This window comes from Phasianus colchicus, chromosome 6 (genome assembly GCF_987193195.1).
Source record: "Phasianus colchicus chromosome 6, bPhaCol1.hap1.1, whole genome shotgun sequence".
Lineage (NCBI taxonomy): Eukaryota > Metazoa > Chordata > Aves > Galliformes > Phasianidae > Phasianus > Phasianus colchicus.
Window position 1 is genome coordinate 26,323,942 of NC_143441.1, and position 144,179 is coordinate 26,468,120.

The 144,179-nt window shown below is 36.7% G+C and overlaps 1 protein-coding gene and 1 long non-coding RNA gene across 10 annotated transcripts in view; both read left to right on the forward strand.

Annotated features, from left to right (window-relative positions):
• The first annotated feature begins 8,138 nt into the window (after positions 1-8,138).
• Positions 8,139-71,610, forward strand: ETV1 (ETS variant transcription factor 1). Of its 5 annotated transcripts, none has more exons than XM_090142732.1 (13): positions 8,139-8,340; positions 8,846-8,979; positions 9,731-9,818; positions 11,521-11,568; positions 21,306-21,359; positions 41,160-41,289; positions 42,781-42,969; positions 46,557-46,804; positions 58,317-58,383; positions 60,799-60,869; positions 63,922-64,091; positions 67,642-67,743; positions 70,300-71,610. In XM_090142732.1, the coding sequence occupies exons 2-13, from the start codon at positions 8,935-8,937 to the stop codon at positions 70,519-70,521; spliced, it is 1,434 nt and encodes a 477-aa protein (XP_089998858.1). In that variant the 5' UTR covers positions 8,139-8,340; positions 8,846-8,934; the 3' UTR covers positions 70,522-71,610. The 5 variants fall into 5 exon arrangements, with proteins under 5 accessions (XP_089998858.1, XP_089998860.1, XP_089998862.1 ...); XM_090142734.1 differs by having other exon boundaries at positions 8,317-8,431; XM_090142736.1 differs by lacking the exon at positions 8,139-8,340 and adding an exon at positions 8,510-8,614.
• Positions 71,611-87,463: 15,853 nt separating this feature from the next.
• The window catches only part of LOC149917504 (uncharacterized), a 58,694-nt gene continuing 1,978 nt past the window's right edge, over positions 87,464-144,179 (forward strand). Inside the window, exons 1-7 of one of the 5 annotated variants that reach the window (XR_016467498.1) lie at positions 87,483-87,532; positions 89,142-89,283; positions 90,629-90,742; positions 98,489-98,699; positions 110,402-110,473; positions 116,823-116,911; positions 129,829-130,089. This is a non-coding gene — a long non-coding RNA (uncharacterized LOC149917504). Of the gene's footprint in view, positions 87,533-89,141; positions 89,284-90,628; positions 90,743-98,488; positions 98,700-110,401; positions 110,474-116,194; positions 116,242-116,822; positions 116,912-129,828; positions 130,090-144,179 lie in introns of those variants that run through there. The other 4 variants (XR_016467500.1, XR_016467497.1, XR_016467499.1 and 1 more) reach the window with 4 other exon arrangements.

A 144,179-nucleotide genomic window follows, 5' to 3' on the forward strand; every position in this document is an offset into this window, starting at 1 on the left:
ACAATAAAAATGAATTGTCAGAATAATAAACACAAGGAAATAGCTGGAGCAGAGTGGCTTATAAGGAATTCCTTATGTAAAAAGGCTTTTAATGTTTACAATAGATTAATTTCTCCAGTCTGCAATGTGTTAGAAAGAGACATAAGACCATGAAATGTCACTATGCTACAGGAATCTTTCTCACTCTTTATGGACCATACAGACTGCTCATTAGGCTGCAGACACTTCTCAGAAGATGTACCTTTTTAGCTAGAACCATTTTTTTCTTTCATAAAATAATGGAAAGCCACAGCTGAATTCTTCCAAGGTTGTGCAGACCTAAAAAAACTAAACCAGTTTTGTGTGAGCCCATAACAAGACATTTCAGGGAGCAAAATACTCTTTTTCTCGTCAGATTCTCTTACACAACAGTCATCTCCTGTTTACTTCCCTGCAGTGAAGTTACCCATAGCTGTAATACCAGAAGTAGAAGGTAGGACTATTTGCTCTATTTGGCCCTCATCATATAAAATGGAGATTCAATTTCACCACCTGCTTTCCAGTTCCTATTTTGTGTTTGAATGAAGGAGAATTTTAAACATAATTTACTCTTTGAATCAGACAAAAAAACATGATAAAATGAAATCCAATATAACTAGTAATTTATAGAAAAAAAAAAAATGCCTTATTAAAATAGGATAGTTAAAGAAAAATGAAATTCCTAACATTCAAAGATAGAGTTACATGTCCTTTCCTTCTCCCCTCTTTTTCAAACACTGAAACCTAATGAATTGCAAAGTTCCAAATAATGGTAACCTTGTGCACTCTGTATGGAAGAAGCCTCTGAAATCAGAGCTGAGTTTGCTGACCCAATATTGCTAGGTCAGAGAAGCAATGAAGTCCTTGAATATGACTGAAATCCTCCCAGCATGCAGCATCTGTCCCTCTTATTGATCCTTGGTGTACTCGCTGGAGCCTCATTTTCCTTTTTCGAAAAACAGGGGTAATTATGCTTCCCTGTCTTGCTAACAGATTTTGGAGGTGCAAATGAAAGGTTTTAAGCACATTAAATTCACCAAATAAAAAGATCACTTCCTGCTTCTAGATGTTCTGTGCCTGCTATGTTTTATAATTCTGAGGGTTTAAGAGTTACTGTGTGTGTTGGTATATCCTCTGTGACATTTATTATTTTTTTGAATTTCTGCACAACTTATTATGGAGCGCTCTACATCTTACACCTTTCTGTAGGGATCCATGTCTGGCTCCATTTTTAGGGGATTTCTTCTCACCTGGAATTCTTTCCCAATGAAGAATTTACTAATCATATGGCTAAAACTGTTGTTTACGCCTCAATATAAAGCTTCCTTACAAGAAAACATGATCTTTTCCTGGTCACTACTTGCCAGCAGATTTTATACCTCTGAACTTCATTTTTTCTTGAGGCATCTCTGCCTGCACACAACCTGTAGTGCTATCAGAGTCTTGCTTCTTGCCCGTTTTGCCATCCTTTTCTTGTTGCCCCTGGCCCTCATGCTCTTCTCAACTGTCTTTCTTAGGCACACTTCATCTTTGGCTCTTGACAATGCGATTTACCCTCACTGTGATATTCTCTGCTAGATAGCTGTCTAATAGCTGTAATAGCCATTCAAGCAATAATGAATGCTCACAGTACTATGCATTTTCTACTTTTTGCTTTGTATGGGAAAAGTTCCCATGGAAAGCTTAGGAACCTCTTTGTTTTCTTTCAAATGCTTCCTTCAACCTGTGATAAAAATGCTTCTCTTTGGCGCTGGTAGAAACCATATCTTGCTGCTACCTATTTTATTACTTCTGTCTCTTAAGTGTACCAGTATGGGGGGAACAAGGGATGCACAGTTTCATTTGCTTGATGAAAGAATAGAGAAAGGAGTCTTTATTTAGTATCTTCACTGTGACAACGAAGTCCTGCTGCAAGGCTGGTATTCTTAGTAGCTGTAAATTATAGGCAACATTCAATACAATAAAACTGAGAAATTAATCTGTATGATCTGATTATCCTCACAGAAGTTAACGTTGTACTTTTCTCTCATGTTTAGCCCTCTATAACAAATATATACGCCCTAATGCAAATAGACACACAAAAATTAATTCACCATCACCAAATGGCAATACACACCTCTCATCTTCCAGCAAAATAGCTTCCCAGTTTAACTGGATATTGGGTCAGTTTGTCTCTGAAATAATTTTTATTATAAATATGCACTTCAGCTAATGTGGTTTATCTAGTCTATATGTTTTGTTTCTGCTGTTAAGATGGGTCGTTTCCTATTTATGAAAGCATAAGCATACCATATTTTCCAAATTTTACATCTTTCTTTTTCTTACTAATCTTCATCTGCTTTTCAATGTCTTGTTATTTTTATGTGCTTGGAACTGGGCTTAGATTTTGTACTTTCTTTGTCACTAGCATTGCTTTTCTTTGAAAACTCAGATGTTGTAGTCAAACAACTGGCTTTAAGGCATGCAAAGGCAGAAGTTTGCATCCTAATGGCTGTAAGTGTTTTTGATTTCACAGGTGTAGTCCTCCAGATGGGGAGACTAGAACATGCAAAGGAGAGAGTCACAGACAGTTGGTACATTAATAGTGCAGGTGCAGCCATATCAATAATATAATGTAGTATCAGCACAGTCATTGCCTGCTGGTAGTAGTAGTTTTGATCACTGCTGTAAATGACAAAATTTATGAATGAACATTTATAGGGAGATGCATCTACCAAAAAAAAAAAAAAAAGAAAAAAGAAAAGAAAATGCATAACAGATCTGTAAAAATTGCTATCTGGATTTGTTGGGGCCACCAGCCTTGTGGAATCTTAAGTAGATGTCTGTACTTGTAAGTATTAGACGGATGAAAATATCCACCTAGGCCTGACATAAGGCTTAAAAATGTAAGAAATACATGTCCACATGTGTTAGCATGTAAACTGTCCCATAAACAATGTCTCTGGATTGTCATTTAATCAATGAATGTAGTTTATTAGTTGCCCCTATAGAATCTTTCTTCTCCATGATATATTCCTCTTCTTCTAAACTTAAGGCACATGAGCCCTCCTTTGAGTCCAGTGCTTCTTGTTTTTTTGTTGTTGTTTTGTTGGTGGGTTTTTTGGTCATTACAGCCATTTATATAATGACATTACATTTTTTTCTGCAAGCCTCTTGCTCAAGCTCTGGGCATGTCTGATAGTGATCTTGAGTGAGTCTATAATTCTGAAAGTGCATTTTACACTATTTTTGTGTCTTCAGGATTTCAGGCTGTCAGGAAGGATAAAATCACAACCAAAGTCACTTAATGTACACTGAACAACTTCTGCATAACAGATTTTCCAGCAATTTAGCAAACACAGCTGATAAACTTTTCCTTATCTTTTTTCCGTGTTTGTCTTAGACTATAACTGCATAAGGAGATTTGAGGTTTTCTATCTCCCCCATGAGCTATAATGGGGCAAAAATCTCCCATAAAATATGCAAAGGATTCTGAAGTGTTTGCGTGGATCTCTCTTAGTATTAATAAGGGAGGATGTGCAGATTAAAGCCATCTGTGAGATTAAGGTTTGTGCACAAATTCTTTGTCTTGCCTGATATCCAAATGACTTCTAAGCTATTTCATTGTGGCTGGCCATTTTGTGAGTGTAAGGCAAGGGCAGCAAGCTAGGAACTTCAATGAGAAGAAACCCATTACAATTCACATGAATATGTTTTTACTTGGTTCTAACAGAGACTCATAAATTGCCATGTTAAGTGTTAGGCTAGTCGTTTTTTTTTTTATTTTGATTTGCTCAATTGGTCAGGAAATGAATATCACTAAGATAGTGACAGTTTATACAGGCCTATCAAACCGTCATTTCACTTGTTCTCTGGTATTTTGTGGCGGAGGATTGCTTACTGCTTTGGTTGTGATATGGTGCAGAGCTGAGTGTTCTTTCCTGAGCATCAATTCAGAGGTCTGATTGACCCACTTCGGTTGTGTAGTGTTATTGAAGTTACTATGCATGTGTAGCATGACTTTTGTCCTCTACAAATTCAGAGAGAGATAGATAATGGCAATTCAAGGTGCTAGTTGCAGCCAGGATACACTTTCTATTAATAGGCTTTCTATTATTTTCAGTGATAAATCTCAAATGAAGAGAGAATCATTATCCCTCTTCATATGAATAAAAAAGAGGTGCAATGACAGGAGCAGCCTGTGTGGGGATTACATAGCAGACTGCCAGCTGAGCTGGAACAAGACAGCTTTCTGAGCTCCTCGTTGCTCTAGGACAGAGCTCTGACTACAAGAATTGCCAGTCTTTCTCCTTTCTAAGGCTTCTGTGGTCAACTCTAAGCTAAGATGGAGGCTGAAAATTTATTAAACTGAGTTCACTTTTCACCTGTAATAAGAAAAATGTTTGGGCTTCTTGTTTCTTGCACTGCAAGTGGAATATATCTTAGTTTTTGTTTTCATGACTAGCATAAGTTTCTAGTACATAAATGTTTATCTGAAAATTACCTTGCATTGCATTATCAGGTAAATGGGCATTTAAATGCAGTTACCTAAGGAGGCCTCTAGGTTAGAGCATTGCTGACTCTAAACTACAGTGATGTATACAATGTGTTATTAATACATATGTTAAATACCATTTAACTGGGATTACTTCTTTGTTTTCTTTCCTTCTTTCTTTGAAGATACTTGTTTGCAAGCATTGTTAGTCCTACATCTGATGGTTTACCATATGGATATAATTATTGTGTGTTTCCTTCCTACCGGTACTTTCCTTTTTTTCTAATTTAAGGTTCAGTCCTGGATGCTGCATATGAACCAAAGGCTTTATGAAAAGCCAGGCTGCCATATTCATTTATCTTTGTTTTTTCTTTTTAGTTTTGTTATTATGTATGCCAATAGCATTATGATAAAATAAACACTGTTAGCATGCTGGGAGATTCAGCATCAGTAGGTTAAAAGTGGCCAAGGGTTAATTTGTTAGAGAGAAATCTCATTAGGATTTCATGGTTTTGCTGTAGTCGCATACTTAGTTGTTATTTTATTGAGTCTGCTATAGACTATGCTTTAAATATTGCTGCTCAATAGTTGCTTAATTGATGGCATTCCTTTGTTGTACATCAGCTTCAGAAGTACATCACATTTACTGGGGACAATGCTTAGAAGGAATGGTTCAGATAAGAATTTTAGAAAACAAAGTAAGATCTTTCTTTTTTCACTTCATATTGTTTTAAAATTTATTTGGTTAATATATTTCAGTTGTGACTATGGTTTTTTTTTGTGTTTTTTTTTTTTTTTTAATTGAATTTAGTTATCATACTGGGTTATGATTGTTTATTTCTTTATTTGAAAGTGTGGTTATATTTTCACATTTTTTCAGGAGAAATCAGTGTTTATCAGATCTTCTCTTCATTCTGCCTTTCTGGTTTACTTTGATTTTTTAAGTTACAGCAATGATTTGTAGCTCCAGTGTGTGTCAAATCACGCAAGAAATATATATTTTATTGTCCTCTTTCAGATAACTGTGTGAAGTATATATTGCCATTATGATATGAAAATAATATGTATTTTTCAGTATATAGTGAGGATTTATACTGTAATTGAGTTCAAGTGTTTCTAAAAGAATACAAATATCTTGTTTACCAAGCACTGCCACTGAGAAAGCTGAATTATTTTAAACAATTTTTAGCAAAATAAGTTCAGCACAGTTTTCTAGAATATATTCAAGTTGATCAAATCTGTTCAGTCTTTTCAATTTTTTTTTTTTTTCCAGAAATAGTAGTTAAAACATTAAAAGTTTATTACATAAATAAAGCAAGGTTGTGGGTATTTTTGGCAAGAATTCAATATTGCAAAATTACTAGTGTGGCTACACTACTTTACATATAACACAGGTATGACTGGTAATAGTATGAGGCTACATTTCTGCATATAGAAATTGGAGTGACTTGATGGCATATATGTTAGGGTTTTGTTTTGTTTTTCTGTAAGCATCAACTTCTTAATACTTAATGACAATTTTTCTCAGCACAGTGGATGAACGGAGAGGAGGATAAAGAGGTCTTCAAAATAGCTTTACTTCTTCCATTCCTCCCTAGCATGTTCAAGGGCCAGAGATGAGAAGGGGAAAGGGGAGAGACACACAGTATAACGAGCAGCAGCAGGCATGCAGTGTGTCTCCAGCTGGGACACTTGGGCTTCTCCTGGAGTCACAGACCACCCTGGCACACTGAACACAGCCATTGAAGGGTGCTTGAGCACTAGTGAGGTGCAGGCCTCCTCCAGCTCTGTAAGCCACCAGTGAGGTGCAGACTGCAGCACAGGGAAGGACAGCATGGGATCAAGCTGTGCCAAGTCCGCAGGAGGTGATGAACACCTGACATGGCTGAGGTCCTACAGGAACTTCAGCTTGGGAAACATACACGCCAACAAACTTTAATGTTCTGTTTAAAGAAAAAGTCATCCATCATGATTTTGATTTAGACTAGAGAGTCCTGTATTCTGGGGACCGTTTGATGAGTGGCTCAGACATGCACCCAACAGGAGAGCTCCATCAGCTCTGCAGAAGGCAGCTGACCTGGCAGGTCTGTGGGTTAAGACATGAACTCCTGGGGCCAGACTCTTCCAAGCCCATCATGTCCCCCCCAGCTGCTTATGTCTGGGTATAAAAAAAAAAAAAAAAAAAAAGGAGTAATTATCCAGGAAACTGCACAACTGCACTTAAACCTGTAGGGTTTTATTTTTTTATTTCCCTATTACGTTACAGAAGTGATGTACAGAAGTAGCAGCTCTGAGATTTAGCCAAGAAGACATTACAATTGGGATAGACTGTTTAAAATCTAATCAAATACACTCCTGTAATTCCAGGTGTCCTGGGGAATGGAAACAGCAAGAGCAAAGAAGCTAGCAGCTGGTGGAGGGCATTTACCCTGACATGGCAGCATGGGAAGGATGGCCTGGTGGGAAAATAAGGCTCTTATGGACAAGACAAGTAGCATGTGAGTGTGAACAACAAAACTGGAATGGAGGGAGAGGAGAAAAAGTTGTGAGAGAAAGAAATATACTCCAGAATAGCACAATAACTGGAATTATCAGTATAAACTAGTCTAGAAGCAACCTGAATATTGTTAATGCCTTGCAGGCAATTTACTCAAAAGTGTTGTTATTCCCTTAGGTGTGATGAAAGCCCTGATAAAGGGCTGAGGACAAAGCTGGATTTGGTCCCTCAGGGATCTGTCTGTCAGTTGTGGAGCTGCAACAGATCAGAAGAATCTGAAACTTTGTATCTCGCAGCATGTCATGAATACCCAAGTATGCCACCTGTCTGCTGTGCTATCTGCTGTTCTGTGCCCAAAGCCTGGACAAGGATGGATGCTGTGTAAAAACAAACTGCTGTTCTGTGGTGTGACGGCAGTTCAGAGCTTTTAGGCCTTCTGTCATCCACCCTCTGCAGAGAAAGAAAGTAAGTTGGCTTGGAATGTCCATCAGAAATCCTGAGCTTGCACATCTTGCCACCAAAAAACTACCCCTGGGTCTAGTGCCTGGCTGCTGACCCAAAAACTAAGAAATTGTCATGCAAGTAGAAGCAACAACTGATTTCTATGATTCAGCTAAACAACAGCAATAATAACATCACAAAACAAAACAAACTGGGATGCCACCAGATCGTGGTGGAGCAGCATGAAGCCTCAGTTGTGGCCAAAGCCTCCAGGTGCCTCACCTCTGGTTCCTGCGAAGTTTGGTGGGACTGCTGTGCTGCCAGAAAAGGATGGTGTGCGTGTATAGGGATGTTGTTTCCCTGCTTTTCTGAAGCCAGAGAGACTAAACTTGTTCAATTTCTTATTTTCATTTATTTATTTATTTATTTATTTATTTATTTATTTATTTATTTATTTATTTATTTATTTATGGGAGATTGAAGCGGGTGGGGAGGAACCGGGGGTGTAAGAGCCGCTGTAGGATCGCGGGGTCGGTGCGGTGGCACCGTACTGCGTATGACTGCTGATCCTCCCCCCCTCACCCCGGCCGAGAAGCCGCGGGCTGCGGTTCCTCCTTCGCGCCGGCAGCGGGGCCGGGCCGGGCCGGGGGGCGCGGGCCGGGGCCGGGGCCGGGCGGGCGGGCGGGCGGCGATCCGGCGATCCGGCGGGGGGCGCGGGGAGCCAATGGGCGGCGGGGATCCGCCGGCGCGGCTCGGGGGCCCCTGGAGGAGGAGGAGAGGAAAAACCACGGGATTGAGCTCTGTCAGTGGCGTTCGCTGCTTCCGAGGGGGAAGTGCCGGGGAATAATTAATGTTTTTATTAAATTTGGAGGGAATTTTTTTGCAGCCGATCGCCGCGCGTGGCCTTCAGGTGGGTCTTCCCCGCAACTTTGTCCGGCGCCCTGGAGGATTGCGTGGTGGCGGGGGGTGGCCAGAACGATCCCCGAGGAGAAGGCGGCGGGGTGCGTGCTGTGTGTGTGTGTGTGTGTGTGTGTGTGTGTGTGTGCGCGCGTGTGGGTGTGCGTGGTCGTGGCCGGCGGGCGCTGCCGCCGCTGCCGTGAGGTGCCGATCGCCATTACAGCCGAGCACACGGCCCCAGCCGGGGCTGCCAGTAGCGCTGATGGCCCGGGGGATCCTGCGGGAGGGTACATAAACCCCTGCTTCTCGGCCGGCTCTCGGCTGCTGCCCCGAAGTGCTTTTGCTGCGGGTTTTCTTGGTAGAAGCGTGTAGTCCAGGTGAAGGCAGAGAAGGGAGGGTTGTTTTTATGAATGGGACTCTTTGAGGTTAATTAGCTATGCAAATGCAAGCAGTTCATTCATGCTTTTCTTTCTTTCTTTTTTTTTTTAATCTAAAAGCCATCTTGTATTCCCCTCCAGGCTGATTGGAGTCCAGATCCCGAGGAAATCTCCAGATCCAATGCCCAGTAAATAAAACACTGAGCTCAGACTCGTGGAAGAGCCACAGGATGGATGGATTTTATGACCAGCAAGTGCCTTACATGGTCACCAATGTGAGTGATCAGTTTAAAGTTGGTGTTTATAAACTTGACTCCTACTTGTTTATGTGGGGGAGTTGTGCAGGCAGAGTATCTGCTTTGTTGCCGCTGTAGGGGCGACTCTTCATCTGAGAGCTGTGCATGCGAGACAAGCTTATCTTCCCATTATTCCAATAAACATAATGTTCTTTTAAAGACAGTGTAGGGATAATAAAAAATCCCAAACATAATCACTGGATCAGAAAGGCAAGAGCAGCAACTGCATCCAAAGTTTCTGACTGGGTTTGCATCCAGCACTCAGAAGAATGAAATTGAGTCAAACCTTAACATTTTTTTTCTTTGCTTTCAGGACTTTGCAAACAGTTTGATAAGTGACAGAGGAGGGAAAGACAGAGCAGTCTGTTATAGTCTCCTATTTGGATTTTCCTGTGTATATTATGCAGAGAGGATCTATATGCTATTGTCTAGATTTGTGTACTTTAGATGCTAAAAATACATGGTTAGTATTGTTTTGCTTACGTATTTGTCTGCACAAATAGAAATCTTCATGGATAGCTAGAAATATGTTGCATTTAGACACAGGAATCTTTAGGAGGATGTTAGATGCTCAGCAGCATCTTCTGCTAGAAGCTTGAGGCTGTAAGAAGATCATTTCCTTGTTTGAAAATGTAAAGAATTCATGCTGGCTTTGAGAATTCTTGATTAAATGAAAAAAATATATATATATCCTCAGATTTCTAAAGTAACTGATCTTTCCTGTTTATAGAATCCGCGTGGGAGAAACTGTAATGAGAGACCGACAAATGTCAGGAAAAGAAAATTCATTAACAGAGACCTGGCTCATGATTCAGAAGGTGAGGGCTTATTCTTCTTCCCCCTCCCCCCCTACTTACTTACTAATGCAGAGAAGCTTTTTTGAGAGCTCTTTATTTATTTATTATCAATCTGAATAAACAAGACAAGAAAATTGCATTTACTGTTGCAAAACAAACTGGCAAAGGCAATAAACTGATAAAGATGATATTCTTTCCTTGACTTACCCTGTTGCATTTTAGGTATTGCTGCGCATGCGGCACATGAATGTCATGCACTGAGGCCAAGACTTTGCAGCATCTCAGACAAGTCATGGACAGAGTGCACCTGGTTTTATCTCCTTCAGGCCTCATGAGATTCAGAGCTTTCCATGTTCCCCCACTCTTTTCCACTGGTGTATGCTCACTGGTGAGAGTAGGAGCAGAAATGCTGGTGTGGAGATGCCTTGTTTTCACTCTTGCCTTGTGGTACAGCTGCTGCTGTTGTGCCAGCGTAACAATGATAGGGTTAAAAACCCTGGGAAGTTCAGTTAAGGAAGACTAGGACAGAAGATGTTTTGAGAGCCAAAGTTTTGTAACTTGTTCACATCTGTAGTTGCTGACATAACCAGGGCTTGAGATCTGTGGTCTGGTTGTCAGTTCTCTAGGTTACAAGGTCAGTAGACATGCTCTCTTACACCCCTCTGAGTATGACAGGCATATAGGAGAGCATTCAGGGGCTAACAATACCTCCATATAGATCGTAGCAGGATGAGAACACACTGAGATACTTTTAAAAACCCTACTTATTTGCCTGGAAAAGTTTTTTTCTGATGCAAATTGAAAAGAAAACAACTTCCTGATTTTCAATTAAAAGATTTCCTAACGTGAGGTATCAGTCGAGAGGAAAAATGAATAGCCTGTGTCATTTAAGTGTATGTAAATAGTAAACTGTCAGCATCCAGAAAAGAGGAAGTCACTCTCAAAATACAGTAAATTAAAAATAAACCATTTGTCAGTTCAAATATCCTACTCGTCCGTAAACAGAATTTTCGTAACTGCGTTTCGGAGCTTTGCAAATTATCTGAATGCTGCTCTTGTTTGCACCCTTATAAGCAACCAATTTCAGTGAACTGTAAAAAGGTTTTTCTTCTGCAAAATGCAGTCTTGGGAGAAAGTAGTTTCACTTTAAATAAGTACAATAAGTATAGTATGCAGGAAATAGTGCTGGTTCTCTTGTCATACAAAGTAAAACATAAGGTGAAGTACAGAAAGGTTTTCCATTTCTCTTTGCCATTGCAGTTCCTCAGGCCTTTGCTTCAAAATTTTTATAAGATAGTTATAGCCCTGCTAATAAAAATATTCAGTCTGGACAGGGAGAACTTGTGCTGAATTCCAAGAGAGCTTTATCCGGATGGATATTGCAGGAGGAGGCCTGGGTCATATAAGTAGAAATAGTTCACCTATATTAGAAAGACTAGCAGTTTTAACCTCTCTGTGTGTTGCTGAATAAGCCTATTGCACTGTAGAACTTGGTTAATATTCTGTTATTATTTCAAGAACTGATAAAATAATACAGTAAGTATTATAGAGGTGTAGAAAAATCATTAACTGCAACCTGAAAATATCTTTGTCTATATGTTTGACTACCAAAATAGAATTCACATACGCTGTTCTTCAGGAAAAAGATATTTTTGAGTATATATTAATCTTAGGAAGAGATTAAAGGTATGAGTCTTTTATCCCTGTCTTCATCTTTTTGCAGAACTCTTTCAAGATCTGAGCCAATTACAGGAGACATGGCTTGCAGAAGGTAAGGGAAAAAACTGCTTGTAAAAAGAGGAAAAACAACTCTGAAGGGAAGAAGGAAAAAAAAAAAAAAAACTCCTGAACTTGCTGTCTTAATGTTCAGCCCAATTAATTGAGCTCTAAAAGAGCCACCTCATGTGTCATGCATACATTAGAGCCTCTGATGAGTTTGTCTTTGGGGACTCTGGGGCTGCTCTACCCAGTGTCATCACAAATTACCAGGAGAAATTGCTTCCAGCTCACAATCACATCTGCTTTTGGCAAGAACTAATGCACCAAGACTTCAAGTTCTAAGCCTCTGTTCAGATTTTAATTGCAATTGATCAGGTTTATATTATTGTACCTCGAGAGACTACATACAGCCAGAACTGGGCTTGCTGTTTCCTTTAGAGCAGCACATATAATTATTTGGTGTTCTGGTGGAGTACTTTCTGATGGCAGAAATTAGTTTCTCTGGGTTCATCGGGACGGGATGCTTCAAGATTTAAGTGCAAGTGTCTTCTTTCCACCTTGTTCACAACACAGAACATTAGGTGTGTATGGAATACTTAAAAAGTATTATTTCTTGCTTTTTTTTTTTTTTTCTTTCTGTTGCTTTTAAATATTTTGCATGCTTTTCTTCTGATTTGTAGTTATGAGATTGTGTATTGGGTGATTAGAAAACTGACATCGGTCTTTTTTGCACCTGTTTCTGCTTTTAAGTATTTTGAATAATCTTTCAGAGCACATTCTGCCGAAGAGAGAAAGCTTAAAAACAATAATTTAGAAATCTGAATTTAGAGTAGCTGTTGAGAGATTAATTTGCCAAGGAAAAAAGATGAGCTGCTGTTATAAGAGAACTTTAACAAAATGCAGGGGAGCTTTCTGCTTATAAAGAGCATTTGTTCTCATCTGCAATGCTTCCTGATTTCTTTTTTTCTTTATACTTACAATACTATTTATTTCAAGCATAAAGATTTGTATGCATTTTCTCTTCTTAATATTACTGGATGAAATTTTAATGTAAACTTCTGAAATTGGATTTTGATGTGAACTAACGTATTTTTTCCAAATTTATCCTGATCAAAATGGATATGGATATTCACATATGTTTCATTTTTATTATGCACTGGACTATGCATAGTTGTTTATAGAACAGATGCTCAGATTCTTTGGAAGGGAGAGACGTTGGGGTGAGCTGCTTGCTGCTGTTTTTCATAGAAGGAGGGAAATGTTGCTGGTGACTACTTGGTTTCAAACTGTTGTGTTTTTTTTAGCAGCTTTATATGTAGTTAGTCAAGTTCTTAACCTGCAAATAAGGTGTGGGGTACTGTTTATTTTGCTGATGTTTTTTTCCTAGCATTATTTTTAGCATGTAGCTGTTTGGTATGTAATTAAAAAGTGCTTTTTAAATTTGTGGAGCAGACATTATATTTCCATGAATTAGTAAGATTCTTTTCCAATCACTGAAAACAGAATGTCCTACAAGAAGATAGTTTTTTCTAGTATAATGATCAGCTACAACTGTATCTGTCTCTGTGGTAATTTTAAAAAGGCTCTCTTTATTTTATATCAGCTCATTCATTTGAATTAGCCAGAAGTGTGTTAAAATGCTATTCAAAAGATACTATTTTTTGGATGGAGAGAACTTTTAGCTTGATTTTTTACTGGGATGAACATTTTTGTTTCTGAAAATGATTAGATTTCTTTGATCGTAAATCAGAAAAATACAGACAGATTCATAATGCATGTGCAGATAATAAGTAAGTTTGAAAAATAATATGGAATTTAAAATTGATTTAATCATTTCTGTAGGTACATAAATTACCGTAATGGCAGTTTTTATTCTACAGGCACTACCTACTTTAGACTAGAATGAATTGTATCAAAGCCTTTTTTTTCCCCTTTAGTTGAGTGCGCCTCACTTAATAAATTTAGATAGGATTTGAGAGAGAAAGGTGTCTAGATCTATGTCAGCTAGGTGGAGGAACCTTTAAATGCAGGTACATCATCTGGTAAGTATTTGAAAATAAAAAAAAAATAGAAAAAGGTTTTGTTTTTTGTGTAGCAGCATTAATGTGTAAAATGTTATAATTATGTTTTTTGACAACATATTTAAACTAAAACTATTGCTGACTTTTCTTACTTAAAGAAATTCATATGTTTAAGGCCATGCCATGTCTTTTATCTCTTCCGTAAAACTTTTCACAGCTTTCCTAAAGGGTAAGCTAAAATCCAAAAAAACAAAGATCAGAAAATCAAATATTGGTTTCTTAACTTGAGCATTACATTTTATTGGAAAACAAACAAACACACAAAAACCAACTAGTTTTGACAGTCTTTATAACATACTGGTTTTTGAGAATATTGTGGCTCTGCTGTAGTGTCTACATGGGTGAGCTTAGCCAGGAAACCAATTTCAAAGTCAGACTTGTTTACCCCTTGTTAGATGTGTCCATTTATGTTCTTCTGGACCTTCATAGGCTAAAAGTCTGCCAATTTGGCAGAGTAAGTAATGTTTACATATTTCTTTTCATAATGCTCTGGAGCCAGGGAAATGACCATGAAATTTTAAAACATCTTGACCCTTTTTAAGAAAAGCAGTGGCAGCTGACCAGGTTTCTCCCACGAGTTCAGATCCCCACTGGGGAGTAACCAGGTCAAACATCTACTTATTAGTTAGCAGAAGAAAGTGAGCTGCATTTTATTACATGCAAAGAATGCTTGCTAGTTTTGTTTTTTGTTGTTTTGTTTGTTTGTTTGTTTGCTCTTATTTTTCCTGAAGCTACCCGTACCGTAACACATAATTTAGCCTGGAGATCAGTTAATGTCACCTGTATTTACAGTTACTGTCATCTCTGAAAAGTTGGTAGCAAACACAATAGAAATGTATTCTTTTCCTACTGAAAGTGGTGAATGTTCTCATGTATTAAAGAATTAATGCAAAATGTAAACAATCTAGTAACCTCTTTAATATTTTATTACTCCATAATTAACAAGCTGAATGCTATTTGCAGAAAACTTAGAGGCATATTCCACTAGCTGCATAGATCTTTATGCAAGGAAGTTTTGCATTTTACATTGTAGCATTAAATGTGCAAGTAAGAGTCTAAATTATTTTGATATAAAACTTACCCTAAATAAGGTTTCTTCATGTTGATTGTTATGCAGGACTGAATATATATAGTAAGTGATTTCTGATGCCAGAAATGTAAAGTTGGAAGCCTTTAATAATTGCTTCAACCTTCAAACTTGAAAGGAAATAGTTAAAATTGCCTGTTGCTAACCAAGACAAATATTATTCAGATATTATCTTTAGTTTTATGTTTAAATAACTTGATGACAACATTTTGTCATGATAAAATTAGAAGATGACTTTATTGATTTCGTGTATTTGGAATTAGATTGGGTTTGTCAGGTAGCAATTGTTCAGTGACTTGAAAAAAATTGTTGAAATATTAATCTAATGTTATCTCATCATGGTAGCTGTTAGTTCTGATCCTGGAACAAAAAGAAGAGAGGAATGAAATTCTTAGTGAGCAAAAGCCTCCTTTGCATGGTAAAAGCATTTAGTTTTGGGAGAATAATAGATTAACCAAGAAACATTTTTTTTTATTAAAAATTACTCTTTCAGATACAAGTTCCTCCTACACTGTGTTAAAGATATGCAAAAAGCATCCCAAGCAAAAATAAATAAGAAATGTATGCAGTAGATCTGCTTTCTAAAGTGGTAGATAATCCATTCCTCAGATGGTAGTAAAATGAAAAAAAAAAAAAAACTTTATGTTGTATGGCTTGAAAAAATAGAAAAGGCTTAAGTGAAAACTAAGTGGTTTGAAATAATAATGGCTACAGGTAACAGGTTCATGCCTCTACAGCAGCTTAGTTAAAGTGAGTAAACGGCTACTGCCGGCTAGCGGGATTTAAGCACTGGTTCTTGGTATCTGAAAATGAATTATTTCTCCCAAATAATTAATTCCCACATTTGGGCTGAACTTTAGGAAATGAGTTTCTGCCCTCTGGTCACCTGTGGAGGATGAACCAGTGTTATGGTGATGTCTAATCTGGTGTTGACTTCTAGTTTACTCCTTCAACTAGGAGATATGAAAATGAACAGTTTCTAGTTCTTAAAGGGTCACTTTTAATAAAAGAAAGTTATCAAATATTTGTGTAGTTAAAGTGGTTTCATTTAAATCAGTGAAGCTGTGCAGTGGTTTACTGTGCCTAACTTGTTTTCTGTCAGAAAGTTGTAAAATTTAGCCAGTAAATACTACGGAGCCATGTTTGGGAACTATCCATGTTTTTCTAGGAGTAAAAAATACTCAAGAAAGGATGCCTTAATGCAATAATAGCAGAGATCTACCCGACTGGGCATACTCTAAAAAGCAGTAAGAAGATTTTCTTTTCGGGATTTGTGATTCAGAGAATAGCTTCTTTTATAGATTCTAGTAGTCCGACAGATTTGGCTTTCAGAAACTCATAACTCTTAAGTACTTGTGGACAAAAAATGGGGAAAAGTGAGATTAGGCAAAATGGGATGGGTGTGTGTGTTTTCTTTTAATAAAAAATCCAAAACAAATAAAACCACCAGAAATCTACAATTCTAAAAGTTGGTATAGTATTAAACATTCTAAGATTTTTCTTGTTTGCTGGAAAAGTAAATTCCTTTTATTCAAAATAACAATTTTCAAAAGCAAAGTAGGATCTGCAAACTATGAGGAGATGTAGCACAATGTTAAATGAAAGTGTTCCTTATAAGCTATCTTTTTTTTTCTCATTTTTAGTATAGCACCAAATGAAGAACAGATTCTGCGAACCCATCTTCATATTCCTAGGGATTATTCACATAAGGAAGAATTTTGAGATCTGGAGCTAGTTTTGAACTGCATTTAAGTTTATTAGTCAGAGCATCTCACTTATGTAAAAAGGGTTTGGGGTTGTTTTGACAGTAAATCCAGTGCTTATGGGAAACAGTTTTTTTTTTTATCATCTTGAAATTTGTCACTGTGCTGCTTCTGAATGCCCCTTTGTTAGAAACAGTTGTTCCTCTGGAAAAAAAAAAAAAAAAAAAAAAAAAGAGAGAGAAAAAAAAAAAGAAAACAAACAGCAAAACCCAAAAGGCAAACCAACCCCCATTATTTCAGGAATATTTATAATGTATATAATCTTTCAGATACTGAGAACTGACAATCAAAGAAAGCTGAAAACTCAGTAGACTCATTACTTCTGAGGCCTGAAAGTCTTATTTTAGCTCCTGCTAAAACACTACTGGCCATGTATAATTTCCTGTCAATTTAAATTTCTTTTGGCACTTTCAATAAATCTCTGATATTTTAAAACAAATGTCTCTTAGCTCTAAAATCATAGCTTGAGGTCAGAGAACACAGCACCAAAGGAAGTGTCATGATACTCAAAATAAAGTTTTAAGTGAAATAAGGAGATTTGCAGCTCTTTGTTTTTTTCTTTAAAAAAAGGAAAAAAAACAAAAAACAAATCTGAGTTGATGTTTTTAAACAAGAACACCTTTCCCTGGAGTGCGGTTCTGCTTTACAAAGCTGTTTGTAATCAGGAGAAGGAAGAGTTAAATTTAAGCCCTTTATAGCTCGCTTAACTTTTCATTTATTAAATATGTTCCTCAGCAGGTCTGTGCTACGTCTTGAGACAAAGCAGTGAAATCAGTGTGTTTATGCCTAAAGTTCAAGTTTACTTTGCTGTAGCTTTCTGGAAGGGTGTGACATGAAAAGCTTGTGGTTGGGGCCACATGGTTCGTGCTGGACTGTGTTTTTGTGAATGGAGGCAGAACTCCAGTTCTGACTGCTTGTCTTGAGGAATTGCTTCGGAGATCAGCTGTCTCATTCACTGGCAGAAAGAATGACTCATACATCTTCTGCCTTGTTTGGCTCCAGGTCATTGTTACAGTGGATAGAGCTGGTTTTAATTAAATATTAACTCCTTTTGTCCTGGATGCTTGTTCACGGGGACTTTTTATTTTTGCTTACTTGCAGGGAAAGTAAGGTAACAGGCCCTAATTTAAAACTTTTTTTTAATCCCTGTTTTTGAACTTCATTCCCTCTGCAAAATGTGCCACAGTTCAGCTTTTTAAAGGCTTTTTAAAACTCTGAAAACTGCAAACAAATCTTAAGTATTTTTGTGCTGCAAATGTTTGCTTTTCACAAACTGAATTTAACTGAGTAGGTAGTGAAGCTGTAAAATCTAAACTGATAATGTCCTCAAGATTATCATTAACATTTTTCTACACTTCCCAAGTGCTCTTGAGACATTATAGCTTTAATAAGAGGAAAAAGAAAACTTTTGGTAATAATCTAGACAGAACTGGATAGCTTGCTGCAGATGTTGTCTGCTCCAGGAGTGTGAGACTTTCTGACTATGAATGTGGAATGAACTGATGTTGCTGCTTCTGCTATTAGCAGTAAAAGCCACGTGCTTAATATCGTTCAAAACCTTTTATTACTCTTTTGGTATACACTTCCCTTCTCAACCCCCCATAATTAGGTAGCTCAGGGAATGAGCTCAGTTAGATGATTGTTTCAGGTATCTTTTTCAATTTTCCTCTGAAAGGCAAAGTAGAAGAAAAAAGTTTTGGTGATTTATGTATTGTGTCCTGTACTGAGTATGTTAACAGAAGTCCAATGAAGATTTTATAGCAGTCTTGCTGAATTGCAGTATTTGTGAATAAAAGAAAAGAGGAAATGAATGTCATGCGTATATAAATGTGCAGACAGTTGCAACACTGCAAGTTACATTTTCCTTTCAGACGTTCATGTTAAAGTGTCTTTACCTGTCCTTTTAATTTGCTGCAAAGGCTGTATGTAATTATCCAAACTGAATGTATAAAAGCCCTCTTCCCTTTGAGTAACAGGATGATGTATCCAGACCGTTTGGCTTCTCACAGCAAGATGCTGTTGGAAGAAGTCCGTGTATTGGGCTGATGATCCTTTGCATTTCTGCAATATGATTATGTGTGAGTTGCAATTTTGCTATTTAAAAAAAAAAGTGATGCCAGGTTAACTGAAGGAATAATTTAAGTTCTCATCTTTAACAGATAGTGGGTCCTTTTAATTTCTGTGTTTAGATTTGCAGGCTCAGTTTTAATAGCATCAGTACCTCAGAAATAGATTCCGGTAGGAAACATATGTTACCAGGTTGAATGTTTGGATGTTATGCTTTGTTTTGTTTATATTTGGCAGAGTTTTAAACACTTTTGTCTTACTGTATTCCTTGTCCTACAGAGATTTCTAAGGCTGTGTCAGTATTGTATTTAAAATGCATTTTGACATCAGTCTCCATCTCTTTCTAGAGCGCTGATAAAATGATGCGCCTTAATCTCTGTTAAATATGTTTTCATAATTCTGGAGGATCAATGAAAAAAGTTTATTTTTCTTGTTTAATTCAGACCTCATTTACTAATATATTAAATACAAGATTTACTTGAAGTAAATCACGTTAAACTGCTAGAGACAGAGTAAATCACTGTGAAGCAGTCCGGTGCACAGAATATGCTCTAGAAAGTTATATAAGATTGCTGTCCCAGTTCTGCAGTCACTAAATGTAGCTTCCTGCTTTTAGCATGAGCTTTTTGTTTCATTTAGCCTTTTTCAAATATCCCGGCTTCACAAATTGATGTACATATATATATGCTCTTGTGTTCATATAACAAAATTAGAATCATTATAGCCTCCTTGCTGTATGTGAAAATGATAGCTGGCTTAAGAACAATGTGTGGGATGTGTCTTCTGTAAACAAGAAATTACTTGATGGAATTACTTTTAACTGCGAATGTATACGCAAATCTTTTGAAAACAATTGGAAATGTGAAAAATCCTTAGAAATTGATTTTTAAGTACAACTTGATTTCATGATTGGATTCTTCAGGGACAGTCAAACATTGGCATTTTTGTTAGTAAAACATCTAACATTCACATATAGTGAATTGCATGAAATGTCAGAAATTTCATTGTATTAATATTTGGGCTTGTATTGTCCTTCAGTTAATTTCTGGTAAAAGTCCAGTGTTTTCCCTGTTGGAAAGAGAAATTTAATGCATCAAAAATACTAGGTATATTCGGTTTGGTAAATTACATATGCAGCTTCAAACTTTGAGGAGCTAATGTGACCTCCGAGACAGACTTCAGTTAGGAGAGTAGATCACTGTAAGTTGACCGCAAAAAACTAACAAAACAACAGTAGCAATTTTTTTTTTTTTCCAAGTAATATCAATTACTCTTCATATATTTATCTTACCTTCACTTCCTTTAAAGACAGCGTATGCAAAGCTCCCAAGGTCATTTGTTCTTAAGCAATATTTGCTACAATTAAGACACTAAGACTTTAAACATTTGTTTTATAACTGAGAGCAAATAATTTTTCAGTATGATGAACCTGATTCTGAGCTCTTTACCCAGGGATAAAAACCTCCCAGTTAAGTGATTAGAGCTATTTCCTGAGTAAGAGATCTGGTCCACACAGAGTACTGAAAAGCACAGTGAAAATAATTGTAATTAAATACGTATTTTTAATTCAAATAAATGCTGTTCAAGCTAGTAGCAATTGCATAAATATAAAGGAGAACATATGTATCTTAAACTGGAAAGGGCTCCAAGGGCATTAAAGTTACATTTTATCATTTACCGTTTTTATTGGTTTGATAGTTACTGTTTCAATAAATTATTATATAACCTGTATTTACCTCTTGAATTTTATTGGGTAAGCAGATCGTGGTAGATGCTAACTTTTAATTAATCATGTGAATTATTTGCTTCTCTTTAGACAAGAAGTGTGTAAATTAAAATATGTTCTAGCAGATAACTTTATGAAGCTTTGCAGCGATGAATGTAGTTAGTGTGTGTTGAGCAAAGGATGATGGAGTTCAGCTACGGTAAGCCGGATCTCTGTAGGATGTAGCAAGGGCCATTTGTGCTCTGAGGATGCCACTCTCCAAATGTACTCACCTATGGTATACGTTCAGTGGTGTTTCAGCTTAAATACTTCTAATGAGATTACAAGACACAATGGCTAATGTTCTTAGGTACACAATGAGAAGGAGGCATGGTACCACAGAAGCAATATTATGTATCAGCAGACCATGAAATGATTGTATTTTATGGCTCAGATTTGTGATGAAAGTTTCTTAAAATCTAAGATGATCTCAGAAAAGTTGAATGGATGTTAATAACGATTCTTGTTTAAATAAGTATGTTTTTTTCAATGTCTGAAATGTTGTTATTGAACCAGCAATTCTGTGGTCTGGTAAAATAGCTCTTTTTGAGTATTTAAAATAATAACAAAAAGAGCCCTACTGAGTTGGCTGGCTGCCATGAAAAACTGGAATCATTTTTAAGTTTGCCAAAGATGCAGTAGCTTGGGGTTAAAGGTGCATAGGTGTTAAACGCTAGGATTTGGTGCTTTCCGTGCAGACGTTTTGCAAATGAGCATGGCAGGATTTCGGCAGGTGCAGAGTGTGGTGCCAGCAGCAGCCTTCCCATCCCCAGCACCCTGTAGCAGGGCCGCACCACGCAGCTTCACCCTGCAGCTTGTCCGGTACGGAAGCAAGTCGCTTGCCTGATTTTCATGCCTGATTTTCATGGCCAACAATGAGAGAAACAAAAATTCTAATTTTAATCTTGGCTGTGCTTCAAATTAAGCACAAGAATCTTTATTTATGCTTTAATGGCTTCTTTTAATTCTTTCCTTGTTTTTGTTTTTTTGTTTGTTTGTTTTTCGTTTTTGTTTTCCTTTCTTCAGCTCAGGTACCTGACAATGACGAGCAGTTTGTGCCAGACTATCAGGCTGAAAGTTGTAAGTACAGAATGAATCATCGCTTTCTTAAAAATATGTCCTTGTATATTTATATTTGGCTCTTTGTATTTGTTATTTATTGTGTCATCCGTGGTCATACGGTGATGCCTTTTGCTGGGCAGTGACATCAGCGTGAGGAACAGATAAAGCAAGTGGTGATTTGACATGCAGCCAAAAAGGACTGCTTGGGCTGAAGTTTTAACCTTTAGCAGGGTCCAGCTCCTGTCCTTCCCGACTCCAAGGAAGTGAGGAACAGGTCCTTCCTGAGGGCAGAGGGGCTCTTTCTTTCCCTCGGTGTAAGGAGAAGGATGCTGGGCTGGGGGGATGTAGCAGACAACTGTCCCAGGCAGAAATCAGGCTGCTCAATACATTTTATATATCAACAAATAAAGAAAAGTCTTCAGATAATAAAGCACAGCCACTGCTGGGGCATTTTAAAGTCATTCTAACATGGTATTTTGTTACTCAAGTGAAACTTTGCCTTGAATCGAAAGGAGAAAGCAGTAGTTTTGTTAAGCTGGATGCTTTGTGTTGGTTACTACTTTACTTAACATGTGCCTATAGTTTTTTTGTTATTCTGTACCCCTCAAATCTTGCTTGTTATCTGTTGAACTGCTGCTGTTATTCTGTTAAACGCTGGCTCTCCTTCACTGTACCTGCTGGTCTGTGCATCTGGGTGGTTGCAAGGGCATTAAAAATATGGAAGAGAAACGATGTATAACAAAGTCAAGACTTCTTATGGCTGCTTCGCGCTCATCTTTCCTTGCGGCACATCTTCTCTCCATCATCAGATCTTTTCTCAGCACTGTCTGCTGACTGCAGTGGAATATGTGGTAGCTTTCCATTTTGCTAAATAACTTAAATAATTTATCCTATCAGAGTAAATTACTGCAGTTTGCTAAAACAGGTAGCTGTTAAATATAGTTGTGTACTGATATGTTGGAATTAAAATTAGAGAGATCTGAAAGAATTGCATTACAATAGTATTTAACCTCTAAAAAATAAAATCAGAGTTGTTGAATTTTCTTATAAATCTTGTATCTTTTTTTTTTTTCCAGTTACTTAAATATATACTGTGAAAAAAATATTCTTAAAACAATATGACAACGTTTTGTAGAGTTAATATATAAATATGACTTCTCCTGGATGCTGATAGTATACCTGCAGAAGAACAATTTAGTTTTTGTTTTTCTCTACAAGTTCCTGTACAAATACCAACCAACAATTTTAATCACTATTAGAGTTGTCCTTTATAACATTTTTTCATCTCTGCCTTCACAATTTTTTTTTTTTAATTCTATAATCTGAAAACTGAAACTGTTTTATATGTTGAAAATTAAATACCTTATCCTACATATGGAGCTGGGTTCAGATATAGTCATGTATGCATACATCCTTTGTGTAAGAGTACAAAGTACAGTTAAGGGCTTCTATTAACCCACAATTATCGTTACAAAACAAGTCAATGATTCTTGGAAAATAATTTGTGAACTGTGAATGAAAAGCCCCATTGAAGCTTGTCATTGCTTTTGGCGATAAAGAAATTCTCCTAATATGGCTATTTTATTAATGCTGTTGTATTTCAAAGTTCCTTAGCCACAGCTTACACAGTACTATCAAAAGAACATTTATTTCTTCATTTCACTTACTTTCTTTATCTTAAGTAAAGGTCAGAAGAGCTTCCTGGAGAGTTACTCTGGCAAAGGTTATAGAGTTTCAGACATATACATGGATATAATGTATGTAGCTGTGGGCTCTGCTAAACAGGAATGGAGATGAACATAACCAAAGCCATGGGGAAATTACTGTTGCAGAAGTGTCACGGTAGTGACTGTTTTCTCTAGCATTTAAACCTGCCTTCAAACTCTATTATAATTACTTACTATATATAATCTATAAGTCTATATAGTGCACACCCTGTTACTGGCAGGAGACTGGCAGGAACGTTTGGCTCTTTCATTTACTTTTTTATTTTATTTTATTTTATTCCTTTACTGCGTTTTACTTTTTTGCTTTTTAACATGGGAGAGGATGGGTGAGTTTTCATTGCAAAATGTGCACCTGTGTAGGTTCTGTTACAGCCAATTGAGCCAAAAAAATGGTGGTGAACACAAATGTTACATGAGTGAAGGAAGTCGTGGTCATTTACTATTCCAGAGGCAACCAAACTGTGGTCCACCGGCATTTTTGGTGCATTTTATTTCTCTAGCCTCATTTAAATTTCCTGAACAAAGCTCATTTATGGTGTTACATACAGATAAGATGTGAGTGTGGTTTGCAGAATAGGTAAAGAAAACTGATGTGCTCCACTAAAACAACTGTAGCCCAGGAACAGTCTTAGTGATATGACACTTCACTTCTAGCTTCATTCCTTGCTGAATGGGCTTTACAACTGAAGTTTGTGGTCTTAAATTGAAACTTGCAACACTGAAAGAAGTAAGAAAGTCAGAAAGGTTATAACAGTGTCAATGTTGGGAAACTGTGGTTAAAATCTTGCTTAGAAATCACTCTGTTAGTCAAATCTTGAAGCAAAGATGGGGAAGGTAGTGGAGGAGCTGTTACTGCTAAAAATGTGTACTGTGTCCTGGCAGTGAGCAGGATTAAATGCCCCTTAACGTGCTGTGGGCTTTGCATTTCTTCTCTGTAATAATGATTTTAACTAGTGAAACTTCTCTGGTATTAGTAACTAAGGGAAACATTTAGTTAAGATTAGATATACAGTCCACTTTATCCACTTAAGGATTTAACTTCAAAGCTAACTTGTGTCCATGAATATTTCAAATATAAGTTGTTATTAAGCTTCAGTCAGTTTTAAAAAAGCAAACATAATTCATGTATTTATAGTTAGGTGTGGGCTCTAGATAGTATGAGTGAGATCAACAGCTAGCATAACTTCATGTCATATTATTGACGTTGCTGAGATTATATATATTCCTACTAGCTAGGGATCCAGCTAGTCAAGCTTCTCCTTAATGCTTTAAACTTAAGTTTACTTGTTTAGTTATTTTGTTACTCCATTATGCCTTTGGAAAAAGAAATGAAATATGCCTTCCTCGCAGAGAAATATTAGGCATGTTTACACTTCCAACCTTTCATTTTTCTCAGTGTCCAAAGGCCTATCTTGTGTTATCTTCTTATTATACAACTTTTATCCTTGAGTATGAGTTACAAAGAACTGTTTAGCTTGGTGAGTAGAATGAAGAATAGGTAATAACCAGCCTGTTCTGCTGAAATTTGGAAAACAAATCATTGTTTTGGTTGTTGTAACCTTCTGCTTTCTGTAGCAACCAAACTTTGTGACTTCTATGGAAGAGAAATGTGTATAAAAAGATGTGTTTTCAGCTTGAAATTACACAACAAAAAATATGAAAATTACATATTAAATAGTGTAATTTTCTTACTCCTTCATGTTTTTTCTTAAAAGAAATGCAAAGTCCACTAAAAGACGTGTATGTTTTGTCTTTTCTGAATCCACTGCAGTCACCATCCTGTTTGCTGTATTCTTGAGTGACTTCTTTGTGACTCCTCTTTTAGCAATTATTTCAAAAGTTTCATAAAGGAAAAATGTAGTCTGTTTCTCCAAAAAAAGAGCTTTTTTTTTTTTTTTTTTTTTTTTTTGACCACATTTGTGTGTGTGACACTTTTTCTGAATTCTTATCTTATTTCTAAGACTTAGTTAAGCTGTTTTCTGTCTGTATAAAGTCTCTATTTACATGTCAAGAAGGATAACCTGTGTTAACTTCCTCAGATAAGGTTTCCTATTGTTGCCAGTCCATTTTCATATAATGAGGAGGAGCCAGATATTGAACTGGCTGGCATCGGTGGCAGAGCTTTCAGATATTATAGAACTGCAAGGACGTTACGATCTGGGAGTAAAAATGAATAAATGGTTCAGTTTGCTTGAAGTTAATAGCTGTTGAGGTGAAGATTGCTTGCTCACAGTGTTTGGATGATTTCTTTGACAGACACAAGAGGAAGTAGGTAGGATTTGCTGATGTCTAAAGGATGTAGCTGGCAGAGAAAACTTGGTATTGTCAACAGTACACTGACTTGTAATTTGACTTTGGCGCTACTGGTAATAAGTGGCGATTACCCTGCACCAAACCAGATTGTCTTGTGTCTTAATAGCATAATCATGTTTTGTTATTTTAAAATAATTTGTATTTATAGTGATCTGTTCTTCGTTCTTTCCTTCTTTTTTTTTGCCCTAAAATATAGGTTACCTAATTAAAATTCTTGATAAACTCTATTTTTTTATTTTTTATTATTGAATTTTTGTTCATCAGGGTTTGTACTTCATGTTCTTGATCAGTGTCCTTCCTGCTCTTTCATTTGCTGTCTGTATTATTTCCCTGACCATCACAGTCTTAACACTGCCAGGTGGTAAATGTTAATGTTAGACCATAGCTGCTGACAATAAATGGGAAGGGCTGGCTGCAAAATCCCTTCTCCTCAATGTCTGATTAAATTTTAAGATAGGAAAAAAATAGTTTTTAGTAGTAAATTTGTTGCTGATCTTTCAAGACCTTTATTCTTCTTTATTCTTTCTCTTCTTTTTTTTTTTTTTTTTTTCCTTTCCTCCAAAAGAGCTCTTTCAGTGTAGATGCCAGGAGCCTTAAATTATTCAGGGATGTGCTTTTTAAATGCTCTGGCTTGCAATCTTTAAAAGCCTGTTAAAGAGAGATTCTTTACATAGGCTTCAGGTAGCTGTATTCTTCTGTCATTTTAACTAATGGCTAAGGATATTCCAAATGCAGTTTAAATGAGGAAAAGCTTTAATATTTATTTACATGTTTGCAGCATGCAAAATCATGTGCAGCTTTTTCACACTATGAAGTGAAAAATGCTGTTTGTTTTCTTTCTCCCTGTGACTTAAATTTCAAAAATGAATTATACCATCTGAAAGAGCACTTTGTATCTGTTTCAGTATAACAAGAGCTGGTGAGCAATTGGCAAAGGGTAATTTTACATATTTTGACACATTTTGAGGGGAAAAGTACACAACTAGAACGGAGTAGAAAATACTAGAAAAAATGTAGGTTCTGATGTGTCTATTGAAGTCAGAAGGAGAGTTGTTTGCTGGGTTTTGTTTTTGTTTGTGCTATAGTATAGTTTGATTTTGCAGCTTCTTGGAAGAAAAAAAAAGTGGACTGAAAAAACCATCAACATTTTTAACATGATGATTCAGTACATTGGCATCTGGTAGTCATATCTTGGTAGTGCACAATGTCCTAGAAATCGCAGTTGGTAGTGTTTTGGTTTTCTGTGTGTGGCAAGTTGCACACAGACTATGTGCTTTCAGGATTTATTTTTTTCTGCTGTTGTTTTTTTCTTTAGAGACTGTGGCTGGAATCACCTTTCCTTTAAGTATTTCTTCAAGTGAAGTACTGCAGAACACAGTCTGACAGATGTCCTGCAGAGTGATACTAGCTCTTCTTGGTGCTCAGCTGGTAGTGCTTTCTGCTGCAGCTGTGCTTTGTTTCTTGCCACTCGACTTTAAAACTACTTCCTTTCATAGGTCAGACGTTGTCAAATGCACATACATTTATTTATTTGTTTAAGAGTATGCTCCGCTAAGAGATTCTTCTTAAAAGGCTGCGAGAGTTGCGGCGCTGTAAGTTTGCATGACCTTGGGCACGTTGCTTAACATCTCTGTTTTCTCGGTTTGAAGTAGGTGCAGAAATGCATGTATCACTCTGCTGTGAGGTATACAGCTTTCTTAATTATCACTTATCTAGAGATCTCAAAAGCATTTCACAAAGAGAGTCCAATGCAATTGCTGTTGTAAGAGCTGGAGAAGTCAGAGTGAGTTGATGCTGACCACCTTATCTCCCTTCACAGTTGCCTTAGATAGACTCACTTCTTTTATTGTCGCTGAGCACTTGGCTTCCTTTGTTTAAAGTAGTACAGAACCTATTATCAACCATTAATTTCCCTTTCTCTCTCTTTTTTTTTTTATTTTTTTTATTTTTTATTTTTTATTCAAAATAAATTAGTAATCGGTGTCTTTCAGAAAACTTTGTGGGCTTGTTTTGTGGTTGGTTGCTGGGCATTAGCCCATCTAGCCACATCGGTGTTGTTTTTTTTTCTGCTACTTCTTTTGGAGGATTCTGCCTTTGTTGCGACCTGTTCCATAATTGCAAGATTTAATTCTTGAAAATGTTTTACCAAGATGCAAATGTGAACTCTAAGGCCTTTAACTTGTTACCTTAATGGCAGAGAATTTGTGGAATTGTCTTAGTTTTAATAATTAGTTTCTGTTTATTTGCTTTTATGCCTGTATTTTTGCACTACATTTCCAGTCTTGAAGGAGCAAGGATTTAAGTTATCCTGAATCATACTGGTAGCACTGAGTCTGAAATTGTGCAGTATTCCTCAATAGCACTGAGAAACAAATGACAGGACAGTATCGAGCCTGCGGCTTTTGCATCTTGAAACTTTCAAAGCTGAAGCTATTCCATTCAGAGTTCTCTGCATGCTGTGATGGGAATTTTATTGTGAAAGGTACCACAGGCATCCCAACAGTGATATTGCAACCATGTTATTTAGATGTGGCTGAACTGCACTGGGTCACATGTGAATCTGGTGATCTCCAGTGCTGTTGTATGGAGGAGCCCAAGTAACTGTATGGGGCTGCTGTTATTATGGGATTTTTATCTCTCTGCGTGTCCCCTAGCCTTCCACTCGTGTGTCCCTGCCAGACCAAGCTGACTTGGTGCTTTTTCCTGAGAGCCCCATCCTCATTTGCTGTTTTATTGCAGATTAAAGGCTTAGGTTGCATGTGGAGGTTATCTGCTAATGAATAAACTTCAGTCATCCTGTCCTGTGATAAATCTGTCTCCTAGATCAAAGATGAAGCATGTAGACCTTTTTTCTTTCAAATGGTAATTTCTTAAAGCTGTCAGATCACTTCCTGAGGTCTGTTTACATAAAAACAAAAAGCATTACACATATTTTATTCAAAATGTTGAATTTTCAGTTTTGAAAAAACTTTCCATTTCCTCTGTAAGGAAGCTTCCCCTCCTTGCCTCCACATAAGGACTCTGTGAAGATCGCATCTGTGGAAATAGAGTCAAGCTTGATGCTATAACTTGTAGTCCTGGCATTATTTTCTTAACACAACAGTTATTTCTGTTTTAAAACAAATAGTTGTTTAGTTAATTTCATCAGGAGCATGTATATGTATTAGAGCATCTGTTAATCTCTAGTTGTATTAAACTAAGTATGCAGAAATTTTTTTCTACTGTATTTTCACAGAGAAATCAAAACCAAACAAGGCAGATTGAAGGGTCTTCGTGATTGATACAAAATAGTCACCCTCCTTTAGCTATTTTTCATGCAGTATTTTTGCAAAACGTTTTTTGTATTCCAAGAGCAGCTTAAATAATGATTTGAAAATCCATAAACTCTGGGATGGTGTAAAATAAAGAGGTAGTCTGAAAGTGGAATCCACTTCTGTTTTTTGTTTTTTTTTTTCATGTGTTTCCTTTGGTAAAATGTTTTTACAGTCTGTGTCATTTTTTATCTTGCTATCTCAGCAACTGAAGACAGAAGTCTCTCCCACAGATTGCCATGAAGTTTTCACAGGCTATAGCAGGAAAAAAGGGAGGAGAGAGTGACAGTCCCCAAAACATCAATTAAGCACTGGAGATGCATGTGGTGCATTTATGGCATGTAGTAACAATTTTCTAGCTTCTGCAAACAGGAAAATATGCCCCTGAGTTTAGGTTCTGTGTCCTTTTGTTGTGATCCTATGCACATTAGTGCTGAGATGTACTTGGGGGGAACCATTTGTAAGCTGATAGATATGTATAAATAATGATATTTGTTAGACTAGCTGCTCAGTTTACTAAGTAGACGAGCTTTCTGAGTTTTAGAACTGGTCAATGTTTTTTTCTAGAGATAAACCAAAAGTTGTATAAACTTGTGAATGGAAAACGGGTTCCTTTTTAAAGGCATGTGCTCCAATCTTTTTCCTGAGAAGGATTCTTTTACTTGCTCTCCTTGATCTTCTTGTTTTTGATACATTTCTCTTCCCCATTTCTGGATTACAGCTTGACTTTGATTTGAGGTGAAGAGAAAAGTGAACTGTCTTGATGAAGAGTATCTTTATTCTTATGTATCTATTTGTTCTGTAAGCTGAGGATTATGCATGTTAGAAAAGAGCAATTAAAAATCATTAGCAAATTTATTTCTGGTTGTCTTTATTTTTATTTTTATTTTTTTTCCCTGTGGCTGTTTATGAACTTATTCAGCAAATGTGGTTGCCAGTAAGTTAATGTAGTGAAATATTTTTTAGCAGTGACATTTACTGCAGTCAGTGAATAGGAAGGTTACTGACTGGCCAGGTTATTGTCTTCCAATTTATATGTTATGAGTAGTCATTGAGGACATTTGACAATTTACAAGTGCAGAAACAATTCCTAGTCTTATTAATTTGATCCTCTTTGCTCAAATGTTGTTTCTTTTTTGTTTCTAATGTATACCTTCAAAAAATAAATTGTTTATATATTTTTGTCTTATTTGAATATCTTCATGTTAGAACTGTGCAATATTTTCTTATTAACCCATCTGTAAAGAGAATTTTACATGACCAGAGCACCAATATAAATGGAGACAAAAGAGACTGTAAAAAAAAAAGTGCAAATATTCAGTAAAGACCAAATGTTTCAAATATTTGAGAGTAGAATTTATGAAATAGATTTATACAAAGTGTATATACTCTGCATCTGTGTATCTATGTTCTGTAAATAAGAAATATACATGCTATGTAATTTTCAGTCTTGCTGATTGCATGAATGTATAAAACAGTCATACAGCATCAGGAAAAATGGGCTTCTGAAAAAAAATATAGTGTATATAGTGGTTCTTAGTATTCTGTTGTGATTCCCCTATACAGTAAGGATGCTTTAAGGAGTGGCAAAAGCCTTACGCATCTGTGCTGAGAATCAAAGCCGGATTGCAGGTGGTCAAAATTCCACCAGTTTCCAAAAGAGCACTTTGCTCTTTCGTCTTTCAGTATCAAGTGACTTGAAGTCCTGACTTTATGTTCCCAGAGGTAACCACTTTTGTCAATGGCTTCTTTGTTTCCCTGTTGAATTAGTGATAAAAACTTGTGAGCGGAGTAGAATTGTTGACTCATTTCAATGGCCTGCGGATTTTTCCAGTGTGAATTTGGTAGTGAACTTTTAAAAAGATTTAGGTTATTGATCATTAGAGCTGCCTTACTGATGAGCATTCTTGAAAATTTAGTATCCCAGTTTGAAGGACACAGATGCATTTTGGAGTGGTGACAGTTTTGTTCTTCCATCAAAGTAAAACAAAAATCTCATTAGCTACCCTCAGTTAGTGTGTACTTCTTTTATGAATGTGTATATGTTCTTACTGGTAAAGGGAGACAAAATTCAAAATAATTTTCTTGAAATGCAGTTTTGTTCCTTATAATGCCTATCACTGAGAGTTGCTAAAATAAAAACAAATCATAAATAATCTTTTAAATCAGTTGTTTTGTTTATGCTAGAGAGCTATCTGTGTAGTCCGTTGGCTTTTCTTGCTTTCACGTACTGTTCAGTAGCTAACTGGCAGATAGGCATGATTATCCTTAAAAATAATCTATTATGATGATACTCATTTATTATGAGGATATTCCTATTTATAAGGAAAGAAACTGATACACTGGTTAGCAATATCTGAAATTAGGCTTTTATGACTGAGATACCTTCAAACTAGAATGAACCTTCTAGCACCTAAAGTCATTTAGGTCATGAACAAGTGTCAAAGACAGGTATTAAATCCAGTTTCTTTTGAAGTCCAGCTACAGGTACAAGGCCAGCTGTCTTCTCATAAGTAGTTTTCTTCATAATTCTGTGTCTGTGCATCCTTTTAAAATCCAGACCTGAAAACCTTAGATTGCTAATTTACCTGAAGTGGAAATTGTATGTGTGTAAAATGCTGGGATATTATCTCACTTGGATATTTTAGTAATGGAAGTTACATAGTACTTAGCCATTACCTCTTACAATTTAAATTAAGTTTTGGAAATTGCTGCAAATGGAAATCCTGTCCTCAGAAAAGCACACAGACCCTGATTTAGTGGCCAGCTTTCTTCCCATTTAACTTTATTGATAATTCCCAGGTAGGAATACAATTTAAGTTTTCTCCCAGGCCATTAAGACTTTCAAGGAGGATTCGCTTCCCCTTGCACCCTGCCTGGGAGCCCTTGGAGCCACACACATTATAAGTAAATGCAGAAATAAATGCTCCGATCTCCCAGGACTGTAACACCACAAACTAATGCTGGTGAATAGCAACCATGTTGCTCTGTGGGTTCCTGGAGGCTGCAGGTCCAGTATAGGGGATTAAAAAAATTCTTCCAATTTTTTTTTATTTTTTTTTCCCCCCTCACATTTATCTTATGCTGCTCACAAGTTTTACACCAATTGCTACAGATTCCAGCTGGTTTAATTTTTATGAGATTACTGCTTCCTCCTTCAGGGAGCCCTAAGCCTCTGTTTATTTTGGGGGCAGGCAATCTCTTCCTCCTGCCTCACCTACTCTTCTCAAACATCAAAGCTAGCCAGTTTGCTCCTCCTAACTTAATCCTCCCTCTTTCCCTCCCACCAACGTTCTGCAAATTTCCTTGTATTATTCTCAGAGTTATTCAGTGTCTGGTATTTATCAGCAAGTTAACTTTTGCCCTGGAGGTCTGGGCGGGAGCCCTCAGCCCCTCAGGCAGTGCTTTTCCTTGGGCAGCCTGCAGTGGAGCCTCATGGAGTCAATGTCTGAAAGGAAAGGAGAGCATTGCACGGAGGGGACTGTGTACAGCAGTGCTGACAGATTTCTGTGAGACCCTGCATTTGGAGGCTGAGAAACTGTGTCTGTAATTGCAGCTCTTACTGAAAAACAAAACAAACAAACAAACAAAAAAAAAACCAACAACAAGCCCACTTTCTGGACAGTTCTTAACTAGAAACTGAAATCTTCTGGGGGTGGAGGAGGAGAAGGGGTCAGCTGGCCAAAATCTTGTCAGATCAGCCCTTTGCTTGGGGGTAGAGGATTACAGACATTTTCTGATCCCATAAGGCAGTTCAGTCAGTTAGTAGCTGCCCAAATCAAGTATTGGTTTAGGCCTAAAGACCTATAGTGCCCTAGCAAACTGTTCGCCAGCAGCCTGTTAAAAAGTTTGCCGTGTAATTGCTCTTAGGGTTAACTTAACTTTGTACTGATATTTTCTGAAAGCCTCTTTCCACCACCTTTCTGCTTTCTCTAGCCAGGTGGGTGGGCTTTTTATTTTTTCTGATAAGCAGAATGTATTTGCAGCTTCAATTTTCAACCTACATGGTCCTCTTAAATGAGAAGCCAAGTGGCTACAAATATCCAAATTATCTCAGTGGTGCCTTCAGTGCTGCCAGCATCAGAAAGCTGCAGGGGTACCCTCAGTGACTTATGAATATTTCTGAAATTGCAACTGCGCAGGCAAGCAAATGAGGGATATTTTGTGTGGAAAATGGGGATTTATAACGTTGAAACAGTTATTAACCTATACAGGTACAACCTCTAATATTGTGCCCTCTCTGCCACCTTGGTTAGGAACCCTCCACCTTCAAGAAAGCTGCATCCATTGCAGTCATGTAGGATCCTGGGTTAGCTACCCAGAAAAAATTTCCCGGAATCCTCACAGACTCTGAGACACAGATACAGTGTTTTTAAAAAGCATGTTTCAGTTAAAGAATGGCTTTTATTTGCAGTTCTGGAGAAGGTTCTGGCAGAATTTCTTGCCTGAGAAGAGTCAGGAACATCATATTTAGGAGTCAAATAAGCTGTGCTGTAGGGAAATAACATATATGTACCATATCACTGTAATCTGACTGATCACTTTTCCCCACATAAAAGTGTTCTAATGTAAATCTGTTCTATGGATTGTGATGCAACGTTTGCCACAACTTTGATGTGCTGTAGGTAGAACAAACCCATCTCTGTTCTCTGATTCAGCCTTCTTTTAGGTCTCACATGTTATTCTCAAAGGCTTTATATTCATGTCAGATCATAGTAAAGATAGGGAATAATTATGGTTGATACATAGAATTAACACTATCTAGAGATGAGCAATTCAATTAATTTAAATTTATTTTCATCAATACTTGTTTCTTATCTTTTAGTCCTTAATCTACACTGCTCTGTGGTTTGATTTAAAAAAAAAAAAAAAAAAAGTTATTATTGCAAACAGGACTTGTTAACATGGATGCATTACTGCAGACTTTAAGGTCTAGAATTACCCAGTATCAGCTGTAGGAAAATGTGCTTGTATTTTCCATCTTGAAACTCTACAGTATTAAGCAGGAATTAATTCCAGCTTTCATACAGTTCATCTTCACTTTTTCGTATTTCAATTTCAGAATCAATTTTTTTTTTTTTTTTTTTTTCACACTGTCATCTTAGAACACCTAGATTTTGAGAGCAAAATTCTACAATTTTGGACTGTCTTTTATTCTTCAATTTTGTAATCACTCTCCACCCCTGATGATGTTAAAGACCAAACCATTACATAGCATTCTTGCATTGCAGTATTCAAGTAGATGGTTAATTGATATACACAGTGTTGTATGCTTTAGACTGGAAGAGAAAATAAGCAATTTGCTTCTTTTTGCAGAATGAGTTCTGTTATTAAAGTGCATTTGTAGTTGCGTATTTTCCAGTAAAGGTGACAGATTACTTCAGAGCTGGTATTTTCTTTTTGTTAAACAAGGTTCTCAAATAGATCCATCTTGCCCACGTATTCTATTCTTGCCAGTTGGCTTTGAAAGCTGGTGATTGGGCTCATCGTTCAGAACTAGCTTCCAAAAAATGAGGTCCCATGCTGTTTCTATCTATTGAGCTGGTAGGGGCTGGAAGGATCTGATCTAAAGCCAAGGCAAAGACTGAATTGATAGAATCATATCTAATACGTTTGCCAAGTACTGCCCAGTCGGGAAGTTCCACTTTCTGGGAAAGATTACCAAGACAAGGGGTGGCAGAGCATCCGTGGTGATACCAGCTATCCTCAGATTTCCTTTCCTGGACTTATAGCCAGGCTCCCATGTAGGAAAGGGCTATTTTTTATGTTGAGCGTATTTTTACGCATTTACTTTCTGTTTCTCTCTTCTTCACGTTGCTTACCTATTTTCTCCTTAGTTACAAATATGTATGTAAAGAGGGAAAATCGTACTGCTTTTTATCACAGCATTTTGCTTGTTTTAGCTGTACTTAATGTATCACTGCAGAAGCATCCATGCACACTCAGTAGGTTTGCTTCTGTTTGACTCTCTTTGTTCACACACAGACACCCAAACATGCATGCATGCTCTGACTCAGGTGAGGGGTTACTACTCAGTGGGACAAATTCTCTGTTTTCCATGCTTTCTGATTTTGTAGCTACAACCTTAAGATTGTAAGTAATGTCATATCAAGATCATATATTTCTTTAAAAAATAAATTGCTTAGGGATATATTTCTTCTCTTTCCTGACATCTTTTGTTTGTGATATCCTGGCAGCTCAAGTCTCTTGTCTAAGTTCCTTTTTTTTTTACAAGCTGTTCTGAAATCACAGTGATAATACACATCTGTGTGTCAGATATCCAATTTGTCACCAGCTTCTTCCAGTATAGGGCAGAGAGTGGGGCCTAAATGAAATCCAGTTGACTGCAACTCAGCTAAGATCTGATAGTGGTGACTTTGATAGATCAGATGGTGGAGAACTTGGTGGAGTCTATGTAGATGTAATCTGCTCAGTTACTTTTGAAATAGTCTTGCTTGTCTTTGCAGCTTGTCTTTGTCAGAAACAAAAGGTTTTTTTGCCATTGTCTGGCCAAGAGATTGCATATGATGAAAGCAATTGCAGATCTTGCCTTGATCCATGATTGCAGTCACTTGTCTTCAACCACTGCAGTCTTTTATATGTTCACGCTTTCACTGAAAATCACTGGGCACTGTTTAATGGGAAAGACTCAGTTACCACCCTTAACTGTCTTTCTCTCCTCTGACCTCTCCTCACCTGTCACTTCCTCAGTGTGGTGTTTTTATTTAAGTTCTTTTTCCTATGCTGGGCTAAATGCTGCATTCAGCTGTAGCAGCAGAAACCTCCAGAGTATGAAGGAGTGGTCAGCTTTACCTGTTTCAGCTAATTCCTCCCATACGTCCTGAAGATTACCAGTAACACTTTTCATCTTAGTATATAGTGGAAATAAATGGAGAAAACACCCTGCTTTGGCATCCTTTTGTCTGATGCCTAATAAATGTTTGTTGAAATTCAGAGTGTATCTATCTGCAAAAGTGTGTAGCTCAAATCAAAATCCTATAGAAATAAAGACCAATAAATAACCTCTGGAATGCAGAAGGCAGTTGTTTCATAGGTTAAATGTATATTATTGAAACCTCCTTAGAAAGTATGTATAAATTTTGACATTCCCACCTGGGAACCATGCAGGCAGGCAGGAAGTATTTAGTTTTTTAGTTCATTGCACTGAATGTGCAAATACCTATACTGAATGCACAGTTTAAATGGTAAGTTACTGTTACAGAGTTAGAGAATTTCAGGTCTCAGATGAGACCACAATGTTGTGTTTGTCATTATTAGCAGACATTAAAATAAATAAATAAGAGCATCTAGTGTCATTACTATTAGGTGAGAAGTAACTAGCTTTTTACCCTCCTGGATGAACAGTTCCAGACTTTGTATTTTTTTTTTTTCTTTGTGAAAATGCCTACCTGTTGTCCTTAAAACATAAATAATTTCTCTGAATCATCAGGTGAGTGCTGCTCAGTTATACTGAGCGAGGAAAATTGCAAAAACACATATTAGGGTCCCTGTCCTTAAGTGTATTTCAGTTTGCATTTTGATAGCAGTTTAGAAATGTTATCGCCTGTTTTGTCACAGACATAATTCACATCTTTCTTCAGGCACTGTAAACAAGAGAAATGGTTTAATGGCTCCATAAAAGGCACTCTGTGCTGATAGCTGAGATTAGACCCTTTAGTAATGGATTTTTGTGTGCTGGGGGAAGGGGAAGGCTTGGCAGAAGTAAATGTACTGGAAAAGAATCTTTGAGAGACTGATGTATCTGGAGTCCCTGCTGCATTTCTGCGTGTGTTGGGAGGTGGATTTGAAGTGTGACAGTATAGGCTTTATCAATACAAGGGCCTGCTCTTCTTGTTTTTGAAATTTTACTGAGTACTAACTCGAGTTACCTGGTTAGTTCAGCACCTGGAGTTGTGGTGGTATTAAATCAGAAATTTTTTCACAGCTTTCTCAGTCAATCATAAAAATGAATCAGTTTATTTGCAAAGTTGGCTTTAGAGAGTGGTGCGAGGCCATAAATTTGAAAAGCAAATCAAAAACGCACAGCAGAAATGTTCAAGGCATGATGACTTCCAGCGACCTCTCTGTTGCATCCTTTTCTCTGCAGCTATGCAAAGTTTTCAAACATAATACAGATGAACCTAGTATTACTTTCAGGGTCAATTTTGCTGTTGATTTTATATAATGAATTATCCTGCAAGTGTTGATAATAAGACATTTTTATCTTTTTTTGGTCTGTGGAATCAAGACCTGCTGGTTACCAAGCATCGTAGTATTACCAGTATTATTTAATGCCTTTTAAAAATATATTTAAATCAGTTCTTCACAAAGCAAAATCCGATTTTATATTGCATTCTCAGTAGGAACCTGAAGTTTGAAAATTTTAAAGTATCTTTTTTTTTACTCAAAGGAGAAATGACTTGGAATTTCATCTAAAATATGTATTGTTTCTTCATCTTGAATAATCATTTTTTGAATAGAAAAGATTATGAAATCTTGGCTTTAATATTTGATGTAGTGCATTTCTTAGGCTTTCTCAAAAGAAGAGACTCAGTTCTGTCTGTAAAGAGATGATACAGTTCCTGTTTGCCAGCCTAGGAAGCATGCAAAGTCTCCTCTAAGACAAACATTCCTTCTTTTAATTTCGGAGTTGTTAATAATAGTATTCTCCTTGTAGGTTTTAAACTGGGTGTTATGAGCAAAGTGTTTGTTACTTGTCAGCAGCATTATCCTTAGTCAAAGGAGTGCGGCACTTGAAAACAAGGTGTATCTGCATGTTCTGTGCGAGTTCATTACACAGTGACACTGTCACTGTTTTGTGTAAAACCTAAGTACGTAAAAACATTTAAAAAACACAGAAAGCTAATGTAAGACTATATGTTCTGCATTAGATATAACATGCAAGGTCTCCTACTATGCAGATCTAGATAGATACATCTATACACACTGAATATGCTATATGTATTACAGTATAATCAGTTTGCTACAGATGGTAGCAGTCCTGCTTGCCTTATGTCTGTGTGTTGGCTTCAGAGATAGGGTCTGTGCTTTGAGCCTGTTCTGGTACTGACACGCCTTACTTTCCAGTGCTTGAGATGAGGTGTTGAAGCTGGCCATCTAAATACTGGTTGTAAGTTTGTTTTCTTATCGAGTTGGGAAGTAGTTATCTGTAAGTAATCACTTGGGATGAAATCCTGGCCCTTGGTCACTTCTTAAAAAGATTGTTTTTAAGTAGAGTACCTGTTAACTGCAATAGGGTTGAGACTGTGTTCTCTGGTTAAACAAAATGAATTTACCATCAAGAATGAAGTAGTGAGGAGCTGGTTGTTCGAAATGGCAATTTTTTAATTTGGATGTGTTGGTAGCTGGGTATGCTGTGCTAAAATTAGGTTATATAAATAAGCAACCTTGCTCTTATCAGAAGAAAACTGGTAGAAAAAAGTCATATGAAATCCAGTTTAGCAAAGCTGCGTATGTTTAAAAACTTTTAATCAGCAGTCTGTGAAATGAGTGCTGTACTGAAATGAAGAGCAGTGGATGAAGGTGGCAGTGATGATGTGAGGACCTGTTTTGAATGCTTGAAATTTTACTGTTGGAATAAGTCTGTCATCTTCAGCCACACTTCAGATGTGGTTTTAAAGGTCAAGAGGCATTTGAGAATGCCCTCCCAAAGCGTACCAAGTGTTTTTCCTTTCTTCCTCTAAAAGTGTACACTTTAAAGTTACAAATAAAGCTTAGCGTGGTGACTGTGTCAGGAGACTGCCCGAAGAAGGCTTTAAATTTTACAGCTACATTATCTTTCTGGCCATAGTTAAGATAAAGATCTAATATAAAATCACTTTGAACTGTAATGCTTTCCTTAAATAAAATGAAGGTGTTAACCTACTTGATTTGATACACTTTACCCTGGCTTATAAAGCTGGGAGGAAGGTGAGGTAAACTTTAATTAAAACTACAGCACAGATGCCTCCTAGCACCATGCCCTGTACCTTGCTAGGACTGTACAGTAAGCAAAATAAAAATGTACCTCGCAGCCGAGGCAGCAGGCTGGAGCCGTGTTCAGTGAAAGTAATTTAATTAGTGTTGATCATGACTCCAGATGATGGTGATTTGATAAGGAATAATTTAGTACTTAACAGCCTTTTACATGCACCAACTCCATGTGGGAAGGTAAAGCAAATTGCACAAAATGAATGTGCTGCTTTCACTTGTGCCTGTGCCAGTGAGCTGGAAAACTGCCTGTTAGCAGACGTTCAGGCTCTCAGCGCTGTGATGAAATACCCAGCCAGTTCTCCGTGCAGGGCTGTGGTGTGGGAGTCTCTGTACTCCCGTTATTTAAAAATAAATAAGGGAAGTAATTTTTCATAACAGATTAACTTTGAGGAAGTAGCAAAGTTAAAATAAAAAAAATATATAAAAATAAAAAGTCAAGCAATAAAAAAAATATAAAAATAAAAAAGTTGGTGCAAACGTGATACTGGCTTTAGAGAAGAGTCTTGTTACAGTTGTGGTTTAATTCTGTGATCCAAGTCGGGGAGCTTGCCGACCTCTGTGTCAGAGTCATTGTTCTGGAGGTAGAACTTCCATCCCACACGGAAACGTGCAGCACTTCATTGCTGTCTGACCAAGGCACGTGAGGATAGCCAGCAATGAAAGTTCACTCATGAAAACCTGAAGCAAACAGCTGGGGGTCAGCCTGATTTCTGATGAGAGTGGAAAACTGACCATGGGCTGCAGGTTGCTTTAGTATTAAATTTCAGAACCTTTATTCAGGAGGTCCAAATGGTGTTTTATTTTAGTGCAAGTTCATGTAATTTTATTCAGAAAGATTTCTTACTGTAATATTCACTACTTTTTACCTCTGTAAGTTACTGTGCTATGTTTCTGCGTTACTCTTCTTTTACTACATAGTCTTTCCATGATGAATGACTACTGTTCACCAAATGTAGTAACTGAGTAGAGGTCTTAGAGACAGTTCTTGTGAGTTTTGTGAATATATGTGGGAAAATAATACAGCAACATCTTACACACTGTCTCAACTTAGAGCTAATACTATGAGCTGTCATATAAGCAGGTAGGAGAGGACCTGTTTGGGAAAGAGTTCTCTGAATGTCGCCCAGTTGCAGGAAGACCAGTGGTGAGAATCAGAAATCTAACACACTTGTAAATCAGGGTTTATTGATTCTGTTGTTTACTTCCAGTGTTTCATTTACCAGTCAAACATGTCCATGTTTGTGCCCATGCAGCACAAAAATAGTCTGTAACCAATTGTGTTTCCGAAGGTCAGGTGCAAGGGAAGGGACAAAATACTACCTGACACTATATAACAGGGACTTAATTTTGCAGTGAAGATTCTCTAATGGGGTGCTGCATGTATGTGGCTTCCTCCAGAGACACAAATGCTTTTGTCAGGCTGTCCGAACTATGGTGTTTCAATGACACCATCACAAATCAGTCATAAGAGTTCCTCTCCAAACTCTAGGCTGCTCAGAGTCCAAAAATTGATTTGAAACCTCATTTTATTTAAAAATTGAAGGGCATGTTTTCACACTGTTAAATATCTGTCTTTAGTTCTTTGTCCTCCTAGCCACTTAATTTAGATTTGCCTGTGTTCCGGTGAACTTTGAATTTTCTTCTGCTTTAATTTTAGTTAATGTTGACTATGAATAAGGAAAGTTGGCTGGCTTAAACTAATCTACTGGTTAACCTTATCTTTACCTTTGTCCTTTTCCTTAATCCAAACCAACTTGTGCTTCTCTTTGACGATGCATTTCTGTCATACTCCCTCTGTTCTTTTTGCTATATATAAAAAAAGCATAGGTAATTTTTTCTCCATTTCTTTCTATATCCCATTTCATGTTGACTTTGGTGAGGCCAGAATTTTTGAGAAAAATTACTGAAGGCATTTCTTGTGTATTTTTTCAGCTACTGCTTATAACTAAAGAAATATAATCAACCAGTTTCTTAAGTTTCACTATAAATTTGCATGTATTCTGTGGGACAAAAAGATAATGGATCATATACTTTAGGCTATTATATGATAAATTTATTTTGGAAAAATTGGTGTGGCACTCATTGAAGTGAACTGCTATTGCATTTATAGATAAAAGCTACCTCACAAATATTACTTAGAAACATTTGGTGCCTGGGAAGTATTTTGCCTCTGACAACATTTACAGTAGCTAAGCCAAATATATGTGGGCTGTTATTTTCCTACTAATGAGATGGGATCCTGGCCATCATTCTATTAAACAATAAAAGTGGTAATAGCCAATGCAAAGGATCTCTGGTGTGTATTTTTCAGTTGATACCCAAAGAAATGCTTGAAATGTTTATTTCCTATATTGTTTTTAGTATTACAATGGTTTAATTAATCATGTGTTTAATTAACAGTGTCTAGTTTACTTGGGAAAGCTCATTGTTAATATTGTACTTGGTTTTTAATTACATTTTCTTTCTCTTTCCAGTGGCTTTTCATGGTCTCCCTGTGAAAATCAAGAAGGAACCCCATAGCCCATGTTCAGAACTTGGCTCTGCTTGCAGTCAAGAGCAACCATTCAAGTTCAGTTATGGGGAAAAGTGCCTGTACAATGTCAGGTAAAGCAATCAGGAGTATGTCTACAGTGAAAACTGCTGGTTTAGATGAGGACTGACTAAAGAGAAATAAAGCCATAAAAGATCTTATAAAAGTTACCTCTTCAGCAGATAACAGACTGATGAGATAATGCTTTTAGCTGATGAACACCGATGGTGTTGTTTACAGTTGTATGAAACACATAACCGTTTTAAAGCAGTGTTTTTCATCAAAATGCATATTCCCCATTCCTTCTCCATGGGAGATAGCCAGAATTTTAAAACCGATGGTGCAAGCGTGAAATGGAAGAGTGTCTGGTTTTCTGTGAGTTGTGTTGAAAATACTTTCAAGATGCACTACACACATTAGGAAAGAGAGTAAGCTCTGTGTAACAGGCTGGCAGATCTGAACAGCACCTTAGATATGTGACATGTTTTGAAATGACATATGCCTACATTCAAGGATGACTGCAATTTGAAATAGTATTTCATTAGGATCTGCATCTTTGCTATCTTTTCAAAAGGAAACTGTCATTTTTTATAAGTGTAAACAGTAAAAGCTTTAATTATTCTGAGGGGCTTGATATGACTGCATTCTTTATTTTCTTTTGGCTTGCACTTACATGTAATTCCTACCATCAGTGTCAACAGCAAAAGGTTTCTTATTGACAATTCAGTCTATTTATATCTTTAAATTTGCTGGTGAGTTCTTGTTCACATTAATGTACTACCAAAACTGAAAGCACTTAAATCCTTTGCATTTTTTTATGTGGAAGAAAAGAAAAAAACAGACTGGCACCTTCACCAGTCATACTGGATTGGTTTTGATTACAAAAATCAAATGTGGGTGTTAATGGATCTGATGGAAGCTGGGGGACCTGACATAGGAAAGTGTGCAAGTTCATGCTTACTGTCTGCTTCACATCTCTGTTTTTACTGTTTGGAAACAGGAATGATCAAAGTGTGCTCATGCCCTTTTCTTGTTTGGGACACCTTTGTATTTGCAGGACTTGAACGCTATTTTTGAGAGAGAGGAAAAAAAAAACTGTCAGGGGAGGCTGCTGACATCCTATGTGGGTAGCAAAGCCAGCATAGCATTGTTTTTCTGGGTCAGATCCCTTCCCTCTAGCTGCATTCATTGTTTTACTGTCTCACTTTGTGATTTGTACAAGTTATAAAAAGAGTCTTGACAGGCACTGCCAGCTCTTCATGCTGTAGTCCAGGTGCTTTTACATCTGTGTATTTTGTGTATCCCTTGTTAGAATGTCACTGTAGGACTGAATCCTTTAAAAATACATTTCGAGGTCCAGAGAAGAAAATGCTATGTTGAGCCACTTACCTCCAAAGTGATTTTTTTGTGTGTGCTCTTCTCAGTCTAGAGAGTTTCTCTTCCCTAAACTGCTTAATAAAGTATCTGTAATAGAAATCTGTATGTGATTTTTTTTCTCTCTTAATGTGCTTAATGTGTTTGCTGAGAAAACAACCTGACCATCCTTCCTCTTGCTTTACTGATAGTGCCTATGATCAGAAGCCACAAGTGGGAATGAGGCCCTCCAACCCACCAACGCCATCCAGCACTCCTGTGTCACCACTGCACCATGCCTCCCCAAATTCAGCTCAGACTCCTAAACCTGACCGGGTTTTCCCTGCCCATCTCCCTCCATCCCAGTCCATTCAAGACAACAGCTTCCCTATGGACCACAGGTAAAATGCAAAACACATACAGGACATCCAGAAGGCATTTCAATGATGGCTGCACGTTTCTAATAAAGGGCAGCACTGGCTTCCAGCCAGTAAAGTTCAGAATGTCAGAAATATGTGGTTGTGTAAAAGAGTGGCACTCTGCTTGATGGACTTCAGTAGAAGTTGATCTTGGCACTGACAGAGTTTTAATAAGCTGGTTCTACTGCCTTGTGAGGGCAATTCACTTGAGGCTAGTAAGCCCCATGAGGTGATGAAGTCAATAGCAGACATAATCCTGGCTATAAGTATCTTGCATCTTCCTAAGAAATGTACCTACAAAGGGATAAGTGGCTGCATTACGATGTTACTGCTTGAGAATATTCTTTGGAAGGGTGGATCATTTTTCCAACTGCTTTTGAAATATAGCATTTCAAACAAACTAAGATGCCAACATAAACTGCGCTTAAATAACATTAGTCTGAGTAAAAGCCACAAGAGCTGGAGACTAGAATTAAAGCTTAAACTGTCCTTAAGTCACCCTGTTTTGTTTTGATGTTAGAAATCCCTAGACAACTGACTGTCTTTCTTAGCTCTGTTTTGCAACAAATATGCTCAGTGAATTTCCCTTATTTTTTGAGACCAGACACTTGTTTGTGGAATTCTATTCATTCTAACCATTGTTACATGAACCTGTTTGTGTTTGCTGAATTGTGCAGTTTCTCAGAGCATTTTGCTTTTCAGCTATATATAGATATATAAGTTCAGGGACTTGTCTTAGTGCTTACAGTTTAACAAATTGTTAATGAATTGTTAAACTGTACCTGGAAAGAAAATCACAGATTTTGGGAGCATGCTTCTGCTCTAATAAGGGCTATTATCTCCAGGGATTTGCGCAGATCACTTCTGAAGGAGGTTGCTATGGTTTATATTGCTATTTTCTACCCTACTAGGATAGTATTAAATATCATCAAGATTCCTATAAGCATGTCTAGCATTGAAGGAGCACTGAATTAGGCCCTTCAACTGCATTTTATAGTTCCCCCCCCCCCTTGTACTGCGGTTTAACCAAGTTGACCCCTAGTGAAGCCAGGCTGCAGTTCTGATTGCAGGAGTGTGGTTAAATGTGTTTCTCTATATACACCCAAGTCATTGTGCATTGTCAGGAGACTGAAATCCCCCAAAGATTTTGTATAAGAGAGTATTTTACAGTTTAAAAAAAAAAATTATTTTATTTAGTTACTATTTTAGAGCCATTTGTGAAGAGAATACTGAAACTCCATGTCAGCCTGAATTTGAATGTTTATAGAGGTTTATCTTTCTGTAACTGTAATAATTACGTAATCTTTATGGGTTCTTTACACATCTTTTTTTCTGTGTCTTTGAAGTTCATGTTCTTTGGGAAATTTTCCACTTGTGCTTCCTTTCTGTGATCAAATATCACGTTTTCGTTAATATCAAATTAGCTGGGGTAAAAGTCTCCTTTTTCAACCTTTATAAAGAAAAGTACAATTGTAGTGGAAGATGTTTTTTCTCCATTTTCTTGTTTACTTTGAATCTTCTCATTTGCTGTTGTTTGAAACAAATGTACACTTCATATTTTTGTGCAATTCAAATCTTCCTGATTTACAAGATGGTAGCTGTAATGAGTGCATTCAGAAAATGTCATTTAAACAAATGGTCTACCTATATAAGTTTGTATATAAATCTTTAACTCCAAGCATATTTCTTTGGAACATGCATTGGTGGTATAAGATAGAATCAGTATCTAGAAGATACAGCCCATACATCTTCATACTGGGCATGAATATATGAGCGATAAGTGGTCCTAACAAATACCAACAGGAATCAAATCCACTTGTGTAAACAAATGACTTGATTCCATACAAAGCTTCCAGTACAACAAGTATTATTAACTTCCTTTGAGGCTTTGTGAGTGAGTCTGTTTCTTATTTTAACTCCAAGTTGCAATTTTCTGATTCACTCCTTGACAGTTCTTAATGATAATTTCTGCTTCTTTTTTTGGCTAATGAAAAAAGGAAAAGAGGGAAATGAATGCAGTGCCAGTCAGCCTAACTGTTTCATAATACATTTGAGTTTCTAAGTTTATTTTCTGCAGGTGTAGGTGGAATTGCAGAAACCAATGGTACAGTGTAATATTCTTTGTACTGCAGAATAGAATATTTACAGCAACATTAAAAAAAATTAATTTTGTCTCTAGTTCTACACTGTAATAGTTTCTATCCCTGTAGCTCCCACAGTATTTGTAATTAAGCTATGATGGTAAATATTTCTCAGAGTAAGTTCACAGGAGTATTTTGACAGATGTTAGGGTTTCAATTATTTCAAAAACATGTACTGCATATGAGATGATTTTCAAGGACTGTGTTATTTATGCAATCAGAACCCTGCGTTCTTCTTCACTTACTCCCTTTTGTCCAGGAGAATGTCTGCTTTTGCTGGCATGAGCCAAAGTCAGTTCCACTGCAGAGTACAAGAAGCTGAAGAATGACCAGTTCTTCATTTTTGGTGTGAGAATGTGAGACTTGCAGAGAAAGGCACTAGTTTCTTTTTTAAAGAAGAAGAATAATGAGTGGTTAATAGGGTGAGCACTTTGTTGCAAGAAAATTGTTGCACCTGCTGTGGATTAGAAAAGACACAGTTCTGGTGGTGATAGTTACCCCCTGTCTGGTAATCCGTAGATCGCACAAGGCTGTGGGGTTCATCAGAGCAGGGTGGGAAAATAGCATCCTTGTATTCTCTAGGCTTCTGAACCTGCAGATATCCAAGTAATTACATTCAAAACTTTTAGTTTTATGAAGAGAGCAACAAATGCAAGTTCATGAGTAGTGATGCATGGAAATGAGGTTGACTTATAACTGAATTCTCAGATTTCATGTGTACTGAATAGCATTTTGGAGTAGTGAATGACAACATGGCCTGTGTGGACTTCTTTCTTCATGTAGAAATGATCATGGGAAGAAGTTGGGGCAGGAGGGAAATTCTTATTATTTCTCTTAGCAAAAGTCTGTACCCTATCCTTTTTCTGGAGTGCTTAAATTCCCTTCCGAAATGCAGTGCCACCTTTGCACGTATACCTTTGTCCCCAAGGGAACAGAACTGTATACTTGGGCATGACTCCGGGAATTGAGACAGACAATATTCTTTGCTTACAATGATTGTGTTTGTTGTAGTGGTCAGAATGGTTTCTATGTAACAGAACTGCAATAGTAAATTAGAGTACAAGCGATATGCTATTCATGCTCATGAAAGAACAGAGAAATCCGTGTTACTGTTGTAGTATAACATCAGTCTTTTTGCTGTTTGGCCTCCTCTGTTTAGAGATGTTGAAGGCAAGGAATATGGTGGTGGGGGCAGGTATTAGAGTTGGTATTAGAAGGTGGAGGGTTTATTTCTTTGTTTCTTGCTGTTCTGCAGCACTGCCATGACCATAATCCTTGAGGGGAGTGGTTAGCATTATCATAAACAAAATGTTTGCTACTGAGAAAATGATAAAGCCATTCTCTCCTGCTAACCATAATCTGTGAAGATCTTTGTGAAAGGGAATGTAGCTTAAGTCCTTTACATGACCTCTCTAACTTGTGTCCTAGATTTCGCCGCCAGCTCTCTGAACCTTGCAATTCTTTTCCACCTTTGCCTGCAATGCCGAGGGAAGGACGTCCAATATATCAGCGGCAGATGTCTGAGCCTAACATCCCCTTCCCGCCTCAAGGTTTTAAGCAGGAATATCACGATCCAGTTTATGAACACAACGCTATGGTTGGCAGTGCAGCCAGTCAAAATTTCCCCCCTCCTCTGATGATTAAACAGGAACCTAGAGATTTTGCATATGATTCAGGTAGGTGAGACTCTCTTTATTTCTGCATAGTAAAGTAATAAATGAGTCCAAGGTAGTGCTATTGATGTTTTGATCACATTAATTGAAACTTGCTCTTTTGACTTTAAATGTCTCACAGTAATTTATGTCCAGTGAGACTTTCAATATAGTAAGACTGCCACATAGAACCATGTTCTCGTGCCACTGTTTCCTTGTCTTGGTCTGCAGAGGATTTCACTTCCTAGAACTCTCTGTCCAGACAGTGTACAAATTAAAGAAGACAGAGAAGAAACAATTGTGGGTGTAAACTGAGCTTTGCTTAAACGAGGTCTTGCTCTGTACTATCTCATCTCTGACCTCTAAATTTGTGTGTTCCATTTTACGAGCTCTTTTATTTGCCTGCCAGAAGCAGAGGACTCTTTCTCCTCTTGCTTGCACTACCTTAAATCAGAAGTAACTCCACTGAGGTGGGGTTTATACAGCTATAAAACCAATGAGGGAGAAGAATCAGGCAAATTGGTGTCAGCTTCTCAGTTTGTGCATACTCCTGTGTTTTGTAGAGGTAGATAATCTGTGATACCAGGTTGCTGATGTAGAGAATACACTATTGCTATTAATAATGTTTATTATTATTGTGTTTTTAAGGCAACCGAAATGGAGCCTTATTGCTCTATAGATAGTATGAAATAGAGGAGATGGTGGCCCATTCTGAGAAGCTTCTGGTCAGAAAAGATAAAAATGTGAATCAGGGGAATATTATTATTAATATTAGATTCCTTTGCCACAATTTAAATATTTATACTGTATTTAGGAAAGAAGAAAATTAAGGAAGGAAAAATAGAGGTTAGTGTTGAGTTCCAGGTAAAGAGGAGAGGGAAGCTGAAGGGTAGTGGGGAGGTTATGCTGAGATTAGAACAGCGTGGAGCTGAATGGATGAGGTAAATGGGGGAAGCATCAATTTGGTAAGTATAATGGTGTGAAAATGCCATCAAAACACGTCTTTCAGCTCTTCGATCACTATCTCTGTCTTGCTTTATGTATGCTACACTGTTGAAGGGAGGAGGGGGGGGACTTCAACAAGTTTTTATGGTGCTCCTTGGGCAAGGTATGTTGCTTTTACCAGGCACTCTGCGTTGGAGCAGGGGGAATGGATGACCCTTCATTGAATTCCGTCTAACTCTCTTCTGGGTACCTCCTGTGCTTTCCTCCTGGCTCGATCTCTGGCTGGATGCTTTTGCAGTTTTGTTTCCAGCAGCTGCATGGCTGCTGAGTTGTGGTCTCCTTTGAAAGTTTAATCCATGACAAACTGTCTTGCAAATTGATAAAGTAGAAGTTTTGTTTTTATTGTTTTTTTCTATGGCTATCTTAACATTACCTATTTAATAAATATTCTGTGGCAACATTGTGGTGTAATGTGCCTGTTTTAGGATTGATCTCCATGTTCATAAAGGTGATTTTGGAAAGCAGAGCTGCTTTTGCCTTTCTTATTCTTCACAAACAAAAAAACAATCCTTAGATTAATTTGCATGAGGCATATACAGGAAGGGACTAAGAACTTCAGAACAGAAGTATGACAACATGAAAATAGGCTTAGATTGTATGACTGAGATCTTGAATTAAACCTGTTCTCTGATGAAGGTTCTGAGATAATGTGGTTCTGGCAATCTTATATCTTTAGTCTTAGAGAAGAGCAGGGGAGAGACTGTCTGCAAAGTTAATGTGGCTGTGGATAATAAATAGGGGACTGCAGCTTCAGGCACTGCCAGTCCCCTGCAACCTTCACAAGCACCGTTATTCATCCTTCTAAATTAAAGGGTGAAAAAAGGCCCTTTTGTAAGCATGCTTCATATTTGACTGGGAAGTGGGATCGCCTTATTGCATGCTATTACTTTGAGCCTGGGTTGTCTGCTAGCATCCATCTTTCCTTTGAATATTCTTTATGGCAAAAAAGCAGTTTTGGTTCTGAAAAGATCTGCATAGTTGTGTCCAATCCTATCATGCCTTTTTTTTTTTTTTTTTTGGTGCCAACAAGAACATTTCACTTTTTAGTAATGACATTTAAGCAAAATTGTTGTTTCTTTTGCAGATGAATAATTGTTTTTAAAAATGTAATAGCTGTGTAACCAGTGGTCATGAAAAATTAATCTGTTGGTATCAGGAAATACTTTTATTGGCCTCAGAATCACTGCATTTAAGTTGACACATCTGTACACTCCATAAATTGCAGTCAACAACTGTGGTCTGTTGATATTTTGTCTTGTTACCATCTGTTCTCTAGAAGCCATCATTTTCCATCCTTGCTAAAAGTACATTAAATAAGCCCTTAGGAAACATAATGTATTTGTCACTGAATCATTGATTTCATTTTTTTGCCTATGGATGTTCAGGGAAGGAGGAATGCCAGAGTGAAAAGTTTTTTTTTTTTTTTTGCATGCTATTTTATTGCAGCTCAGATAAGAATATAGAAACATATTTAAAAAGTTCATCGTAATACACTAAGATGTTCCTTTTGGGATGTTTTTGAAAGGGCCTCATAAAAGTTCATTGCTTCTGTGCACTATACTTTTATACTTTGTGGGAGGCTGGTGAATGAAAAGCATTATTATGGAATGATTATAACTCTATTAAAACATGACATTAATTATGACATGGGAAATGGCAGATCAATTAGTTGTAATTGTAATTGCAGGTATGCAATTTCTATTGCAGAATGTTTGAGATAATGGAAAAAGAAAAATGTCAACAAAGTAGAAGTCTTCCTTATCTATCCACACTTCTAGAAGTCAGAGTGCATCATATACATTCAGTCAGGCATTTTCTGCTACTAATTTTTTTTTTTTTTGGATGCTTGTCACAGGTGTTAGTTCTTGATTCTGTATGTAGTAAAGAACTTGTAGGACTTTGGAATTTTATATCATTAATGTTTGTTCACAAGAATTAATAATGATCGTTCCAGTACTGTTAGCACTACTACAATTCAGTTCATGTATTCAGTTATTTAACTGAAAAGGCCAAACTTGAGCTGCTCCATCTATTCTGAACTTTATTTTGAAGCAGGACCGTTGCAGATTTAATCCTTCCTATTTTAATTAGTGTATTTGCAAATATACTGTGTTATTACACCATCCATGTAGATTAATATTAAAAATGTTTTGCAGTGAAATCTGAAATTGCAGGTTAAATCCTCACATTTTGTTTTACTTGATTGAATTAGGTTTTTGTTTGGAATGTTCTTTTCTGCCCATGTCTTTGACTAAGAACTTGGAAATTTGTCACCTGGTAATGTTAGTCAGAGATAAGTGGAGGAGTTACTGCTTCCATATAGTTATTACTGATTGCTAGAAATTATCTGTTGATAGAGAGGCATGCTAGAGGCATTGATAGGGCTATTCTTGCATCTCAGGGTAGTCTCACAATTAATACATCAGAAATGACTCTAGAAAATTAGGATTCTAACCCTGTTGCTTTGAAAGTTTTCTTATGAGTCACATTACTTATGTAATGAACTATCAAGACACAATTACAAGGCTCTGTGTGCTGCTCTCTGCATTGCTCGTCCCTCGAACTCCTGAGGCCTCACAAATGGTGGATACCTTTGGCACTCGAGTATGGGTAAGAGAGATGAATGGAGACTGCGGCACATTTGTTATACACCTACTTATTTTGGGTGCCCTGCTATGACTGGAAAATTCTTAAAGAACATTATGTATTACGTAAAGTTCAAGGCTTAGCTTCGAGTGACTTCTTTTGAATTTCTAGGTGAAGAAGTACAGGAATATCAGACAAAGCATTACAAAAGTAAGGTAGCAACTACTTTGGCAAACTTTGGGGCTGGAATAGCCTTTGTTAGGTCCTAAAATTGGCCATTCCACTGTATTAATCTTAAGGTAATCTTTTCCTTTCTTGAAACGTTCTGCCTCATTAATGGCAGAACTTCTAGCCTCTAACAAATGAAGCAGAGGGTCCGCCTGTAAGTCTGTTCACTGTACTGCTCTCCCTCTCCCAAAACGTCTTGATTTGTTCAGTCAAAAGGCGAGAGTCCTGAGTCAAAAGGCTATTTTCATTAGCAACAAAGCAGTTGCATCAAAGTTGCCCAGGAAGTTGTAATTATGACACTTCTTAACCACCAGAGCTTCCTTGTATAGGTATAGGATGTTGTTAGCATTCTACCATCCATGTTATAAATACATATTTACCTAATGACTGGGAACAGAATAAAAAGCAAGAGTCCTTTCAAATACCTGATGTGGTGCTCTTTGAAAAGCAAATAAATGCAAATTAACGTGGAAAAAGAAAAAGATCCCTAGTAGCACATTCTTCCCTAGAGATCAGCTGACGTCTCTTGAAATGTAGGAGTTGCATGAACAGAATTAGAGAATGTGTTGAAGTAAAATTTCAAGGCAAAAATAGATTTTAAATGTGTTTCTATCTGTTTGCAGATTTTTTTCTTTACAACAGCTGGATATTATATTCTACCTCTTGGAGATACACTTTAGACATTTGGAGATGCTAGTATGAAGGAAAAAAAAAAATCTTAGTTGGCAATCAGAATTGTTGCAGATTTGCAGGATATTCTCTAGTGCCTTGACCAGTGCAGCATTTAAAATGACAACTCACAGTGCTTCTACTACTGTCTTTAATTATATTGGCTAATTTTTGTACAGTGCTTTGAAAATGTAAAGCACTGTGTGAGTGCTAAGTATTATTACTACAATTATTCTCTTGGGAGATTATTTCACAGACTAATAGACTTCACAGTTAAGAAATATTTCTTGATAGTAAGCCTAAATTTTCCCTTTGATCAGTCTCATTTCACTGCTCATAGCTGCAACTCTTTGGCTCATCCTAAACAATTCCTTGGTATTAATGTACCACCTCTAAATCTCTGTAGACAGTTTGCATGCATACTCTTAGCCTGTCTGTGTGACTCATGGAGATCTTGCTGCATAAATCCTCTAGCTGCTTAATCTTTCCCTCAAAGATGAAAATTCTCTCTCGGTTTTCATTTTCTTTCCTGTCTTTTTGTTGTTGTTATTGTTTGTTTGTTTGTTTTTGGTATGTGTTTTGTTTTTGTTTTAATTTTTTTTTTTTTTTGTAAGGCTGCAAATATTTGAAGTACTTTCAACATAATTTTATAAAACGCGAAAAAGAACTAACCTCATCCTTTTCCAGGATGTGATACTTCAGTATGTGTATCTCAAAACTGTAACTTCTTACGACCTTAAAAAAATTCTTTTACACACTGCAATTGTTCTCAATGAAAATCTGGATTGGATAAAGGCAGAAGGGGATAAGGGCCAGAGGTTTGCTCTCAAGTTCAGTAATTTTAAGAAGTCTCCCCTCCTTGTTCTTGGTTTTGCTGTTTTCCTGAGTCTCACTTCTGTGCTTTAAAATATTTCACCCTCTGGTTTCAGGGACTTGTCTTTGCTGTGTTGTTTCAGTGAGTGAGCGTGGGTTTCATTCAGTTAAGCTGCGTTGCACTTTGTACTGGCTCCTAAAAGGCATAAACACAAATCTGCTGTTGGATGGTATACAACAGTAGAAAATAATAGCATATGAGGAAAGGAACATGGGAAACCTGGACTTGGGAAGATTGCTCTGGCAAGCATAATGTTAACTTTTCTCTTGCTTCACATCTAGCTGATTGCCTCTGCTCAGTAATTCTGTCTCGAAGAAATTTGTAGTTACACTAGAATTAATTTTGTAACATTGTTGGACAAACGAAAATCTGAACACTAAGTTTAGAGCATATAGGCAGGAGGCCATACATCTATTTTTCATTTCAAAGCAGACAGTATGATCTGAAAAATTGTCCGGCAGTCTGTTTTTTCAAAGAAATGGATAAATATCCTCTAAATCTACAGTTACAGTAAGTGGCACTGGCTAATGATTTGATTTGAGGATTGAGAGCACAGTCTGGATTTACTCTTTGTGCATTAACGCAGGTCAAATGGACACAGGCTGCATTTTAAATCAGTAATGGAAAGCTGAAGCCTGCCTTAAACCAATCACATCAGCCTTACCCAAGACCGATTGATCCCGGGAGACCGAGCCCTGTGAGCACAGCTTTTATATGAATGGACTCTATGCAGCCTGAAGTTTCATTCATAAAATGGATGCTGAAGGGGGGGAAAAAAAACCACACCAAACCCTGGAATGTCCATTTATGCAGAGCTGAAGGGTGTAGTGTTCCCTCAGCTGCTGCTTTTGCCAGTTGCCTTAAAGTAATGATTAATGCTCCTTGGCCGTGCCTGCCTGTAACCTGACACCATTTATGGCCTTGGTGTGTTTCTAATGTATAGTGAATGAGAAGGCTACATTCTCAAATCAGAAACATAAACAGGAACTGGTTGGTCTGAATTCCATTCAAATATGTCACTTCAGCCGTGCAGTGTTTGTCCAACTTCGATTCTACAGGCAGGGCTGGGGCGGGAGAGAAAAAGCAACACAGACTTTTTTTGCTGTAAGATTACCAACAAAAGGAGAAAGGGGACAAAAAAAAATCATGCTGCGTTTTGTTGAATTCAAAGGGAAGCAATGTTTAAAATACATTTTACAGTTACTGAGGTTAATAAAAGCAAATACGTGATTTTAAAGTATGCTCAAATGATTGGTTCCATGTGGAATTTCATTTCGGTGCTGAATGTATGAGCCTTTTGTTTTCCTGTTCTGTCATATAAAAAGTTACACATTGGCCAGACAGGCTGTTGACATCTGGTCTCAGAAAATGCATTAGATGCTGTCATAGATCTAAAAACCAAAGTTGTGGAAAGGAAGCTGTTTGCTTAAGGTTTTCTTTCTGTGTGTGATAATTGCACTTAGAAGTGAGCTGTTACGGCCCAACCTGGTAGATTTTTATGAAGTGAAATGTAAGAAAATAAGAAATATTAATTAGTAATCTTTTTAGAAGGAGTTGTCTCTATCTTTGAGTGCACATATTTGCAGATGTTTTTGTTTGTCATGGAAGTCAGGCAAAACAAAGAACAAAACCTTCAATTCTGAATATTTTCAAGTAGCATAATGATTTGGGGAAAACAAGCTTAATTTTCAGATGGATTTTTACAGGAGACATGGTTTCATTTTTTTAATCTTTGTAACTTCCATGCACTTACATAGTCCATGCTGCCCTTGCTAAAGAGAAATTAATGCTGACTTTCATTTTATCAAGATTTTACCAGTTTGTAGTACTGTGTTGTAACAGTGTAGTTTCTGAGAGGATAGTGTTTTCAAAGGTAATTGGATTAAAATCCAATCCACCAGCATTTGAGTTGTGAACATGCACAAGTGAGTTCTGTGTAGGAAGACTGCCATTAGTTTTTGTATTTCTACATGAATTCCTTTTTGTGCAGAGATGTAAGAGTTTTAATTTCAATGTGTTCTGCATGTTTTGTATCAGAAAGGATCATTCGGTACATCTCCCTGTGCAACACAGATCATGAACTTTCCTTAGCTGTGATCAGGCTTGAAGAACTGCCATTTCTTCCTGAAAAGCCATGTTCTGTGTATTGCTCTTCACCTCTGAGCTGGTCAGAGCCTCTCAATGGCTGTAACAGCTGCTTTCCACCGTGAAGCTGAAAGGGTTTTGGTGGTGGATGAAGTGTTTCTTTGTAAACAGTTTGTCAGCAGTCTTGGAAATTCATGAACAGAACAGTTATTTGCAGCATGATTGTGATGTTACCAAGTTTGAGGCCAAAAGTATGATGTGTTCTAACTTAATCATTTTGTTTTAAAAAGGCTACTTTTGTCTCTGCACTCAGTAGAAATCTCTCCCACTGCCCTGGCCATCTCTGCGTATACCAGAGAGGAGCCTGCACAAGGCAGGGAAGCAGCAGGCAGCATGGGCTGGTCAGGCCTAGTGGCAGGGTTGGTCTGGCACGTGTTGCAGCACCTGAAGACTTTGTGCCTGCCTTCCTGTGCCCCATGGCACCAGTGAAAGCCTGCACGTGCTGTATTTCTTGCCCAGAGGAAGAAAAGTAGCACAGCATATTAAAGTGTATGTGGAAATATACCAACTCTGAGTCACTGAAATAAGAGCCAAAGTGCCTGTAATTCTTTTTCAAACCACACTGAGGACAGTTCAGAAGGATATAAGTTAAGTTACGTGGGTGGCTGTATCCACTGCAAGTAGAGTCTTTCCAAACTTTTTTGAGAATTGCTTCTGTAGTTAATGTGGCTGGGTTAGTAATAAAATGTAAATCAAATAAGTGGATGATCAGCAGTAGTTGGGTTCCAGTTTTGGCGCCATTGGCATTTGCAGCGATCCTGATTTGGCCTGTGTGCACCTGCAGAGCCTTGGTCTCTGCCTCTCTGTGGTGCAGCACCTCGTGTCATACTCTGCTCCTTCACATGTATGTGGGCCCTGCCCCCGGCTTCCAGATCTTAGAATGCTGCTGTTAAAGTGAACTGAAAAGTAGTTCAAGGTGAGAGTACTGTGAGAACTTGTTTTTTAGTGAGGAAGGCTGTGTAATGTCAGAGTTGGAGGAGCAGCTGAAGAGGATATCCAGATTCAGGTTCCCAGTTTCGGCTTCATTCACGAGAAGAAAGTTGCTTCATCCTGATGCCTGAGGAAGCTTAATCTTCCCAGAGTTTTCTCTGGCAAGAGACTTGGGCAGAAAATAGTTTCTGCTCAGGGTGATCGTGGGTCTAAAACCTGGTCCTTGCTTCTGAATAACAATCAGAAAAGGGGATTTAAAAGTTTCCTACTCAGTTACAGTTATACAAGGCTGTGACAGCCTAATCCTTTAAATTCTGGCATGGTAATTAACATGAAAGGCTTTCTTACCAAGGTCTACTCAAGTGCCTTATTCGACGATTACCTCTAGAACCTGTGTCGTCTGAATTTGGCAGCAGATTTTACTTGTCCTGTGGAGATCTTCTGGGGCTTTTTCTGCTTTTTTGATTATTTCTAGTACTTTCTCTGTGACGTTTCCAGGGGCAAAAGTACTTCTGCAGTGTCTACATTACAGTGATTTTAAAATAATACCTCTTGGAGAAAAAATATTTCATACCAACATGATATAATGTCACATTCAGTGTTTTAAGATGACTGTTATGTTCTTGCTATCAAGAGGAACAATGAAGAGCGACCTCTAAATATTTCAGATTAGCTATAAAAATAAATATTTTTTTTGTCTCCATGTTTTTTTAATGACAAGAAAACTGTATTCTGCTGTTCTTGAGATTTTGTAACTTCACAATATGAACTAGTTCACTGAAAGTCTGAAGCAAGAATTTTGCATGTCCTAAAGCCAGGCACATGTTTCCTCAAAGACTAAAAATTGCTGAAAGGTGGTCAAATCAGTCACTCAAATGCTTGCATTCTTCTCTGGCAGTTTTTTATGTCCGCTTCTCTCTCATTTGTTGTCTTGAAACGATACTTGAAGAAGAAGAAAACATATAATTGCGCTGTAATTTCTGTACTAAAATGTTTTCTTTTGAAGTAGCTCCGTTTAGTTAGTAAAAATACTTCTGGGTTTTAGTCAAGCATTTAGTACAATTTAAAACTGCAATGCTAAATTTCATTGGTTGGACTTTTTATTAGATAAGGTAGAAATGAAAGCAGCAGGCAATTTAATTAGCAGTAATTTTTCTGGGCAAGTCATTACTTTGATGAACTTCAGAGCAATGTTTATGGCTCCTAATTAACCATGTTAGTCATTTGATTGAATAATCACTTTGGAAATGTTTCTACAATTTGATTAGAGTCTGACCCACTCTGATAGTCATAAATTAACTGATAGCACTTTAGGATAACAAGACTCTAGCTACTTTACGAGAAATAAACTTGCCTGCTGTATTTTTCGGTCCTCTGTGGACTGTTTAAGTGCAAGCTAACCAAAAGATTAAGTAATGTTGGTAGAAACAATGCTTGTCTTAAAAAGACTCCAGATGTTAATTATAATTGACTTTAGGAGCATAAGAGATGAAACCCTAAGCTGGCTAAAAATGTAGCTTATTAAATGCATACATAATTCTTTGTTCTGTGTACTCTGCTGTATCACTTTGCAAAAGTGGAGTTCATGAGTCAAAAAGGGTTTTGCTGCCAATAGTAGGGAATTTTTACCTAAAATAGAAAATAGCATCTGTTTCAGTTCTTCAGCTTCCTCTTTTTTACGTAGATTTTTCCATTCTCCTTAAAACTCAGTCTGCTTGTTAAGATGAGTGATTCTCTGCAGGTGAACCACTACTTGTAGCCTTGACTTCTAGTCTACAGAGCTATACTTGACTTCTGTGATCACTGAGTTGTTGAAACATGTGGCTGCTCAGAATAGCTGTCTGAGATATTAGAAAGCAGGCAGGCACTGAGCATTTCATTGAGAGGAGGTAATGAAGAGTTTGGCACAGATGTTCAGGAGAAGCCAGGGACTGTTGGAGGGAACTTATTGCTGTCCCATGTTTCGCTTGTTTTGTGAAGCCATTGTAAAACCTTATTTTCTTATCCTGCCATATCTTTGATACTCATCACTAGTCAGTGAACAGTGAAGTTTGGAATAACATTCTGAAAGAGTTTTTAGGCAGTGTTGGAAAAATGATGTCTGCTCTTTCAACCACTGTTTACATCTCTTAGAGTTAAAAGTTACTGGTAATAGATTGCGTACATTAGGGTAGAAATTTATCATGAGATCTAATAGACTGAGTTAAGCAAGACTTTTGATATCCAAGTGAGTTAAATGTGATCTAGAAGGGCAAACATGTATGGTTTATTTATCTTTGCAAGTCCCTGTGCACAGATTGTTTTTTCCCTGTGTCTTGCACTGTCCCTAACAGCAAAAAAGACATATAAAGAATATAATTTTCATTAATTTCTATTTTTTTTTTTTTGTCATTCTTTCTGCATATTTGAGTAGAAGTGTGGAATGGAAAATAGATTTTTGCATTACTTAGAATGTGTACACTATATTATTTTAGGAGGTTTCTTTTTTTTGTTAAGAGTGCACATGCGCAGGTGGAGGATCAAACTGGCATAGCTGAATTCCTGTTTAAATGTTTAGCAATTCCAGAAAATTTCTTCAACTTTCCAAATCCTAAACCAGAGTCTAAAAACCAATAGCCTACTGCAGATTCACGTTGACATTACTTTTATTCATGATACTGTATTTGTAGAGTTTTTAAATGTCTAATGTGATTGGTAGGGCAGATTTATCTGTGTAATTGATTAAAAATGTTGTGTTGAATTAGTTACAAAGATGGATATACAAGAACAGGGCTTAAAGTACTGCCTTGTGTGGATTTTTTGGTCTGTTTATCTCAAATGTATGTGTCACAGGGCTCAGCTTGTAGCTAAGTTGATTGCAATAAGCGTTTGTGTTCAACTGCCTGTGTTGAATGCGATCTATGATCTTCACTTTAGGATTTTCTCTTTCACCATGCCTTGTGCATTCTGCTCTGAAACACTGACTGGGTTGTAAGGTTCTATCTCATTGTAACATGCATCCTCCCTGTTGCTCTTTTACCTTCAGTCTGTCTCATTGATAATTTGCACTCTTTAAAAATTCTAGACAGTCTTTTGACTAGCATTGTCTTCTCCTTTCAGAAGTGCCTAGCTGCCATTCCATTTACATGAGGCAAGAAGGCTTCCTGGCTCACCCAAACAGAACAGAAGTTAAGTTTTATATTATGTATTGCTTAAGTACTGCATGAGAGAAATGGGGAAAAACAAAACCACAACCTGAAGGAATTTGAGGTTCATTGGTTTAATCCTGCTGATGAGAAGACTCCATTGTCTTTCACTTCCCAGTTTTGAATTTCTGCTGTGCTGAAGTTTTGTAGATTCTAGTACCACAAGTTGACTAGAATAGAACCAACTTTATTGTGAATTTACTCATTCTCCTTTTCAAGGATGACAGCTGTTGAAAGGAAGAGACAGTTAAAAATTTGTCCGTACAACCCATTCTGCTCAAATGATATTTTACAGACTTTTGGTGTGACAGACTCAGTTAACTGTTAAGTAATCCATTTTGTACTTAAAAAGATTCAGTGCATGTTTGTTTGTTGGTTTTTTCCCTCATTTGTTAGGATTTTTTAAATTCAATGTTCTGGTTCTTCTTGATAGCCAAATTGTAAAGCCATTTTGTATATACCAGAGCTCTTACCGACTTCAGTAAGGAAGAGCCTAAATCATTGTCAAAATTAATAATTCAGAGTAATAGCATTTTATACATATTAAGAAGACCAGCAGAGCTAAGCAAAAATGACCACTGAGAAAGAGTGGTCCACTTATGACGTCCACTCTCCTGCTTTGATGTATCTTTTTTGTCAGTATATAATTTTTGTTTTGTTTAGAATTTGTTTGTTTTTCCTCCAAGGAACTAATTTCACAAACCCAAAGAAAATTAAAAGAAATTGATGGCAATTCAAACAGATGTATGAATGAGTGTCCTCTAGTAAGACTTCATTTATTAGTGAAAAGCCACAGATGGAAAGGTAACAAAAGTTGCTAAAATCCACCTGTTTTTGGTGAGGCAAAAAATAAAAAAAAAAAGGTGGTGTGTAACAAGGAAGGTGAAATAGGAGCTGGAAATTTGTAAGTGTTGGTATATGAAAATATAAGAAGTGTATAAGCTTACTAAGGGAGGTAAAAGACATTAGGGAAGAGTCCACAAAAGTAAAAAAGGGTCAACAGGCCTGAGTTTTAATCATGGTATAGACTGTGGAAAAACAGCCATGTTATGCACTCGTAAGTACTTGGAAGTGGTAAAGTTGTTATGAATGACGCAGAAAAAACAGATTGTAAATATTTGTTCTCAGTGTTTAGAAATCAGTCAACATGATTTTATGACATAAAGGTCATGTCAAAGAAATCTGATTTCATTCTTTGTTGAGATTAAAAGTTTGATTGGTAAAGATACATGTCTCTCGTATTGTATAGTTGGCCTATTTTTTTATGGCATTCAATTTGCCACTGCATTATATTCTGATTAAGAAGTTAGCACTAAGCAGTATCAGTAAAGTACACATTAAATACATTAAGACCTGGCTTACTGACAGATCTAAAAGTGGCTGTCATTGGCTAACCATTACTGAATGGATTTGTTTCTGTTACAGTTGTAGGAATCAGGAGTGTTGCTATTCAATATTTTCATTAAAGATATGGAACAAAGTTAATTGATAACTTTATGGCACAGCAGTAAATAATGGGCAGGACAGGGCAATCACACAAAGTGATTTTAATTGTGTGGTAATCTGGACACATTAAACAAAAAGGTTTTTTCATTTCCTTTTTTTTTTTCTTTTTTTCTTTTAATATGATGAACATAGACCAAACCTATGGAATCAGGAAACAGTGTGTTGGAAAAAATGATTTTGAGATGGACCACCTCCTCCTTGGCTTGGGAAATCAGCCCAACAAGATTGCAAGCATATGGCAAAAAAAAATCCTTATGCAAGATTTACACAGTTAAAGAGGGTCAGAGTGAAACAAGAGAGGAGGAGATGTTTTGTTTCTCCAGGTTGCACTAGCAAGGGTGCTACTGGCATCCAGTATAGTTCTGGTTAGTGAAGATATTAAAAATAATATTGCAAAGTAGGAATGTACACAGAAGAAAGTGCTAGAAAGAATGCAAGGTTACAGAGAGTGTCTTTTAGTGACAAAAGTAAATTTACCAAAATTACCTGAATTGGAGTAAACATCCAATGCTTGTCTTCTGCATGGATAGGGAGAAAAATCCTGAGTAGGGCTTTAGTCTAGCAGGCAGAAGACATACAGGAACTAAGGGTTAAAAGTTAAAGCCATGCTAACTCAAATAGGAAATGAGGCAAACATTTTGAAATAAATCATAAAGAAAAATGGGTGCTTTTTCATTTTTGCAGGTTGCGATCAGCAGTCTTTTGGGAATGCGTACGTTAATTAAACACTCCTGTACTGTGGCCAAAAAGTTGTGATTGGGTGGTGTGTAAAGGATGTGGGATATTAATTTGATTCCTGTATGACTTAGTGTTCCCTCTGGCATTAAGTCTATGGTCTCATCTTTCTCCATGCATCTTTTAAATAAACACCTCTTTGTCTTTAAACTTACAGGTTGTATGTATGAAAAGGGACCTAGGCAGTTTTATGATGATACTTGCGTTGTTCCAGAGAAGTTTGACGGTATGTATGACACATCTCTCTCTCTTTTCTTGTGTGTGGAGATGAAAAAAGAAAAGATGAGGGACTTTTCTCTGTTGCTGATCAAAAAAAAGGTCAGTCATGTTCTAATTTAGGATTCCTTAACACACCACTTGCAGTGCACCCAACCAAAGCTGACCTTTGTATCTTGCAACCAAAGTCTCCTTTTCAATAGGATGTTGTTCAGATTTTGCCACTGAAGGGTTCTGTATCCAAAATTGGCACAGAGGAGCTCGGTTCCTGTACTATTGATAAGTAATGGGAGGATTCCATTGCACTAATGATCACATACCTCTTCTTGTTAGAGATTTAATGAAAGTATCTCTTATAATTAACAAAACAGAGGAGAAAGCAACAGCTCTGATTTTACTGGAGATTAAGCCTCTTTTCTTGTTGTCTGTGAAGAAATGAATAGTAGGGAGTAAGTATATCAGGCATTTTTGTTTGGTATAAGTGTTTTTTGTGCTATGTTAGGCATTGTACCTAGTGGCTTATTTCTCAATAGGATTGATAACAAACAAATCATCTATCTATTCTTACAGAATTTTTTCAAGAGGGAATCTGGGGTCAAGTAAAATAAATGGCCTGAATTATCCTCAGTTACTCCAATGTAAAATGAGTTTCCTGATGTAACTCAGTTGATTTCAGATTTATTTCATTATAGACAAAGTAGATTGACTCGGTATTTCTTGCCAATGACTCTGTTAGTCTGCAACTTTGGGAAGTAATTTGGAGATCAATTACTTAAATTTGCTAGAGTGGCTTCTTTGAGTTACTGTATGTATGTCCAGCTTTATTTATTTTAACAGGAAGGGTGAGATATCTTCTGATAAACTTGTGAACAGCTCTCTGACCATAGCTAAAGGAAAGCTGGAGAACTCTTGCTGTTTATTTTTTTTTCTGCTTTGTTTTGTTTGTTTTTCCCTGAGAATTACTTAGGTGGACTGCAAAACTATTGTGTGTCTAGCAGCATTTGTTGTGTTTACTGAAGAATGGGAGATTCTAAAGTGAAATTAATATGAAGAATTACATGTTCTTCAATCTGAAGTGTCATGTGTATTCCAGAGTTGGTAAGGAAGAGTAGGAAATAAATGGAGGAATTTAAATAATATTAGCCTTCACCTAATTCTAAGGATTGCTTGATCCAGTATTGCATTATCGCAGAATTGACACATTAACTGAAAGGGTGATTTATTTGAAAGTTTGCTTTATATGCTGGCTTTGGAATGTTTTTTTCATTTCTTTTCCATTGAGCATATCCTGTCACGTGGTTTTGTTTTGGTTTGTGTCTTGTTGCTTATTTGGTTTTTCATTTTTCCCCAAACCATTGTGTGCCTGATCTGTTTTCAATACTAGTGACAAAAATATATTTACATTTATGGAAATGGGATCAGACCCTGTTCTAGAAGAGGTTAAAATTCTTTGTGAGGAGTACTTGTGCATTGCTTTCTTGAAAAGCCTTTTTGTTTGTTGAGTTTTGTAAAGAGGAAGGAATGAAAATAGGAAAGAAATACAAATAATAATAATAAAAAAAAAATAAAAACAGTAAAATTAAAAATATATCTATTTGGAAATGTTTGAGTGCTTGCAAAGCACTGAGTCTTCTAGTAGCTGCGATGAGTGTTCACTGAGATAACACCTTGTCCTCGAGAAGACTGATATCATGACACAAATGTTTGTGTTTATGCTTGTAGCCTGATGACTTTTGAAGAAAATGTAGCAAGTATGTTATTATGTTTTGGTCTGTAAAGCCAAAATGGGATAAGCTCTGGACTAGCTTTGATGTTTCAGAAGTAGATTCTCAGCTGCTTGATTTGAAATCAAGGATCAACACAGATGAATAACCTGATCTTCTGTAACATTGCACTTGCTGTTGTGCATTACTCAGCTATCATTAAAAGAAAAATATTGTCCTTGAAAAAGAAAGCCTTTCAGGACTGGAGCTTCAAACTCACATAAACCAAAAAGCCTTGTGTTGATTTATTTGTTTTCCACTGCTATTGACTCAATTTTATTTCCTGATTACAAAAGGAAGTGCTCCATTTTTTAATAGTATTATTCTTATTTTCACTACTCGGAGCCATTCTGTAATGACCATCTTAATGCTGTGGTTTAGTACTAAACGGGTCATGTGTTTATTCACAGGGGCTGCAGGTCTGGTACTTTAAATGAGGAGTTCTGCCAGTTTTTCAAGGATTGTTTTCATTGTTTGCAGAAAATCAGCATCAAACCTTTCAGCTGTTGTTGTCCGCATGAGTTGTTCATATGAATATTATTTAAAAACAAGAGGACACAGTATGGATGAAGCAGGACAATTTTTCATTGGCAACTTGTGGAACAGCAGAATATTGTTGGTTTTAATAGCTTCATCTGGATTTGAAATTTTAGAAAAACTACTTCTTTTCAGGAGAATACTGATATAATATGTAGATACAAGTAAAAGTAATGTGTGCTTATATGCAAGTCCAATATGCCACAGAAAAACTCACATATCTGCAGGATTTGCATACCTATATGTAAAGCACATGCTATTTAAGTCCAAGTCAAATACTTTGTCAAATTTTCCTTTAGAGAATTTGCATGCAAAAGAAGTTTCACTCAATAGTTTTGCAGCTTTTGAAGCACACATTGAATTTCCAAAACTGGGGCTTGTTCAAAGTATAGTACACAAATGCAGTTCTTCAAACATCAGAATTGCTCGCAAAAATAGTTCAAGCTCTTCCAGATAGAGGATATTACAAAACAGTTTGCAAGCAAGATTTGCATGTATCAGAAGTGAATGGGGATAGGCTTAGGGAGACTTCCATAAAGAGTGACTGAATTTAGGAACTTGTTCGCATATGAATATGTTACTGTAAGAGTGTTTACACTTAATAGCAGGAGAAAGGAGACTATTGCATTTGTGGATAGTTGGGTAGCAAGCATTCTTTTCTTCAATTTTATTGACCATAATGATTGCCTTGCCAGCTTATCCGACAAACTTAGTGATGATGCTTTTTGCGGATTGCTCAGCTAACGTTGTTATTCTATGCAGGTGATGTCAAACAGGAACCAGGCATGTATCGTGAGGGACCCACGTATCAACGGCGAGGCTCACTTCAGCTGTGGCAGTTCTTGGTAGCTCTTCTCGATGACCCATCAAACTCCCACTTTATAGCATGGACTGGCCGAGGCATGGAATTCAAGCTGATTGAGCCGGAGGAGGTGGGTTAGATGAACAGATTGTCCTGATGTCCACTACCCTGTAGAGGAAATTTAACAGTTCTTTCATAGTTAAGCTGTGTTTTCCTTCAATATTTCATTTCTTATAACTTTAAAAGGGTAATGGAAAGAACTCACAGTGAGAGTGTTGAGACAGATATATGCTTGAGCTTAGACTTAATTTTCTAGTCCCATGAACTAATGAATATATGGCAAGTACTAGAGTTTCAAAATACTCAGTATTAATTGTTGGGCCCAGAATTTTTAGAATTATTTTCCAGGAAGAGTTCTATTCTACATTCCTTTGAAAACTTGTTCCTGAATAGTTTCTTTAGTATCAAATACTCTTCAGTGTAAAGGTGTGGGAAGTTGGAACGTTTTATCTGTAGAATGAAAGGCTCCAAGTTTGAAACAGGTGACAAAGAAATTTAAGAATTTGAGGCAGTAAGGCAGTAAAAGCCCACTGAAATAATATAAAAAGCTCTTTTTTAAAGTGTATTCTTGGTTATCTGTATCATTAGATTGCTTACTGCACATTTAGATCCTACTCTTGCAAAAACTCTAGCACATGCATGGCTTCCCTGAACCATGAAGGACTCATTGGGTAGAAAAAATTGCTTGTATTCATGAACATTTGCTGAACCATGACTTAGTTCACTAGTGTGATAAACAGGAATAAATTTAACATTTTATTGCATAAAGTTTCTTCACTTGTTAACATTAAATAATCTATCCTGTGTTCTAAACAGCAGTGAAAACTGTTAGAAAATCTGGCGTGTGTGAATTTTATTGTAATACTGATGTGGATGATTTGATGAGTATTGTAAAAAAGCAATATCATTCTGGTTTACATTTTGCAGCTTGGAAGGGGATGAGCAATAGAAGAGAAAACAGTAAATTCTCATTCCGGATTCTTTCTGAGTTAGAGCTGAGTAGGAAGCTTTGGGGGTGTAAGGCAGCTTCTTCATTCTACCAGCTATTTCTGCCATTTGCCATCCATCTGCTGCCATAAGCAATCTGAAAGCTTTCTTGCATTTAAGTTTCATGATGCATCAACAGCCCTAAGGGTAGCTGGAGATTGAGACAATACTAATGCTCTTTTTCTTCCTGACATGGTCTGGCTGATGGGCAGGCTGCTACAGAGACTCATGTGCCAGCTCTGTTCTGTCCAGGCATTCTCCAATGCTACTTATATTCAACTTGGCAGATCCTGACACTGTGCATCTAAGGATTTGACCACAGATTATCCATTGCTCCAATCTCGGTATCCAACATTTTAAAGATCAGAAAATCTTATTGAAAAATTGTTCCCAGCAGATGGTGCAAAAACGTTATAGATTTTATTAGATATGGAAAGGAAAATAAAAAAACAAAGCCCTAAGAATTCCTTATTGCATAATTCCCCACAGAGATAGATGTAAGTTAGTCAGATCGTCTGCTTGTATGACTGTACAGCAGTTGCTTTGTGTTTTCGAGCAATGCTGCATCTAAGATCTGGAAAAGACAGACTACTTGAAACTTGCTTGCTCCTTTGCTCTCAGGGAGTACAAAGAAGGCTAAGCTGTTTTCGCGTGAATGCCGTGGATACAACAGAAACTGTTGATTAAAATAAGAATAGCCTGTGGGAAGTTGCACACTTCTTTGGTTGCCAAGTGTAAATTGAAGGGAAGTCAAAGAGCTTGTTGATTCAGCTGTGGCAGGTTAGGATGTCAATGGCATGACCTTTGTATCTCATCCCTTTCTTCAGATTTATGTCCCTGTAGAAAGGGTGATGACAGAAATGAGTATGTATCAGCTTTTGGGGCATGATAGTTCATTCAGAAAGCATGTGACTGTAAACTGTGGAGGTTTAGAACTGGCGCAGGGCCATTTCTGCTGCCTGGTCATAGACACAGTAACCTTCAGCAGGAAGATGAAGTGGAAGGCTAGAACCCCAACTCAGTTCCTCAAAGCATGATTTGATATATGCTCTGCAGATGAAGGACAGGAGGACTGACTTACAAAAACTACTTCTGTTCTTGCTTGCCTTTTCACATGTGTTAAAATAACACACAATATAACATGTTCTTGATGACTGTTTTGTTCTATACGCTTTGCTGTATTATGCAAACTTGATAGCACGGTGATTTTTAGGACTGTGATTAATGCAGGAAAAAACTTGGCAGAAATGAAGAAAGATAGATGTAGGCATGTGTTAAAAAGATGAATAGGCAAATCATGGTTGCATATCTAAACCAAATCTACAGCTGGTATAAATTGACATGATTTGGAGGTCTGTTTTAATACGGCTATAACTTGGCTAAAGTTAGCAAAGCCTTGATAATTTACATAAGCCTGAAAGTCTTAACTGTAGAAAGAAAATAGTGCTTTAAAAAGAAATTTTAAATAATTACTGTCCAGATGGAGGTCAAAGTCATTGGGTTTTACTGTTGTTATTTAGTTCCCTTCAGTTCTCAATGGTGGATGTTGTCTATGCTTTGCATTAAAAGACTCCAGACACCTATGGGAAAGTGTCGTAGAGCTGTCTGCAGAGAAGACACATGATTACTCTTTCCTTCTTCCAGAGCTGTATGCATATGCACCTCACTAACATTTTTATAGAATGTGTTTTAAAGAGTTCATCACCACTTTTTTCCCTCCTCTATTGACATGGGTAGTCATTTGCACAGACAGTAATTGAAATGTTGCCAACGACCAGTTATAATTTTGGGTGGGGAAGAAGCTGTTAAGCTCTTTAACAAAAAGTCTCTTTCTTCAGAACTACCTCTGGCAATAAAACAAGAAGAATAAAGGGAAGTAGAAATCATAGGAGCAGAAGCCGTATCATTCTCTGGAATGGTTCACAAGTTGCTAGTGACTACTTTTTGATACTATTTTTAAGGGAAATTACACAACTACAATTGAGCAATTTCTGTCTGGTTCATCATTCTGCCACCTCATTCCTCCAAGTGATTATCCTGCCTCCCTTTACTTTTTTTAATTTTTTTTTTTTTTTTTATGTAGTGGTATTTAGGACTCACTTCTGTCTCCCATCTTCTAATGATCTCAGCATTGACATTATTCCAACTTATGGCCTGTATTAGTTCATGAACTAAGCTTGTATATGTGTTTTTAATATAATTTATTAGCTTTCTGACAGAAAACACAAAAAAATAGTGCAATTATTCCTATAACAAACTAAAGAAGAGCTTTCATTTTTCTTTAAATCTTTCCAGTGAAGCTTGATAAATATTTTTTGTTTATCATATCTTTATATGACTATTTTTTCATTGTTTTTCTTTAAAAAACAAAACAAAGCAATAACAACAATAAAAACCAGCCCACCACTAGATTTGCAGATCAGTAAGTCTATTCCAAGTTTAATGGATGACGGTGAGTCCAATTAAAAATTGTGTTAGTACATGGGAAATTCAGGTCACAGCAGCCTCTTCTCTTTTATTTATGCATTCCACCTGCAGGGTTCCCCCCTCAATCCCCCAAATAAAATATCTGATGATAAGATCTGCTTGTGAAATGCATTTAACAAATCAATGCTAATCCATTTTTGTGGCAGGTGGCACGTCGCTGGGGGATTCAGAAAAATAGGCCAGCTATGAACTATGATAAACTTAGCCGATCACTTCGCTATTATTATGAAAAAGGAATCATGCAAAAGGTGAGCAGCTAATTCTGTATTAAATTTCACTGAAATGTTGAATATTAATCCACAAGTCAGTTTACAAGGAGTACTTATAACTACATTGCATAGGTTTTTCATCTCTTTAGAAAAACCCTAGTCTCTTTTTTTTACCTTCTACATCCAGTATATGCATCAAGGTATTTTTTTCTGTGTAAAAAGTGTATGTAGTTTTAGTTTACGCAATGCACATAAGAATTAAAGGGAAAGAGGTAGCACTGAAAAATATCCAAAGAAGCTTCCTGGAACCTGGGAAAGGCAAATAGTAGAGTACAATAAGAATAATATTTTGTAGATCTAAATTAACTGACCATTGCTTAGATACTTCTATAACTGCAAGTTAAGGGAGAAAAATGATACCTATTAAAATCCTAAATATTTTACCAATTTTTGTAACAATAGTTTTGTAATAATACTATTTTTAAGTGAAATTCAGTATTTTATAATATACTGAACTATGAGAAATATTTAACGAAAAATTATGTATAACAGCCTGGTCTTGCTGACAATATTCAACCTGTTATTTTCCAGTGGTTTGCTGATTTCTGTGTATATTTTTAAATCTTGCTATGTAGAGTTATGTAGCTTGACAACAAGAGAGACCTCCTACTTCTAGAAAATTATTAGATATGGTCAAAGGTCAGAATGAACATCTTGTGTTATATATTTGTTCCATATCTTTGCACATTCATTTTGTGTTCTGTGATGACTAACATGTTTAAACCTTCCATTGGCCAGCTACATGAGTGAAAACAATGCCCTCAGCCCAAGTTGCTGGGTAGCTTTTCCAGTAGGACTTTTGAAGTCTGCGTTTGGAGTTATCTATTACAGGTTCTCTTGCTTTTACTCTGGGATTATTGCAGTGATCACTCTCTAGGGGTCAGCTTGTACAACCTGTGCTTATGGTACTTCAACAACACTGCCTTATCCAATCATTTACCTGTGCTCTTAGTTTCTGTGAAGTTGACTGGAAGCTAGGTCCAGTCAGGGAAAAACAGAAATGCTTGGATTTTCTGGGTACTGCTGCAGACAGAGGTGTTCCTCATTGCAGTTTTGGCTGCATGGACAATTCAAAGGCAGCCCAGAATCAAGAATATGTGGCGAAGAGGGTACAAAAAGTCGAAAAGATGAGGAGGAAGATAATATGGACATATCTATGTAACATGTTCTTCTGACAACTAATTTGCTAACTCTTTAATTACTCCTTTATTATCTATATGACTGTATTTAACACACATTTTAAAAACTAATTTGATTGCTTTTTTCCTAACATAGCAATGTTTGAAACATTCCCTTGGATCATCTTATCTGGCAACTTAGTTTACGCTAAAATTAATGGGGGTTATAAATTCATAGCAAGTTGCTTTACTGCAAAATGTGCACGTACATTTTTCCCTTTTGTTTTAAGTTAAGCACTGGTAATAGGCTGTGTAAATATCCTGTTTCTGAGTGCAGACTTCAGTCTGTAAAATTTCCTGATGTTAATTTGCTGGAAAAAAAAAATATTCTCCTGAGATATAGTCTTTACCAAAACATTACATTTGTAGAAAAGATAAGATGAAAATTTAAGGAGATGCTACAGACTGTTTTGCACCCATAAGAATACAGTTAAGTTTGCTATACCTTTCCATCTTCGTGCATTCATTTTCAATGCCTTGCTGGATGATGTTGCAGGATGCAATGATCTTTCTGATTTTTATTTTCAAATAATTTTAGTTGATGAGAATGCAATATTGCTCATATTTTTTACTGTAATTCTTTAAATATGGCACTTGAGGAAGCACTATTGAGTAGCTTTTTTTCATTTTAGATTTTAGTAAAGCAGAAATTCTGTTTGTTTTGTTTTGTTTTAATATTATTCTTTAGCTTTTAAGTGGACAAAGGACAGACATTTAGTAGTATTTCTGAATAAGGGAAAACTGGGATTGTTGGACAAATTGCCACTCCATAAGCAAATCTAAATGTCCCAGGCTTTGCATGAGCAATTGCTAAGTACATATTAGCTTACGTATTTGCTTACGCTGTCCCTGTACAATCAGCATGCACTATAACTAAGTGCTTTTATACTTAAGTATGAATCAATCTATGTAAAGTGAAATTCAGATCTCTATCATGCAATGTGATTCTTTTTTCCACTTCACACACAGTGTTGGACTTAGTCATTTTATTTTGCCTCTGTAGTGACAGTTTGTTTACATTTTCCTATACTAACAGCTCCATTTGTGGCTAAGTATAAGAAACAACCACAAACGAAGTTTGAAAGTAAAATAGCTAGTATATCTTTCAAAAGGATATCACGTGTCTCAAAATCAAGACAGTTCTTCATAGTCTGCTTCTGCAGATCCCTAGTCTTTATTGTCGTCCTTACCCATTCGGCTGCCTCGTTATTAACTGTGTAATGAAGATGAGTTCTTCAGAAACCCATTCGGCTGCCTCGTTATTAACTGTGTAATGAAGATGAGTTCTTCAGAAATCTGTTGAATGTGGAGTTGCAAAAACATCAACACTTATACTACCTTTTTTTGTTATCCTAAGGTTGCTGGAGAAAGATACGTCTACAAGTTTGTTTGTGACCCTGAAGCGCTTTTCTCCATGGCCTTTCCAGACAACCAGCGCCCCTTACTGAAGACTGACATGGAGCGCCACATCAATGAGGAGGACACTGTTCCCCTGTCCCATTTTGATGAGAGCATGGTCTACATGCAAGATAGTGGCTGCTGCAACACCCACCCATATAATGAAGGCTATGTCTACTAACAACAGTGACAGTAAAGGGGGTGTTTTCACCCTCTCTTAGGCTTCTCCTCTTTCACAAGAGCCAGAGGAAAGCTGAATCGACTTCAGTTTGTTTTTTAAATAGTACACTAAAAGGGGCTTTTCCTGTTGCATTATTCCTATGGTCTGCCATGGACAGCGCACTTTATTTGAAAGGGGAGGGTTGGAAACTAAACATTATTGTGTGTAACAGGAGGAAAAGGGTGGGTTTGCTTTTTATTAAGTTTGGGAAGGGAACATACAGGTTTTAAGTACAAAAAAGCTATATCATGTCTGTTTTGTTTCATATCAACATAAGATATTGTACATTTTCTCTGGGTATCCATAGTACAGTTAATTCTCATTGTGCAAAATAACCACTTGCTGATAATATCAACACAACATGCCTAGGGCAGTTGTTTCTTGCCATTCTTAATTGTCTTTCTGCAGATATAAAAGAGAAGCAAAGCGTATCCTGCAGCATTTAATTTAGAAGTTTGAAGTGCTGGACCTTGCAGCTTGCCTCCAAAAGCAAAAAATATCTCTAGAGTTTTACTTTGTTTGTATGCTAGTTTGTAGGGCCTCAAAAAAAAAAAAAAAAAAGAAAGAAAGAAAGAAGAAAAAAAGAAAAATCCCACTTATTTGCAGAGTAGCCTTAAGAACAAGGACAAAGTCACAAAATCCCTGACTTCAGACTGCAAGCTGTCTGTAACTGGAGTCACATTACTATACATATATGGCCAGTGTTATCACTTGGACATTCCAAGATCCATTTGAGAGTAGTAATTACATGTGATAGGCTGTCTGATGATCATGTCAGCATTAAATACGGGATCATGATCAGGACGGAGAAAACATTTCATATCCTTCCATTTCCTTTGGTACATAAATAAGTTATTTAATCAATAGGAATTAACTGTACTAAGTCACATATCTAATTATGCTGTTTAGACACAGCAAGCACTCCTTGAGAAAAATATCCAATACACTAAATAGGTACTTTAGTAATTTTTAGACATGGTATCCATTAATATGCATTTAAACCTTTTACTGCTGTGTTATGTTGATAACATATATAAATACTAGATAATGCTAATGCTTCTGCTGCTGTCTTTTTCTGTAATATTCTCTTTAATGCTGAATTTACTATGACCATTTATAAGCAATGCTGTAACGACAGGTAGCATTTCAGGACAAAATAGATGACTTGAACCATTTATTGCTTAGAAAATAGCTTACGCCATAGCTGTGCTATAAGCAGCTTTTATGCGCATTCACAAATGACTAGTAAGCTTCAGCTTGCTGAGGAAAGTTCTGCAGAACCTTTTGTGATATTTGGTGGAACGGAGAGTAGATGAACTGTCAATACCATGAAGTCGCTGTATGACATTGTAGTGCTGGCACTGATGTTACCAATCAACTTGTTTTGGACACTAAATGTAAATGTGATCAGATATGCTCGGAAGACAATTTAAATTTTGAGTTCTTTTTTTTCCCATTATTAAGGTTTTTAAATTGGGTTTTTTGGTTGTTTTTATTTTGTTTGTTTGTTTGTTTTGTTTTGTTTTGTTTTTTTGTGAGGGGTAATCTTAAACACAAGCCACACACAATATTCTGTATGTAAAATGAAAAAAAAAAAAAAAAAAAAGAGAAAATTCTAAAGATTTATGAGCACCTTTTCTGAAGTGTAATATAGTTTGAGGAAAGGGAGAGCTGGTAAGATCGGGATTTCTTTCTTTGCCCAGTGAAATTTAAACAAGTGTTATATGGAGTATATCATTTTCCTATGTTTTCAAGAAGTGAGAGGAAAATGAACATATAACCATCAAACAGTAATTTTCATCACAATGGAGGGGTTTCAAAGACAGTCCTTGTTTGTGAATAGATTTTCCATCCTGTGTCAGTTAAGACATCAGTTAAGCTATGAATATTTTAATAAGCAGTTAATCAAAAGTAAAGAAGTAGTGATTACTAGAAACCACAGGTGCATAAAAAACATTTCAGCAGGTATTTAATTTAGTCAGATCCAGAAGGCAACATATTTTATGGGAGTGTGTATATGCCTTATTATGTCACCTAATTCCGTCACCTGTAATGGCACTTAAATTTGCAGAGATCAACCCAGAATCACAAGTCTCAAATTGCAGAATTAGCAAGAAGGAAAAAGAAAAGGTTAAGTAAGATTGTTTAAAAAAAAATATGCAGTTTCTATTGAAATAAGGTTCAAATGAAACATGCTTTGGTGAAAAGTCCGTGGATTTGTTTTGGTCCTTTAATGTCAGCATGAAGCGCCTCCTGCCTGTGGCAGGATGTGGGTGTGGGAGAGGGATTGGGCAAAAAAGGAAAAAGAGATTAAAAAAAAAAGAAAAAAATGCATAAAATGTGTAGTATTTAAGAAGAAATATATATATGTATGTATCTGTATACGGTAGTGACTCACTGAAAAAACAAGCGATCAGACCAACATTACCATGATCTCTCAGCAGAAGATGAAAAAGTCTTTCACTGAACTGATTAACTCTTTTTAAAATGTACCTAAGAATTTTATTTAAAGTCTGTTTCTATTCCACTTTTTTGTTTCTTTGAGTTTGTTTTAGGTTGTTTTTTTTTGTTTGTTTGTTTGTTTATTTGTTTGGGGTTTTCAGGTAGAATAATAAATCTGGCAGCTGATTCCTGCAAGATTGTTGTGTATTGGATTCCTAAACATTTGGACTGGAGAGGCCCTTGCAGTACTGTTCTTTTTTTGGAAGAGGAGATGACGATGGTCTGTTCCCAGTGCCTAGGTTGGCATCTTGCAAAATGTAGCAAAACAAAACAAACAAAAAAAAATCACAACAAAACAAAACAAAAAGTAAGAAAGGAAGAGGGAAAAATGAGGAATACATGCAATTCACTAGTAGTTATATATGAGTCATAGTATTTAGGTTGACAGAGCATTGTATTTTACTGACGAAAGAAAGAAGGATGGACTACATAAATGTAGAGGATTGATTCCAACTGAGAACTCACACACATTTTCACAGCACTTTAATATCCTACTGAATTTGTGTGTATTTGGGGTGCTGGGCTTCTGATTGTTTGGGATTTTTTGTTTTCAGTTGTATCATAGCAGGAGGAAAAACACAGGCTTCAGCTGTAGGTTTTCAAACATTCTTTCTTTGCTGTGGCAGTTCAGCTACACTGGTAGCTGAAGAGGTGCAGTTGTTAGATAAGGATGTCACAGAGTCCCTCAGAATCCATTTAAAGGAGCTAATATTGCAGGTTTAGGGCAATGCACAAATTTTGCCTTAGGGATATGGCTTTCCATGCTAGAGAACCAAAGCCTTTTCTTTCCAAGGTCACAGTGTAACTCCTATACATCAACTGTGGTGCAATTTTTAACAGTGCATTCTCTGAAAGCATGAAGTTCACATGCTGATCAGACCATATCTGCCTGCTTTATTTTAGAGTTGGCTGTTGTGGTAATGATGACAGATGAGAGTATAGGAACATTTTCTCACATATTTCCCCATGAAGAGCCCTTTCCTCAGGACCCTTTCTGCTTTGAGATTCTGAGATACCAGGGACAGTTTCCCATGGGTTAGTACTTCAGAGTTGTATGGACATCAGATTGGAGTGTACTGCAAATTCATCTTCTTGGAACAATATCATCTGGTAAACATTTTTTGTCTTTTTTAATATAAAAAAAAAAGTCTTTATTTTTCTTGTTATTAATAGGAAATAGATCCATGTGTGCAAAGAGTAATATGATGAAATTGTTGAGTTGTTAATAGCTATACTTTTTCCTCTGGAGATTATTAGTTTCAGATTATATATTACAGATAATAGCACACATGAATGACCCTATTCAGTCTTCAATTAATGGCTCTGAGGGCTTTTCCAAATAATCTACTTCAAAAATGTTTGGGGAGTCTTAATTAATTTAGTATTTTACGTTCTTAAGAATCATCACTCTGAAATACCCCACTTGAATCTAGCTGTAAGAGTCTATGAGATTTATTAATTTTTTTTTTATTATTTTGTTTTAACCTGAGGCAGAGTAGCTTGGAAGGAAGGTAGCAGCTGCAAGCAGGTGCCTGTACCTCAGAAATTCCATTTCAAAGTCCCCTGCGTTTTGCTGAGATATCAAGCTGGGAACTGGAGCATGTGTGATAGATGGCTGCACTGTCTTCCTTGTTCTGTTGCTTTTGCTACAGGAGTGATAATTTCTGGCAGGGTGGAGGGGGCGGAATGGAAAGATAAGGTCAGTAGCATTTTAAAACTACAAGATTACCTAGAGAATATCTATTAGATCCCTAAGAATCGTAAGTGTATCTGCAAGAGGCTGAAAGCCACCCAGCTTTCATGACCATATAGGTAGCATAGGTTCAGGAAACTTCATGTCTTACTTCAGGAGGTTGAAATACTGGATTCCCATTGAATACAAATTGAATTTATGTGGGAAGGAAATATTTATGCCATCTTGTGTAATAGTCTGAAAATTCCCATGAAGAATCTCATTGACATTTTCCTGAAGAACTATTTTTATGTGTGAAAATCATACCCAAAACATCACCAAAAGAAGGTATAGATAAGCATACTGTTCTCCAAGACTGTAGCATTATATATCCTTGAAATGTATAATGCCTTTATATTGTCACTGTATTATCTGTACTGCAGACTGTCATTGAACTGACCTCAACAAAACACAGCCTACACTGAAGTGGGTTGTTTTTGATGTTGGTTTTTTGTTTTTTTTTGTTTTTTTTTTAATGAACGTCCTGATGTTAATAGACATTACAGGAAGGTATCTCTGAGGCAAGGTCACAATCAGGTGTTTAGACCTGATGAAATACAATTCTCTTTTTGCTTTTGCAAAGCTCTCCGGACATTTCTGCCCATGTCCATGCTTTTTGCTTGCAGAGTAGTAAGGTTACGACAACTGTTGATATTTTTATTCTTTTTATTTTTGCTGGTTTGCTAGTAGCTTGGTTCATTTTGTTTCAAAACTGCCTTTATGTGTCTCTTTCCTTACTCCAGATAACCAGGGATCCAAAATAATGTTTGCTGTTTGATCTGCAGTGTAGGCTGTGCCAGTTCATTGCTGGAAGAGCCCCAAAAAACAATGAGTAGAGGTGATTTCACCAATTTCTTCTCTGCTCTATTCTGTGATATGACACAGCTGGTCCATTTGAAGATATTTTAAAACAATTCTTCACCCAAAGGAATGCCATGAATTTGTATCAGGAGAGTCAGGCTGGGTTTTAGGAGAAGGTCCTTCACCTGGTGGTGTTCAAGCACTGGAACAGGCTCCCCAGGCTTAAAGCCCCAAATTGCTGGAGTTCAAGAAGTGTTTGGGCAGTACTCTCTGAAATAAGGTTTGAATTTTGGGTGATCCTTCGTGGAGGCAGGAACTTGATGATCCTTGTACACCTTTTCCAGCTGAAGATATTCTAGGATACTAGGATTTTAGTGAACACTGTTTTTGCTAGTACAGTGGCAATTTATAGAAACTCAGGTATGGGAGTTGAAGTTGTATGTTTTAGAGACACCATCAAGAGAGGCTTTGGTGGCTTTCAGACAGTTTTCCCTGGGGTGTATAGACATAAGGTTACACAACCCAATAGAGGCAGAAGGATGTGGTTTTGTAGAGGTACCAGCTCCTCAGAGCTTGAGACGTTTGCTCAAAAACACACAGGCAAGGCTGCTGCCTGGTAGACTGCAGTGAACATGCCCTGAGAGACCTGATGAGGTCTACATGTCGGTAGAAGAGCAGAGGAGCATGATCCCAGTGTGCCCTGGGGAGGCACAGAAATGGGAGAAATCTAGCCCTACCAAATAGCTAAGCTGAAGCTGATTGGTACGGGAAGGAGACTGTATGACCAATACAATAAATCACAGAGATAACTGTTGGACAGACAAGCTGCAGGAGGATCATAAGAAATGATGGAAAGTAATAAACTCTGTAAACAGCAATGACTTTTAAGACCCCAGTGCTTTTGGGAGCGCTTCAGGAAAAGGAAGAGAAAGTAAAATACAGAAAGGGACAATAATATTAGATGAGAACAACAGGAGTCAAATCATGAGCTGCATTAGGGGACCTGGAAGATTGCAGTGTTTTAGATAAGGAAGTAAGGGAACAAGATAACTACAGAGTCAGTAAACTGAGATAAGAGGAGGAGAGAGGAGGTAATTGCAGGCAGTGCACTATGTGGTCAGTGGGCCAAATGCGCTGCGCCAACAAGGCTGCACCAAGGGCGTGCTGGCCCCAGTTAGTTCAGCCCCAAGGACAGGAATATCAGAACTGCCTCTAGAGTGATTGTTGATAATTCAGTAAAACCATCTGCACAGTATTTGGCAGCTGTTAAAAGAGCAAACAAGATATTGGAATATGCAGAGAGTGTTCTGGGCTATAAATGTAGTGACTTTATTGTCCCACTATATTGGGAAAAAGAAAAAAGAAAAAAAAAAAGGACAACTTTCAAGGGTAATGGGTCACACTGTGGGCTGGTGTAAATCAGTAAAGTTAGCTAAGTAGCTTTGCCCTCACAGAGTCCATGGCCTGTTATTAGTAATGTGCATGCCTTTCTAGATGTGGTATCTACATGGGACACTTTCACTTGTTGCATTATTCAGAGAGATGAAAATGATCAAGACCTAGGGCGTAGCATGAGACCAATAAAAAAAAAAGTTGAAATTAAACAAAAATGTATGTGTTCTGAATTCTACTGATATAGACAACTCAATCCATTTTTATATAAAGCTCTCTGCGTTGTAACTCTAGGCATCCCCATATTACAACATCTTTTTGTGACAAATGCTCGCAGAATGTATGTGCTAGAGTTCCTGCTACATGCTTAATGCTGGCCTCTGTGAGAGTGGTAGAGACCTGTAGGTCAGGCTACCTTTCTAGCTCCTTGTGAAGATGGTGTGGCCATTCAGAAGTCTTAAGGAGTGCACTAAGCTTCCAGCTATTCTGAGGACTACAAAATTTCAGGTATACTGCAGATATAGCAACTAAGGCTAGGCTGTCAAAGGAATTTCAGCCACTGCTCTGTTCCATTTTATAAGGCTCTGTGAGATCAGCTGTAAGTATTAGGATATCTAAGGACCTCCAAAAGCTCTTTCAAATGCTGGTCAGATGAACCAGGGCTTCTCTGCTTCCTCTGGGAATGAAATGTGGGAAAGAAACACAAAATGAGGGAAGACCTAGATCTGCATCGACAGAGAAATAAAATGAAGAGAACTTTTGTATTATTATTTTAAAGGAAGAGTTTCAGCATGACACTGCAGGAGGTTGCTCATAGAAGTGAAAGTAGTCCTTGGAGCCCAGAATAGATGTCTAATCTTAGAATAAGGCTCTCATATTTACACAGTGCTTGTATGTACTTGTTCAGGATTCGATCTTCAATGTATCTGTTTTTTGGTGTTTAACTCTTCCAAATGCATAAGATTCCAAATGCATAAATTCAACTCAGTAACAGTTTATGTTAGACACTCTTACTTCACAGTACCTAACGTTTCTGTGTGAATACAGCTGTAGTGATTAAAGAAGCACTGTCTCATAAGGAAAGGTCAGTTCCTGGAGCTATACAATCCATTAAACTGAGTAGTTTGTATGATCTTTATCTACTGGTAAGTGACATAGCCTGGCATATCCTAAAAATAAGCTTGGCTTACTATTTCTTTATGCCAGCTAAATGGTGGGAAAACAGTCCCTCTGACCACTGCTACAGTTCTGATCACTACATCTCAGGTTATGGGAAACCTAAAAATTTACTGAGAGAGGTCACAAGAATGAGCAAGACTTACTCGTAAATTTGTGGAAATGTAAAAGGTTTCACCTTGGGACAGATAGCTGAGAAGGGTTAAAATCAAGGTCTGCAGTACCATGAATCATTACGGGAAAAGCAGAGAATCATTTACTGAGTTTCATAACAAGAATTTATTTGGGGCGTAATAGAAAAAGCAGTTTGGGCATTTAAAAAAAAATAAAGGAAGTATTTTGTTACACAGCACCGTTATTAATTTGTGACATTTTTTGACATAAATGGTTTGGGATGTCACAAGTCTTAAACAAATTAAGAAAAATTGCTTAGAAATAATTATGAAAGAAATGGCTAACAAGGACTCTCCACAGTGATGAAGAAGTTGAACTCTCCAAATCAGTCTCTAACACAGATTGGGTCAGCCCCTCAAAGAATGTGCTACCCTGTTCCCATACTCCATTTCTAAACACTGATTGTGGTCTGTGTTGGGAAATACAGACCTTTGGCTAAAGAAGAGGACCTGGTATTTTCTGGAAGTGAGTATTATTTGAAACAAAGGCACAAAGTTCTGTAGGCTCAAGGCGGTGATCAATATCTTGAATTTTGTTTGTGTCCTGTGATTGGAAAAAAAAAAAAAGAAAGAAAAAAAAAAAAGAAGTGTATAATAAACTGTCTTCAGTAGTTTGTGTGTTTCTACACAAAATCTATAAATTTGAACCTATAATCCTCTGTTTCTAGAATTTGTTTTCCTTGTCTAGCAAGCACATCCTTTATAAAGGGCTATTGTTAACTTTCGCGTGATCACTAAGCTGCTGATATTGGGATGGGGTTATTCTTAGAGGGTGAAAAGAAACACTGCTGCATTTGTGCTTAACTAGGAACTTCACATCTTTCAAAAAAGAAGAAAGAAAAAACACACACACAAAATAGATCAATTTGTGAGTATTATGTCCACTTTATTGTCATGCCACTTAACACCTAACATTTCACCGTGATATTTTCTCTCTCTGTGGCATTTTTGCGTAGATCAAACTAAGATTGTTTAATAATATATAGGATTGAAGCAGGACTCAGAAATTATAACCTCCCAAAATATGGAGAGAAGAAACCACTAATGAATGTCTTTCCCTTCTCATATTACCTCTAACTCTATCAATAGCATATTTCATAATGCTCTAAGTTCCATCCTTAACAGATAACATTAAGCAGTACATATACTAATTTCATCAGACTTGGACTCTTACTTAAAGCCGTAGGTGACTTCATGCATTTATATCAATTCTATCAACAGACCAATGCATCTGACTCTTTGAAAGCAGGTGCAGATTCATGCAGAGATTTCTCATGATGAGATGGTTTGGATTTTGATGGGATGGCTATAACAAATACTGACAGGAAGACCCTAAAGAAAAAGCTGTGGAAATTCTATGAGCATAGTGTCTTCAATTAGTAATATTTATGGAAGACAAGAGGCAGGTTTATTTGTCTGATTTAAGTATTACTCAGTGGTGACCCTGTGCATAAAATGTAATGGGAAGTCAGTATTTCTGAAAATTTATATGAATATCTAGCTATAGAAGCGTGACCTGCTGACTCACTGTCCCAAAATGGTGTCAGTCTAAAATATCACTGCAAGTGTGAGCTGCATTCTCATACAAGTCCTAAAAGACAGCCGTTTCATACATTAAAAGAACATTGTGATGCGTATGTATGTATCCTGTAGGGAAGGACAAAGAAAGACTCCTGAGAGCACTAAGCATAAAAGAAGATTGTAGTCCTCAGTATTGCTGCAAATTGGCAAGTGCAAGCTGTAAATTGAACTCACAAGAAGTAAAATTCAGATCAGAATGGTTTGCTCAGCGACCTTTAACTCTGGGGCATCAGATGAGCATAACTTCTGCTGGACTATACATCCAAAATCTCATTCTATATGGAAACATAAGTAACTCAAACCAAAAAGTCTTTGCTCTGTATGAACTGATCTCAAATTTGATGAGACAAAGCCAATATGGAACATTTGTCCAGATACATTACATATTCATTTCGTTGAAGACCACATATCCTTACTGATAAGACAGAAGAAAACATGGCAAAGACAGCAATGATATTGCTGAGGAAAAGGAACTAGAGGGGTTTACATATATAGCAAAGACCACAGCAAGAAAAGCAAGCCAGTCCAGTGTCCCTCAAGTATACCAGGGATGGAATTTTATTTATTTATTTATTTGTTATTATTATTATTCGCACATGACCTTGCTTTATGAGGGAAAAGTCAGCTTTCCCTAAAAAATTCAACAGACATCAAGCTTCCTAACCTTTTTCTTGGTTCTTGTTCTTGGAAAGATGGAATTAAGATTTAAAGCTGAAACCTGTGACTCAAATTTTACTGAATGCAGTTGTTGTTACATCATAATGAGAGAACACATCATGGACGGTTGTGGTACAATGTTTTTATTGGCATCAGTGTGAAGGAGATGTATTACTCATTCCTGAACTGCTTGCTGTTATGGTGACGTTTGGTTGCGAAGGAAGAAGTACAATTTACAGCTGCTCCCCAAAAAATAAAAAAGGCTTTTATAGCGATGTTCTCATAACATTGGCTATTTTCTCTCTGCCTCAGTGCTGTAAAGCAAAGCAAACAAAAAAAACCCTATTCTTAGAACATTTATAAATTTTTAAATAACAGTGTAGGCTTCATCAATAGTCTGCATATGAGGTCGATCACTGTGACAGAAATTTTCAAGTCCTGACAAAGGATTTGGAAGTGGGATCAAGTAAGAGTGGCTTAGGAGGGTAGCACAGATGTGTTAGCTAATAAGTGTGTGGAGTGAATTAATGTGGTTGAAGCTATCTCCAGCTTTTTTATTGCTCAGTGTTGTTAAAACAACATAAACAATTTTGAATCTTTCGCCATGGGTTGCCCAACGTATCTGAGGAAATCTGGGGACTCCTCAGGAGGAGGGCAGTCCAGCAGTTGTATTGTACAAAGATGTAGACAGTAGGAAGAAAGAAACTGTATACCAGCAAAAAAAGGAGGGATTTGGGGATTTGGAGACTTCTTTTTTGCACTGTCAGTATTTATTTTCTGTGGAAAAACTCAGAAATAACCAACTCATCTTAGAAATGTATCAGAATAAATTATAAAGCTTTAAAAATGCTTTGGTAGGCTTCGATGACATAAATTGTATTTTTTCCTATCTGAATATCTCAGGATCTAAAAGAACTAAGATGTCAGTTTTAACATTCTGAATGGTTTTCTTCATTGAAAAAAGCTGTCTAGATAGAATTTAAACTTTTATCAAATTAGTCTATTTTGGTCATTAGTTAGCTGTAACTTGGGAGGAAACTCTAGATTTTGTGGGAAATTGATGGAAATCGGAAATTTTATCAATTTTTTTTTTAAAGTTATCCATTTTGCTGGAATGTGAGTTTGCCCATTGGAGCCAGAAAAAAGAAAGTTGAAAATGCATGGATAATTATAGTTGACATATAGCTTTTTGATTTACTACATGGATACTATTCATGTACATTGACTCTATAGGCACTTTATATAATAGCCATGTAATTAATGCATACATTATTAATATATAAGTGCTTCTATTAAGAAATGTCATTAATGATCCTGCCATCCTGAACCTGTAAAGTACAACTTAGTGTGATCCCCATAAAACATTTTTCCGGCCTGACAGTATTAGGCAAAAAAAAAAAAAAAAAAAAAAAGCAAGAGTAAATTCCTGCCAGTACATAAAATCTATTAATAAAACTGTACACTGTTTCAGAAACAACCAGTCTCATTGCCTTAGAAAGGGAGCACACAGACTCAATTTTCAACCTGAAGCAGGTTGAAAAGATACAGAAGTTTATCAAGGAGAATGTAAAATAAACTGACAAGTCAGATCTCTAGGAAAATACTAGAGGAAGAACTGTACCAATGCATAAGGTATTCAGCGTAATACATGTAAAACTTTTTCTTTCTCCTTTGTCCAATTTCAAAGTGGATTTGGAAATTAGGAAAGGATGGAGAAGCAGTTCTGAGGGGAAGAACATTTAACAGATTCTGTTACTTTTGTAAGACAGTCCCTGTTTCTGCATAATAATAGAAAAAATATTCAGCTTCCTCTGAGAACTGCAAAATAAAACATCTCCATGAGACTTAGAGAAAAAGAATAATCAGCGAGTTTAATTAAGGTTAAATGTAATAGTTATGGCAGGTAAATGGAGACTTTAGGATTGCAAATGTGATCACCTCTGTCAAAAGAAATGTAGAGCAGTATTTAGCCACAATGTTTTAACCTGCATAGTTCAAATGCTTTCTCTGAGTCTGCCTTAAAGTGTATGGAATCTATGTCCTTCTGTCTTTTGATGTATTATTTTCTGAATGTGTGGACATTCTCTGGGTTGGTGGAAACCTGAACTGCAAGTGAAAGAAGATTAAAGACCAAACAGAATCAGAAGCATTAGGTTTTGTCATCTTCTGCTGGCCTGACAATTTTTCTGCAGTTTAGATAAAACAACTCTGAAGTCTGTTGAATTCAACAGGACCAGGACCAGATATCCCTACTTTACCTCATTATCATATGGATGAAGCTAATCTTGTATGCTTTTATTTTTTAATTTATTTGCTTTGTGTGAGGACACTGATTCATCCCCGCTCTGCTCTTTCCTTATACATTTACACTTGTATAAAGGGTCTGAATCTAGCAAGGTCAAACCAATCAGCACAAATGCAAATGAAAGTAAAAAGTAAAGAACCAGGCTCTGGCATCTAGTTGTTTGCTGTCTTCTCCATGCAAATCTTTCTCTGTGTTTTATTTAAGCTGTAACAGTCAGTTGCTTCTTTTTATTCTTTATCAACATCAAGAGAACACTGTAATCTGTTATTTCTTTTCTTCAGATTAGAAAACTTCATTTTCTAGTTTATTCTATATTTTTCACTTGGCATTGGTTTTTCTGTCTTTTATCCTCTTTCATTGTGAAAATCCCCCTTTTTAGGAAGCTAAGGTAGACACATCATTTTATTCAGATGCATTTACACATCTTACAGGGAATACTGTAGCAGAGAAACATTGCTGAAAGTAAATATATAAATTATTTGGTTTTGATATATGAGATATTTGAGCACGAATACCACTGTAAGTCTATACAAGGATATTATGCATGATTAGATGTAGCCTTCCTTCTGAAACATATGAGCAGAACCTTTTAAAGCCCTTGCTGATTTGCCAGGCCTAGAGGAAGTATGTTCATTGCCAACTTGTTTTTACCTGAGTAGCAGTTTGAAGCCAAAGGCGGCAAGGGATCTGGGGAGTCAGGTGCGCCACTCTCTGTTTTTAGTCCTAATCACCTGGCACCTGCTGTACTGTCTGCTCTCTGAGTTCTGCAGAGCTGTTGTTAGGGCAGACATGTTGGAACAGGACCCTTCAATGACAACTTCCACCAGTTGAAAAGAATAAAGTTAATGTTTTTGGAGGAACTGTAAACTTAAAAAGAGAAAAGATAAATCTGTGCTTGTACATGAGACATATTCTGCATTTACTAGGAGGTTGTTCTGTCCTCCTGCGACTCCATCTTTTCTCAAGGTATTTTGTGGAGTCAAAGGAATGAAGAAGCAGTACCAAATAAGAAACATTTTTATTATCAATACCTGATCACAAATTGGTTCTGTTGCATTAGCACAGTTTTTACTCATAAAGGATGTAAATTCAGGACAGCCCTTTGTTTTTCACTCTTATTTTAATAAATTATTTTAGTAGCTAATAAAAACAGGAGGTAGAGATCTACCATATGATTCAGCCAAATCACAATGACCTTTCTTTGACAAAGTACAGCATGAGCACAGCTCATATGAGACCTCAAAATTTGTTTGCTTTTGCACCTAATGCCAGAACTTAAACTCTGTTCTCCTAAGGCTGGAAGGCTAATGTACTAATTTACAGTGTCATGCAGCTGCCTATTTGGTTGAGTTTTCTTTTCTTCTCACAGAAGGTTAATTTCCATAAAAAAGATTTGCATTTGCTTGCTCTTGTTTAAACAAGATTTTATGGGATTTGGTTTCAGTCTCAGTGTTTATTGTTTCATCGCATATAGAAAAGCAGAAAAGAACAGAGAATGCTTTTTAATTTTTCACTTAACAAGCCTATTAATGGCCTTTTTTTTTTTTAAAGTTAAATGTATGTGCATGTCTCAGGCTAGCGGAGTGTTTTCCTCTCTGTAACATCTAGCAGCACAGATAAACCCAGAGCTTTTTATCATTCTGGTCTTTGTGGTTCTTTTCAGAGAATGCTTTTTAGAAGATAAAACTATACTAGATGGCAAGCATTAGGTGCCAAATAGCTTCGCTTGTACTGTCTTGGCTTCACAGTGATATAATGAAATATATGATTTCCAGGAGGTTGCTGCAGAAGTTTCCCACAGCCATGAGTTCAGGTTTGGTAACAGGCATGGAACCACCCTAAAAAGACAAAACAAAATTATATTTGTTGGTAGACACACACATGATCAAATCATACAGTTCTTCAAGAAATTTGTTTCTAATAGTTTGTAATTAGAGCTATTAACATTGATTAACAATATGAGACAAATGAAAAGCTTTTGATTGTCATTACTCAGATACATTTGGTTCTGGTTTTTCTAACATATAAGAATCAAACTTTCCATCAACAACCTGTAATATAAATAAAACGGAGGAAAGAAAAATCTCAAAGCAGTAAACAAATCCATCTTCTCTAACTATACTGGACTAAATCCAAGTTGAATTCACTGTACAAGCCTCTAAAATGTTGCTGAATTTAAAGCTATTTGCAGGTGAGGGTAACTGATGGTAGCATTTGCCCCTGCAACTCATTTAGAAATATATCTTCATTTGGCACAATGCAGCAGAGATGAAAGGCAACAGCACTTTGTGAGTTTTACTGAGCAAAAAGGTTTAAAGAAGCTGACAAATGCCATAAGGTATTGTTGTACCAGTTTGTATTGATTGTGCTGGAGGGCACCTCCTTGTGGAAGAGGATTGATTTCTTTGTGTTTTCACAAAGAGATTTTAATAGTCTTTGTACTTGCTGTCATGTTGCAAAGACCCACAAGCAAGACATATCTGATACCACAACTTAAAAACATCAGCCCCTTAGCCTCCAATAAGCATCAATTAATGCTCTATAAAATCAACTCCAAAACTCTGAAAAAGGTTTATATAAGTTGTAAGGTTGTGCAATACCAAAGAAATCAGTGCCATGCAGGAATTAAATTAGCTCATATTTAGAGACAGATTAAGATAGAGTTCTCAATTTCAGATTATTTGTTAAGATAGTCATCTTCTTCCTTATATTTACAAAAATGGGAAAGCTGTTAATTGCAATCATTTGAGTCATTGGATAGAAAATTGTTCCTAGAATTTTGTCTTCTGTGTCTTTGCTCAGAAGTTTAGTGTGTCTTTCATTTATCAAAGTAAACCATTCACAGAGAGAAGAAATGACTCACTGGTTAACTTTCAAATTTGGATAGAGAAAAACACTGAGCACCATGTGTGTTTTTATGCATTATATATGTAGGCATGGCCAAATGACTACAATAATCATACAGTTTATCACAGATCAATATAATAGTAGTTCTCCATATGGAATATCCCTGTAGAATTTAACAGAGTTTAAGCCATTAAGTTTCTATTAGCTTTAATGTAATATGAGAATGTTGGAATGTAACACAACAGGAAATATTTATAAATTTTGGAAAAAAAAAATCAGAAATAGCATAATTGTAGTCATCATCACTGGATGTTCCATAAAATTTTTATTCTGTTCTTTTGGGCTTTTCTACAAGGTGATGAAATCTTTTTCTTGTAAGTAAGTCGACATCCTTCAGGCACAAGTTCTGTTGGTTTATAGCGAAATGTCTTCTCCAGTAGCTCCTCTAAAGAGCTGCTGCATTTGTTGTTTCTCATGCCAGTAGTAGGTGATGTCTCCTCCCTGAGTTAGCACTGAGAGCTGGATCTGCTTGGCTACTGTAGAAGCCAGTTCCATCATGACTCAGCTCACCGTGTATGCCATGAGGAGATAAGCTCAGTACCCCAGCTACATGCCAGTCCACATTTCATATCCTCTTCTATTCCTCTTGTAAGTGCAAATGTCACCTTTTTTTCTTCATATGTATTACTACAGACCTGCGAGAGAAACAGGTTTTGTCACACAGCTGACAGACATTGCAATTCTCCAATCCTTGCTATTCTGCTTTGACTTATAGATGCAGCATTGACAAGGCATATCCATAACTTAGTTGCCTAATGTAAAATAGGGAAAACTATCCTCTGTGTACTGTATATCCTCTGTTTTGTCTTAGCAGTTACGAAAAAGCTTTTTATATTTTCTGGGGAAGTATGTTGAGTTGCAGCTGTTGTAATGCAAATTACAGATTAAGGGCAAATCAACATGGAGGGAAATAAAATTATTAGGACTATTTCCACTGATGTCTGTAGTAGGTTGGCCTGAGTTAATAAGATTTCTGAAGTAACAGCTTTTTTTTTTTTTACTTTTACACTCATGCAGTATTTGGTGAAGTGAGGTCTGGAATCTGTTTTTTACAGCTGCACTAAAAATAGCAGTGATGTAATATTCTTTGGAAATACTGAGTTTTACTACGGAACCTATAGTTGGAGTTTCTAACTTTTTCTGGTTTGTTAATTTTAGTTGCAGCTTTTTCTCCCAGCATATTAACTCAAGGAAAACTCAATTGCTTAAATGTTGGGAAAAGTGAAGAATAAAAGAACGCAAAGATGAAAAACGTTGCATGTTGAAGTAAAAAATGTTGAAGTGAAGATTCAGCCATTCAAAATAAATCAAATAAAGCTTCAGTGTGTTTCTTGTTTGTAAAACAAGAAGATGTGAAGGTGAAAGAAAAGTATCTCAATTTTACTGAAATTGTAATGTATTTCAAGATATACTGTAGTTGTTGTCAGGACCATCAACACATTTTTTTTCCAGAACAAATATACAAACATAAAAAAGACTGCTGCTTTTGTACAATATTGATGAAAAAAGTAGAGAAGAAGTAGGTGTATGGGAACTGCTGAGTCACAGCCTGAACCACTGATTGATCACCTGAGGCAAGGACTGAGCTGTGGGAGCGCAGGTGAAGGCAATTCACCTGTGTGGCCAGAGCCTGGCTCCAACCCTCCTAGACCCCATTTAAGGTCTGACTACCAGCAGGGAATGTTCTCTTTCTGGAGTTTCCTCCTCTGTGGAGCTTTTTCTGCAAATCTAGTTCTTCAGATACAGGTGAGCATTCCTTCCCTGCTTGTTTCCTTTCTATTTTCAAGCTGTAACGCCAACTGTAACAGTAGGGAAAATGTGGAAGACAGACAGAAAGAGAATGAGTAACGTGACTTTGTGAATCAGCAAGTATTGGCAGTGCATCTTAAACTCTTAACCAGCTGGAAAATGTTGGATCTAACATAAGCTTGAATACAGAATATTTATATTACATCAGATAGTGGAATAAAAAAGAAACTGTATTTACTGATGCTTTGATGATGAGGTGAAATTAGGGGATTGGCTAGTATGCATATAAAGTTATTTGTGTATTGTATACTATGTATTGTATATTTGTAACTTATACGTAGGGAACAGCTACTCTTCTCTGTAAATGCGTGAACCTTAATCTTTATTGTAAGACAGACATAAGGCTTTCATTGTACTTCTGTATTCATCTTCTCTTTAGCAGCTCTTTTTGGGAATGGCAGGGTAAGCTCTTTTGAAAGGGAGTAACTGAACAGCAGAATAGTAGTAATGTGATGAGTTTATCTGTAATGCAAATCTTGTGTAAGAGCTTTTAATTAATTCTGAGAGCCTGTATTGTTTTATATGTATATGTGCTACAAGCTGCAAAGTTTTTAAAAGAAAGATGTGAGAAAGCTGCCTATGTTTTGGGATAAACTTGATCCAAAGCACTTGACTCAACTGCAACAGTGGACCTTAAAAGTCAAGTTAAGATGTTCAGTGATCAACAGCATAATGCTGTCACTGAATGAGTACGTATGCCTGATCATGGGAATTCATAAAAATTATGGAATTAGTGACATAAAAATATGGTACATGGTTTATCTCACCTAGCTCTCTACTATTTGACTGTTTCATACCATGTATATTCTACTCTTTTAAAAATGTCACTATTCAACTTCCAACTCTATCTGTATCTTGTATCAGCAAACATATTCTCTGACAGGAAGGCAGAGCAATGGAAATTACGGGACCATCTGAGAAAAGATGAGAAATGAATGAGCCCAAGGGCTTGGCTCTTAACCCAGCACATATAGGTGGAATGCCGTGTTCCTTGTCAGTCATCACTGATTTGATATTCCTTAATGAAAAGTATTATTTTTAAAATGATAACTAATTATTTAGCTTTTCATGAAAACTACAGTTTTCTCGAAGTGGCTCCAGTATATGTTGAGGGAAGAGCGATAAGCATTCCAGAAATACTGAAAGCTCACAGCTTACTGACCTTTGGAGCTTGTTTCTTGATTTCCCTAAGTTGTATAAGTGTGTGACCACAAGGGGAAAGTAGGGAACTGGCAAGTAGAGGAATATGCATGCTTCCCTAGAGAATACTGAAGAGGCAAAAGAATGAAAAAAGTAGTAGAATGAATGGCAATATAGTAAAGAAAAGAACAAGAGGATTGTTCTGTGAGTAGAACTAAAGGAATTATAAGGGTTATAGGAGCAGTAAAGATTAGGAGAATATATAGAAAGGACTAAGAATGCAGGGAAACAAACTTGAGATTTGTAAGTGCATAAAAGGCAGGTGCTCCTTATTAGTAATTTCTGTCTGAACCACTAGCTTTGCAGCAGTTTGTATGGAATACAGATTGCATTCCTTATGTTTCAGGATACTGGTTGTCCTTCGTGTTGGAACAAATTGTCACCTGAATGAATACATTACAGCTGCATCAGAAGTTGTCAAAGCATTTAAAAATGGAAGTGCTCAAGTGAACATCAGTCGTTCTAACAACCCTTGGAAAAGTTGAAAAGTGTGAAAATGAGATAAGGATTAATGTTGTGGGAAAAGCTTATGGGATAGTCTACTACATGATAAATGGTTTTATGAAATAAGAACTTTTTGACAGATTGACTCTGTTTGAATATATTGGTATAGTGTTCTGGAAAGTGTACAGCACATGTTTGAAATTAAAAACAAAGTTTGCATAGATTTTTGCATCTTCATTCCTTGGTTAATGTTTTAATCTACACAGACCAATGAACTGAACTGAAGAGAACAGAATAGAGTAGTTCAGCTGGAAGAGAACTAGGAACTACACATATCAAGTCCAACTGCTTGACAGCTGAGAGCCTCCCCTCCTAAGGAAGTTGTAGAAAGAAATGCAGTTGCCTTGCAATAGCAAGTGTCCTCAGCTTTTCCTCATAGAACGTACCTTCAGCCCTTTCACAAGCTTTTCTGGCCTCCTCTGGACACTTTCAAGTATTTTAACATTACTTTTATATTGTGGCATTGAGAACTGCACACAGTATTGAAGATGAGGCCACACAAACACTGAATGTAGGAGGAGAATCACCTCTTTTGACTGACTGGCTATGCTGTGCTTAATTCATCCCAATGTAATTTATTCTCTTTATTCCATGTAATTTATTCTCTTGAAATACTTTTTACCCCCAAAATTCAAATACTAAAGGGTTTAAGTTCTTGAGTAGAGGCTGCAGAAGGAAAAGCTGCAAAAAATCAAGGTTAAGTTGTTCTAAATAATGAATGTTGATTCTCTTTTCTTTATTTGTTTTTAATGTTCTTTTACACTTGTTAAGTAATGATGTCTTAGAAGAGCTGGTAATTAAAAGATAACTTGCCTAAAAAATTTATGTCACTTGATTGAAAGAAAGAAGGACCTAAAGTAGGTTTGTAGTGAAGATTCTTCATTTCCAAAGCGAAGAGATATTACTAAACTGAATGCCTGAGGAACTAAAGAATTTCATTATAGAGCGGATAATGTGTAGGTAAGGTTAAAAGTTGTCTTTTGTGACAGTCTGGACAGGTAGGGCAGGATGAGAGGAGCTCATAAGAAAGGATTCTAGGATTAATGGAGCCTTAATATGAGACCCGAAGCCTACGAAATACGGAAGAATAAGGCAGTAAAGGTGTTTATACTTCTAATGTTGAGATGTGTGAGGATAAAGTGAAGACTGAGAAAAGCAAAGCTGAATTTTTTTCATAAAAACAGAAACAAAACAATAACAAAAGCCTAGCACCTTCAAATCTATATAAATAAAAAAAATTAAAGGAAAAAACCCTGAACTTCACTTTAAAGAGAAGGAATAGGATGATGGGACGTGAAAACTGAATGAGTATTTTTCTTATCTTTCCAGGTAAGATGTTATTGTTGCAATTACCACAATGGTTGTGACAATTTGGAAGCAAAATTCAAGATCTTAATGCACAGCAGGAGTATGGTCCCAAGTTCTGGAAGGAGAGGCCTAGTTGTAAGTATCTTTAATTCATCTACAAGATCAAGGGCAGATAATGTAGATTTTGACAAGTGCATTTCTATTACTGTTCTCTGCAACACTCAAACTCTTACACCTCATTCTGAAGAAAAAAAAAAATATAAAATCCTAATGATTACTAACTAGAAAGATAGTCACCATGACTCTGAATGTCTCCCTTTCCTTCTTTGTCCCAGGGTTACTAAGGAAATCCAAGTACTATATAGTATGGAATATCCATTTAGCCTCTTTTGTTCAGTTGTCCTGATTCTGTTCTCTCTCAGGTTCTTGCACACCCTAGATTCCTCTAGCTGGCAGGGCAGTGTGAAAAACAAACAAACAAAAAAAAGTAAGCACTGCTCTGCCACAACTGCAACACTGGTGTGTTATCGTTACTGTTTTCATCATAAATCCAGAACACAGCACCTTACCAAATGTTATGAAGAAAGTCAACTCTATCCCAGCCAAGTCCAGTATATCAAATTAGAAAAGTTACACAGTAAAACATACAAAATGAGATTGATCATTTATTAACAAAGACATAGAGAATGAAGATTATTACCAGATTTTTAAGACAGGTAAAGAACTGACAAAAGGAGAGATGGCAACAAGAATGTTGAAAGAATGTACACTAGGATCAACTATATTTATCAGTATAATTCCTGTATACATTTTCTTTGGATTATTTTGTTTATATTTACAATCATTACTTTCCTGTAACAATGAAAAAATTCTGCCAAAATATATTCTGATGTTGACACAAAGTCAGATGACATTATCAAAATGGAAGTTGACCAAAATAATAATGGGAAAAATTCAATTAGTGTAAAATTAGGACATAATTCAAAAGACCATGTATTTCAGGCCTATTAACAAGGAAGTTCTCTGATATACTGGGAAGATCAGAATTGGAATCTTTACCTACTGCAGAAAGATGGCATGTCATGAGAAATGAAAGTTTTTAAAATGTAAAAAAGGTTTTATAAAAGGGAAGTATTATGATTCTGAAAATTAGAAACTGCTTCTATATAAATGAGATGGATTTAGTCTTAAAAGTATGTATTGGGAAATTAAAATTGTTATATTAACCTACTGATTTGTTACCCTTTGTGTAACTGGAGAGCATTCTGTGGAAAAGAATATATTTAAATGGACCATGAGAACTAATTTGTAACTAAAACACTGATGATATTTTTATGCTTATTAGTACTTATTTCAGAATAAGATTAAGCTTTCCACAGAACTCATAAACATTTAGTTTGTTGTAACTACAGATTTTAATGATTGAAAAACAGGCTCATCCATCTGTTGGAGACCAGCAAAACAGATACCTTGACTCACCTGTATAAACTGCCTACTCTGAAAATGTGCTTCCAAATAAGTACATTGAGAACTGACAATGCTCATTCTTTTTAGACAGGATGTCAAATTTAGGGTAAATGATGCTAAAAAATAACATAAAATGGTCTCTAGCTTCTGTCAATGCAATAAAATGATCACAGCAGTTTTTTTCTCATCAAAGCAGATGGCTTTAATGATTCTTCAAGCCATGCTTAATTCATCTGCAAACAGCAGAGATCGGTTTGCAAATGTGTACTGAAAGAGAGAGATGTTACTGTTCATAAATGCTCTGCAAGTTTGCTTTGCCCCATCATTAGTGGCAAATGGTGTTTACCTAAGATAAATTATTTTTGTGAACAGTCTCAGAGTCAGTGTTGCAGTTGCAATAAATTACCTGTAAAATGAAATGAGCATCACCTGGTTAATGTAGCTGGTACAATTGACTTGACAGAATAAGTAAAATTGTCTATTTTATTTTTAATTAAAATTGCATTATAAAGGATTGCTGTTTTCCCCAATACTTGCTTGCCTTGCACTACAGAGCTGAAGTTTTTATTTTTTCATAACTTTCAATGGTGAGTTTTTTTATTGATGTACTACTTTTTTTAACAGACAGTGAGAACCACATGATCAATTCATGTGTGTTTGTAATTTAATAATAATTTTGTTTTTGTATAGCATCAGAAGCAAGTTCAGAGAAAGTCAAGTGAAGAAATATTTGTGTATGATAGCTTATAGGAGGGGAGGTATCAGTACATATTGAGTAAATGAAACCATTGACTTGATTCTGACTAAGTTGCATCATAGGGTGGAAGAGGGTAAATCTCAAGTTGTGCCAGGGAAGGTTCAGGTTGGATGTTAGGAGAAAACTCTTTCAAAAGAGTGGTGAGGCACTGGAACAGGCTGCCCAGGGAGTTGCTGTTCCTGGGGGTTTCAAGAAATGAGTAGTTGTGATACTAAGAACCGTAGTTTAGTGGGGATATACTGGTGGTAGTTGGGCAGTTGGATGAGATCATCTTGGAGGTCTTATCCAACTTTAATGATTCCATGATTTTTATGATCGTTTCTCCATTCACCTTGTGACTGAAATATAACAACAACAACAACAAATAAAAAACCTTACATTTGATTAAGCAAAGGAGATGCTTCTGGACACTGAAACTCAGTTCTGAAGAGGCTTTCCTGTATTAAAAGTACTAGAATTATCAAAAGCTTGCATGGCTCTAGGCCATAAAGAAACTGAAATTTTTGTTTCTGACTATTGATAATATCAGATATATCAGAACTCCAAAAATCAAGTTTTCTTTTCCAGAACAGGCATTTATCACTTAGAGGTGTGAGTAATGTACTCAATTAGGCCATACAAGACTTGTTTTCTTTCTAAACTGATCTTACTTGAAGTTAAAATATGTTTCAAGTTTTATGATTGATGGCTTGCCAGCTAAGCCATTTAAAATATAGCAAGAATAGACAAAGGTGTTGGGATGACACTGACTATAATAAATAACATGAGATATGTGTTAAGAAAACTGTGAAATTAGATATTGAAGAGCATTGATGCTTGGGGTTGTAGATGTTCTTGATTTCAAACTGAAATTATAAACAAAAGAAAGTTTTATTGAATCATTTAAAAGAAAGTTAGTTACAGGTGGCATTCCCAATAAGAACACTGTTTCTTCATCTTGCTAATCCTGGACAACATAAGCACTCAAACTCCAACATAATCAAAATGTTTAAGCACTACTGTAATTAATGTGAATCATTCATTTCCTTTGTATATCCGTTCTCTTGTAAGGCACTCCTGACTGAAGGTGTTGTGAAGTGCTATGTTTTCCACACTGTTTGGGTCAGAAAAAGAAGCTTCAAGATTTGTCTGCATAGAAAATTCAGCTATGTAAAGCACCACTAATGTCAGAGGTGAAGACACTTGAGTTAAGTCTTAAGTTTCACAAACAATTTATTGACCACCCTCATTTCAGTGGGTGATTATGCAAAAAGGCTTTTCTCTTTTCACAGAGGGCATATTTTTCTGTCTTTAGGTTATAGTCCAGAAAATATGAGCAGAAAAGGATACAAAATGTTTATATGTCACTATACAATTTTCATTAGGCAGACATTTGAAGAGAGATCTTCCAAATAACCTTCTTGTTTCACTGTTAGAAAGAATATTTTAAATTCATTCTTATTTCAAAACCTTCCTCGTATGACATTAATCACAATGCCAGTTGCCTGGAAGGAACATAGCAAACCCATAGGTACAAAATTGTGACATTTTTGAGTCACAGCAATTAGTTCAGTCACCTAATGCAATACAAGTGAAAATGAGAAAGAATAGTCCAGAACAGGAATAATCCACATCATGCCTCTCAATTCAGACGAGGGGTCAGGGTTATAAAGATTGCATTCAGGATGTCAGCCACTGTGTTAGAGAGCATAATTTAGCAGCAATGTTCATGCCTAATGCCAGGAAAGCAGCTGGCATCCTACAAGAAATACGCTTGAATAGAACACAGTTCAAGACATTCAAGACCTTTTGAGAGGTGAAAACCTAGATGAAAATGCATCCTCAGAGTATAAATGGAGGATCTGTCTAGCACTATGCTGGTGATGTTCTGATTATTAAAAAAAAAAAAAAAAGCACAACAAAAAAGTACAGTTGGAAAGTGGGAGGAGGGGACTGAATCTTCCTAAACTGAGAGTTTCAGTAATAAGGTTTCACTAAGAAAAGTGCAGCATAACTAAATTTAACATACATTCTAGAAGAGCAATCAAATCATATAGCCAGAGCTTCTGTGAATAATTCATGTGAAACCTGATGAGATAAAAGGACTGACATGAGAGAACACCATAAATAACATACTGTAGAAAGACTGAAGACCAAAGATCTAGTCTTTCATCAGCCGGTACAAGGCAACGTCCCCCTTTGGAAATGCTGGTTCTTCTTTGCTCAGTCTAGTTAACTTGCAATTTCACAGTTTTCCAGTTGGGAAACTGACAGAAGGCAAATTTCCCAGCAGACAAATTTAGTACTGCTAGCTTGCTACTAACTTCTAATTCTTGCCAATTCTCTAATTTTCTTGAATTGATGTTTTGCTGAACAGCATAATAAATACAGGACCTTCTTTCAATTCCAAGTAACTGTGTGCACTGGAGAAATTGCTCCTGTCTGATCGATAATCTATGACCCCTTTGACTGTTTGTTCTCTTGGGTGTATCTCAGCCTCAACTGAGCCTCACTGTTTTTCCTGGTTTAGCCATGTCTGCAGTACATCTGATAAAACCTGTCTCTGTGTCTCTTTCACTGCAATGTATGTGGGCTGCTCTGAAAGTAATGCCTCCTATTTGTTTTCCGTGGAAGCTAAAATGGATACAAAGAGCACAATAACACTCCTTTAGAGAGAAAACTCTTAGCTACAGAACGCTACTTTTCAACATGGGCACCGTCTTTAGCTATGCATTTTCACTAGCAATGAATGAGAGCCTGTGTAAAAAATCTGCACCATCAGAAGTGACCCGCTGTTGCCACGGTTGAAACACACCACCTGCTGCCTCACTGTGTTCACATCCACTGGTTTGGTCTCCATAAATTCTCAGTGGATATCAGTGAATGTTGACGGATGCCATTTTTTTTCCTGTATGGAGGAATTAAGTTCCCCTCCTTTGCTTTGTATGCGCTTCCACGTCAGACACCATTTTGTCAGACTGCCCCTCTGCTGCTGTCTGTTGCACGAGAATAAAATGTAAGGGAATACAGGTAGGGGTGTTCAACCTCTACTATCATACCATCAACATCCATTCCTGATACTGTGGGCCAATATAATGAAATAAGAAGTATTGGTTTTGGAGCAGCCCTTGCAGCTTTGTTGTTCTTAGGTGAAGGTTTTGGTTGTGGCATTATGACTTCTGTTTTGTCTTATTTTGTTGTTTTCCTGGCAGTTACAAGAATACTTGGGCAACCTTTCTCAACACATCCCAAACTGCATCAGGGACAATGTCTGTTATTGCTTCCCCTAATCAGAAAAAGACATATATTTTAGTGTAGTTTAACATAAAGATGTACTGAAGATGATTGGGAAATGTCTTACATTGTAAACGTTTTAAGCTATTTTGTGAACGTGCCCTGAGGTGCAACCTGTGCTCTTCCTTCTCAAGCATGTGCCTTAATCTGCATGATTAATCTGGCTTTCATTGTGACGAATATTTATACACAGGCAATAAGGGAGCATCTGTGGCTTGAACAGGTTCCTGTGGTTAATTAGGGGACCTGGATGTGTTGTAGCCTAGTACTTCCACTAGTGGGGAAGTATCAGGTCAAATGGAGACCAGAGTGGATTGTAAAAAATGCAGGTACAGTATAATTCTGGACTGTTCTTGTATTTAAATTTAAGCATATTTATGTTTAAGTATTTGTTTCATGGTCAAAGGCAAGGATGCTCAGCACTATAGAGGCTCAAAATCTTATAGGATTTAAACTATATCTAGTCAGATATTTTTCATTAACATGCTAATTCTGCTGGAAAAAATGCAATTGTCACACACAGAATGAATAAATTTTTGCAAGAAGTGGTGAAATCAAAACTATGTGTATCATTATGGTACGATAAAATTTTAATTAAGTAAAATTTATTTTCAGATGAGTTTAACATTAAATAATATTCTGTCTTAGCGTCATGGTAATGATTGTTCAAACAGCTCACATTCACTCTGCCTAGACAGTTTAGAGCATTTCTCTTGTCCAGGTTGGAAAGTGGAATTCCAGTTATCCCAGCTTCTTACAGCATTTTCAGAAATCCAAAGACACCAGGAGGTTATCACATGGCTCTATGAGGCATAAACAAACTAGACATAAGATCCATAGAAGGAAAAATATTTGCTAACTTCTCCTTTGCTTTCTGTAATGCAGTATCATAGTGAAATTAAGTGATCAGAAACAAATAGCTTCACTTGTAGTACCACCGAAAAAAAGATTTACTATTATATTGTATGAGTAGTTTTGTTTCAAATTTTCACCCATTTGGAACTGTAATAAGTTCTAATGTATGGTTCTTGGCCCCATTCCTAATGAGCTCTCAAAACCTTTCTTTCCTGGTCTGTCAGAGCCGTTGAAACTTAGTTAACTTTTTTCTAAACCAGCAAAATGGACTCTCACAGCCACTTGGATTGTTGTGGTGGGCCAGTGGACCAATGTCTGGTTCACTGCGATGTGGTGGTAAGCCACAGTGTCCCAAGAGGTACAAGTCTTTCTGGAATGCAAAGCTGGCATCTGTCATTTTAGCCTCCTTGTATGTCATACTGAACAGCTCTGCCAGCCTCCATGGAAAAGGGCCGGAAATGAATCTTTATTGGTTTCATTCCTCTTGCAATTTCCTTAGTTGATACTTTGTGTGTGTGTGTCATTGAAGATATTTCCTAGGCTTTCTATTTATAATGCACATAATGTCCCCTACTGGTGCTTTATTCGTGGAGTGGTAGAAAAGCATATATTAGAAACAGACAATATTAGCCCTGGATGTACTGGTTGTCTCTGAATTGTATTGAGTAATTGTTTCTCCTGCCTGCAGGCTCTGATTCATTACAAACCAATCCAAAAAACAACCTTGGATTTCAAATAAGTAACTGAGGTCAGAAATATGGCATGAAGTGTTTAAGCCAGTAGTGGAGGAAATTACTTTATTGCAAAGTTAGGCTGATATTTTCAGAGACAAGAATAATTCCTATTAATGTTGTTGGCAATCATGCAGCCCAATCACTAGCATGTAACTTAGAAAACTTCCCCCTATGTGGGCAAGTGTTCTCAATGAGTTTCTAAATTTATAGAAGCCTCAAAAACCCTGTCTCTATGTTTTGCTGTTAATGTCTACAATTAAATCTCAAAGGTTGGAGTCCAACAAGCAGTATGTTTTCTAGGCCAACAACATTCAGCAAAAAAAAAATTAACGTGTAATATTATACATTCTTATTTTTACACATAATTTTCATGATTCCTTTTTAGCTCTATTCCTAATAGATGTCTGAAGCACTATTGCTGTAATCCCTACTGACTAAGAAAACATGCAGTAGATTAGGCAGTAGTAATGATTACCAAGTGCAGGGCCCCTGCTGTTAAACTCAAATGACAAGCTCATCATGAGCTCTGTTTCTGATGTTCAGCTGCTTTACTTCATTATTCTCCAAGAAACAAAGTTGGCAAGTAACCACTCTGCTCTGTGAACAGACTGGCAACATAACAAGAAAATTCAAGACTTAAATCTTGATTTCCAGAAGGTAAACACTTCCAGAAAAATGACTTATTGGTTGCTATTTTCTGCTTATAACTTCCAAGGACAGTATGAAAATTACTTATAACAACAACAACACCAGCAAGTTGTCATGACCTTTCATTATCATATCCATTCTCTCTAGCTGTAACAGTGTTGTCTGAAATATGAACATAAGTCAGGCTTGCAGCGCTGCCATGTCTTAGAGGTCATGAAGCAGAAGTTCCTTGTTGAGCAATTGTGCATTTGAACGGCAGAAAGTTACAAAGGCTGTTAACATGCTGGAATGAGAAGAAGCTGGAGCAACAGTCTCTCATCTGGATTTATTCTGAAGAAGCTCATGTTTTCTCAAGGAGGTGAGGTCTTTTCTTTTTGGTATTGTGATTTCCATCAATTCTCTATAGATAAAATTCACCCCTCCTTTACAAAGGCAGTGCTGCTGAGCTGTCTGTAGAGAAATCTTGAGACAAAGAAACGGGCAACTTCTCTATGTTTACTGTTTTCTGGTTTTGAGGCCTCAATCTATCTGCACTCGTATGAGGCAACATTAGGTATGTTCCAGTGGCTCCTGAAACATTAGTCTGTTTGTCAACAGACCCCATATTCATTTACTGTAATTTCTTCTGGGAGGAAAAATGTAGAAAAGAGATCATACCATCCTAAAATTTAATAAATTTTAAAAATACACAGAATAGTCTTCTGAAGTCCTCACCTTCCTGTGTTCTGGTTCAAGCAATAAAAAATATGTGAGTCATGAATGATGTATATGCTGCACCTAGTATCTGGCAGCATGGTAGCACTCATTTGGCATTTCAACATGAGGGCCAAAACAAAGATACTATAACCAGAAGTGCTGAGGTTCCTCACTGCCTCCTAGGAGATAGAGATTGCTACTAGCTGATAATGCCTAGATGGCAGCAAATCTCCTTGGGGACTGATGTAGTGTGTTGAATCCTTGCCTGATTGGTGTTCTGGACCAATGGCTATAAGGAACTGATTAAACCTAACAGAAGCAGAGCTGATCTGGTCTACAGTGTTAACATGCATGGTGACATGTAGGTGGAAACCTATGTGTGCACAATCCCTTCTGTCAGTGAGAATAGTGGTGTGCTTTTGCTGTTGTTTTCTGGGTTTGGCCAGGGTATGAGATAGGCTATTTGGTTTGATTGAGTGAAGGACAAATATTTGGAGTGAGATAATATTTGTCTGAGAAAGACAAATAAGGTGTGGATGATGAGGTATATATGAAAGAAGATAGGAAATCTGTGTAAGTCATGCAAGACAGGTGGGCAGGACAGGAAAAATTACCAGTTGAAAGCTAGGAGGACAGAGAAGGCAAAGATAATAGTAGCAGGGAAGCGGGAAAGTGGAAGTCGTTAGAAAAGGGAATGTGAAGATTCATGAGGGTTAAATACTGGAGTTTTCAATATTTTTTACACCATGGAGTGTCAAAAAGATAATAGCGAAGAACTGTAAAGCGTCTCTGGATGCAGAAAGTTCATTTTTTGGATTCACTTACTCTTTATAATTCCTATGTTGGCTTTAGCTACGCTGTTGTAAAGATGATCAAACAGTAACTTCAGATTAGGAGAACCAGTTATTATTTCCTATCAAAATTTCTAAAATACTCTCATTGAAAATTCTTCATTAGTTTGATCTCTTCAGCCTATGCAGTAGTACTTTGAGAAAGAACTTTATAATCAAAGTTCTCTGGCATCAAGATTAGATGCAGTATTGTACTATATACCTGTGAAAGAATCTCTCAATTCTCTCTATTGTTTTTTAATGTTATTTTCAGTTTCCTAAAAAGTGAAATCTGTTAATCCTATGCTTCAGCCTTGCTATGTGTACAAACAAAAAATGAAGCAGAAGGAGCACTCTGGACTGAATACAGAGCCCTGCTTGTGACAACTGCACAACTTCTTCTTGCCAAGTCCAGTCCTGTATTCATTTGAAACCTGATATGTGCAGACTGCTTTGCAGTGATAATAAATATAATTCTGGTAAGAAGAGAAAAAAGTAAATAAGTTTCCTCTTGAAAGTTTCTCAGCTTGGTGATGAACAGTCCAGTCTTTTGCAGCAGCTTTCTAAAAGTTTTTGCTTTTAAGAAAGCTGTGCTGGTTTCAGCTGTGATAGAGTTGATTTTTCAAATTCTGTCTGGTCTGATGCTATGTTTTGGATTTGGGAAAAACAGTGTTGATAGCACACCGATGTTTTGGTTATTTCTGAGCAGTGCTGCGTACAGCAGAGGATGTTTCAGCTTTTCATGCTGTCATTATGGCACCCACAGGGACCTGGGGTGGGGGAAGGAAGAGGTTGGAGCCAGGACAGCTGGCCTGGATTGGCCAAGGGGATTTCCATACCTTGTGACATCATGCAAAGGCTGTAAGGCTGTAGGGAGTTGGCTGGGAAGGCAGCCACTGCTTGGGCGGATTGTGTTTATGACAGTGAATGACTGTGTGGTGCTAAGCTGCCTGCCAGGTTAAACCACAGCAAAGGTGACTTGGGATCCTGACTCAATATTTAAGTTACTGATATCCTTCAGAATCCATAGATTTTTAATGAGTCTGGTTAAAGAGCATATACTTATTTATAAGGCATCCTAATAGGCATAAGCTCAGATATGCTGGTAGAATTAAACAAGGTGTTATGAACAACACTTTTGGAAAACTGGTCAATGTCAAAGCAGATATAATTTTAAACTTAACTTTTGATTTTCTGAAAGTGTTCCTCCTATTCCCCTTCATATTTGTTACTGAAACAGCAGGCTGTACACTTACATGAGGAATGAATTCCTGCAGATTCACAGGTAAGCTTGAAATCTTTGGTGTGTGTGTTTACTTGGTAGCTCAGTGTGCTCAGGTAGCTCTTAGGCTTTACAAACCTGCCTATCAACCCTTAAAATAAGGTGGTATTCTGCTGGCTCAGCTCCATATCTAGCTCATTCTTTGGTGACAGAAACACCAGTACAGGTAAGAAGAAAGGAAGGCAGTGATAAAGAGGAGAAGGCACAGTGATTTGAATATGACCTAACAATCCCATGTTTTTGACATGAGAGGGAGAATTGCTAGGAGTGATAGCATAACCCCCCACACATAGGCAACTTCCAGGAATGTGGTGATCAGGATGGCAAATAAGGCATGTCTGTAGGGTGTAGCTTGGCAGTTGGCACAGCAGTGTGCTCAGGGAGGGAATAAGGCGGTCTGTTTTCTTCCCATCTGGGAGTAGCATTGTGTCACAGCTGTTTGCACAGACAGGGTGCTGTACTTTGCTTGCAGGTTCACAAGTAGGGGAAGCATTCCTGATCTCATCCAGTATGGTGGTGGGCATTTGCCAGAGGGTTAAATCCGGTGTCCTTCAGGGAAATCCCTGGAGATGCCAGATACAGTCACCCAGATAGAACTGGTAAGAAAGGAGTCTTCGATTCAGGCACCATTTGCACCAAGAGCCTTGTAGCTGAACAAGGTGCACACAGCTGGGTGATCTTTTACAATATGCTGAGCTGCAAGAAGCAGTGGAAAGGCTTTGTGCTATTAGAGGTGCTGAAAGAGGGAAAGATAGGTTGTTTAAGAATCATACACCAGCAGTGGACAATACTGAGAAGCAGGCACCTTGGTCCCTGGTGACCTACAAAAGTGGGGCTCTGCTTCTGTCCCCACTCTCCAGCTTCGCTATCAAAAATGGATACTTAAGAAAGGCTTCTGACACTATCTCCCATAACATCCTTGTAAGTAAGCTTAGAAAGTGTGGGATAGCAAAGTGAACAGTGAGATGGGTTGAGAACTGAGTGGTAGAACTCAGTGTCATGATCAGCAGCATAGAATCTAGTTGGAGGCCTGTAGCTAGTGGTATTCCCAAGAACAGCACTGGATCCAGTTCTGTTCAACTTCTTTTATCAGTGGCCTGGGTGAAGGCATAGAGTGCACTCTCATCAAGTTTGTTGATTATATGAAGCTAAGAGGAGTGGCTGACACACCAGAAGGCTGTGCTGCCATTCAGTTAGACTTGAACATGCTGGAGAGCTGGGCAGAGAGGAACCTTATGAAGTTCAGCAAAGGCAAGTGCAGAGCCCTAGACTGGGACAGAACAACTGCATGCATCACAGCAGGTTAGGAGTTATCCTGCTAGAAATGAGTGGAGGGTCACAAAGATTATTAGGAGCCTGAAGCTTCTCTCTTTTGATGAAAAGCTAAGAGAGCTCAGACAGTTCAGCCTGGAGACGAGGAGAATGAGGGAGGATCTTATCAATGCTCATAGATATCTAAGGGGTGGGAGTCAAGTGGATAGGGCCAGGCTCTTTCCAGTGGTTCCCAGCAACAGAATAAAGGGACAGTGGGCACAAACTGGAACATAGTTACTTCCAAGCAAACATAAGGAAAAATGTCTTTACTTTGAGGGTGACAGAGCACTGAAACAAGCTACTCAGTGAGGTTTTGAAGGCTCCTTCTCTGGATGCTTTCCTGTGCAACCTACTGTAGGGATCCTGCTTTAGCAGGGGAGTTGGGTGATCTCCAGAGGTCACTTTGAACCCTTACAATTCTGTGATAAAGTATCTATACTGAATATTAAAAACATGCTACTATAATTGCAAAGTAAGGTAGAACATAAGTAAAAAGGTGTCAACTGTATTGATATGTATTTCCTATCCAAACTTACTATCATCTTTGATTAGTACCCTTTGGTTTTTATCAGAAAGTATAGTTAAGTATTTTTCTTTGTAAGTTATTAACAAAATTGAAGCAAAATTATTTTATCTTATTTCATGTCATACTCAGCTACAAGAGTTGAACTAACTGCAGTGACTTCAGAATTTAAAAATGACTTTATTAATGTAAGTAATATAAAAATGAATTAGAGTGATCAGTGAATCCGCTAGTTTAAATTTACACATTTGAAATTACACATTATATACTTGAAAAATTTACACTATATTTGAAGTGAAACAAACAAACAAAAACATAGTAAGGTAACGTGTATTGGTAACAAGAAGTTGATTCTATATGCAGAGTGACAAGCCTGCTGTTTTTTTTGCAGCAAAAGTATTGCTTTAGTTATTCCCTGTCAAAAAGCAATAACCCATCTGGAAATAATCATTCTCTTTAAGCTGTTTTTTTTTTGTGTGTGTGTGAAGAGTTCCTCCAGTATTTGATAATCAAACTAAAATCTGTGTCATTGCAATTTCCACTATCGTTGTTACACATAGAGACAAAGGCCAAAATAGACCATGCTGTAAAATGTCCTAGGTCTGTCTGTTTGAAATGTATAAACATTGTAGTCTAACACATAGCTTAGGCCTGTACCATTGGAAAGAAAGTAAGGAAGGGCAGGGATCATTTGAAAGGCACAACTGATTAACGGTACTCGACAAAGGTAAGGTACAATCATAGTGCAGTGTTTTTCCTCCAGCTACAGCAGTGAAGCACTTGCACAGCACTGAGCACAACAAATAAGCCATCAGCTCCAGTTCATTGAAAGTAGACTGTGTCTGAGGGGTTTACAATAGTGTAGTCAGAAATTAATTATTTTATCTTTTTTCCTAATATGAATATGGTGGCATATAGTTCATTTGCTTGGGCACAAAGTGAATGACGTATTGGATGATTAAGCCACAGGATTTATAAAATACCTGGAAATACAGGGGATGTGTAGACAGTTGTGCTGTTGGTATGCTTATCATAATCATTGGTTTCCTTCGGTAAACTTAAAATTGAACATAAAACAACTTTTCTATTGATTTTATTTAGATTTAGATCAGACCTAGATGCAAGGAGGCAGGGGGTACATATGTTTTAAGGATATAGAGTTCTGCAAAATCCTGAATATTTGAGCAGTGAGAAAGTATGGGATGATCCCTTCGGGTTGGCACCTGTCTCTAGCAAGTAATGTGAAGGCTGCTGTGTGCTCTGCTTGGTGCAGGTACTGTGTACCTGAAAATACCAGCTGAACTAGGAGGAGTTTTGGGGTCCTACAAATGCTCTTGTAAGTGTGTAAGCATGACCCCTGGTTTTCTTGTGGAATTGTATCAGTGTCAGGAATTGGCAATGGTAGAGGCACCCAAGACAATGTGCTCGCAGATTTCATCCAGAAGATTTAGGGATGGGATGTGTTTAAGAGGAAGGCCATCAATCTGATGCTTAATTCCTCATGTTGATTTGATAAAGCTTGGGGTTTGGGGAAGAGAATGGCTTCTTTTTTTGTATATTACAATATATCCGTGAACTCTGGGTTTCCTTAAAGGAGTAGTCCAGCCCTAAGTACAGGCAAAGAAAGTTGGGAAAAAGTGAGAGAAGGAAGGTTGCATATGATGAATAACTAACAAGTAGAGAGAGGTAGGTTACTAGTAATTGTAATTCTTCACAGCTATAAAACCATTCAAAATTTTGAAAGAGCTTTTAAATATTTTTGGTCATGTTAGTATTACAATCAGACTTTTTTTTTTTTCCAATATTGAAATTGAAGAAAACAAGCCAATCAAATAACCCTTTTGCTTCTAAGTGTTCAAATTTTGATTCTCAGTACTAAAGTTCTCTGACAACCTAAGGATTTAAGTTTTTTCTTTGGAGCTTGACTAGTTCTTTACTCAGAAAGGAAACAAACAAACAGAAAAGAAGAAAGAAGAAGAAACAACAACAACAACAACACAGGAACTAAGCTAAGTCATTCTGTCTTCTATTCTCCCTCTTTCTCTCCCCTTCTCTCTCTTTCTACTTTCTCACTCCACCACTTGAATGTATCATACTGTGTTGCTGGTTGCTGAGGTGCTGCTTCACCTTCTGCAATGTTGCTTGATCTTTGATTTCCTGTGAAGCACAATGAATCTTACATTAGAGTGTGCAGTCAGGTGGTGTGCCATCTGTTCCCAGGCTCTGAAAACACTGAGTAACAGAGAGCAATAGAAAGCAACACCAGTTTCATCAGAATATTCATATTCACACAGTAACAAACAGGCAGATGACTGTTTTCAAGCCCAGAAAAGCATTTTAGTTTTCCAACAGTTACCTATTAAGCCTAGCATGTTGAGGTGTTTTGTTTTTTGTTTTTTGTTTTAACTTTATTAAAATATGTTTAATATTCATTAACAAAGCTCAGTCATAAAATATGTTAACAAATTCATACTATTTAGGTGATTTGGTGCTATGGAAACCATATGACATAGTCTGCAAAATAGTGTTACTTTAACTGTATTTAATAGCATCTCTGCACGCAGTGACCAAAAGATAGCTGGAACAACTGCAGAGCTGTGATACAAACATACTGAAGTGCAGGTAATGCAGAATGCCAGTGTCCCTTGCTGATCCCCATCCTTGCTGCTGTTTTTCTGTTGCTTTTTTTTTTTTTTTTTTTTTAATGTGCACTAACATTCTATTAAAATATCATATATACCTGGCTTGCAGTTAGAAATTTGCACGCTACCTTACCAAAAATTGATTACATATCAGAGGCTAGAACTATTTTACTTATGCATTTTCTTAGCCATAATTAAGACAAAAAATAAATACTTTGAGTGCCTTACAATATGCTTATCAGTTATGAATAATTCAGCTCTCAAAGTTGCTAAGATGTACGTCTCTAATTCTTTAATGTTTTACTCCATATTAATGCTAGAATAGCTTAAGTCAGATTTACAGGAACCCAAAATTGCTTTAACTACTTTGCTAAACATTGTGCTTATTACAGAAGAAACTAGAGGAAAGATTTATCACATTTTTAGAAACCATTTAAAAAGCTTCATTGATCTTCCTGCACTTTAACTTTCCAACGCGCTTGTTTTGAAGCACTATATTACAAGAGAAATATAAAAGCTTAGAAAAAATGTTTCTGCCAGAAAAATGAGGAAATGAAGGAAAGAAAGTAGCAGATTTGTAGTTCATGTTGGACAGTGTTGTATCAGTGCCCTCACTAATGCCTTCCATCTCTCAAAATACACTGCCTTGTTAATAATAAAGTGTGTCTCGTGGCTGAGTTCTACTTTTCCCAGTTGTGCTCACAGTTTGATGAATAATCTTGAGAAAGTTACTACGTGCTACAGTTTACTTGTATATATGAGTAATGATAATGATGATAGTAAGTTCATATATATAGGACCTTTTACTCAGATATTGTCAAATATTTTACAATATTTGAACCTGCCCTGGGCAGCCTGGTCTAGTATTAAATGGGGAGGTTGGTGGCCCTGCATGTGGCAGGGGGGTTGGAGATTCATGATCCTTGAGGTCCCTTCCAACCCTGGCCGTTCTGTGATTCTACGATTCTGTAATTATGAATTCATTTTTCTTCATAATTTCAAAGAATCGTAGAATGAGTTGGGTTGGAAGGAACATTAAGGTTCATCTAGTTCCAACCCTCTGCCATAGGTAGGGTTGCCACGCATAGATCAGATTGCTAAGTGTCCCATCCAGCCTCACCTTGAGCACTTCCAGTGATGGGGCATCCACAGCATCTCTGGAAAACCTGTTCCATTGTTTCCAGTGATATAACTGTGTTGAAAGATTACATGCATACAGCTGGCATTCACATATAGATGTCTGGATCAAAGCTAGCGCAAAGAAAAATTTCCTGCCTAAAAAAATTGCTGAGCCCTTCAATGTTGCAAACAGAGCAACAGGGAGAAAAGTCAGATGATTTAAAAAGCTGACACAAACATAGTCTGTGGGCTTGGCAAATGTAGGAAGCAAAATTGATTTTGCATTGTCTGAGTTTGGAATGACTGATGTTTACATCTAACTGTTAGTTTGCAGAGGAGCTAGGACTTCTTTGTGGATAGGGATAAACACAGAGTATGAAAATAAAATGTAAAAGGGAAAAGTCAGATAAACGAGATGTGGCTTCTGATTTTCTGTCTGGGCAGAGTTCAATGACTAGCTGGCTCAGCTATATGTTTCATGTCTAATTAGGATCAATTAAACAAAAGATTTCTCATTGCTTAAAGTGCAGGTATGTCCTAGATCTATGAGGCTTAGAAGTCCTGCAATCAGATATCTTAAGCTTTTAACCTTAGATAATTGAACTGTAAAAGATGCTTCCTTCCCATTCTTCTCCTTGAGACCTTCAGGAATATGCATCAATTTATTCTTCATTTATTAATTACTTATCTGAATATAACATTCTGACCCTACATTCACTGAATTAAGCAGCAATATTTCCATTGAGCTCAATGAGTTTGAGTGCACTGTTGTTGACTGGGGGGGTCAGTTCTCTCTGAAACAATGTAAATGTCAGACCCACATTGTCTAATTCCAAGTAGATTGAAAAAAAAGCAAACAGCTTATCTCAGATAAGCAGGAGAGTAGGTCTTATATTTTTTCCCTAGCCTATGTAGCAAGGCCTGTGAATATAAAGCATAGTGAGGAGGAAGCTGAACTACGTCTGAAAGAGGAATTAGGAGCAGTCCAACTGCAATCGTTTCAAGTTGCATACTGGCTAATTATTTTGCTCTCAAGGCAAATGAGGGATGTTTAACTAGTCCAGCTCTCCTAATACTTTTGCTTGGCTGCAAAAGATCTAATCCTTCAGATGTAAGGAAATACAACTTCTGCTCTAAATGCAAGCTACTTGAGGCAGTCTGGGCTGTGAATTTAACTATACTCACCCTGGAGGTCTGTGGCAGAGCAGAAATCAGGTAAAAATAGCACTATCAAGGTGACTGAAGCCCTCCGTTTTGGGCTAAGAAATTGAATCCTCTCTCTCTCTAAATTACACATTTATACATGTAGATTGGCCCAAGTAGTGTTCTTGTGGCCATGAGATAACCCTGCTTTGTTGGAGCAAAGGTTGGGTTTGAACCTGCTTGTTCTCTTTCAGGTATGAAAACTATTTTCTAAACAACAGTGATTGCTAGGACTGTTAGCATTTCTTTCGATTACAATGACAGTGGTTTTAATTTAGACTAATACTATCTGGTACATATTTATCTTTCTTCTGCCAACTGGGATCTCTATGGAGAACCTATGTGATTGTGACATAATTAGTAGAGATAATTTTCAAAATACCAGAAGTAAGCAAAGTTGAAGGCAGTCCCTTCTCAACCTTATTTTCCTATTTTATTGTTAGAATGCTATTTTTCCAATTTTTTAGTATTAATAAAAAACTGAAGTTTTTTTTTTTTCAGTAGGTATACTCTGTGTTAATCACATTTTTACTGCTATACTTAGTTAAGACTTCATTAAGAGTGCTATGTTTATATTTATTTTGTAAGCGTATTCCTGTGTTAAAGGTTGTTTATTAAAGAAAGTGACAATGAAACATTTTGAGGCCCATATATCGTTGATATATATGTTGCTCATCTGTCTTTCTAATGTACTACAGAAACTTGCAGTGATAGATGCAACTTGAAGTTATCCCAGAGCTGAAAACCTGCTGTGTAGCAGTTTTCACTGGGTTGCGTGATAGAAAATGCTAGCAATCTCTGTTGCTACGTATCAACCTATACGTTTTGGTTTAAACTTACCAGGCTGGATGTATTCAGTCTGAAACATCAGAATGGTTTGATCTGAATGACAATTTAACATATATTTCCTTGTATTCAAACTACTGCTGGGATAAAACCTGCTCAGTAGGAGATTTCTAATTTCAGAAATACATGCTAGGATCAGTGCACTCTTATCTACGTTAATTCAACTGGCTGACAACCGTCTACTCAATGACTAGAAGAACAGAAAGTTAGTTACTTCTTTTAACAAAATTAAGTCAAATATCTGATGTAACACTCATATTTTGGAAGGAAAAATCACATGAATTGTTCATTCATCTGCAAATTATCCCTTAAAAATAAAACCTCATTTTGTACTCTACTGTGTGTGCTTAAGGAGAGAAGTTCATCTAGATGTAAGACAGTTGTGAACATATCAGTCAAAGGTTTTACACAGAGTTGACAAAAAACCTTATTTGTCAAGTTATGTTTCCTTTATCCAGCACTAATAACTAGTTTCATTTGCATCGGCTTCAGACAAGTATGTGCAAAGCTGACACTGGGATTTTGCCTTTCCAGGCTGAAAACAAGCAGGTAAAAAAAAAAAAAAAAAAAAAAGGAAAGGAAAACTCACCAGATTTTAGAAAAATTCTAATTGGATGATGTTCATTTTGCTGAAGAGTCTTCTTGCTCTCTTTTTTCAGACAGTTGATCTTAACTTCTTTTCTGACCTGTCATATCTTTTCAGAAGATACAGTGTAAAAAATGTAACGTTGAGATAGAGCAGCAATATGCAATATGTTGGCAATGCCTAATAACTTGTCAGCTGTGAATATTTTTATGCCTTCATACATGGGTGGTAGGTTGCCCAAGGTAAGAAAGAAGGGATACCTTATGAGGTAACGTGCTTTGTTGCTAATAGTGCCTGCAGTTATGTTGAACATTATGGGTCTAGTCTGAAAATATTTGCTGCTTATTATACTTGAATAGTAAGTAGGTTTCTTTTTCAAAAATTAAAGTATATAAATGCCTTTTGGCCTTCATGTGCATTTGTAACTGATGTTTGACAAATACCTCCTTTTCACTCTACTTGCTTGGACTATTTTAATGGCTCAGAGATGTGAATTAGCATTTTCAGCTCTTTAGTAGTTTGAATGGCGTTAGATATGAAAGAGGACAAGAAATATTTTTTTCACAATTTGTTGAAGTGCTATAGAAATGCTTTAGTTCTGGGTAAATCTGACAAATATATAAGCTGGAAAATGTATTGAACATTAGCATAATTTAGAGTTCAAAGGAAGGATCATTCCTCTCTTTTTCCCTCTTCCTTCTAACAGCTGAGATTAATACTACAGCAAACTGGAAATGACAATCCTTTCATATTTACAATTTATGGAATAGAATAAGGAAAAATTGGGCAAACTCTTCAACTTGGTTATGGTTCTCTGAAGTTGCCCACTCATTTGCAGGGATACTGATATTGCTCAGGTACCCTTATAAGAAGTGGGATGATCCAAGAGTTGTATATTTTTCTGTGTATGTAAATATTTTCTGAAGTGAAAAACAGAAATAATAGATTTAGCAGTACAGTTGCCCATATTTTGTGTGGCCAGTGAACAATGTTTTACACTTAAACTTTTTTTTTTTCAGATATTAGTATCTCTGGACATGACCACCAGCAAAATAAAACAGTATTCATCTCAAACATGAATCATTTTGAAGGTAAAATAAGACTGTTTTTCTGCTTGTCCTCCTCTTGCAAACTATACCTTGTAGGTCAGAAAAAAAGTGTAAATTGCATGATAAAACAAACACAAGTTCTAGAAGGAGTTATGTTCTTTCAGAACTATGTAATTTATGTTACAGGAAACAAACCCACCAAGACTTACAGAAATGGCATGCAATAACAGAAGTTAATAGTATCTGAAAAAAAATAGTGTTGAGTTTCAGGAATAAGGTATTATCGTAGGTCAGTACTCTCTCAATTTGTAAACTTTTAACATCTCCACATGCCCTGCTGTTCTCTACCCAATGATGGTTTTTTTTTGTTTGTTTGTTTTTTGGGTTTTTTTGTTCTTTGCAGTCTCTTTAATTGGAAAATTGTTTAATAAATCCTCACATTTTATCTTATCAAAGAGAAACATAGCATGTGTAAATATTCATTACTACTTCATGTTTAAAACCACTCTGATAAATTAACTTTATAACCTTTAGAGAACAGGAAGAGACAGGAAGCCTGGATGTATCAGAGACAGTGCATTAAAAAAAAAAAAAAAAAGAATTAAAAAAGTATATCTCAACACAGTCATTTGAAAATGTGCTTAGAAAGATTTTGATTGTGTCTGTTAGTATAAAGCAGATTCACATCAGCTCTCTTCAAGGGGAAGACTAATTATCTTCCTGAGCTGTCAATCTCACTCTTCTGTCAGTACAAGTTAGGCCACTGGCTTCATAATGTAAGACTAAGACCACAGTGTACTTAAGTTCTCCGGATATTTATTAGCCTAAAATGATGTCATGGAATGGGGAAGTGTAGCTGTGCTATATGAGTTACAGATAAAATCTCTGCATGTTTCTTGTTCCTCCCGTTTGCATACTTGTCATCCAAGACTTTAATGATAGAATATCTTAGACCAAATTTGACAAGGCCTTCTGGTCTCACTTCATGAAAAATGCTGTTAAGATTATTTTCTTAACTCACTTATTTGATCAAATTGCTCTTTCCTCCACATCATTTCCTATGGCTTTTGTATGAGGGTTGCACTGCTTGCCTTCACCTTTCCTGTCTCTATGCCTCTATATCCATCCTATTCACATCTGAGTAGCCAGTAATAACAACTTCACTATTCACATTTCATATCTTTTTTCTTTCTCTTCCTCTGCTTTCCTTACCAAGGAGAAGCTCCATATAACTGAATACAGGTTATTTTATCATCCTTCTTTTTCTTCCACCTTAGAAACCTTTTTTGGGGGGGAGCAGAGGATAAATCTTAGTAAATCAACTCGAAGTAGCTATGATTTGAATGTGCTTCAACTCTTATCAGTCTTAGTGACCAATATTGTTACTCTTTCTTTTTCCCTCATTTATGTGTGTCCATGAGTTGTTCCTTATCATACACATCTGTATATGATGCATAATGTTCACAAAGCTAGCTGCAGAATAGAGAGAAAATATCTAAAATAACTGTAAATGGAATGGTAAGGTCATGAGCAGAAATCTTATGTACAGTGTTGATGTGTCCTTTAGTTGTAAGCTCTCTAAAGCTGTGACTATCTTTATAGCAGGAGTGGCACAGTTACAGTTTGTAAACAGGTCTCCTAAGTAAGAAGAAAATATGAATAATTATTAATCAAACCAACAGAAAAGCCATCCTGTTTGTAGACAAGTTGATTAGCAGTTGTACAGTAAAAACAGAGGTCTTGTCTGCATGAAGTCTTGAAAAACAAGCAAATAACATATTCTTCTTCACTTTGTACCAGTCCACTTCAAGGTTTGCTTGTGCTAACACTTAACAGCCTATGCACATCATGCAGTTTCTTATGGTTTAATTAGAGATCTGTGAGGAGTGAATTCTCTTGAGATAAAATCTTCGGCTTATCCTATCCACTAATTATCTGCTTCTTCTTTGAACAGATATTTGATACAAGAATCCACTGTTCTGGAGTAGGAAAAAAAGCTATTCTGACCTTTGATGTGACATAATATATAGTGACTGAATATGGAGAATATGATCAAATGTAGTTAGATTGGTCTTTGGAGTGCTCAGGTATAAAGCACATATCTAAAAATAATTATGTGAGGATTTATTGGGAGTTTTCTACCTTAAAAAACAAACAAACAATATCAATTTAGTTGTAAACCACTAGATTCACAAAACAGTGAGGCTTGCTATCCTAACTAGTTTGGTTCATTTCTATTGCCAGGTGTTTTACAATATAACAAGGCATTATTGGGCTTCTCTAATTAAACATTGTAAATGACAAATATTTCAGGTGTCATTTCACATTAAAAGAACTCTCTCAAAATCTAAGGAGGTGAAAGCTGTAAAATAATAATGAAAACTAATAAGACTGGTCAATGTTGGAAAAAGGGCAGTACTGACACAGTAACAATTAACAGCATTTAGGCTGTTAACATTAGTGTTAATGTACTATCTGTCAGTTTTGGAGATGCTTATATTTCCACAGTTTCCTTTGTGATGCTACTGAATGAGTTTCATTTTTGCTATAAGGAATATAAGTATGGGGCCCCTTTCTGCATTATAACAGGTAGGACTGTGATGTTGTAGTATTATAAATTCTCCTTCAGAGGAATTCAGAATAAGAAGGTAGCACAACTTATGGCCAGCCACCACCTCGTTGGTTAGATTGAAACTACACAGCCTGCTGTTCAACACTGGTCTTGAAAGCTGTGTTTGCTTTGCCCTCAGCTTCATGCTGCTTAGCTGTGCAGCCTTGAGTGAAGTGGGAGGAAGCGCGGCCCCTCGGGCCTGGTGACTGCAGCAGCTCCTGGAGCTGCTAATTTGATGCCCCCTCAGGCTGAAGAGGACATTGTCCCTCTCTGCTCTCCTAGGGGAGTGCCTCTAACCGCTAAGCTATTACGTGTGGTTCCTCCTTCAGATTTATTTTTGAAATAAAACAATGAGATCTACTCCGAGAGCAATTCCTTAAGGAAAGGATTTCACACTTGTGGTCCCCAGTAGAAGGGGAGTATCTGTCTGCTCACAGCCCCAACCCGGGAACTGAAGTTTCAGAAGAGAAAAGGGATATTGCAGATATGATTGGCATTTCCTATTAGCTTGAAATAGAAAATTCCCAGCCTCTCAGGAAGCTTCCCTTTACCATACTAATTTCTGGGGGAATGCGTTACAGAGGTGCCAAGTTTTCCACCTAAATGGCACTGGGAGACTAAGCATCTATGTCCAGTTTTGGGCCTCCACATGAGAGGCTAGAGGTGCTTGGCACTAGAAATAGCAAAAATAGTAGCAACAGTTTCTAGCCCTGGGTCATGCTCTTTTCCTTCACCTTGATTTATTAATTATCTTGGATACGATAAAATATGACTCTTTTCAAAGGCTGTGGGAAGAGGACATTAAGATATTAAGCTTTGTTATTAGATGGTTTCAGGTTGTTTTTACCCTGAAAATTGAACTCTTTTTACATGGCAGCCACTGACTTCATAAATTTTTGACCTCTCCTTAATAAGTAGTACTTGTGTAACCAGGCAGAGGACCAAAACTGTAATTTCACATGTTGGAAATCTCCAGCCACAGGCCTTGCATCAGTTTTATGCTGGTGTGAATTCCTGGACTTGCAGGGAGTTGCTTCTGACATGTTCTAATCAGATGAGATCAAAATCAGGCCTATAATACAGCAAGCAGTACAGTTTCCTGCCTGCACTTCTCTGTATTACACTCTTAATTATGAAGTTAATGTATTTATGAGGAAGACATGAATAAAATACTGTAGGAGATCTTGTGAAAGAATATTTTCCTTTAGAGAAAATACATATGTGAAATAAAATAGACATGATCACTTGACTAAAAACCAGAATACTTTCACAAATGTATGAACATTAGCTCCAGTATCACAGTGGATTTTCATTTGTCTCTCTTCCCATATGAATTGCATTAGTTAGAATTAGAAGTTAGAATTGCTCTTCCCTGCACCTGGTGTTTAATGCTTCCACTACCCAGGTTGAATTTTCAAGAAGTGCATATAGGCATATAGGGAAATCATAGCTTCCCGATGAACAGGGACAACTAACTAATGACATTTTTGCAGACAATGCCACTCAGTCTGATAAAATGTAGATATCTACATCCAAAAGAAGGAGTCAGAGAGTCTGCTTTCCATCACTGCTTAACTCTGATGGCCAGAATGAAAACAGATAAGTGGGACAGCAAATCTTTAGCTTATTGATTGAGGACGCTAGCATGGTGCATGTGAAATCTGGATTTTGATCTGTGTTCACTGGACTGTTTATGCCTTGTTACCTTCCATGATGTAAGTAAATAACAAACAGATAAACAAGACCTGACCCTGAGAGCAGGCCCTGATCTGCTCAGATTAGCATCAGAGGCCAACAAGGACCGCCACTGCCCCAGAAATCCAGGATGCTCATTTAACCATGTGGTTACTGAGTGCCTGAATGTTGCCAACAAGGCAGTGTGGATGCTGCAAGAGGTCCCAGTGCATTTGAGACTCTTCCTTCATCCTTTGGAGACAAAGATGTATATCTGAACCCCTCCCCAAGCACTACTGAAGGAACTGAACCACAATTTCAGTGCTTTATAGGCAGGACTTGTGTAAAAGAGACAAACTTAGGAATTTTGTGTTAACCATAAGGGCAATTATGAGGACTGCTATAACAGTGATACCTGATTTCTTGATCTTGAAAGATCAGGAATGGAAAATTTGAGCTAGACTCTTGTAACTAAGTCTTGGTTCTCACTATGCAGGAGCATAGTCCCCTGCCTTGCAAACCATCAACCTGTTTTTAGAAATGACACAAGGAAGCTGGACATCTGCCTATGCAATTTTATTTACTTTTGAAGGGTGAAGGGGCATCTTCTTAGCCGTTGGCATGCCTACATTTCATTTATTATTGTCATCTTGAGTATAGCCTGTTGTTAAACCTGATGTTTACATTTCAGCTGAGATTTGAGAAGCTAAACCTTGGAACAATATTTCATTCTGCCACTGGAAATTATGCAGTCTGTAATAGGCTAATTTACCTTGTTCAGTTTACCTGGAGTTTAAGCATATTGGTTTAAGCTACATGAAGGTGTCTCTCTGTCAGTCTGAAGTTTGTAGCAAAAACATACTCAGTTGTGGAATCCTCTGCAGACTTAATTCGGTACCAAGCTGCTGAAAAGGAGACTCATGAATTACTTTTTTAGTAATAACATTTCTGATTTTAAAAAATCAAATCACCTTTAGAGATGTTGACCTACATTTATGAAAATAAATAATTTTAAATAGAAGCTATTTTACCACTGAAGAACTTTCAGGAACGGAAAAATGTAAGAAGAGCTTGACAGAAAAAAAGATGCTGACTCTAATAGACTTGATTAGAAATCCTGTAATTGGGTATCATGTCAGTTATCATGTTACTGGCCGCAATCATTGGGAATACATCTAAATTTCCTTTCTTTCTTTCTTTCTGAACGCTGTCATTTGTTTGGGTGTCTATTCATGCATAACATAATAGCCCTGGGGTGCAATTAATTTTAGCATCTACAGAATTTAGTATGACAAAAAACAGTAGCAGTATCATCTGCTTACACATTTTATTGAAAAAAAAAAATTAAAAAAAAAAAGAATTTAATCAAGGAAACAAGTATATTAATTAATTTATTAATAGTTTACACATGAAACAAATTATGTTTTCCAAAAATACATTCTATTATTCAAATCCTTTGGATATCCTTTGCCCAGCAGAAAAGGTATTCGGCTCTCAGAAGAATGGAGAGAAGATAACTCCAAAAGTAAGCTAAGCATAATTGAAGTTGACTGTCATTTTCAGATTGCTGCTTAACATAGGAATCTTATTTATATGCTTTATAAGCAAATATGAAAGAGATGTTTTATAATTTAAGCTAACACATGAAGCTGCACTAACAGTTTTCCTTGTAAAATAAAGAAAACTCATCTAACGGCTAAAATTTCAAGTTTTATATTAACAATTTTAAAAATGTTGGTTTTTAAAAAATCTTATTTTGATTACCTGTGACAGCAAAGAAGTCCTGGCTCACTCAATTTACAATTTCTTCTGAAAGAAATTAAATGATGAATAGAAAACTATTGCAAAACTGAATTAATTTTTCATTTATGGAGAATGTACCACTGACATGGCTACCTTTGTGGCTGGCTGGTTCATCCTGACTTCTTGTAAAAGAAACAGTTCATTCCCATGATGCCCTCCTAGGCATAAAATCTACCATTAAAACAATTTTCAAAGTTTTCAAATTTTACTAATATGTATGTATTGAGCAAAACAGTGGTTGAGAAAAGAACAGAGAATTGTGATCCAAAACTTCTCAGATTATGTCTTTGGCTCTTTCTCTAGGAGTCCAGAACTTAAATGAAGAGTCTTTCCACCTCATTGTCATGGAGAGAGTTGTTTTCCTTCACCATCGTGTCAGAGACACTAAAGAGGTGAGTGAGTTTTGTCAGAACTACATCATTTTTCCTGCTATTGCCATTACTTGTAAGAGGGCGTCCATATAAGCTCATATTTATGTCCCTTCCTTTCTCAAGGCAGAGGAGGCCATATAGATGCGTGTTTTTTTACTGTTCCTAGCAGTCATGGTAGAACTAGTCACGTCTCATCCTATTTGGTTATTGTATGTAACAAAACAGTTACTTGCAAGGGCACTGGAAGTTGCTCAAAACTGATAAGTAAACAGCGTTTACTTATCTCGTTGAACTGGTGCAGACAGTTTAAAAAAAAAGTCATTATAATAACAATTATAATAATTTACAACTTAATTAAAATTCAGGGGTCTTCTCAGAGTGTTGAACAAGCCAATGACATACAATGCAGTGTATGTCTACTTTTATACTTCTAAGTCTATTTTTCATTTTTATTAAATGAAGAAACAATTATTGCATGGTTAGCACTACTAAAACTGTAAGGGCCAGATGGAGCTCTTCACTTGAATAGTTTGAAATACAAAGACTTAAGTAAACGATACAGTAAAAGCTTGTTAATTTTCATTCTGCTAATCTGCCCACTGTATAATTAGCAGAGAAAAATACATTCTCTTCTAAGCTTCTCAGCAAGGATTTGATATTTCACTGTTATATTATGATTTTCAATTACTTACATTGCTAGTTTTACAAGTTATAATACAGAAAATGTAGTGTGTGATAGCTTTATAATTATTAATTTTTCTATGGCAGAATGCATTACATTATTGTATTATTGTGTTATAATAGGAATATATATTGTCATAAATTGTATGGATATATTATCAAATAGAATACTGGTTTAAACAGTAATTGATTTTTTTTTAAATATATTTTGTTGTTCTTTTATATACTTACATGGGTTGTTCTGAAATAATACCTCCTATTTATTTCCATGGAAACTATAACAGATGCAAAGGTCACAATAACACTTTTCCATAGAGAAAATTTTAGACATAGACTTAAGTCCTTCAGCATTATCTGATTCCACCTGATATACAATTGTATAGAAAAAAAAAAAAACCAAAAACCAGATAATTTCAAGAAAAGTAAAGACTGAAATGTGAGTCTAGTTCTTCCATGGCAGTTACTCAGTGATTCATTACAGTTTGTCTCTCATTTTCTCAAGAAAAACCAGGAAGACAGTGGGAAAAAAATAGAATTACTCTTCATGACTGTACTATAACGTTTCTTTAAAAATCTAATGCTGCGATTATATATGAGGTTAAAAAAAAAAAAGTGTTCAATAACTCTACTTAAAATGAATGATGGCAGGAAATTTATATTTTGTCTGGGCTAAACTGTCTACTTTTCCAATGGGAATGGCATTTTGAAATTACAGAATATTCAATAACATAGGCAAGAAATTTAATAAATTACAAAGCATCTTGTAATATGTTTTCAAATGCATAAGGCCAGTGAACGTCAATAAGGCTGAGTGGTCATCATTTCTGTGGAGAACGAAATGCTCTTGGCTTTCTGTTAGTATATGTCCTCTGCTAGAGAAGCCCTTGACTGACAATGTCAATCTTACTTGCTTTCCACATTTCATACTGAAAAATGTTGTGATAAGATAATCCAATCAGTCCAAATGCCCTGAGATCACGTACTGATTCAGAAGCATTTTCACCATTTTGTTAGAAGGTAGTGTAGAAAGTTCGTAGGGTGCCTACTATTATTAGTAACTTTCCACATGTGATTGGAAAAGGGAGCTTGAAAAAGACTGTTCTGTTATGTCAGCAAGGTGCATTTTTTTATTACTGAATCAAAATTAGCCTCCGTTGGTTCCAGAATGGGAATATCTACTCAAGGGCTTCATTACAAATTTCATGCCAAATACTGTAGTGCTCTTAGGGATCTATTCAGCTGAAATTATACACTGACTTCTACAGATCTGGCTTTTGTACCTAGATGAGCCATTCAGCAGGGAAACCACAAAGTACAAAACCACATCTTTATTGAACAAGATGGTGTCTTCCTGGATGGGCTATATGTGTGTGTGTACAGATGCACACATTTTATCTTCTATCAGTGATCCAGGAATCAGAGCACTGTGGGAGAAGTTGCATTCCCAGGTAGTTATAGGAAATGTGGCTTAATTAAAAAAAAAAAAAAAAGAAAGAAAAAGAAAAAAAAAAAAAGAAGCTTCTCTTTCAGCTAGTTTAATGACAGTGTATTCCTTTAACCGTTGGCACGGAAGCTCAGCACAGACACTCTCATTCCCACATACTTGGATGAGATGCTGACCTATTGTACTCAAACGTGATGCACATACTGATTCTCAGCATGCCAAAACTCATGCCCATCTGCTAGGATGGCACTATGCCCACTGCCAAGGTGGGACACATTCTCAAGAGTCCTAGGTGCCAATTGCCTATAGATTTAAAAGGATAGTTTAGACAATACAAAAAGTGACACATTCTTTGTATGTGTCCCTTATGATGCTACAAACTAATTGAAACATTGCCTGTGCCTGGCAAAATTCTGCCAATTCTGCCCTAAAGAGATTATCATCAGAAGTACAGTTACTGAAGCACTTTGTAGACAAAAATTCTATACACAGAAAAATGTTCGTAATTTTTTTCTAGGCAGAGTCAGCAACCACAAGATAGAAACTCCCCAGAGTTGCCCTTTTTTTTAAAAGTAAACAATTAGAAAACTGCTGAGGGCATGAAAGCTAAGAATCAAATATATGGAAAGAGGAAAAAAAAAACAACAAAGCACACCCACTGCTGGAACATGAAGATTCATACAGCTGTGTCTCTCTTTCCTCAGCTCTCCTTGCTTTATTTTGGAAAATGCAGTTTCTTTCAAATCAAAGTTGTTGCACACAAAGCTCAATATGCAATCAGTCTGATTTGCAGAGAGACTATGTGTGTACCAAAACAAATGCCTATGTTCCTCTGGGAGAAATAAAGAACTGGAATGGGGAGGAATATAATTCTCAGATAATTTTAACTCCTTTCACCTTTTTCTTTTGGTTTAGTCAGCTTTAAGGATAGGAAGTTTTAGTTTGGTGAAGTCTTTTGGACATTAAAATCTTCTGAACTTTTCTAGAAAATAAGTACCATACTTTGATATCATTCTGGGGGAAACATGAAAGATGGGAACGGGAAATCACATAAGTTATGGCACTGCTAACACATGCTAGGGGAATCTGGAGAGGAAAAACAGTGAAAAGTTGGCACTGGTAAAAGTGAGATGAAGCAAATACAGGTGAATTTTTTTGCTGAGTTGGGTCTGTGTCTGTTACTCATCACCACCAGATCACTGCCTTCTCTGGTTCAATATTAACATAGTTATGCCCCCAGAATGAATCAGGCATGTTTGACATCCCAGTCACTCCTGTGGGAAGAGTGACACTCCAGAGAGCGTCAATTAACTTTGAAGGGAGTTCTGTTGCTTTGGCTTGTTTGTTTGTTTTTTTTTTTAAAGTGTTTGGTTCTGGGTATATAGAGTTACTTACAGTGTTTGTACCACAAATTGATATTACTGAAATCTGAAGGAACTGAGCATTTGCTCAGTATCTGACTGAAGCTGACTGAAGTTATTCTTTTAAAATGTGAATTTGAATTTTGGTCAAATTAGTATGTTATTATTTTCACACTGAATGCAAGAATATTATGATTTATTCAGGTTAAGCATTTTAAGTTAGGATTTAGTTTGCACAGAGCACATGTTTCCATACACATTTATACACTCATTGTATTCTGCTATGGATTTTAGAATAAATATTGAAAAGTTTCAACTGCACATGAACAGTATGACGTAGAATCACAACATGGCTTAGGTTGGAAGGACCCTTAAAAATTGTTTAGTTCCAGTCCCTTGTCATGGGCAGGGTTGCTACCCACCAGATCAAGCTATCCAGGGCCCCCATCCAACCTGACCTTGAGCACCTCCAGGGATGGGGCATGCACAGTTTTCCTGGGCAACCTGTTTCACTGCATCACCACTCTCTGAGTAAAAAATATCTTCCTAACACCTAACCTAAATCTCCCCTCTTTTGATTTAAAGCCATTCCCCCCTGTCCTATCACTGTCTGCCCATACAGAAAGTTGACCTCCGTCCTGTACATAAACTCCTTTTAAGAAGTACTGGAAGGCTGCAATGAGGTCTCCCCAAAGCCTTCATTTCTTCAAGCTAATCAAGCTGTTCTCCCTCAGCTTTTCTGCATAGGAGAGGTATTCCTGATAATTCCAGTGTCCTAAGCCCAAGCATTTAATTATAATTTAAACCCATGACATTAAAAGTGAAAGCAGAACCCCAAATGTCTAATCTGTAAATGTATTCAGATTACAGCCTTAGCAAAAAGAATGAAGAATCCCTTAACTCCAGATAGTCTTTCACACATGACATGGAAAAGTAGAACGTGTCTCTCTTGTCTACAGCAACAAGGAAAAATCAACGATTTTATATCTTGTTGATATCTTAATGTGGCTTAGAAAGTTTCAGAAACAAGTTTCAATTTCTTCTAACTCTGTGTTGACCATGTTGCACACTTTGCATTTTTAAATTTTGAAAGTATTACTAGCTGCCCTTCTGGATTAGTTGGTGTAATCAGACATTAGCACAAATTATTGAGCTCAATTCAGAATTTACTGGATTAAATGTAATGGCCTGTGATTTACGCACGTCAGACTAATGCTCCCTTCTGGCCATCAAACCTTATGAATCTGATTTCCTCTGAAAGCTTTTGCTCAGAACATTATTTATAAAATAAACTAACTGGAATCAGAAGCAATTTTAAAAAGAAACTGCTTACTTCTGATTTCTATTTCAACTGCCCATCTTGGTGATAGCACAATCAAGATACAGAAAATAATCTGCACATTAAGCATGTATACTTAGCTAATTTTATAAATAGCTTTGAGGTTATATTTGTTATGTCTGGCTTATATATAATGAATGGGTTTATTTTCCCCTCTTTCTTCATCTTTGCTTTCCTGCAAAGCAAAGACTGTGCAAGTGGCCTATACTTCAAATTAATGGTATCTGCGAGATTAATGGTAACTACTAGAAAAAAGCCAAGCCCACTAGGTAGATGGCAGCTGCTTGAATTTAGGTTGACACCTTGACACCTTTAAACAGGAATAGAGATAGCAACCATATCCTATGCTGGGATGCCTTCATGGGAAATATGGTACATTAGCTAGCTCAGTATGTAACTTCTGTTGCATAAATACAAACTACTGAGTATTTTATGGACTTGATTCTTTGAAGAACCAGAATCCATATCCAGATCCTTCCCACTGAATGTGAGGGAAAAATGAAGACAGCTGTGTTATCTGAAGCATTTCCTCACATTTTCTGCTCTTGTGGATCAGGTCAATCACTTGTCACCAAGCTAATAGGAGAAAAGTCTTTTAGATGTTTAATTACGTACATAGAGAAAGGAAGAAAATCAGACAGTGGACAAAAAGAGCACAGAAATTGATTCACTGTCTAACCACAGTGAAGTAGAACTGCAGGGCTGAATTGAACAGCAATAGTTCGTGACTGGACGAACTTCACAAGCAACACAGACATTAGCATGAAATAATTTAACCTTCAATAAGTCCTTCTTTCTTCCTTTCCTCTTCTTCTCCATAATGTACAGTGTACTGAGAAAAGGGTTCTAGAGCTAAAAACATTCAGAATAAATCAAGAAAGGGTGCCAGATTTATCTTTTCATGCCACTGAGAAAGAAGTGACAGATTTCAAAACATCACACTGAAAAACACGAACAGGACTCATTGTGCTGTCACTTTAACCGTTCTATTCAAATTAATAATCTCAAAAAATAGCTAAGATTTCCTAGGTTGTTATGATATATGCAGTGGTGAGTTAGGAACTGGAACATGATTATTCATCTTAAAACTTTGTGTAACTGATCCTGCTAAGGCTGGCACATCTGTAAGTATTGAATTGATACATGGAAAGCAGTCTTTGCCCTCAGGGTTTTGTGCTGTAAGGAAACAGAGAGGAAAAGAAATATCAACATTTCCATCTGAGTGAATCAAATGCAAGGCACTGACACTTTGAGCAGTTAGCAAATGACCATGCAGGAATAGGTGGCAACTGTAGGATTCAATCCATCTCCAGACTTTTTATCCAATCCAGCTCCATAGTTGCTCATTTCATTAGAAAAATGTGCCAGCAATGAAGTCATATATTATGCTGTTAGGAAGTTAAGGATGTAGATCTTTATGCAAGAAGTTTTGCTGTCACTGCTAGCATACAGTATGATTTCAGTGGAGATATAATCTGAATTTTCTTCAGAATTCCTTGAGAATGAAAGAATGTCTGACTGACAATAGCTTTTCATAGGCTCCAGATTCAAATGCTGAATATAACAGTTTCTGAATTCTTACTTGCATCAGGAGTTGCTTAGGGCCTTAGGCGTTTTGTTTTGTTTTGTTTTGTTTTTTTTCCTTTGTAGAACTGAATGAGAGAATAAATCTGAATAGCTTAGTGGTCAAGAGCATAATCAAAATATATGTTATGGGTATCCTAACTGTTAATGACCATGACTAACTTTGTTAGTCCTCATAATTTTTGGCATGCAACATTCATTGACTGATATGGATCAGTCTGCCTTGGTTTGGGGCATATAAAACTAACTAAGAGGTTTTATTCTATATTTAAAAAAAAAATAAAATAAAAAAATTCTTCAAACCAGAACAGCTTTTTCAAATAATTTATTCTTTATTTGACCAATATACATCTACTGTTTCCATGCAGCTTACATTCTAAAAGCTGTAGTACCAGTATTTAAGTGCGTTAGTTTTAATTCCATAGCAAACAGAAGTATTACAGAAAATCATATCTCACTTTTGGTTTGTACATGAAAACCTAAAACCAACTAAACTTTGTTTTGCTGACTGATAGGAATGAAGCATTTCTAGAGGATAAGGTACATTTACTGTGTATGTGATTAGGTGCCTTACTTACTTTCTTACAGACTACCAGTTTTCTTTGTTGCTTCTAGTTTCTCTTTCCCTCTCTCTTTGTTGGATTGCCTCTCTTGTTCTTCCTACACTTCACTACTCCCAGCAATGAACAGTGAACATGTTTGATGCTGATATTTGTAGTAGGAGACATTTTTCTCTCTTACTCAGTAATGAGATTAGGTATGAAAGTGTTATGAATTTAATATAATTGATGAGGTGTCTACTCCAAAGGCTAGATTGGTGCTGCTAATTTGGATCCCAGTAACATATCTCAAAAGAGAAAGAGGTGCCAAATCCAGTTCACCTTATTAACCCCTTGTTACATCTGCTAAAGGTGGATACTCTTCACTCTTTTTCTACTGTGGTGAGACTGTACAAATGGCTGCTGCTTTTTTATCTTCTATTTAGGGGTAGGGAAATGCTTTCTCTCAGTGTGTTTCACAGGAAAAATCTGAAAACTTGGATTCTGCTCTGTGTCTACTGTTCAGTGTATAACACATAGGGAGATAGTTCCTATAGTACAGGATTTTGATGAAGGTGTTATTTATGGCCCTGTCCTCAGCTTGCATGTTAAGAGGACCTTTGGGGTCTCCTTGGCTACAGCTTTGGACTGGAAGCTGTGATTTCCATAGTGCTGAATGTAATTACATTACAATTACATCAGTGTTGTCCTAGTAGTATGAAGATATCTCTGCTCCACACTGATTGTAAGTAGTCATCATAGAAGATAGTTCCTTAAAAGTATCAAATGCTTTTTTAAGATGTTAATAAAGCAATAGAGGAAGACTCATGTTAAGAGGAAGACTCAGTGGGAAATAGTGATGTGGTAATCAGACTTGAAAAGACTGACCTTGGCAGCACCTTGCTCTGCTACCAAGAGTTGGCATGGTGTTGGACAAGCTAATGGGTCTCTGCTGTCAGAACACAGTAAGAAATGTGGACAGAGAGCAACAGGCAAGCAACAGAGAATCTCAGGCAAAACCTGCCCCAGATACAAATGGCTTCGTGTCTGTGAATCTGAGGAGGCTCAGAGCTTTCAGCATACCATACATAAATTGGCTCCTGAATACTGAAAAGTCTATATTTTCCACCTGAAATTGATAAAAATAATTTCCTAGATCCTGTTTCCTGTTGCCTGTTTCTGTCCTGAAGGCATATCTAACAGCTGCTCTCCTGCAGACAGAATACTGCAGCTGTGGTTAGGGAAGGTATGACAGGAGAGCAGGAAAAATAGGCTGCATGCATATGACAGGAAACAGAGGTACATCTAGGCACTGCAGTGCATGATGGAACAGTGCACAAAGTAGGAGGCATGGGACTGAGTATGGGAACTAGATAGATATTCAGGCTGTGGGACCCTTTATTTGTTCTTACCACAAAAGGCAGATACGCACCTTCAATTTTTGCTTTAGGAATGGTTTTCACTAGCTCTGGGATAGTTACCAAAGTGATGATGATGATTATTATTATTGCCATCTATTGTCAATAAGACAGACATTTTTCTTTTATGCCTTCACACCCCTTAGTTGCCTCTTCAGCAGCAGTATTTTCCAGTTATTAGCAGTGAGCAGGGAAGCACAGCTCTTTTCTAGAAGCTCTTTCTGAGACCTCAAGCAGTTTCCTGGCCTGATGAATACTGCCTCTTCACTGTAACCCTGAAAAGCTTGTTGTGAGTCATATTATGCTTGGACTCTACAGCCGGCAGCACAGCCGGTGCATGGGGCTTTCTCCTGACCTGAATTTTCTGATGAAGGGCCAGACATGTTCATAAGTGCCATGCTGACAAAAGCACGGGAAGTTCTTATCTCCATTCTCAGCACTGGTGGAGGGGGCAGCCTGATGAAGGAGGAGGAAAGAAGAGGTAGTAGCCAAAGCGGATGAAGGTCCTGACTCTCTCCATGAATTTATATGTCTCTTGGAGCTGTACCTTGGTAGGAGTGTAGCAGACTCGAAGGCTGCAAGAAGCATTCTGCCTCTGCAGCTGTGAGGAGACACTTGAATTAATTTGTAGATAAATGAAATGGAGTATGGAGTAATCAAAGGTCATGATTTTCTGAGTCAGTTTCTGAAGGTTTGCAACCATATTTGTTCTAAGCAAACCAAACAGAGCTTTTACAGCTTGAGTCACTGCTTTGTGCAAAAAATCGTAGTAACAACACATGACTTAAAATATCATAGGGAATACATTCCCATGCTAAGTTACAATTTGAACTAACAATCTTATGCTTTCTTCCTAGGTTATAGTAACAAAATAGACCAAGATTTCCCCATCTTCAAGAGGGTCTTTAAGAGTTTTGAAAATGTATATAACAAGTTAAAAGCATTTAAAAAAGGCTTTTTCTGCATATTTTAATGTAGTTATAGTCTCTAAATATGAGATCTAATAGTAATTTCCAATGAAGAGCATATTTTGTCTTTTATATGCCTTACAGCTATATTGGAAACTTATCAATATTTATCTTTCAAAATATTAGTTAGGTTAGGGAAGGAAAAATAATTCACACAATTTGGGTTTCATCTCTTTTTTTTTTTTTTTCCCTTTCTTTTTCTTTATTTTTTGAATTCAGTCTCATCCTCCAAACTTTTCACGATGAATTTGGATCTCAGTCTAATTGAAAGAGAACCAAACTTTTTCTTCACTGTCTGCAAGGAGGTCTTGATATTTCCTTTTGTTTTGTAACTGAATCAAACTAAAATGTGATTTTATACAGATTCCTTTTGTCAGACTTCCCCAGTATTCTATCTAAACTGATCTGTGCATTCACAGTGAAGCTTCGTTAAAGATCAGGCCAAGCAGTCTTTAAAAAGTACAGGGTTTCAATGATAGACAGATGGTGGCTTTCATGATGTCAGGAAGTGTCAAATATTATGGTTGGCTGCAGAATGATGGCTACTTTCCAAACAGATTGAGAAACAGACAGAAAGAGCAAGAACACCATTTGTTGTATTTAGATACATTGTGAACAGAAGGAAGCAAGACAGAGCATACTTCTACACATCTTTTTTCCACTCCTTGTGAAAACAGTTTAAGATTTGTTATGTTATATTAGTCCTATCATTATGCAAAACCATGTGAAAGCCAGAGATTTAAAAAAATGTTTCCATTGTGACTTTCTGTGTTTTTATCTGCATTTACATGCATAATTTTTTACATTACAGACAGAAATATATGATTTCTCCTTCCCCCTCCCCCCCCCTCCCCTCAGAGTAAAGCTGTGCTATTAAGATAGTGTACAAAAATATTATTTTAATTAATTATTTTAATTAATTTACATGCTCTTCAGAGCCCTTGTTTGGGAAAGCACTCAATTAAATATTTAAACTAAAATAACAGCTTCCATGTTGAGTAAGGTTGCTTTTGTTCAATATCTGTGATGACGATTCTGAAACTAAGATTTACAATGGAGTGGTTTTGAAACATAGTAGGTGTCAATAGCTAAGTAGCAAGGATCTTAATAAAAACACTTGAAGGTTGTGCAATGGTCTGTATTTAGATAGGTAGCTTAAAATATGCAGAGCATGAATGGTATTAACAAATCAGAGATGGGTGGTGTTTCTAAGGGATGGCACAAATATTTTTTTCCTTAAAAAAAATAAAAAAAATAAAAGTATGGAATTCTGTTCTGGAATATTTTTTTCCCTATAGAATTCAGTGTGAAAGATGCCAAAATAAGTAACCTCAGTGCGGGATAGGGATAGGGATAGGATAGTTCAGTCAGAAGGGACCTAAAAAGATCATTGAGTTCATCTGCCTGACAACTTGTTTTGTAGTGTTTTCCTTTGAAGTCTATCAGGCCAGCAACTCTGTAGAGCAAACTGACTGTTTCTTATAGATGTCATCTTGAAAAGTACACATCCTATATGAGTTTTATGTCCCCAGTACAATTACTGGAGTGGCTGTCTGCCCCTGTGTCTATAAGAAAGAGCAGTAAGGTTCCTCCTTATATACACACATACTGATTAACTAAATAACTCTGCAATTGCTGGTCCCTAGGCAGGGACCAGGCCTGAAGAAACACAGTGTGTAACCTGGGAAACAGTTGAATGGAACCCAAAAAGTGGAGTGGCACAAGCTAGCCTGTGCTTACTTGTGGTCTTGGCAAGGATTGCCTATTTGTTAGATGGTTGATTAAAGGAAAGGGAAAGAACTGACCTAAATGAGGAGAGAGAAAGAGGAGCCTGTATGGAAGAAACATATAGAAGCTGGGAACTAGGACAGCTGCCCTGTGCGTGTTCATACTCATTTTATTTATTTATGAGCTTTTCCATGATGCTATTTACTATCTGTATATAATCAGTCCTTTCTTCCTTATTGCTCTCACAAGAAATCTATTTGTTTCTCTGAACTATCAAAATTCTTAGAGAGAAAATATATGTTTATGTTTAGAATAATTAAACCCCTGTAAAAATAAATGACCATATTTGGGAATATTCTTTTTACTTGTTAACTGTTCAACTGTGGACTAGCAGAATCCACGGAACCGTCATGTGAGAATAATTTTACATTTCCAAATTATATCAACATTTGCAAACAGCATAGCAATTACAGTCCACAAGGAACCCCCTTAACCAGAATCCTGTTGCTCTGTGGAAAGAAAACAAAAACTGTAGATTGGAGCTTGTTCCTGGCTTGTTAAAGTGCAGTTTTTGATAAATAGTGCACAATAGAGGAGCTGAATTTTTATATTTTTCTGCTTTTGCCAAATTTGCTGTAGGACTCACCAGTCCCCTCTTGGAACAGTGGATACATTTACTGTTTATGTGTTCCTTAGTTTGATACTTTTCTGTCATTGTAAGAATGTGATGTGGGTTGCAGGCAGTTTTACCTAATTCATTTTTGTCTATAAACAAACGCTGCCTGAATAACACAAAAAAATGTCTACAAATAATCATTAAAGCTCTTAAATGAATTATCTTCCCCCATCATCACAGAGCCCATTCATATTCACTTTTCTATGACAGAACAATCAATTGAATTTTACGTTTAGCAGAAAAGTTTACAAAAAGCAATGATGTAAATTCTGTTTGCATGAGCATTTATAGAAGAATGATTTTGAGAGGGAGCACACAAGTGTTTGTACAAGAGTGTTTCTCACACTCATTCAGTCAGAAAGGACAAACAGCATGACCTGATTTACCAATCCCAACTAAGTGATGCAGCTTGAATTTCAAATATTTGCAGTCAGTAAAATTCAGATATATTTGTTGAGTACATTTAAACTAGAAAATCATGATCTGCTGATGGATATTCCATGAGAAGAAAAAGAGGCAAATTTAGGCCAAGAAATTACAGGGGAAGGATTACTCAGTCAGTGCTCCTGGCAAATATTAAATGAGTGGCACCAAGGTTTTAATTCAAACATATGACAAAGAAAGCAGCTAGTAGCATCTTCCTTTTTTTCATCTGAAGTACTATATAGTAGAGGGCTAGCCCTTCTGCCAAATTGCTTTCACAGGCATGTGATTTCCTCATTCATTGTTTTTACTCAGATTGCCTTACTTAAGAAGAAACTCTTTCCTTGACTTTGATGTCGTTCTCAGATTGAGTATATTGAGGTTCATCTTTATGGCTTTACCTCAGGTACACTTGGGCTCAGGGTATTCTGGGAAAACAACTTATGGTTGCTCTTGCAGAGCCTACTCTGAGTAAAATCTTTCTCTGTGGACTATTTATGTCATTTGGACTCTTATTTAGCATATGGATGTTGATCAAGATTTCAGTTTTTTACTTTGTTTCCCAGTGGTTAGTAATGAAATAATTTAGTGGTTGCATCAATTCTAAATAAATATTGCAAGTAATGCTACAGCAGCATGCTAGAAGATATTTCAGTAGATTTTGGATGACTAATGAAATATCGTGATGATTGGGCCAGGTTTTGGCAATATCAAAAGTATTACTCTGTCTCCAGTTTAGTGGTGAAAATAACTGACTTTAATCTCTTTTCTGTGAAGGATCTTCTCTCTCAAGCTGTGAATTCAGTATGATACAAGAAAAAGAAGTGCTGAATGAGTCTCTGAAAAATTCTAATCAACTTGTGGTATAAGCAATTCATATATTCTCCATTGTGATTATGGACTATGCAAGTAAGAAAGAGCAGCAGATAACTTTGGTAAAGTTTTTGACACTTTTATGTTAGTCATTATTTTATATTTACTCAAAAGAGCATGGTCATGATTCTATTTCTAGAGAAGAGTTGTAAAATAGTGAAAAATATACTGACAACATTAGCTTAAAAGGCTGTGAAAATATGTGTGAAGAGTTGGTTCTTCAAAGGTCTCTTGCTTGTGACTGTGGGTAGTGTTTTTATTAATGGGCTAGATAAAGGACCAGAACCTGCTTTTGACCTTTGCTTATCACAACATAATATGTAGCAATAACTATGCTGAAGTCCAGGGTTAGGGAGTAAAGCAATCTTGACAGGAAGCAATTTGTGAAAGCAAAACAGAAGAAATTAATCAGGAATATATGCAGTGTATTGCACTCAGGCAAGAATAGTCAACTATTTAAACAGAGGTTAGTGAATTTGTCCAGGATCTGTTCAGAAAATTATCAGGAAACAGTAAACTGAGCATTGGCCAACAGTTGAATAAAGGAAAATATTACACTAGGTGGTGTGATGAGCTGTCCCACAAAAATAAAGAATACGTGAAGCAAACTGTTGTAGTTAGAGCTGACAGAGATTTTTCTTTACCTGTGTACAGTTCTAGATAAGAGGATTGAAATGAGAGGGAGTCAAAATGAGTCTAAACCAGTTTCTGAAATGTGAGGGGCAAAAGGATAAAAAAGTTGAGCTGTTCATAGAATCACAGAATATCAGGGATTGGAAGGGACCTCAAAAGATCATCTAGTCCAGTCCCCCTCCCGGAGCAGGAACAACTGGACCTAGCTGAGTCTGGGGAAGTCTGGATAGATGGGAACCAGGATAAAAGCTTTTAAATTAACTCAAGAAAATAATCTATTTATAGGGAGGATAGGACAAGAGGTAGGTTTAATTTTCTAAGCTTAGCTTAGACAGCTTTTTTTTTAAGTTTCCGTCAAGGATAGTAAAGCCCATATAGCTTTCCTGGGGATACGGTGGAAGTGAGATAATACTTAGTTGCAAAAGATCTATGTACAAGTGCTTCCCACTCCTAAAGAGCAGGAAGCACCCAGATAACTCCCAAGATCCCTTCAGGCTCTTGTTTTTGCTGGGTGTGATGACTGTCTTGTTCCAACTTGTATACACCAGAGTACAGCTGAATGTTATGAAGTTTTTGTTAAGAGGGACTATCTGTATTAACAGATAGTGAAGGTAGCTCAATTTCACATCATCTGATTGCAAAAGAAATACATTGATTAAACAAATTTGGAAGCTTTCAGTTTATCAGCTACTTTTTCTGAGAGCTTATTTCCTTGCAGACTCTTTCAATAGCTATCAAGTTTGTGCAAAATATAAATAAATGGCTCTCCATGAAAATGGTGCCATTCTTTATGGAACTGCATCAGCGATAGGTCGAATTTATTTTACTCTGCAGCATGATTTTAATATCATTCTGTCCTGGTTTAAGCATAATCAAGTCTTCTGTTGAAAGAGCTTTGTAAGGAGCAATTAAGCATTAGTACTTTAGCTAAACCCATATTAAATTATATCTTGGAATTTAAGTATCTGGGAATCATCTTAAATCTCAGCATGAATTTTAGGTGGTATTGTATCTGCAATTTATGTTAAAATATAAGATAATCTGTTTGCATCTTGATTTAGTATTTACAGCCTGAAATGCTATTTTATTATTAAGTGTTCTGTATAACTGCTAGTAAGGCCACTAATAGATAAAGGTACCATTATTTATGATTACAGCTTCTGCTTTTCAATGGGAAAAGAAGCTAAACATTCAGCAGGCAAATTTTAACATGCTTTTTGAAAGCCTTGAAGTAAATCAAAACTGGCTGGATTCTTTTCAACAAGCCTGAATAGTGATACCAGCCCTTATCTTTACTTGGAACCCATAGAGGGCAGTGGACTCTGGACTGCTGTAACACAGAAGGCCCAACATGAATTTGCCTGTAGGCACAAGTAGGAGGGCAGTATCCAGAAAATATTTAAATTAATTTGTCTCCCCCTTTCCCTTCATGTGAGCTGAAGGGATTAGCACTAAGTATTCTCATGGATGAGCTGATGTGTCACAGATTCACTGTGACATTGAATGGGAGTTCCACTTGCTCCAGAAGTTGCCCTCCATTAGCCCTGCAATAGAAGTCAGCAAGTATGTAAATTAGATTGATGCAATACTGAAAAAGCGGAAAATTATGGTGTGTGTTTTGACCAGGATAGATCCCCATTGAACAATATGTTCAAAATAAGCACAGGAAAATCTTTATGTATGTAATAGTTAATTTGTTTGCAGATTTATTTTAGCATTAGATATGTCCATTCTTTCTGTTTTAAAAATATGTTCAATTTATGTCAGTATCATTTTGATCACTGGTGGAAGCTTGCAGGTTAGTTTCCCCATCGGCACAGAGATGTCTCAAAGCATTAAGCAAATAAGTATATAAAAAATCTAAAAAAGTAAAGAAAAATACATTAGTGTTATTTACAGCATTAGAAAGACAGGTTCTCTTCATAAATCTCTCATGTTGAATAGGTTATGCTTATTTATTATGTAATTGGGGTTTATTTGTTCAATGGAAACAAGTAGAATCCTACTTGCTAGACCATCTATATTCTTGTTAACATAAACAGCAACAGGGGCTTAGAAATAAGTTAAACAAAGGCATGCACGAATATACAAGTTTGGGATAGAAAGAAATACGCCCAACTTTCCTAATCTGTTCACTAAGGAATTTCTTGTTTTCTAGTATTTGAGCTACCTATGTTAAGTCACCAAGGTGACAACATCTCTAGAGGTTATTCTAATTTCATATCTGGGAATTCTAGTTCTCTTGTTCCTTATATTCAGCTTTAGCTTTTATTTCTGAATATCATCCCATTTTTTCTTAAATCTATTAATTTTGATCCTTTTATATTTTCAATTAAGATATACCAGCATTTTAGCTTCTTAGGGACATGGGACTGAGAACAGGGGAAAAAAAGTACATCATCCTGGTGAATTTACTATTAAAACAGCTGGGGAGAAGCATAATTACTGTAGTCCTATCCAAGCTTAATATAGCTGCAAAACACTAAGGATGGCATTTAGCTGAAATGTTTCTCTGTAGAATTTCACTGCTTTACTTTTATTCATAGCTAAAAGCTTAGTTTAATGAAAACTGAAAATTTACATTACATATTGTCCTTTAGGGTAAAAAAATAAAAAATAAAACATCATCTTTACCTGCAAAGATGGTTCAATTCCAGCTGCTGCATTTAGGGAAAGAAGTGTGTGCAATGCACATGCATTATTGAAGTGCCTGTGTGCCCAAAGAATGGATGAAAGTATGTTTTTGGGGCATAGATCTTTGTTTCTTTGGAGGATAGTTATGATAATTTGCTGTTTGTACTAAACTGACCCATAAGAATGGTTTTATATGCAGTATGCAAACTGAGTGATGACATCATTCACATATTCTATTGGAAAGAGAGAGATCAGTGGATTATTCAGTGACCTTCTTACTTGAGTAATAAAGAGGAAGACACCTGCAAGTGATTTCACTGTAGGAGTCACCCTTGTCTTTTGTGGCTTTTGTTCCTGTTCCTGACTGTCACAGCTGACACAGCAGTAAATAGTGGTCCAAGGAGTGAATTTCAATTTTCTGAAGAAATGTCAATCTTTCAGTGGTTGATCCCTCGTCAACTACTTTTTATGTCACTAAGAAAAATTCCTACATGCTTACCTTAATGGAGGGCAATGCACAGCATTGCCTGTATCAGTTTTTTCTCTTGTGCTTCTCGGAACAACTTTTGCATCCTTCTCTCTGTGAACACAAAGTGATGGTGATACCATTTGTTAATTGCCTCTAGCTTAAAGTCCACTATCTTTTGTGTGCAGTTATCATGAGTTGTCCTTTGCCATCAAAACTTCATAATGTCACAGCCATGTTTTCTACCAGAAGAATTCAGCCTTATATGCACTTTCTCTAGTACAAATATAATGCAGTGAGGATGAACTTAAAGACTTGGAGAATAAAGTACGTGAATATATTAAAATATTTTTTTAAAAAATATATATTTATATATTTATATAATTTTTATTACTGTTGCATATCTCATATCTTTCATTTGCTATGTAGTATTTAGCAGCTTTGCCAGAGTTCCTTCAATTACTTTGCTGATACCTCAGTTCAGCATGAATGATTCAGATCTGTAAATACATTAGGCTTGCTAGCAATGCTTTCTTTCCAGAGTCAGCAGTTGACAACATAAGTTTTCTACCATTAATAGCTGCTTTTCAGTTTACATTTTTGTCTCCCAAAACCTTCAGAAAGCAAGAAGCAGCTCTCAAGCAAAAACTGTACTGTGTTTCATCTTCTCCTGGACGTCTTGAACGAGGTACCATTCACAGTGAATAACAACAAGTAAATATTTTTTTAATTCCTTAAATCCTTTTAATAGAAGACCAGGAAAATATGTAAGAAAACAGATAAAGAACAAAGAGAACAAATTGTAAAATGTTAAGACATGAAATGAACACACATCTCTGAGAATCCCTAAGACAGAATCTGACCATCAGACACAGAAAATCAGTGTTCATATCAGTGCTCCATCCTTCAGATATTATCATTTATATAGTGTACCATCATTATCTCTTTCAGAGCATTTCAACCCATTCCAGTTATTCTCTTGGGGACCTTGGTTTTATACCGGGTTAGTTTCTATACAGGTGAAAATGGAGGCTGATCAGTATGGAGCTAGACATCTGTAGAAAAGGAAATTTGTAGAAAGAAACCCTTCTTAGTTCATTTCCATCAAACATCCTCTTCTCTGAAACTGTTCTTGACTTTTTTTTCCTGAGACAGAGTATCCTCCATACTCAAAGACTGTTTTCCATGTAGAAGGGCAATTCTGGCCAATATTATTGCTAGAGATACAAAAAAATCTACTAACCTCCAGATGTGGGTTATGAATGGTTAATGATACCTGTTGTATTACCATCTTCCTGTAGGAGCCACGCATGACATAACATTAACAGAGATGACAGATCTGGTTATGAATTACAGTTCTAGGATAAGAGCAATCTTTAAATCTCATTTCTCAGGGATTTCTATGTCCTAGCTTGTGTCTGCTTTCTTTTCATAGATCAGTCATGATGTCCGTCCATAAAAGTTGAGATTCATTTAGGATTGGTCCCTTTGCAGTTAGCTTTGCAAAAATGTCAGCAGAGGGTAATCTAATAAAATGGTGTCTGACACGGAAGTGTGTATGATGCAAAGCTATGGCATTGAGTTCCTCCATGAGAAAAAATGGCACCCACTGACATTAATTGAAACTTGCTGGTACTTATGGGGACTGAACAGTGGATGTGAGCACAGTAAGGCAGTGGGTGGTGCATTTCAGCGGTAGTGACAGTGGGACACTTCTGCTGGTACAGATTTTTTTGAGTGTGACATGCAGGCTGTAGGTCATTGCTGGCAAAAACGCACAGCTAATGGTAGTGCCTGTGTTCAAAAATACTGTTTTGTAGTGAGAATTTTCTCTATAGGATAGTGTTGTTCTCTGTATCTATTACAGTTTCCAAGGAAATAAATAGGAGGCATTACTTTTGGAGCAACAAAAGCACTCCAAGTATAATGATACAAGTACATTAATGTATCATATTTAAGTTTCACTGTCCTATTTTTTTCTTCTCAAAAATCAACAAGGAGTGGCTGATTGCAGACTTGTCTTTCAAAATCATTACTGATTCCTTCAGTACATCCAAAATAAAATAAAGTCTTTTCTTATACTGTTACTATTTCTAGTAGCCTCAGAGAGAAATTTTTGAATGTTGAAACTGTTAGAATAGAGTCAGTCATTAATCTGTCTAATTAAATGTTCTAGTCAAATACAGTAAACACTTGAGTGAACCTGGACAATTATTTTATAGAAGGCTGGAATTTTAAAGGATAGATAGACTGGCACCACAAAAAGTCAGACATCATGGATGTGTTTTTGAAGTAACCAAATTATCTTTGTGAACTTGACTCCCTTCTTTTAAAAATGTTAATCTCAAGGTTTGTAATGAAATTTGTTCCACTGTATGCAGTCATGTGCAGCCCTTCATCTCAAGTTAGCTGGGCCAATGGAATCTTTTGTCAGTTCCTGTTCTCTATTGGCCTCTATACCTGGCTTAACTTTGCTACTCTGAACTGCGTTTGTTCCACTCTATGCAATTAGGCTTACTCCATCCACCCAGTCCATTTGCTCTCATGTAGGTCTCCAAAATGTCACAGGTGATGAATATTTGTCACAAAGATATGAAAATAACTGAATATCAGGCTGCCATGAAAATCATGAGAAAACACCAGTACAAAAATCCCACAGCATATGAGAGTATACAAGTTTGTGTAGAGGATACAGGAGAAGGCTTGGTATCATTGCTCCTCCTTTGGATTAGAGGGAAGAGAAGAGATGAAGAGACAGTGCATAGTTTTTTGCCTGTCACACACCAGCCTTCTCAGCTTTTTCTTTTTTTCTTTTTTTTTTTAATGCAGAAATTGCTTTCCTCCTTTACCTTGTATGCAACAAGGGAGCTAAAGTTTGTTTATTTAGATATATATATTTGTAGGGAGAGTGAGAATCTTTGGTACAACCCTCAACTGTTGGGATCAGGAATTAAGTTTTCATTTGGTAATTACGTTAGCATGGGCTAAAATCTGCTTCCAAGGGTATGGTGCAAGGAAAGATGAGATATGCCATCAACTTCTCTCTTGTACTCTCTGGTCTCTTCCTGGACTGAAATCTCATCAAAGCTTACTGTATTAGTAAATTAGTAAAATGTATCTCAACTGTGATAAATATCCACTTCCTTTTTTGGAAAAGGAGATGAGAATGGACGTTTCTGAGAATTAGCTAAGGAAAACTGTATCTGAGATAATCCAGTGAAAAATATGAATTCAAGGATATTTGCAATGAACAATTAACCTGTTAATGATTCAGTGTGGCCTTGTAACCTGGTGTTAGGAAGGTACCTCTGGAAAACTACTCTTCCACCCATAAATTCTGTGTAAATGTTAATACTGTATAAATTAAAGTATTCCAGGCAAAACTCGCTGGCATGCCATTGTCATCAGATGAGTTTTGCCTACTATGTGGTTATGTGGTTATTGTACTCCATGGTTCCATATGCTACTTGCTGAGGTTTTGCCTCACAGAGAACATGAAATGTAAAATATTAACCTAAAACCCAGGCAATGCCTGTGAAAATCACATTCGGATTGAAATGGACTTCTGAAAGCATTCTGATCTAAATGTCCTGTCAAAAAGTTTGCAAGAGGTTTGGGAACACCTAGGACAGAGATTATACAGGTCTGTTGGACTGCGCGCTGTTCCATTGCCTCCTGTACATACTGTTTTCACAGCTTAATCTTTCAAGTTGCATTCTGTGGTCATTTTTCCTTGATAGTTCATTTGATAGAAGAGTACAGCTCTGTCATCTTTGTAGCTATTTTTCAAGCAGTTATATGTGGCCACTGAAGTGGCTGTAATGCATCATATTCTTTTCTAAAGACCTTCTGCAGAACAAGTATTAGCTAGAGAAAGTTTTTCTTCTGAGCACTAAGAAAATATGTGAAACTCAGACCTTAGCACGATCTTCAAAAACTTAGCTTTATTCTCTCTGTATTCCAGTGTTCGCTTAAGGCTGCCGTGTTTCTTTGCTTGCATTATGTGAAGATTTTGCTTTAATTCTTTCAGGGACAAATTTATCCTACAACTTAATCATCAAGCACGCAATATGAAATGGTTCATCATAAGCATTTGTGACAGTTATTTTAGCGATTATATATCAAAATAGAGGATTTGGAGGGAATGATATGGAAATTAGTCTGCTACTGGGAAAAGCTGGAGAATACTATTAATTGCATTGATGAATAAGCATTCCCAAGTATCTCTTGGGAAAATCATGGTTAGACAGAGAAGTTTGGGTAAAAATATCTGAAATGTCTCAGCTGCCTAGCACATCTTCTATTCCTTCCTGCTAGTACTAGTGTAAGTAGAAAGAGAGTCATGCTGCCAGACAAAACTACTGAGAGATTTTTTTAGACAGTTGTCACCAGGTGATGCTGTTCATATATTAGTCCCTAATGAATAAATAACACATATGCTATTTTCAAATGTGTATATAAATACAGTATAATATTTTGATGTTTAGGAGTCAACTGTAGTAATAAATGCAGCAGTTTCAAGTTGTCTTTAAGTTACCATGTTTGTGATTTACATGGGGCAAACAAAAGCATCTACTTATGCTCTCAGCTTTTCAATGAGAACTTATTCAGTAAAGGTCCTTTTGATTGTTCGCTCAGTTTTAGTTCTGTAACTCTTAAGCTACATGTATAGAGTTCTTTTGTAGTCACAGTGGAAAATGAGCACCTACAGAGAGAGACCTACTTACACTGTTTTAGATGATAGTTTCACAAGAATGAAACCACCCAAACTTGTATCGTTAAGAAGGGCAGTCCCACCTTCTACCACTCTCCAGCTTCTTATTTTCAGATTTTGACATCTTCTCTTTCATGTTACTGTATGTAACTGTGGACTACATCAGGGAACCAATCTGTTTTAGTCATTTGCCAAGATAATTTCAGCCTGGGTCAGTTGCCTGATCTGTTCATAACATTACTATACTAACAATTATGACAGCCCTAGAAGTGAGGATTTACAATGGTAATGAGCAACCCCAATGAAATAACCTTAAAGAATGATGCTAGGCACCTCAGCTAGAAGGAGATGAATCACCATCTGCACACTACTGTTCTGATAGCTTATAGCCAGAATTGCACCAGCTGCTTTAGATGACAGTAAACTTACATGAAATGAACCCTGCTTGAAATATCCACCATGATTCACGCTTCTGGGGACTACTTTTTTCTCTGAATCAGACAGCTTGATCCACTGATTTGTAGCATCTTGATACCTTGCACGTTTTGAGGGCTTCATTTTTTTCCTTAAAGTTTAAAATCAAGGAACTGCTTAGAATGATTTCTCACTGGTATCAAAACCAAATAGAAAATAGGCAGGAAAAGGCAGAAATTTGACCAGATGGGCAACCTTTACCCTACACTGTCAAGTTAATGAGTGATTATTAGGTACTTTCATGACCTTCATGATCAACTATCACAGAAAAATAGGGGCTGTTACACAAAATGTTCTATATAACCACAATTGTGACTGTTTTATGGCTTTTTACTGGTGGGATTGTAAATACTTGAGTATTGATCCTCTCTTATTTTGCTTGGTGTAGTCTCATGAATGACTACATCAAATGTATAGGTGGGAACATTGCCTCCTTTGGAAGAACTTATCTAAATGTGATATTACTTTTTTAGTCTGGGTACAATCCTGTTTCTGTGTACATAAGAGGAATCAAGTTATATATATTTTTTTTAAAAAAAGATCCTTACTGTTAACAGTTATAATTCAATCCCCAAAACTCGTATACCTAAATTTTCTCAAGACCATAATGTCATTGCTTCTAATGTTTTCAAGAGTTGTTTTAATGCCATCTTGTCATACATCTATGTATTAAGATTTTTTAAAATATTCTGATGATCCTCTCACAAAATCTCTTTATTCACAGAACAGTTGGAAGCAATGCTATTGTTTTAGCTCTTTATTTTTATGACTGTAGTAACTCTCCTAAATAAAAAAAGATCTTTTCTGCTAAAGAAATTCAGGAAAGTACATTCCAACTTCAAACATTATATTCTAGATGTCTCTGATACTTACATAATGTTTAAAATGCTTTATTCATTGTGAACAAGCGGAATTGCTGTAAAAATTATCAAATACATGTACGGCAAACTTATTTGAAAACAATATACAGCAGAAAAGATAATTATAGTGAAAGGTAAATATTATAGCAGCTATAATTTATTTAATCTTTAATCTTTACAACCAAGACTAAAAAGAGTGAAAATAAAAGCCATCAAAAATATAAAACATTTTATTTACCAGTTCTAGCAAATATATCATTTGCATTGTGATAGCTGATACTTTACTGAAAGTCCCTGATCCTGTGGTACTTTGCTTTTATTGAAAAATGAAGTGCATTTCTAGATCTCATAGTTGCACAGAAAAGTCTGTAGAAGAGAGCTGGTTTCAGTTCAGCATACTGCAAACCTATAGTTAGAAATAAAAAGAAAGAGAGGAGAATTAATGTCAATTTTTTGAGTTTTGAAAGGTTCTCTAAAAGTTAGGGTTTTATATTGAAGTACTGTGAATATTACTTCTGGTTCTAAACTGCATAATACTGGAATATTAATGCAGTGTTAGCCAACTGCATTTTTAAGACTGAGAGAACACAGAAGGAAAATCACAAGATCATATAAAAATTTAGGTTATAGGGAGTTTTGGAGGCCATCTGGTCCAGCCTTCTGCTTGGATCAGGGTTAATCTCAAATTGGATCATGTTGCCCAGGGGCTTGTCCAACCAAGTTTTGAAAAGTCTCCAAGGACATTTCCCACAGCTTGGACAACTTGTTCCAGTGCTCTTTATGTTGTTGTTTTTTTGTTGTTGTTGTTTGGGTTTTGTTGTTAGTGTTGTTGTTTGTTGTTGTTGTTGTTGTTGTTGTTTGTTCTTGTTGTTGTTTTCCTTAACTCCAGTTGCAATTTCTCTTCTGCCTATGGCTCCTTTCCTTTCACTGTGCACCCTTGTGAAGTATCATCTCTGTATTTTCTGTGACTCCCCTTTTGGCAACGGTATGCTCAAACAGTTGCCATAGGATTCAGGTTTATCAAACCCAGTTTTCCTCAGCTTTTCCTCATATGTCAGGGATTCCAGCCCTCAGCAGCTTCCTCTAGATTCTCTCTAATCTTTTGCATTAGGGAGTCCAAAACTGGTCTGTGGACATGACGTCATAAGGGCAATACTCTGCTGTGCAGTGGGATTAATCATTTCCCTTTAGCTTCTGGCAATACTCGTCAGTACAGACCGTTCTGTAGAGAGCCTTGTACTCTGCAAGGTGTCCAACACATTTGTATTCAAGGTATCATCTACTAGAACCACCCAGGTCTGCTGGTGCAAACTGGCTTTTATAGCCAGCTGGCTCTCAGACTTCATTGATACTGCATCTCAGGCACATGAGTTTGACTTTGTCTTTGAGTTTCAAGGAGGTTCATGTCTATTCATCTGTAAATGAGTGCTGAGTTCTCCAAATCATCTTCTTATCCTTCATGGCTTCCCTAATGATCTTTGGGAGAATCATTTGAAGTGAGGCTGATTCTGATTTTCTTTCAATCATGACAAATTTTTCTGGCTGACAGAGATCTTTCATAACCCTCAAAAGTTTTAGAAGCTGCTTGACAGTGGCTATCTTCCAGAATGCCTCCACATGTTTGTTTTTTTTGTTTGTTTGTTTGTTTGTTTGTTTGTTTTTAAATTTCAGTTCAAGAATTGTCTTTATAAGCATACTGTCTCTCTCTCTTTAATGCCTGCTTTTCTTTCAGGTCAGGATGAATAATTCATGTGATTTGAAGAGGATGCCTTCAAAGTTTGATCCTCTTCCACAAGTCACATCTTTGGACTCCAGAGAGTCCAAATTTTGATCTCCTGAAGAACCTATAATAAGAGCATTTCTTCCATCTTCTTAAAAACTTCACCTATCTTTTCTGTGTCCTTAGGAGTTCTGTGGCACACATCCACTGCAATATTCCCCTTTCTATCCTCCATCCTAATCTTGATCCTACATCCTCTCCCACCCAATGGTGGAGAACCACAACAATTTGTTATGAAGAGCACAGAGCTGCTCCTCATCTCCCCTGAAGAATCTGTATCCAACCATTGCAGATATTTATGGTGTTCCACATCTCCGTAATTTCTATGACACTATAAATCTGTAACTGCATACAGGCATTGCTGTTCCCTAAGCTGTGTGCATTAGTATATACATACATACATTTGAGATGAGTCTCAAGTAGCCATGTTTTCTTAAACAGACTTTAAGATCCTTCCCTGCAGCCCCATCTTGTATCTGATTCCTTAACCCATTCTCCCTCACTCTCCCCAGCTTTGGTCCCGGTTGTAGTAAAAATCTAACATATATAGGGTTGAACTCACAGATAGAACAAATGAAACTCTAGAACAACAGTTGAACAGCACTTATACCCATACATTGTTAATTTTATTTAACTCATAAAGCACTGAATTTTGACTCTTTCCAGCTTTCTTTAATACAAATAATATGATGAAAAAAGACCCAAATTTATCTCAGATACAGTGGTAAAATACCTCTGATATTAGAACATCCATGCCAGGTCAGAATCTGACATGATGTGTTGAATAAGCAAAGGGAAAATAAAAGGTAATACATAATATATTAGAAAATGTATACTGGAAACTATTATTGTATGCTTGGAAAGCTTTGGGCATTTTTTAAAACGATGAATATCTCTGCCATTTTCAAAGATGATTTAAAACAAAGTTTACTTGCAAGCTGTAACTTGAGGCTGTTGTGAGTTATACCACTATTTTATTATTCTTAATAGCACCAAGTCAATCCATAGATATTTCATCCTGCAATTTTCTTCTGTTATGAAAATGCATAATGTTAATCTTTGTAATACTTTATAAACTGACCATAAACATTGGTTTATGGTCAGTTAATCATTGTATTACTTTGCTTTAGGTAATTTAGTACATTACCATAATGTAACAATCTACTTAATATAAATTTTAAAGTGAGCACAGTGTAAGTTGTAGGGCATTAATATATTATATCTTCTAACCAGAAATTCAGAATCACAGCTGAAGTTTGGATGTGGATCAGATATTTTCTGCTTTGATTGAGTTAGTGTTTTGCCTGGAGGAATATTGTAGTTTTATGGTGGTCACTACATTATTATTTACCACTACAATATGCCTTACAGTTCATTTAGAAGTCCCAAGAGGATTGGCGCAACCATTGCAATAATCATGAGACTGCAACATCATATGAGAAAATATGCTTGAGCACTGCAAGCATAGGGTACTTTCCACAAACACTGAAACGTATAAAATCCCACTAAAACCTGTGAAGGTTTTAAAATTGTTCCTAGTAGGAGTCCAAGTGAAAGACATTAGTGCTAAGACATGACATTCATGATTTTTTGAAATAAATGAATACAGTGAATGGAGGATGATGTCAAATTTGTACAACTTTGTCCCTATGGAAGTTAATTCTGTGAATTTTAATTGCTAGGTGTATTGTTAGATAGTGAATTAAATATAATCTGAACTGGTGATATCGCCTATATCAACTACCAGAAATATGTAGGGACAACTGTGTTTCTTAGGGAAATCAGACAACTGAAACAAAAGAAACTTCCAGGCAAACTGAAAGACCTTTCACCATCTGAAAACAAAACCCCCCAAAACACTCGTAGCATTACTTATGATTTTGAATAGTATGACTAGTGACAGTTAGTTTTCATTAAGTATTTCTTGATTAAATCTCTGCATGTGTGACATAGAAAAGAGCACAGACACAGAACATTCCCCAAGAAGAGAACAGTTTGCAGAACACAGAGTATATGAACCTTAGAAAAAATAACAGAAAAAACCTAAAGGTTAAATATCATCATTAAAATGATCTCAGTATGATTTCTGCTATGGTTAGAGGGGTAAAAAGCTGCTGTTTAAATTTTTTTTTTTTTTTTTTTTGGTAAACAAAAAACAGATCTCATTTTCACTATTTTCTATGGTATATGCCACAACTCAAAGGCATCAAAAATTTACTTATGTGTTCTGCTTAAAATAAGTGTTGTATTATACGTATCAGGAATACTGTTGCTTCTTTATGTAGCCAATAATGACTACTAATCTACTTTTTTATTATCATTATTTTTTGTTAATATACCCTGCTCTATACATGAACAGATATATCACACAGTCACAAATCTTCATTTTAGCTTGGGGTTGTTGCATTTTAAAATGATGGAAGTAATTTGTACATTTGCAAAGCTAAGCCTCTGCTGAAACTGGTACTGTTTGCAATTAAATAGAAAGACATAGTAGAAAATGGAACCAATCTCTTCTGACTACTACATGGAAAAGAATGAATTTTAGATGTTGTGCTTGATTGTTTAAGACATGAAGCCAGCAAAAGCTTCATATTAATTATAAAGGATAATACACTAGTATTAATCTTTCAGAAAAATACAAACAATACTCATAGAAATCAAACACTTTCAACAGAAATAATTGCTGCAAGG

What these genes read in the sequence shown, in the direction of transcription:
- ETV1 (XM_090142732.1), top strand. Translation starts at nt 8,935, where the DNA reads ATGGATGGATTTTATGACCAGCAAGTGCCTTACATGGTCACCAAT. An exon ending in TGCCTTACATGGTCACCAAT is followed by an intron (nt 8,980 to 9,730) that starts GTGAGTGATCAG and finishes TCCTGTTTATAG; the next exon opens with AATCCGCGTGGGAGAAACTG. An exon ending in GGAGACATGGCTTGCAGAAG is followed by an intron (nt 11,569 to 21,305) that starts GTAAGGGAAAAA and finishes TCCTTTCTTCAG; the next exon opens with CTCAGGTACCTGACAATGAC.